This window comes from Sciurus vulgaris (assembly GCF_902686455.1).
Source record: "Sciurus vulgaris genome assembly, chromosome: 8".
Taxonomy (NCBI): Eukaryota; Metazoa; Chordata; class Mammalia; order Rodentia; family Sciuridae; genus Sciurus; species Sciurus vulgaris.
Window position 1 is genome coordinate 12,681,199 of NC_136468.1, and position 144,179 is coordinate 12,825,377.

The window sequence follows — 144,179 nt, forward strand, 5'->3', positions numbered from 1 at the left end:
TATCTGGAAGTTTGGGAAAAGCAGTAGAGGAAGGAGAGAAGAGTGGGAAAAAGGTGGGGCAAGGAAGGAACAGGTAGACAGTATTTTAAATCCGCGCTGGCAGGAAGCGCTGGGGCATGTGGCCCCCAGGAGGGAGCAGTAGCTTGCATCTCTACAGCTCACAATCTGACTTCAAAATGCTTCCCAAGGTGTAAATGGATGGCTTGCCTAAACCTAAAACTGTAACCAGGAAACTTTTGTGGGTTTCCTGAGGACACCAATTAGACATCAAAATCCAACTTTCTCCCCTTGCAACTGGATGATCCTGCTCCAACCCCAGGACCTAGGAACTTGGAAGGGCAGGTTGCCCATTACTCATAGACTAAAGGCTGTGTGGCAATCATGAGGCTAAAACCAAAATTACCTACAGTTTTTTATTACATGTGGTGTCTTTACATGTCATTATAAAGACCATTTTAAGAATTCAAAAATTACAAGTATCTTATGAAAATAGTTCTTTCACAGAGAGAAAGAGAGAGAGAGAGAGATAGAGAGTTAGATATTTTTATTATTTCAGATCTTCTTTTTTTTTTTTTTTTTTTTTTGGTGATGGTGGAGCACCAAAATGGCTATCCATCCCATGCAGGAGACCAGATCTTGGCATGTCATGTCTGTCTGAATGGAGTGGAGCAGTTAGGATAAAATGCAGTGCGTCATGAAGATAATGCAGTGAACAGTCTGTGCACTCCACTTGAGTGCAGAGCCTAAGAGAAATGCAGAGCAAAGAGAGCTCAGTCCTAACAGAGGTAAAGGTTCAGAGAGAAGAACTGCATAAGGGACACCCAGTAGAGTTAAGCAGAAATAACCGGATTTTGGGTCCCCTGTAGGCATGGACTTCTAAAACTGGACTCTAGGTGCACTACAGCTCTTGGAATGAAGGTATTCCTTCCATCTGAGGGGGTAGGCTGTCTTTCTTTCCAAAATCTCACACAGGATGTTGTAGCTAAGAAAAGAGCCTGGGAAGAGATTTTGTTCAGGTGGGTGGCAGAAGTATCCAAGTAAAGCTGGGCTCTGTCTTACTCAAGGCATTTGTTATCGTTTGTCTGAGAACAGGAGACTTGACTTTCAAATTGTGTATAGCAAACTCTTATTTTCCAAATGAAGGATATATGCCTGACCACGTGTTAGCCTGTAGATGAACACTTTGTTGAAGGAAGGCAGGAAGGAGGAAAGAGATGAAATGTTCTCTCGTGCATGGGGTGGGGTGCACTATCATGAGTTTACCTCAAGAAGTGGCTTTCAAGAGTATAGAGGAAGTTAGACCAGTGAAGGGACTGTGATGTTGTGGGTTGTGTCAGAGATAGCAGGAAGGATACTTAGGAGCCTGACATCTTTGAGGCTGCTGGAGGTGGGGAAGCTAACTGGGATTCTGTGAGCGAGGGTCAGAAATGTTACCATGAAGACGGCGTGAGCAACACTGCTTACCAGTTGGAATGCAGATTCTTCCTGCCCAGGAGCTGCCAAGTTGCTTTTCTCTGTGTTTGCTTAATTTATTGCTTGCCTCAGTATCATTTTCCCTGTCTTCCTCTGGAGGCGAGTTCTTTATGTGATGCGATTAGCCTGTGCCCCACAGCTTTGAAGGAGCAGTGTGGTTTTTCAGTTTTGTGATCCTCAGGAGGATTCCTGTTGTTCTCACTTCGTAATTGGCTTTGCACTGCACTGTGGTTTGCAAAGGCATCCAGAATTAAGGTGCCTGGAGTTCGGGTGGGTGTAGTGAACCCTGAACACAAGGAGTCTAGGTATGGAGCTGCTGTTGATCAATGCTTATGGAATTTAAAATTGCTTGAAATGTGTTCTTAACTATTTGTCTTTCTTTTGTGAAAGAAATATGAAAGTCTTTAGGGTAAAAACAGAGTTGCTGGGATCAACCCTAACCAAAAATAAATAAATAAATAAATAAATAAATAAAGCCTGGAGGGAATTAAGGAGTTCTTATGCACCACTGCCTGCTAGTAACTATCACAAGACTGCCGCGACACGACCTTGCCCAGAGGCCGCCACAACCTAGCACCAAAAGTACTTCTACAAGGACATCTGCCCAGACTGTTTGTTCAACCTTGAGCTAACACTACTCTTATTATTAATCACTGTGCCCAAGGATCATTGTTTCAAAATATCTGATGTAACCCTTTTTGTTTTTGTCTTTAAAACTTCCCCTTGTGCCAATCAACTGCTCTGAATCTGCCAGTAGTTTGCTATAACACACATACCCCTGCTGCCAGGCTCTGCCGTTCCCAGTCAGCCTTGTTATTCTTTGGAGAGTTTGATCTGCCTTTTTTAAAATTTAGGTCAACACTTAGTTCTCAACACTCCATTTCTTTGTTTTCTAATCAAGACTGGAACCGATAATGATCAAGAGAATTGCTTTAGGTTTTGACAAATGTAAAAAGGGGGTGTGTGGCAGGAGTGGGCAATCCATAAAGAATGCAACGCCACCTGCTACGTGTGACCAGGTTTAGGCAGATTTTCTTCTAGAGAGTTGGGGAGCTGGTTACAAGAGACACAAAGGAACCCAGTAAGCACATGCCTCTCTTCTCCTTTTCCTCCAGATATCTTGAGAAGAGACAGAGTTTTTATTTCAGCAGAATGGGAATTTGAAGTGGGAACTGAAGAAGACACCAGGCAGAGACAGGACTGCTTCACAAGCCTGGCTCGGAATTCCCTGTATGTCGCACCCTTGGTTCAGCTAAAGGGGTTGCTGTTGATAGAACTGGGAATCAGTGTAGGGCTAGACACACACGCGTGTGTTGCCCACCCTTTGGTTCTAACAGTGATGTAGACTCTTCTGCCCCAATTTCTAGAGCTGAGTCCTTTTTTCCCTCCTTCCAAATCCGCCTCCACTCAAGCTTTCAATCTGTGCTGGGGTTTTGCTTTGAAGGAGCCACTGATTTATTTGCGGCCTCGGGATCAGAGTGCAGATGCAAATGGCAGCTCTCCCTGGTACGTGTTGGAGGCAGTTGGGGCTCTGGTTTGCATTTCCAAGCCTGCAGGTTCTCACGAAACCATATTTCACAGGCTATTTAGTGGGGGTTATTTTTCATCTCAGCTACAAATGCTGGCCTATAGTTGTTCTTAGAACTCAAAGAGCTTTAGTTTGCAAGGCAGGGGATAGACACAGAATCGTTAAATGTTTAGCAAAAATCTGGGTCCAAATAAAAAGGTGACTTTTACCTTCAGTATTTCGTTTTCCTTGCACTATCTTTTCTCCCGTGTTAGCAGCTCTGGCCCTGTGCTTGACTGTGTCAGTGGATGGCAGCTTCCCTCCATAGAAGGAATGCCTTCACTTTGTGGTCAGAGGAGGATGTGCGTGTTCCCAGGGAATCTGCCACCTTTATTTATTTTTATTTTAATTTTTTTTAACCTTTTTGGCAGGCAAGCCAGAGTTGGCACAAGTAGCCCAAACTTTGATTTTAACTTTTCTGTGTTTGTTCTTATGCTTTTATGAAAACAAAAAATTCTCGAGCTAAGTGAAGGACCTGCACGCAGTTGCACAGAATGTATCTGAGGGCTCTCTTATAGATGCTTTTCTTTTAATTTATCTGATCACTTAAAATATTGATGAAAATTTCTCATTTGCAGCTGCAATAAGCTTCCATCCACTTAAACTTTCTGGAACTTTTATATGAAACTGGTTTTTTCTAAAAAGAACAAGTAGTTGGGAGCTGCCACTGTGTAATCGATTTGAAGGTTTGAAAGACTTTCGCAAAGAGTCACATAATAGAATTAGCAGGTTTTTTAATAAGTGAGAAAATGCATCAAATGAAAACAAGCCAGTTACCAATGGAGTTATTACCCCAGCTTCAAAATTTCTTTAGGGAGGTCAGTTTGGGGATTTTTATGACCTCATGTTAAGATTTGTACAACATAAGATTGTCCGTGATGAGGCCTTTTGGCCACCAAAGACAAAGCTTCTGAAACAGACTTAGAGGTGGGAGGGAGGCATGATGTAAAACCAGAGACATCACAGAATTTCTGTCTGCTATACAGCAATGTCATTGATCCCTTAAAACCCCTTCCCCACTGCTGTACACAGAATCACTGATGCGCCCCCATACTGACAACTCTTTTCTAGAGAAATTGAACACATTGCCGAGGAAGAACTAGAGTTTCTAATGCAGATGTTTACACATAGGTTAGATCCTTCCTTGCTAGGACATTTTGGATTTCCAGGCTAGTGTCAGATTTCACACCCACACACCTAGAAGATGAGTCAGCCCATCAAGATGACCCATGTACAGAACAGCTCCCCATCAGCCTTAGCATTCCAGAGAGTGGACCAAGAGGAGCAATACCTGCTTATCCAACATGGCCTTTTGTTTTCCTTTGTGAAGTAGTGATCAAGAATTATCAGAAATGGAACAAAATCAACAACCTGAAAGAATAACTAAGAAAAACACTAAGGATAAGTGACCCCTGAAGAAATAAAGATCAAAGAAGAACCCTTAAAAAATTCAAACTTGTTTGCTTAGGGAAGGCAGAGAAGTTTTTGCATCCATAAAATAATTAAAAATGTACTAAAATAAGCAATTAAGAAGCAAGAAACTTCTGGAAATTAAAAGTCTACTTTATCAACTCAAAAGAGAATCAAAGACCTAAGAATTAGACCGGAAGCTCCGCAAATGCTAGAAGAAAACATAGAGTCAATACTGCAGCATATTGGCACAGACGTGCACTTCCTAAATAAGACCCCTGAAGCTCAAGAAACAAAACCAAGAATCAATAAGTGGGATGCCATCAAATTAAAAGGCTTCTGCACAGCAAAGGAAATAATTAAGTGTAGAGAAAGCCTATAGAATGGGAGAAAATCTTTTGCCAGTTACTCCTCCAACAATGTATTGATACCCAGAGTATATAAAGAACTCCAAAATCTTAACATGAGAAAAGAAAAACAAATAACTTAAATCAATAAATGGGCAAAGAACTAAATGGACATTTTTTTAAAAGAAGAAATACAAATGACCAAAAAATATGAAAAAATGTTCAACATTCTTAGCAATCAGGGAAATGCAAATCAAAACTACATTGAGATTTCATCTGACTCCATTCAGAATGGCAATGATCAAGAACACAAATGATAATAAATGTGGTGAGGATGTGGAGAAAAAGGTACACTTATACCTGGTTGGTGGAACTGCAAATCAGTATGATGACTTTGGAAAGCACTGTGAAGATTTCTCAAAAGACTAGAAATGGAACCACCATATGACCCAACTATCCCACTCCTTGGTATTTACCCTAAAAAACTGAAATCAGCACACTATAGTCATACAGGCACATCAATGTTTATAACAGCACAATTCACAATAGCCAAGTTATGGAACCAACCTAGGTGCCTATTAATGGATGAATGGATAAAGAAAATGTGGTATATATGCACAATGGAGTTCTACTCAGCCATAAAGAAGAAGAAATCATGTCATTTGCTGGTAAATAGATGGGAATGGAGAAAACCATGCCAAGAGAATAAGCCTGTAGAGGGTTGAATATTCTCTCTTATATGTGGAAACTAGAGCAAAATAAAGGAAAAAAGGGAGGGACATCATGAAAATGGAAGGGAGAAGAATGGAGTGGAGGAGGGAACTAAGTAAGGGAGCGGGGAGGGACAGGAAAGGGGAGGAACTTTGGAATGAAGTGGACCAAATTATGCTATGTGCACGTGTGAATGTACCAGGTGAATTCCACCTTCATGTATGGCAAGTACCAATTTATAAAAACTGGGGGCGGGGGAAGGTCAGGGGCATACAGTGGGGACAGAAGAGGGAGAAGGGGAGATGGGGAGGAGGTTTTGGGTACTAAATGGAGCAAATTAAATTCCATGGCATATCTGATTATGTTAAGACGAACCCCCTACTATGCAATGCACTCCTAACAACATAAAAAAGTATGACTTAAAATTACATTCTGTTAATACATGATTACAATAAGATGAATTCAAAGTAATTTCTCATCATTCAGATAAAAAAATCAATGACATAAAAAAGTAAGAGAAATAACTAGGCACAATTGTTTAATCCAGGAAGCAAAACATTTGACTGAAAGGAGTTGTAAGTGGCAAGATTAGAGAAAATGGAAAGGAAGAAATTATTTTTTTCAAGTAGAAAAAAAATCAGTGCTGAGGACAAGCTTGCACTTTGGATCCATGAGCTCTGGGTTAGTCTTATACCATTTTCATCAACTGTGGCATTCATGTCTAGGTGGCTCTCCACCCGTTTTCTCTTTGAAAGGACACTGATTTCGTTTAGCATGGAAGTGTGCGTGACTAAAAATTAGAAATAACTTTCTTTACAGATTTCTTGCAGCACTGTCCACGTGACCTGGTTCTGCCTGGATTGTGGGTGTGATGCCTTCGTGTGCAGAAGCCGTCCTGTGACAGTGACCAAGAGTGCAATGGGAAAAGCTGGGGTGCAGAACAGGAAGCCAGAAGAACCCTGGGTCTAGGTTGAAAATTAGCAAGACATGAGAGCTTTAGGAAATAGTTGATGGATATAAACCAAACATTCAGCGGAGGAATTTCCAGAGCTGACAAATGTGAGTCCTGGTTAGGACCCAATGGTCGATGTTAGGATAAGAGGATGAAGGGCTTTCAGAAAGTGGCTTCTTGGGGGACAAAGATTAATTACATCTAATTGGTAATAGCATAATTTAAAAAGCCGAGTTACTTTGAGGAGTGGACAAGCATACATTTACTTTTTATGAAGCATGTGTCTAAACAAAATAAAGGAAGACAACAGAGCAGAACTGTCACTAAGTCAAACTCAACTCCTCAATGCTACTGAGTAAATACCAGAGTGTAAGAAAATAAAAGTGCACTTGATTTTTTTTAAAAAGTTGAAGAATGCTTTGTGAGTCTTGTTGAGGAAGTCTGATCCTAAGCCAACATGATGAAGATTCTGGCCTACTTTGTCTTCTATTAGGTGCAGGGTCTCTGGTCTAATTCCTAGGTCCTGGATCCATTTTGAGTTGTTTTGTGCAGGGTGAGAGATAGGGGTTTAATTTCATTTTACTGCATATGGATTTTCAGTTTTGCCAGTACCATTTGTTGAACAGACTATCTTTTCTCTATTGTAGAAATCACAGCAAGAATCAATTAATGGAATGGACTCAAACTAAAAAGCTTTTTCTCAGCAAAGGATATAATCAAGAACGTGAAGGGAGAGCCTAGAGAGTGGGAGAAAATCTTTTCCACACACACTTCAGATAGAGCACTCATCTCTAAAATTTATAAAGAACTTACAAAACTCTACACCAAAAATACAAAGAACCCAATCAATAAATGGGCCAAGGAACTGGACAGACACTTCACAGAAGAAGATATACAGGCAATTATTAATAAATATATGAAAAAGTGTTCAACATCTCTAGTAATTAGAGAAATGCAAATTAAAACAACTCTAAGATTTCATCTTACTCCAATTAGAATGGCTATTATCAAGAACACAAACAATAATAGATGTTGGTGAGGATGTGGGGGCACACTTTTACATTGCTGGTGGAGTTGCAAATTGGTGCAGTCACTCTGGAAAGCAGTGTGGAGATTCCTCAGAAAACTTGGAATGGACCCACCTTTTGACCCAGTTATCCCACTCCTCAGTTTATAGCCGAAGGACTTAAAATCATCATACTATAGTAACACAGCCACATCAATGTTTATAGCAGCTCAGTTCACAATAGCTAGATTGTGGAGCCAACCTAGATGCCCTTCAACAGATGAATGGATAAAGAAACTCTGGTATATATACACAATGGAATATTATTCAGCCATAAAGAAGAATAATATTATGGCATTTGCAAATAAATGGATGGAAATGGAGAATATCATGCTCAGTGAAATAAGTCAATCCCAAAAAACCAAGGGCTGAATATTTTCCCTGATAAGTGGAGAATGATATATAATGGGGGTGGGTATAATGGGGGTGGGGGTGTGGGGAGTGAGAGAAGAATGGGGGAACTTTAGATTATGTAGAAGGAAATGAGAGGGAGGGGGTTATGAAAAATGGTCAATGAGACAGACATCATTACCCTATGTACATGTATGATTATACAAATTGTATGAATCTACATCATGTACAATCATAGAAATGAAATGATGTATGCCATTTGTGTACAATGAATCAAAATGCAGTCTGTAAAAAATAAAAGATAAATAAATAAATTTAAAAAACTGTTGAAGAATGGTCGACACACAAAATGATGTACATAATTGTCTTATATATCTTGATGAGTTTGAAAGTAAGCTTAGACCTGTGACATCACCACTGTAAATAATACCATAAACATAACCATTCCCTCTAAAATTTTTTTCTTTCCTTCTTTTTTTTGGGGAATAAGAAAATTTAACATAAGATCTACCCCTTTAACAAATTTTAAACTATACAGTACACTATGCTTTACAGTAAATCTCTAGACTTATTAATCTTGCATAACTGAGACTTTGTGCCTTTTGACCAACACTCCTCTAATATCCTGGTAATGACCAATCTATGCTTCTAAAAGTTTAACTATTTTACGTTCCTGATAAACTTGGAATCATGTTCTATTTGTTTTTCTGTGGCTTATTTTATTTAGCATAGTGCCCTCCAGATTCATCCATGTTGTTACAAATCTCAAGATTTCCTAATTTTATAGGGCTGAATGATAATCCATTGTATGTGTGTGTGTGTGTGTGTGTGTGTGTGTGTGTGTATACCCGTACACATGTCTACCTCATTTTATTTTTCTAAACTTAAAAAATTAAAAACATTCCCCCCAATTTTTTGAGATATGATTGACAAGTAAAATTGCAGATATTTAAACTATGTGATGACTGGATACACATATGCATTGAGAAATGATTACCACCATCAATCCAGGTAACGTCCATCATACAGCTACTGTTGTTGTGTGTGAGTCTGATAACCACAGAATAAAGGATCAGGGGCAACATTTTTTTTTTTTTTAACATAACGTTGTGTTTCATAGACTCTAAATAGTTCAATAAGAAATTGAAGCTTAAAATCAGCATTAAGTTAAAGGTAATGAGAATAAGAGCGAAACACAGCAATGTAACTTGACTTGAGAGCAATGTAAGGACACTGGCGCCCTCTTGTTTTCCATTGGTTCAATGGATCCTGTTTACAGATGGACAAAAAGCATATGCATGTGTGTATGTGTAATATATTTAGAACAAGAGTAATCACCACAAAAATGAAAGTCAGAGACTGATGAAACTGCTCCTTCTGGGGAATATTAAACTCAGTGAGGCAGGAGACTGGTTCTTTTCACAAAACACCTTTTCAGCATTTGACTTTTTTGGGGCCGAAATCCAATATTATTTTGATAGTAATAATAACTAAAAAATAATATTGAACTAGTACTAATTTTACTTCCATAATTCTGAGTGTAGGTTTAAAAATGAGTAATGTTACATTTTTAAGTATTGATAATCTCATTTTAAAAAAAGTCATTCTTGAGAATTTGGTGTTTTTGTTTGTTGTTTGTTTGTTTTTTGTTTTTTGTACCAGGGGTGCTTAACCACTGAGTCACATCCCCAGCCCTTTTAAATGTTTATTTAGAGAGAGGGTGTCACTAAATTGCTCAGGGCCTTATTAAGTTGCTGAGGCTGGCCTTGAACATGCAATCCTTCTGCCTCAGCCTCCTAAGTCACTGGAATTACAGGCACGCACCACTACGCCCCGCAGAATTGAGATTTGATGCTTCTAATAGACAATTTTCCAGCAATCAGTCCTTTTCACAAGAAACTTCTCGACATTACCAGAACAAGTGACCATCAATCATGACATGTGACATCACTCCCCTGATTACCTGTGACAGGGATGGCTGGAAGTAGCTTCATGAGGAATCTGTTTCCCACGCTTTTCTTTTCCTCTGATGACGTTCATGTTCCACTTTGAGCTGCCCCTGGCTATGTCTTGATAGCTGCTGACTTAATGTCTTCAGCCCCTGAGAATGATGAGATATGAGAAGGCATTGGTCAAAAAATGCCTCCCAATTTCCTCAGCCTCTGGTCTATTATTCAAACCCATTTTGTTAAGATACAAGGAAGCGTGCCATCATTTTTGAATGCCAAATGCTTTGTATTTTTTAAATAGCAAAATCCTCAGTGGGGATCAAATGACAAATAGTGATGTTTGTCTAACATTAGCACCTGGAACACTCATGCTTCTTCCTGGAAGACCATGAAACGTCAATGGAGACCTATTCCCTGTTGGTAACTTTTAAGGACAGCACAGAGGAGGAACACTGGTGAACCCAGTTGTCTTTGGCCCAGTGAGGATCCCTCTGGAGGGGTCCATGTTTACAAACTGCCCTGTGGATTGGCCCAGGAAATAGAGGGAGGGCGGTTGCAGGATGGGTTACACTCTGGGTCCCTATCCACTCTAGATCATGAGCCTGATGTCCAGGACCTACTTTCGATAGATCGAAGTCAGGTGCAGCATCTCTTTCCTGGCCTGAGAGTTTCAGGGTTGCTCTTGCTTTCTGCATTTTTGCTTTTATCTCTTCTTAGAAGTGCAGGGACGCTAAAGTTCAGAAAATGAGAATCAAAACTTTTTGATTGTTGCCAGTTTTGTAGAAGAAAAATGATATCTCAGATTAGATTTTTTTTGTTTCCCTTGTGATAAGTCGTGATCATCCTTTACTTTTTTTAAGTGTTGAAACTCAATTGAATAAAATTGGAAATAATTATCCAAATATTATGTAAAAAAGTTTATAGAAACTTTATATTTCATCTGAGCCAAACTTTGTTAAATGACACATACAATTTTTAAAAGTGTTAATAAAAATTGTCCTGGGTTGGAAGATGGTGGGAAAAATCAAAAAAATTATTCTTTAGGTATTTTTGCACTTAAAAGTTACCTTTATTTCATTTCTGTAACTGTCAGTTCATATTCCTTGCTTTAAAATTCAGTAATTGGTTTTATTGATTTGTATGAATTCTTAATATATGAGGAAAATTAGTCTTTATCTGGGATGTGAATGGCAGATACTATCTCTCAGTTTCTTATTTGTTTTTGACTTTGTGTCTATTTTTTTCTTTTGTCATACTTAGAAAGTTCATTTTGAAATCTCCAAGATTTCTTTTAGTACTTCTTTTATTAACCTTATATCTTTGATCCATTTGATATATATCCTGGTATAAGATGTAGGAGATGCAGTCGAATTTATCTTTTCATACTTGGCTATTGGGGTGTTCTAATATAATTTATTGAATAAGACATAATCTCTTACTGATTTTCAGTATTTCTTTTATCATACACAGAATTCTCCTTTGTCCTGTTTTGTTGGCTATTCATGGTCCAGCATCACACTATTTTGTATCTATTAGGTTCAGAATCTATTTGTTATTTGGTTAATTCTCCTCATACATTAATTTTTTATTTTAAAAATCTTTGTGGAGATCTTGTTTTACTTTCACAGATAATGTTTATAATCAGTTTCCAAAATTTGTGGGGCATTTTTGTCAAAATCACACCAAATGTATGTAGATTCATTCACAAAATCCAATATTTATGGACATTGACCCTTTCCACCTAACAACATGGGCGGCCTTTCTGCTGGTTCAAGTCTTCTGTTATGTACCTCATAAATATTTTATTTATTTATTTTTATTTTTTATGTATTATAGTTGTACATAATGGGTTCATTTTGACACATTCATACATGCATATGACATAGTTTTCTCTCAAATTTAATAGAAATAATAGTGTTTCGTCTTTGAAAATGATGCTGTCTATGAAGTTGAGGTAGATAAATTTTATTATGTTAAGAAATCACCCATATATCCTTATTTAAAATTTAAAAAAATAATTAGGAGTGGATGTTGGATTTTATTCTATTTCAGCATTTATGAACATTATTAGGCTTTCTCTTTTGTGTTATTAATACAGTAAATTGTGTTGAAATATTTTTTAATACTAATTCTCTTTACTTTTATGGAATAAACTTATGTTCTGAATCGGTTTGTTAAATTTTATTTAGTAGTTTTGCATAAATATTGGCAATTGAAATTGCTTTCTAGTTTTCAGGGAGATGATTATTGCTGGGTTTTGAAGTTCATATCATATTACTTTCATAAATAAATTTGAAAGTTTTCTTTAACTTTTATTCTCTGTAAATTTGCATAGCTTTGAAATGATCTGTTCTTAAAAGTTGGTAGAATTTCCTTGTGAACACCCAGTCCTGGCAATTTTGGGTGAGTGACTCTTTATTACTTTCCTAGATCAACAATGATGATTATTTGGTCTGGATTTTCTACTTCCCTTAGAGTAAATTTTAGTAAAATACATTTTTTTTCTGGGTGCACCTTCTTAACCAAGGTTTTCAAATTCACGTATAGAGTTGAACGAAATAGTTTCTGCAGAGTACTTTAATTTGTGGTTTCCTTTCTTTATTTCATATTTTGTGTATTTATGCCTTTTGTCTTTCTTTTCTGATTAGGAAGCCTAACAAATACTAATTTCATTTTCCCTTTTCAATGAACCAGTTCTTGGATTCATTTTAGCTTTGCCTTTTTGATCTTTATTAAATCAATGTGTCAGGAAGCTGGTTTTCCTCCTGATTTTCTTATGCTTATTTTGTAATGAGTCTCCTGAATGCTTGCTTAGAGGTTTATATTATTATTATTATTTTTGCGGTGCTGGGGATTGAAGGTTTATATTCTTTTATCATCATTTCTTCTTCAAAACTTACTCCTCCAGCCCCTCCCTGGCTGGGCACCTCTAACACTGCCCTGTGTTTTATGGCCTCCCTGCTAGACTAGAAGATCTTCAATGACTGCGCACACAGCACCTTGAACAGCATCTGCCAAAAGGTTGTTCGAATAGGTGGCATTCAGCCAGTGGTCGCTCAGTTAACAAACGAACAGCCCTGATGACACGCATCACAAGACAGACCTGATGAACTGGATGAGAGACCCTCGGATTCAACAGCAAGATGACTCAGGAATGGCTCCTGGTATTCCAGTTCCATCAACTGCAAGTGTTGTGACACCATTTGATGAGCTGGAAGAAACCGAAAGGAGGAATGAGTTTTGGGAGGAAAAATTAAAAATCCAGTTTTGTGTGTATGAATTTTCAGACACTTTTCACATAGAGATCTCAATGTAATTTTTATATTCTAAAAGACTTTTTACAGGGAAGTGGGGATGGCAATAGGCAAGACAGTAGAATGAATCAGACATAACTTTCCTGTGCTCATATGTGAATACACCACCAGTGAAACTCTGCATCATGTACAGCCACCAGTGGGATCCTGATTACAATAAATTGTACTTCATGTATGTATAACATGTCAAAATACATTCTACTATCATGTATATCTAACAAGAACAAGTAAAAAAACAAAAAAATGATTTCCTAAGTTTGAATTAGTTCTTAGTGCTGACACTAAGGATTGCCAGACACTTGACAAAAGATTCCATAGAGTCCATCTTAAAATAAATGCAACTAAAATACACAAAAAAATGGAACTTGCAGGAGGAAGTATACTGGAAGGAGAAAACTAAAACATCGAGTGGTACTTTTTATATTTTAATGAAATATTGGAAATGCAGGGGAAATTGGTGGTATAGCAAGTTTGCTAATGAGAAGATGAAGGAATGTTCTTCCAATGACTTCTGTTAAAGAATTTAGGAACTTCCATCAGTTGAAGATGAGGCAGGCCGAAAGAAATTGGAGGTTTGAGGACTGAGGGAAAGATGTGAGATGGTCCTTTTAGGCAGTGAATGAGTGATTCTCTAGAGAAATACAGGATGTAAATGCTCACTGATGCTGCTCATGTGGGTGTTTGGTATATATTTGTAGGAAGAGAAGTTTTTCCAGTTATGAAATACTCTCAAGCAACGTTCAGTTGCTTAGAAGAACATGCAAAGTGCTGGTTGGGTTGATCTAGGTGTGAAATCATCCCACATTGTGGGATGGAAGAGGGAGAAGGGCCAGCGAACTATAGTGTGATTCATTTATATAAAAATTATATTGGGAGAAAATTTCAACCATTTTGCAGTAGAAAGAATAGTATAAAGAGTCTATATGTACCTGAAACCTATTGTTTGATAGGATCATCATCATATGACTGATTTAAACCTCCTTTCTTTCCACTACTCTGCCTCTGTTGGACTATTCAAAGAAAATCTCAGACATAGCTCATTTTGTCTGTAAATACTGAAAGTATTTTTTTAAAAGAGGGTGGGCATAATGATTGATGGGTAACCCAAACTGAACATGAAAGAAAATGAAGAGAGGAGGAACGAAGAGCATAGAAGTGCTAATGCAGAATAAGTCTATTATTTTTCCATGACAGTCTTAGAGCAAATCAGGTGGGAAAATAAGAGGTAGTGATGGAAGAAGAATGAGATGCTTCATTTGTGATTTTGGAGGTTTGTAATTTTTATAAAAACCAGCAGTGAGAGATTCAGTTTATGAACTAATGTGAATAATGCCCTTATTCACATCTTTCCTACTTGCCAAGTTCACTTCCTAATTAAAAAAATCAATATAAAATCAATATAAAATTTTATATTAGTACATAAATGCTGTAGATAGTTCAAACAATGTAGAAAGGAATAAAACAAAGTACAAATGTTGTATGTATTCCACACACACATACTTAAGTTCTCTGTTAATAATTTTTGGTAGATTACTTCAGAAATTTTATACATATGTACAAATACACACAAAATATATATTCTGTAAAAACAGAAAGATAATTGGAGTAATAAAGTATCTCCTTGTTTTTTGTACTTAACATATTGGAATCTACTAATCTGTGTACATGCATTTATCACCTTTTCACAATATCAACACACTATTCCATTTAGGATACACAACTCCTCTCATGAATGAACAATGCTACAAGGAAGATCCCCTTGCACATATTTTTGCATACATATACATTTATAAAATTGTAGCTACAGGAAAAAATTTACACAGTACTTTTTAGTTGAAAGGGATTTTAGGCACTGTTAATTTTGATAATGATTTCTGAATTATTTAGTTTATGCGTTTGGAGGATGGAGTCAAAATGCGTTTCCAGCTCTTGTTTAGAAAGTTTCCCAAGGAATCTGAATGTGCTTAAAAGGCATGTGGAAGGGGAAAGAGAGTTTTTAGGAACTCAAAGTTCAGAACCTGCTATCTTGGTGGCTCTATCAACCTTGGCGGCACAACAGAATCACCTATAGAACTTAGAATATTATCTAAGTTCCAACATCAGAAATTTTGACTTAATTGATTACAAGGCCCAAGGCTGGACCTGAGTGTTGGTGTTTTCAAGTCAACCCTAGAGATTCTAATGTGTAGACAGTATCTAAACCCATTGCTTTAGATAGAGTAAGGGGAGGCAGACACAGAGGACTCAGGCAAAGAATATATCATGCATCACTAAGATTGTGCCCACAGCCTGGTGCCTGTAATCCCAGCAGCTTGGAAGGCTGAGGCAGGAGGATGGTGAGTTTTTTAAGCCAGCCTGGGCAAAAGTGAGGTGCTAAGCAACTCAGGGAGACCCTGTCTCTAAATAAAATACATAATAAATCTGGGGATGTGGCTCAGTGGTTGAGCATCCCTGAGTTCAATCCCTGGTACCTCTCAGCCCACAAAAAGATTGTACCCATGAAGCAAAAGAAACCCACATAAGATGAAAGGAGACATATCAAGTTGGAGGGAGAAAGGAGGAGGGAAAGGAGGGAGAGAAAGAGAGAGAGACAGAGAGAGAGAGAGAGGAGTGTGAGGAGAGTGCAGGTCGGGTTGGGTCAAGTCCTGTGTTCTTCTTTAGGTGATGATCTCAGAAGCTCTCTTTGGGGTACAGATGAATTTGAGACCAAAGCTGCTTCCAAGCTCTTCTTAACCCAGGGTTGTCCTGAATCAGTAGAACTGAGTGACCAGCTGGGTAGACAGCCATAACGATTTTGAACAAAATGTTCCAAGGACTACTGGCATCAAAGATGTTGGACAGATAGAGAAATAGGGCAATGGCATTGAAAATGTAGAGAATGAGGAAGTAGCTGGTTGCTTTGATGGCCCCCACGTGGGCCTCCATGCTGGGGTCCCTGGAGCCAGTAGCGTGACTTCTCATGTGCAGGGTGTGTCTCTTGAGAGAGACAATCAGCAGCGTGGCCGTCACGATGAACATGATCAGAGGAATAAGAATCCCCAGGTTAAAGAAAAAAGCCAGGTTGAGCACATTAGTCTCAGTAAAGTGTACCTTCTTTGTGGAGTTGGAGAAGGGGATAGTAATAGAATCGTTGCAATACATAGGGTAGATGTCCTTGCAGAAGAGCACGCTGGAGATGAGGGCGATAAACAATGACAGCCACAGGATCCAGGGCATCCATCCAGAAATTCTCCACTTCAGCTTGAGGAAAAGTGGGTGGGAGAAATTGGCAATCTTCACGAAGTAGAAGAAGCTGAGCCAGGCAGCAAACCAGAGACTGCAATAATTTAAGAACATGAAACTTACTTTGAATGAATCATATAAACATCTTGTTATAAAAAATTGGGGATGTAGAGCTCAAGATCACTTCAAGCATCATGAAGCTTTGGAGAGCTATTCTGGATACACTCAGGAAAAGCAGGATCCTGCCATTTGTGGAAACCACCTTTTTCTGAACCCATGCAGCTGCGTTGATAGCCATGATGAATCCATTTGCAATGATACCGACCATGCATTCAGCACCTATAATGGCAAAAGTTAAGATAAAGGCAAATAGTGACAATTCTTTTTCTGGGGAGTTGCAGGGTTCAGCCATCCCAAGCTGTTGTCCTCTTTGGAGTCTGGAGGAAAAAGTCTCCTAAGCATTTGATGGGCGGATCCTTGATAACTGCCACTATTCATGTCAAAGAAGGAAGCAGTTGATGCATCATTTCCAAATTCACTCCATTTGTTTGTCTTAGAATTCTTAGTTCTAAATAGGCCAATGCAAATAAAGGGAGGATTTGGTTCCTAATCCTCTCCCTAATTTCAGGCATGTTGATATTAGTTTGATTAAGGGGTTCAGGCCCTTGCTTAAGCTGTGCTTTATAAACCTCTGACATGGGAGCGAGAGGCCAGGCTTGGTTATTTGAAAATTGGTCTTCCAAGTCACCATGTAGCTTAGTTTCACTTGTGAGTTTGGAGAACTGATTGAAAATAATACTATAAAGACACATTCGTATTTAAAGCTATTTGTGCTAGGCAATGTCCAAACAATTCATATGTTATTGCACTGAATCCTCACAACAACAACCTTGTAAGGCATGTCCTTTTAATACTGTCATCTTGCAAATGAGGAATCTCAGGAGATAGAGGATGAACTACTTGTCCAAAGCACACAACTAGGGAGTGACAGAACGGGGACCCAAACCCAAATCACATGGCCTCAGAGCTCAGGTTCTTGCCCACTGTGGAAAACCACCTAGACCTGTGTGGATTCCTTTCTGTGTGCAAGGCTGACTCGACTGTGTCATTTTTTCCTGGTAACCTTTTACGATGGCCTTACTCTTAAAGGGGAATAATAAAGCAATAAGACACTAATTTTTAAGAGGTAGGACTTTGTTTGCAGAATTAATTACTCGAGGTAAAACATTTCTTTAATTTCATGTGAGTGATCACACACACACACACACACACACACACACACACTTACCTTTTATTTTAATGAAACATTTGGAAAATAAAAGTTAAAGGAAAATTTCCCAGTTCCTTCACAGGGTAGGCTGACCAACCTTAGGGTAAAACAACACCTTGGCCTTGACCATCATATTTTGGACTCTTAAAGCCAAAAGAGATGAAGAAAGAACCACTTTTTCTTGAGGAAGTTTGTTCTGATTTTAAAATGTAAATACGGGGCATACAATAATAAAATGGACTTCCCAATTCAGAGTGAATTCACTTTTATGACTGCATATCACTGTAAAATAATAATAAAGTAATTCTAATGAATTATAACATTTGGTTTTTCCTTTACTCAAGGTTTCTTTCAAATAAGGCAAAAACTTACAAAGTTGTTTTTCTTTTTTCTGACCTGATCAACTGTATGAGATATGTTACTTTCAATCTTACTATTTCATTTTAAAATCTCTATTTCTGAGCCCTAAACATTCCCCTTGAACACAGAGTAGGGTACAACTATTGCTCTCTGGTTGCTTGTCTCATAGAAGTCCTGGAATCTCTAGGAACTCTGATTTGTCAGGCTTTGTCTCACTTTTGCTGATCCAGGCTTCCAAGGGCATGAGGGGAAATGTCAGGGTCCCTTCAATCTGATGCCTCTCTCCTCTTCCACTTTGCTCACCACTGTATCCTACCCCTGGCTCCTGGTCCAGTGCCCACTACAGATACTTGGTGGGTTAATGGATGATTTGCCAGTGCTACTTAGCTCAGAGACGCCCTCTGTTAGAACAGGCATGGAAAAACAGCACTTCTACCTCCCCCCAACCTTAACCACTCACAGGACCTACACTTAGATCAAGTGTGGGAGCAGGAGCAGCGAGGTGGAGTGAGAGTAAAGGAGAGTTTGTGGAAACCATCTGTAGAAGAAACACTGGTAGGAGACAGGACAGAAGGAGATGCAGAAGCAGAGCTGCCAGACCAGGCAGTGGGCAGGAGCAGGGCCATGATGTTCCCAAAGGCACTTTAGAAGATGCCCTGGTTGTCACAGCTCATGACAAAGTCACTTCCTGCAATGGAAAGAGGATTTTTTTTTCTTTTGGTACGAAGGATTGAAGCCAGGGGTGCGAAACCGCTGAACCATATCCCTAGTCATTTAATTTTTTTTTTTTGTTTTGTTTTTTTTTAAATTTTAGGACAGAGTCTGGCTGCAATTACAGGCACGCACACCAGGCCTGGCTAAGAGGATTGTTATGGGAGTCCCCAGGGCCGTCTGAGGTGCGGGGAAAGCAGTGCTTGAGGTAAGAGATGCTTTTCTTCAAGTAGAACTGGGAACCCATACCTAAAGGGCACGTTCAATTTTCTAAAAACATCCCGGGTGTAGTCACGTGTATTCTAAGCAAGGAAAATGCAGCAAGAAGAGTCTGACCCATTAAGAACATAGGAATGGCTTTTAAAAGTCCAGTATATATGGGTATATTTTTAGTTATTAGTTTGAAATAATTTTTGACACGAGATGCACTGTAAGATAGTGTAGATAATTCCCCTTTCTTTACCCTTTACCCAGCTTCTTCTAATGGTGCAAAGCTGAAAACCTAAATTAGCACTGTTAAAATACTATTAGCTAAACTTTTGGCTTTATTTGGATTTTTCCAGTTTTTCCACTAATATTATTTCTATTCCAAAATCCAATCCAGATTGCCACCTTGCATTTAGTAATTATGTTTGCTTAATGTCCTTCAATCTGTAACAGATTTTTGGTTCTTCCTTTTCCTTTCATGACCTTGACAGTTTTGAAAAGTAGTGGTTCGGTATCTTGTAGAGCGTTCCTGGGTTAACGTTTGTCTTGTTTCTTCATGATTTGACTGGTTTTGGATTTGGGGTAAGAATGACATACGAGATGCTATGCAGGGGCATATCATGTTAGTGTCTTATTGCTGGTGATGTTACCTTGATTACGTAGCTAAATGGGATCTGCCAGGTTTCTCCATCATAATACTATCTTCCTGCCTTCATATATTCTTCAATAGAAGTGTGTCTGTAAGTCTGGCCCTATTCAAGGGGAAATGAATTAAACTTCACTTCCTAGAGAGAGAAATCTGGAAGAATTTGTGTATGTATTTTAAACCACCACAATAAAGCTCTGGAGGAGATAGATACTTTGAAGCTATGCAAATATCTTGTTTTTCCTAAAACTCTACCCACTGATTTGAGTATTCAACAGGATGTTGCCTATAGCGATGATTATACTACTGAAGTGCTCTAATTTTATATTTCCCTCCTTCCTTCTTTCTTCATTAATTATTGGTTTTGTTTTTAAAATTTTTGTTGTGCTCTTGGTTCCTTTCCCATATCCTTGTGTGGTGGTGGGTCCTGTGGGTTTTTTTTCTCGCCCCTTGTGCTTGTTGTGCTTGTTCCTAGGGATCCTGTGAAAATATATTGTAGGTCCATTATAGTTTTGATATGAGAAGTGATTTTTGGTATGACAATATAAACTATTTAAAGTAAAAATTAAAGGACTAATAGCCCACAACTCATCTAGGGCTACCATAATTAGTATTTTTCATTTTAATCTAATTTTACATGGTTTATTTTAAATTGTTTGTAAAAGCAAAGAAAGAAAAAAAAGAAATAAAAATAAATATTTTGCCCCTTTGCTTGTATTTGTAAATGATTCAGATATGTTATTTTTTTAAAAAGTTTTTTGACACTTGCAGTTTTTAAAACCAATTCATCTAAATTCATTTTTCACATAGCAACAGTAGCAACTAGAATAGTGCTTAAACAAAATAGAAATTTAGTCTGTACTATATGGAAAACTAGAAGTTGACAGATATGGCAACCCTGTTTACAAAGTCCTCTGGGTAAAAGTTTCTTCCAGCTCATGACTCCACTACCACTTGATGTGGCTCTCAACCTCATCCAAGATGGCGGCACCTACATCATGGTAGTTGTAAGGAAGATAAGACAAGAAAAGGAAGAGGCAACAGATTTTGATGGACCTAAGTAAGACTCCCCTAAACTAAAAAGTAGCAATGCTTCTTGCAAACCACTGGCTGCCTAGTAACATTGCAATATTTCCTGCAAGGGAGGCTTGGAAATGCAATTTCTGAAGATAATGATGTGTTGTTGAACATTTGATTATGTTGGATGAAGAGGAAAAGATAGATATTAAGGAAAAACTAGTAGGGTCCGCTTGCAATCATAACAGATGTTTGAAAATATGTTAATGAATGCAATTTGTTAATGTTTTATTTAGAGATTTGCATCTATATATCTCAGTGACATTTATTTTTAACTTTTGTTTCTTGTATTGTCATTGTGTAGAACAGGTTATAATTATTTCACAAAGTCAGCTTTCTAAAGTTCATTTTAAGCTAAAAAGTAGCTTTCTTTGTTATGCTAGCCTTCAGTATTGTTCATCATTAAAAAGGATTATCCTTTCCTTTGAAGATTTGATAATCCTCACTTGGATATCATATGTTCCTTTTTTGGGGGGAGGTCTGTAAGAGAAGGGAGATATTTGATTACAAATTCTATTTCTTTCATAGTTATCTAATTAGTTTCTTATTGATGGGGACAAACTTTATTTATATTTTTTTCCAGAAAATATTTTATCCCAAGCAGACTTTCAATTTTCTTTGGCATAAAATTATTCACATGAGTTTGAAATAAATATACACTGTGTCTACAGTTAGTGCCCTTTCCTTGCTAACATTTTTTGTCTTTCTCCATAATTGGCATTTTTCTCATTTTCTAGACTTTTCAACTTCTACCCCAAAGATTCAGTTTCTGAATTTTGTTTATCCTCTCTTATTTCTTGGTTTCTACTGCACTAATTTCTTCATTATTTTTAATATATTTTCCATAGTCTTTTCTTAATTTATTTTGTCATATTTTTAGTTTCTTGAGTTGAACAACTGACGAATAGATTTTTGAATGTTTAACTTTTTAAAAAAGAAATAAATATATTCATTTATTTCTATGTACCATGTCATTGTGCACACTATAAAATTTGATGTGAAGTACTGTCCATTGTCATTTGTTTATAAATACTTTACAACTTCTTTATGTAAAACATGCACATGTTCACACATATTTTTGAGTACCTATTATATGTCTGTCTGATACTCAGGACATAGGAAATGAAACATGTAGATCCTGCCCTCCAAGAAACTCTGGAGATTAATGTTGCTAGATGCTACAGCTGTAAAATGTGTTTCCTCTTGATGGTGTAGGATCTGCTGTATGCTGGGTACCTCTCAGTCTGAGTAATAATTGGGTAGAAGATGCTGGCCTAATAGAGCTAGGATTAGTGTCCATTATAGGTGCCTAAAAGCAGACTCTCTGTTCCGGAACAGCTAATCTCAATTACTGATCTTGTAAACAGATACCTCAGCACAGGAAGGAAACAGACATCTAGGCCACATATTTTTAGTTCATTTCATTGTACTCACAGGTTAAAGCATCATCTGTCTATGAATTTCCTTTAGAAGATAAAAGCAAAAACCGTTTTCATCTTCACCTCTCCAATCTCATTTTCTTTCTCAGTGGAAACTATTTTCAATCCCTTTATCTATTTCATTTGATACTTTTCTCCATGTTTCTAAGTAACATATTTATTCTGCTATCTCTTGATTTTCCTCCCCATTTTTGGGCACTATGTATTGATTTCCAACTATGAAAGGTGAAGATTTAAGTCTATCTTTTTCTCCGTATTCCAGCTTACATACACTCACGCACACATACAATCTATTCACCATTCTCCTCGCCCTTAGTAATGTAATATTGGTAAAAATGGAATTCAGTATTCACATTAATGTGACTCTGAAAATACAGTTATAGTTGAATTTGATATTAGACCCTAAGTTGTGTTACTTAGACCATTTTTATTTTGCTCTTATCTTAATAACAATTTGACCAGGCAAAAGATTCTAGATTGAAAGATCTTTTCTCCTAACACTTTTTTAAAATTTCAATTTCTTTATCTTTGTTTCTGATATTTGTTATTTTTGATTAGAAATACACTGCCATTCTTTTGTAGATTTTATTTAATTTTATTATTATTATTTTTTTAATTTCCTGCAATGTTCCTACCATATTTCTAGTTTGATGTTTATTGTTATCTTTAAATTTTTCTTGCTTGGCATTCAGAAGGGAATATAGATGTAATATTTTATATATTTTTCTTAAAACTGGGAAACTTTCAGCAAATGCATCTTTAAGTATTGTTTCTCAAGTTTTCTCCCATTCTTTCACCTGGAATTTCTATTATACACAATTTCTCTTTGTTTAAAAAAATATTTTTTAGAAGTTGATAGAACCTTTATTTTATTCATTTATTTATGTTGGTACTGAGATTGAACCCAGTGCCTCACACTTGCTGGGCAAGTCCTCCGAGACTAAGCCATGATTTATCTTAATACTTAAATAGTTTCAATGTTTTTTGGTCTCCTTATTCCATACTTCATGTGGGGTAGCCATCTACTTTATCATGCAAATGGATCACTTTCGAGAGTGGGAAAAGGTGCTACAATGATTAAAATTATATGTTATTTGAAATAAAAATTTTTGAACTAAAATTTTTTATTTGTCGGTACACTGATAAAATAGATCTAGTCTAAAAGTGTTTTTACAAAATCCTTCTAAAATCACGTTATTCCTTTCTACAGTGAAACAAAAGGTTCTTTGTACTGATTAACTGAACATTAAAAATAACAGACAATACTTTTTGTTGTATATTGATGTAATGAGCTTTTAGTTATATTTATTTCTAATACTGGGTCACTGATACTTTTCTAAATAATGTATTTAAAAATATATCTTTTGGATCTCTCTTATCTTCATAAAATTACCTGCAGTACTCTTCCAGGTTGTATTTTATATTGAAACTGATGATGACCTCCATTGGACCTGTCTGTCTCTGAGCACTGAGAAAGTAATATTTGTAGGTTGAGATAAATAGTGCACGATAAACAAATTCTGGTACATAGAGGGCATTTTCAATGCTAAACTTTTGCTTTTGTACTGCATTATGTAATTACTCAAGCTTCCATTCAGAAAAAGTTCTTAAAATATTTTGTAAAACAAAAATCAGCAAATAAATTTCTCTGCTCATGATTTTTAAAATACTTGCTGAATTTAAATTCTGAAAAATTCTAGTCCTCAGTTTGCTTTCATTATAATGCAGAATATATTTACCAATTAAAAATAAAAAATAATCTTCTTTCTGGTAGATGGAATACTCTAGCACACTTTTTAAATTTTGGAATTATTCTTTAACACCACTGAGCACCAGTCATTGGTTTAATCTTTCAATTTCTCCTTACTTTTGTAGGGACAATGTTAACATCACCCTCTTGAGTTGTGGGTCAATTGTTACAATTTACTAAAGCTTTAAAAACTGAAACATTTTTTTTGCTTCTTATTACTTTAATCAGATGTTTCCCTCTGATTTTCTACAAAACTAATACAAATTTAGAGGAATTTTTTACCAAATATTCAATGTAATTGTAGGAGTTAAGGCCATTTAAAAAGTATTTTGCAAAGACTCAATCATACCTAAAAATGATTCATAACAGGAAGGGAAACTTATTACCATGCAGAGTATTTTTGGCTTTTAAATATGAGATTCATCATACAAATTTGGTAGTCAGTTGCTCTGCCTACATAAAAAAAATATTTGCAAAGTTTATAATTACAGCTTCTATTTGGTAAAGTATCTCAGATTATTTGAATGCTAATTTGAATTATATTTGTACCACCCAAAATTCCATTTGGTCTTTGGTTTTGCTTTATCAATTTAGTAAAAAACACAATTTTTTTTGGTTACATTGTGCTCCATTGAATTTGCATTCACATTAATAATTGCAACACAAAACCATTTTTTATCTTCAATGTTTACTTTTCTAAATTAGCTTCAATAGCACATACCAGAAATGTCAGCTATTTTAACTTCCACAGAAAGAACTTCTAAAGCCTTACTTTGATTTCATGAGTTGGATGAACACAGTTGAACATTATTTGAATTAACTTGTAATATTTGACTATTATTTGATTCTAATGAAAATGATATAAAACTGAGATTATGTTATTAGGAGTTTTTCCTTCCATTACAGACCCAAAACATCAATAACTTTTAACTCCTTTTTTTTGTATACACACAACACACACACCACACACACACACACACACGAAATTGAAAGTGTAAAACTTGGAATTTTACTTTTTCCTTTTCCATGTCGATTCCTCTTTTTTCCCTGTCTAGTTACTCTGGCCTAGGACTTCCAGTACTATGTTGGTTAGAAGTGGCAAGAGTGTGAGTCTTTGTCTTACTCCTGATCTTAGGGGAAAGTCTTATATATTTTTGTGGTGCATGATGTTGGCTGTGGGCTTGTTCATATATGGCCTTTATCATATTGAGGTACTTCCCCCCATACCTAGTTGTTTGAGACTTTTTATCATAAAGTTGTCAAATTTTTTAAGATATTCTAGGGCTGGGGATAATAGCTCAGTTGGTAGAGTGCTTGCCTTGTAAGCACAAGGCCCTGGGTTCAATCCCCAGCACCGTAAAAAAAAAAAAAAAAAAAAAAAAAATTTGTAGAATATTTTTCTTGCAGCTATTGAAATTCTCATGTGATTCTTGCTTTTCATTCTGTTAACGTGGCGCATCATGTGTATTGATTTGCCTCTTGCACCCTAGTGACGTGTCACATTTGGTCATGATGAATGAGTTTGGATGTGCCGTTGAATTCTGCTTAAAGATTTTGTTGAGATTTTTGCATTGATTTTCACAGGAATATGGGCCTATTGTCTTCTTTCCTTGTAGTAGCCATGTCTGACTTTGATATTAAGATCATTCTGGCCTCATAAGATGTGTTTAGAAATGTCCTTCCTCAGTATTTTAGAAGCGTTTGAGAAGAATTGGTGTTAATTCTTTTTTACCTGTTTGGGAGAACTCACCAGTGAAGCCATCTGGTTCTGGAATTTTCCTTTTGGGAGGCTTTTGATTCCTGATTCAGTCTCCTTATTCACTAGGTCTCTTCAGATTTTCTACTTCTTCATGGCTCAGTCTTGGTAGGTTGTATGCTTCTAGAAGTTTATCCATTCTTTCAGGTTATCCAATTTGTTGATGTTCAAATTGCTCATAGAAGTCTCCTATGATTCTTTGCATTTCTGTAACACCATTGTAATGTCTTCTCTTTCATTTCTGATTTTATTTGTGTCTTCTCTCTTTTTTCTTAGTTTAGATAAAAGTATTTGGTCAAATTAAAGATCACACTCTACTGAGAAATGGGAGTGAAAGTCTGTCTTCTGCAAATGCACATCTGCGTCACGTTTAGGCGTGTCTTCTCAAAGTACCAACTAATTTTTGCAGTAGAAGCTGATGTTCCTGCAGCCGGTGCGAGTCTAGGGCTCTCAGCTGGTTGGTGATGTTATTGAAGCACCGTGATAAATGGCAAATGTCAAACATATTGTGGTAGTTGCTGTAAAGTTCATCATCCACTTCCTTGACATTCAAAAATTCAGTAATTTTTCATTACCATATGCTAGGTTTTCCTGAGCTCATTGTGCCAAGCGTTTTATTGCAAATAAGTCAAATAACAAACTAAACATGCAATCAGATTCACACCGTATGAAAAACAACAAAATACCGTCCCTGGAACATTCTGACCCCTTCCTACTTACTCTACCACAGTTCTGGCTCAGCCTGTTTCCTACATGCTTTCATGTCCTCTGAGGCTCTAATTTCTCATTTTTCCTACTGTTGTCTCCAGCTGGTGGCCTGGAGGCTCCTTAGGGTTCTCAGGTTGCAGCCTGCGCCGTGGCACAGCCGGTGAGCAGAACCGTCGTGGGCAGCAGCTCCTTCGCCTTCCCACGACCACCCAAGCTGGCACGAGTCAGCTGGCTCGAGACTCTCAGGAGTGCACCTTGTTTCTGCAGTAAGTTCCCTGGGCTCTGTCCTTCCAAAAAGAAGCTTTAGTTCAGCTATTTCTGGAAATCGTAGGGAGAAGCCAGCTGGGGGTTTAGTGGGGGTATTTCATATATTTCTGGAAAAAACCTTGGCAGAAATTGGAATACAAAGCAAAAGCACCCAATCCATCCTGGCATATTTTAATTCAACCAACTAAAAATTAAAAATATGAAGACAAATACTAAATCCAGACAGGGTGCTGAAACAAAAGGCATAAACCAATATGTGAACCCTCTTCTTTAGCTCTCGATACATCCTTCAACATTATTTTCTAATTTACAGATGTTTTATTGGGTTCGTCTCAGTTTGTTTCTTTTATTGTCATCTTTAAAAATTTCTGTGAACATTTTTTACTTTGAAAGATTTCGAATTTGATTTTCCTGTTTATTTCTTTTTGCCTAATTTCTGCACCTTTAAAAGCTTTCTTCCTCATAAAAAAAGGAAAAAAAAAAAAAAACAACAGAAAAGAGAAGCACATTAATAACTCTCCCCAAATTTCTTCCCCTTGAAATACTGTTCTGTTGGTTTAATACTAGATTGGCATGAGTTTCTATACGTGTCTTAGAGTTTGGGTCTGGAGTTTTACGTTGAACCAGAGAGTCTCCCTGCGAGTCTCCCTTCCCTGTCTTTTCTTACTGCTTCCTGGTCTTTGGTTTCTTGGTGCAGAACTGGTACTGACATTGGTATTGGTGTTGGTTCTGTGACTTGTGGTCTGTTCAGATATGTACATTTTGGTAACCATTTGACTCCTGATTGTATGTGGTTTTTCTTCAGAATGATGTCTATCTCTTCTTATCCCTTACCATGATTTCAACCCTAAAACAAGACTAAACTTTCAATGAGTTTTATTTTGATTTTCTTTTTAGGGCTTATAAAAGTGTCCAGTTAGCTGAAATGACTACACCAAAGGATACAGATCCAAATGGAGTCATTTTGTCAAGACGTCTGATAAGATGGAATGGTTTTCTTTTCCTTCCTGCAGAAGCTTCTGTTGAGGTCCCACCATATCCTCTAAGTAGCCATCCTTCTCATCATGCAAGACCTTTCTCTCAGTTTCTATTCCCCTAGGGACAGATTTCAGACCAAGATTTAATTTTTTTGTTTGTTTTGCCATTTTTTTGGTACCAGGGATTGAACCCCAGGGGCACTTAATCACTGAGTCACATACTCAGCCCATTTTTGTATTTTATTTAGAGACAGGGTCTCGCTGAGTTGTCTCGGGCCTCACTGAGTTGCTGAGGCTGACTTTGAACTTGTGAGCCTCCTGTCTCAGCCTCCTGAGCCGCTGGGATTACAGGCGTGTGCTACAACACCCAGCAAGACCAAGATTTAAATGGAAACGGTTTTTAGTTTTTTTTTCTTTATAATTTAGAAAACACTAACAAGGAAGTGTAAGTATTGATATATTTAGGGAAATATAATAAACACAGAATAATATTAAACCATGATTATTACCACAGGCAAAACCTGAAGCTTGATCATGAGGAGAATGTCTGGCAAATTCTGTAAAATGGCGTGACTAACAATTTACACCTCAGGCACAAGAGCTTGGGGAATTCATGCCAATTTCCCTAAGTCACAGGTTGAGGGTTGCTCCTCGGGGTTTTTTTTTTTTTTTTTTAATTTATTTATTTATTTATTTATTTTTTATTATTATTATTTTTTTATTGTAAACAAATGGGATACTTGTTGTTTCTTGTACATGGCGTAAAGGCATACCATTTGTGTAATCATAAATTACATAGAGCAATGTTGTTTGATTCGTTCTGTTATTTTTTCCCTTCCCCCCACCCCTCCCACCCCTCTTTACCCTCTATACAGTAGTTCCTTCCTTTTAATTTATTTTTGTTGTAAAAAATGGGATACATCTTGCTTCTGTTTGTACAGGAGTAACAGCATACCATTTGCGTAATCATACATTTACATAGGGTAATGATGTTTGATTCATTCTGTTAATTTTTTCTTCCCCCCAACCCCCCTACCCCTCTTTTCCCTCTATACAGTCCCTCTTCCTCCATTCTTGCCCCCTCCCACCCCCCATTATGTGTCATCATCTGCTATCAGTGAGATCATTCACCTTTTGGATTTTTGAGATTGGCTTATCTCACTTAACATGATCTCTCCAATTTCATCCATTGTCTGCAAATGCCATAATTTTATCATTCTTTATAGCTGAGTAGTATATTCCATGTGTATATATATACCACAGTTTCTTTATCCATTCATCAATTGAAGGACATCTAGGTTGGTTCCACAGTCTGGCTATTGTGAATTGAGCAGCTATGAACATTGATGTGGCTGTATCTCTGTAGTATGCTGATTTTAAGTCCTTTGGGTATAGGCCGAGGAGTGGGATAGCTGGGTCAAATGGTGGGTCCATTCCAAGTTTTCTAAGGAATCTCCACAATGCTTTCCACAGTGGCTGCACTAATTTGTAGCCCCACCAGCAATGTATGAGTGTACCTTTTTCCCCACATCCTCTCCAACACCTGTTGTTGCTTGTATTCTTGATAATCGCCATTCTAATTAGGGGTGAGATGGAATCTTAGTGTAGTTTTGATTTGCATTTCTTATTACTAAAGAGGGGAACATTTTTTCATATGTTTGTTGATTGTTTTTAGATCTTCTGTGAAGCATCTGTTCATATCCTTAGCCCATTGTTGATTGGGTTATCTGTTTCTTCATGTAGAGTTTTTTGAGTTTTTATATATTCTGCAAATTAGTGCTCTATCTGAAGTATGAGTGGCAAAGATATTCTCCCACTCTGTAGGCTCTCTCTTCGCATGCTAATAGTTTCCTTTTGCTGAGAGAAAGCTTTTTAGTTTGAATCTATCCCAGTTATTGATTCTTGCTTTTATTTCTTGTGCTATGGGAGTCTTGTTAAGGAAGTCTGATCCTAAGCCAACAGGTTGAAGGTTTGGACCTACTTTGGCAGTTGGGGCTCTGGTTTGCATTTCCAAGCCTGCAGGTTCTCACGAAACCATATTTCACAGGCTATTTAGTGGGGGTTATTTTTCATCTCAGCTACAAATGCTGGCCTATAGTTGTTCTTAGAACTCAAAGAGCTTTAGTTTGCAAGGCAGGGGATAGACACAGAATCGTTAAATGTTTAGCAAAAATCTGGGTCCAAATAAAAAGGTGACTTTTACCTTCAGTATTTCGTTTTCCTTGCACTATCTTTTCTCCCGTGTTAGCAGCTCTGGCCCTGTGCTTGACTGTGTCAGTGGATGGCAGCTTCCCTCCATAGAAGGAATGCCTTCACTTTGTGGTCAGAGGAGGATGTGCGTGTTCCCAGGGAATCTGCCACCTTTATTTATTTTTATTTTAATTTTTTTTAACCTTTTGGCAGGCAAGCCAGAGTTGGCACAAGTAGCCCAAACTTTGATTTTAACTTTTCTGTGTTTGTTCTTATGCTTTTATGAAAACAAAAATTCTCGAGCTAAGTGAAGGACCTGCACGCAGTTGCACAGAATGTATCTGAGGGCTCTCTTATAGATGCTTTTCTTTTAATTTATCTGATCACTTAAAATATTGATGAAAATTTCTCATTTGCAGCTGCAATAAGCTTCCATCCACTTAAACTTTCTGGAACTTTTATATGAAACTGGTTTTTTCTAAAAAGACAAGTAGTTGGGAGCTGCCACTGTGTAATCGATTTGAAGGTTTGAAAGACTTTCGCAAAGAGTCACATAATAGAATTAGCAGGTTTTTTAATAAGTGAGAAAATGCATCAAATGAAAACAAGCCAGTTACCAATGGAGTTATTACCCCAGCTTCAAAATTTCTTTAGGGAGGTCAGTTTGGGGATTTTTATGACCTCATGTTAAGATTTGTACAACATAAGATTGTCCGTGATGAGGCCTTTTGGCCACCAAAGACAAAGCTTCTGAAACAGACTTAGAGGTGGGAGGGAGGCATGATGTAAAACCAGAGACATCACAGAATTTCTGTCTGCTATACAGCAATGTCATTGATCCCTTAAAACCCCTTCCCCACTGCTGTACACAGAATCACTGATGCGCCCCCATACTGACAACTCTTTTCTAGAGAAATTGAACACATTGCCGAGGAAGAACTAGAGTTTCTAATGCAGATGTTTACACATAGGTTAGATCCTTCCTTGCTAGGACATTTTGGATTTCCAGGCTAGTGTCAGATTTCACACCCACACACCTAGAAGATGAGTCAGCCCATCAAGATGACCCATGTACAGAACAGCTCCCCATCAGCCTTAGCATTCCAGAGAGTGGACCAAGAGGAGCAATACCTGCTTATCCAACATGGCCTTTTGTTTTCCTTTGTGAAGAGTGATCAAGAATTATCAGAAATGGAACAAAATCAACAACCTGAAAGAATAACTAAGAAAAACACTAAGGATAAGTGACCCCTGAAGAAATAAAGATCAAAGAAGAACCCTTAAAAAATTCAAACTTGTTTGCTTAGGGAAGGCAGAGAAGTTTTTGCATCCATAAAATAAGTAAAAATGTACTAAAATAAGCAATTAAGAAGCAAGAAACTTCTGGAAATTAAAAGTCTACTTTATCAACTCAAAAGAGAATCAAAGACCTAAGAATTAGACCGGAAGCTCCGCAAATGCTAGAAGAAAACATAGAGTCAATACTGCAGCATATTGGCACAGACGTGCACTTCCTAAATAAGACCCCTGAAGCTCAAGAAACAAAACCAAGAATCAATAAGTGGGATGCCATCAAATTAAAAGGCTTCTGCACAGCAAAGGAAATAATTAAGTGTAGAGAAAGCCTATAGAATGGGAGAAAATCTTTTGCCAGTTACTCCTCCAACAATGTATTGATACCCAGAGTATATAAAGAACTCCAAAATCTTAACATGAGAAAAGAAAAACAAATAACTAAATCAATAAATGGCAAAGAACTAAATGGACATTTTTTTAAAAGAAGAAATACAAATGACCAAAAAATATGAAAAAATGTTCAACATTCTTAGCAATCAGGGAAATGCAAATCAAAACTACATTGAGATTTCATCTGACTCCATTCAGAATGGCAATGATCAAGAACACAAATGATAATAAATGTGGTGAGGATGTGGAGAAAAAGGTACACTTATACCTGGTTGGTGGAACTGCAAATCAGTATGATGACTTTGGAAAGCACTGTGAAGATTTCTCAAAAGACTAGAAATGGAACCACCATATGACCCAACTACCCACTCCTTGGTATTTACCCTAAAAAACTGAAATCAGCACACTATAGTCATACAGGCACATCAATGTTTATAACAGCACAATTCACAATAGCCAAGTTATGGAACCAACCTAGGTGCCTATTAATGGATGAATGGATAAAGAAAATGTGGTATATATGCACAATGGAGTTCTACTCAGCCATAAAGAAGAAGAAATCATGTCATTTGCTGGTAAATAGATGGGAATGGAGAAAACCATGCCAAGAGAATAAGCCTGTAGAGGGTTGAATATTCTCTCTTATATGTGGAAACTAGAGCAAAATAAAGGAAAAAAGGGAGGGACATCGTGAAAATGGAAGGGAGAAGATGGAGTGGAGGAGGGAACTAAGTAAGGGAGCGGGGAGGGACAGGAAAGGGGAGGAACTTTGGAATGAAGTTGACCAAATTATGCTATGTGCACGTGTGAATGTACCAGGTGAATTCCACCTTCATGTATGGCAAGTACAATTTATAAAAACTGGGGGCGGGGGAAGGTCAGGGGCATACAGTGGGGACAGAAGAGGGAGAAGGGGAGATGGGGAGGAGGTTTTGGGTACTAAATGGAGCAAATTAAATTCCATGGCATATCTGATTATGTTAAGACGAACCCCCTACTATGCAATGCACTCCTAACAACATAAAAAAGTATGACTTAAAATTACATTCTGTTAATACATGATTACAATAAGATGAATTCAAAGTAATTTCTCATCATTCAGATAAAAAAATCAATGACATAAAAAAGTAAGAGAAATAACTAGGCACAATTGTTTAATCCAGGAAGCAAAACATTTGACTGAAAGGAGTTGTAAGTGGCAAGATTAGAGAAAATGGAAAGGAAGAAATTATTTTTTCAAGTAGAAAAAAAATCAGTGCTGAGGACAAGCTTGCGCTTCGGATCCATGAGCTCTGGTTAGTCTTATACCATTTTCATCAACTGTGGCATTCATGTCTAGGTGGCTCTCCACCCGTTTTCTCTTTGAAAGGACACTGATTTCGTTTAGCATGGAAGTGTGCGTGACTAAAATTAGAAATAACTTTCTTTACAATTTCTTGCAGCACTGTCCACGTGACCTGGTTCTGCCTGGATTGTGGGTGTGATGCCTTCGTGTGCAGAAGCCGTCCTGTGACAGTGACCAAGAGTGCAATGGGAAAAGCTGGGGTGCAGAACAGGAAGCCAGAAGAACCCTGGGTCTAGGTTGAAAATTAGCAAGACATGAGAGCTTTAGGAAATAGTTGATGGATATAAACCAAACATTCAGCGGAGGAATTTCCAGAGCTGACAAATGTGAGTCCTGGTTAGGACCCAATGGTCGATGTTAGGATAAGAGGATGAAGGGCTTTCAGAAAGTGGCTTCTTGGGGGACAAAGATTAATTACATCTAATTGGTAATAGCATAATTTAAAAAGCCGAGTTACTTTGAGGAGTGGATACATATACTTTTTATGAAGCATGTGTCTAAACAAAATAAAGGAAGACAACAGAGCAGAACTGTCACTAAGTCAAACTCAACTCCTCAATGCTACTGAGTAAATACCAGAGTGTAAGAAAATAAAAGTGCACTTGATTTTTAAAAAGTTGAAGAATGCTTTGTGAGTCTTGTTGAGGAAGTCTGATCCTAAGCCAACATGATGAAGATTCTGGCCTACTTTGTCTTCTATTAGGTGCAGGGTCTCTGGTCTAATTCCTAGGTCCTGGATCCATTTTGAGTTGTTTTGTGCAGGGTGAGAGATAGGGGTTTAATTTCATTTTACTGCATATGGATTTTCAGTTTTGCCAGTACCATTTGTTGAACAGACTATCTTTTCTCTATTGTAGAAATCACAGCAAGAATCAATTAATGGAATGGACTCAAACTAAAAAGCTTTTTCTCAGCAAAGGATATAATCAAGAACGTGAAGGGAGAGCCTAGAGAGTGGGAGAAAATCTTTTCCACACACACACTTCAGATAGAGCACTCATCTCTAAAATTTATAAAGAACTTACAAAACTCTACACCAAAAATACAAAGAACCCAATCAATAAATGGGCCAAGGAACTGGACAGACACTTCACAGAAGAAGATATACAGGCAATTATTAATAAATATATGAAAAAGTGTTCAACATCTCTAGTAATTAGAGAAATGCAAATTAAAACAACTCTAAGATTTCATCTTACTCCAATTAGAATGGCTATTATCAAGAACACAAACAATAATAGATGTTGGTGAGGATGTGGGGCACACTTTTACATTGCTGGTGGAGTTGCAAATTGGTGCAGTCACTCTGGAAAGCAGTGTGGAGATTCCTCAGAAAACTTGGAATGGACCCACCTTTTGACCCAGTTATCCCACTCCTCAGTTTATAGCCGAAGGACTTAAAATCATCATACTATAGTAACACAGCCACATCAATGTTTATAGCAGCTCAGTTCACAATAGCTAGATTGTGGAGCCAACCTAGATGCCCTTCAACATGAATGGATAAAGAAACTCTGGTATATATACACAATGGAATATTATTCAGCCATAAAGAAGAATAATATTATGGCATTTGCAATAAATGGATGGAAATGGAGAATATCATGCTCAGTGAAATAAGTCAGATCCCAAAAAAACCAAGGGCTGAATATTTTCCCTGATAAGTGGAGAATGACTATATAATGGGGGTGGGTATAATGGGGGTGGGGGTGTGGGGAGTTGAGAGAAGAATGGGGGACACTTTCGATTATGTAGAAGGAAATGAGAGGGAGGGGGTTATGAAAACTGGTCCAAGAGACAGAATCATTACCCTATGTACATGTATGATTATACAAATTGTATGAATCTACATCATGTACAATCATAGAAATGAAATGATGTATGCCATTTGTGTACAATGAATCAAAATGCAGTCTGTAAAAAATAAAATATAAATAATAAATTTAAAAAACTGTTGAAGAATGGTCGACACACAAAATGATGTACATAATTGTCTTATATATCTTGATGAGTTTGAAAGTAAGCTTAGACCTGTGACATCACCACTGTAAATAATACCATAAACATAACCATTCCCTCTAAAATTTTTTTCTTTCCTTTTTTTTGGGGAATAAGAAAATTTAACATAAGATCTACCCCTTTAACAAATTTTAAACTATACAGTACACTATGCTTTACAGTAAATCTCTAGACTTATTAATCTTGCATAACTGAGACTTTGTGCCTTTTGACCAACACTCCTCTAATATCCTGGTAATGACCAATCTATGCTTCTAAAAGTTTAACTATTTTACGTTCCTGATAAACTTGGAATCATGTTCTATTTGTTTTTCTGTGGCTTATTTTATTTAGCATAGTGCCCTCCAGATTCATCCATGTTGTTACAAATCTCAAGATTTCCTAATTTTATAGGGCTGAATGATAATCCATTGTATGTGTGTGTGTGTGTGTGTGTGTGTGTGTGTGTATACCCGTACACATGTCTACCTCATTTTATTTTTCTAAACTTAAAAAATTAAAAACATTCCCCCCAATTTTTTGAGATATGATTGACAAGTAAAATTGCAGATATTTAAACTATGTGATGACTGGATACACATATGCATTGAGAAATGATTACCACCATCAATCCAGGTAACGTCCATCATACAGCTACTGTTGTTGTGTGTGAGTCTGATAACCACAGAATAAAGGATCAGGGGCAACATTTTTTTTTTTTTAACATAACGTTGTGTTTCATAGACTCTAAATAGTTCAATAAGAAATTGAAGCTTAAAATCAGCATTAAGTTAAAGGTAATGAGAATAAGAGCGAAACACAGCAATGTAACTTGACTTGAGAGCAATGTAAGGACACTGGCGCCCTCTTGTTTTCCATTGGTTCAATGGATCCTGTTTACAGATGGACAAAAAGCATATGCATGTGTGTATGTGTAATATATTTAGAACAAGAGTAATCACCACAAAAATGAAAGTCAGAGACTGATGAAACTGCTCCTTCTGGGGAATATTAAACTCAGTGAGGCAGGAGACTGGTTCTTTTCACAAAACACCTTTTCAGCATTTGACTTTTTTGGGGCCGAAATCCAATATTATTTTGATAGTAATAATAACTAAAAAATAATATTGAACTAGTACTAATTTTACTTCCATAATTCTGAGTGTAGGTTTAAAAATGAGTAATGTTACATTTTTAAGTATTGATAATCTCATTTTAAAAAAAGTCATTCTTGAGAATTTGGTGTTTTTGTTTGTTGTTTGTTTGTTTTTGTTTTTTGTACCAGGGGTGCTTAACCACTGAGTCACATCCCCAGCCCTTTTAAATGTTTATTTAGAGAGAGGGTGTCACTAAATTGCTCAGGGCCTTATTAAGTTGCTGAGGCTGGCCCTTGAACATGCAATCCTTCTGCCTCAGCCTCCTAAGTCACTGGAATTACAGGCACGCACCACTACGCCCCGCAGAATTGAGATTTGATGCTTCTAATAGACAATTTTTCCAGCAATCAGTCCTTTTCACAAGAAACTTCTCGACATTACCAGAACAAGTGACCATCAATCATGACATGTGACATCACTCCCCTGATTACCTGTGACAGGGATGGCTGGAAGTAGCTTCATGAGGAATCTGTTTCCCACGCTTTTCTTTCCTCTGATGGACGTTCATGTTCCACTTTGAGCTGCCCCTGGCTATGTCTTGATAGCTGCTGACTTAATGTCTTCAGCCCCTGAGAAATGATGAGATATGAGAAGGCATTGGTCAAAAATGCCTCCCAATTTCCTTCAGCCTCTGGTCTATTATTCAAACCCATTTTGTTAAGATACAAGGAAGCGTGCCATCATTTTTGAATGCCAAATGCTTTGTATTTTTTAAATAGCAAATCCTCAGTGGGGATCAAATGACAAATAGTGATGTTTGTCTAACATTAGCACCTGGAACATCATGCTTCTTCCTGGGAAGACATGAAACGTCAATGGAGACCTATTTCCCTGTTGGTAACTTTTAAGGACAGCACAGAGGAGGAACACTGGTGAACCCAGTTGTCTTTGGCCCAGTGAGGATCCCTCTGGAGGGGGTCCATGTTTACAAACTGCCCTGTGGATTGGCCCAGGAAATAGAGGGAGGGCGGTTTGCAGGAATGGGTTACACTCTGGGTCCCTATCCACTCTAGATCATGAGCCTGATGTCCAGGACCTACTTTCGATAGATCGAAGGTCAGGTGCAGCATCTCTTCCTGGCCTGAGAGTTTCAGGGTTGCTCTTGCTTTCTGCATTTTTGCTTTTATCTCTTCTTAGAAGTGCAGGGACGCTAAAGTTCAGAAAATGAGAATCAAAACTTTTTGATTGTTGCCAGTTTTGGTAGAAGAAAAATGATATCTCAGATTAGATTTTTTTTGTTTCCCTTGTGATAAGTCGTGATCATCCTTTACTTTTTTAAGTGTTGAAACTCAATTGAATAAAATTGGAAATAATTATCCAAATATTATGTAAAAAAGTTTATAGAAACTTTATATTTCATCTGAGCCAAACTTTGTTAAATGACACATACAATTTTTAAAAGTGTTAATAAAAATTGTCCTGGGTTGGAAGATGGTGGGAAAAAATCAAAAAAAATTATTCTTTAGGTATTTTTTGCACTTAAAAGTTACCTTTATTTCATTTCTGTAACTGTCAGTTCATATTCCTTGCTTTAAAATTCAGTAATTGGTTTTATTGATTTGTATGAATTCTAATATATGAGGAAAATTAGTCTTTATCTGGGATGTGAATGGCAGATACTATCTCTCAGTTTCTTATTTGTTTTTGACTTTGTGGTCTATTTTTTTTCTTTTGTCATACTTAGAAAGTTCATTTTGAAATCTCCAAGATTTTCTTTTAGTACTTCTTTTATTAACCTTATATCTTTGATCCATTTGATATCTTCCTGGTATAAGATGTAGGAGATGCAGTCGAATTTATCTTTTCATACTTGGCTATTGGGGTGTTCTAATATAATTTATTGAATAAGAAATAATCTCTTACTGATTTTCAGTATTTCTTTTATCATACACAGAATTCTCCTTTGTCCTGTTTTGTTGGCTATTCATGGTCCAGCATCACACTATTTGTATCTATTAGGTTCAGAATCTATTTGTTATTTGGTTAATTCTCCTCATACATTAATTTTTTATTTTAAAAATCTTTGTGGAGATCTTGTTTTACTTTCACAGCTAATGTTTATAATCAGTTTCCAAAATTTGTGGGGCATTTTTGTCAAAATCACACCAAATGTATGTAGATTCATTCACAAAATCCAATATTTATGGACATTGACCCTTTCCAACCTAACAACATGGGCGGCCTTTCTGCTGGTTCAAGTCTTCTGTTATGTACCTCATAAATATTTTATTTATTTATTTTTATTTTTTATGTATTATAGTTGTACATAATGGGTTCATTTTGACACATTCATACATGCATATGACATAGTTTTCTCTCAAATTTAATAGAAATAATAGTGTTTCGTCTTTGAAAATGATGCTGTCTATGAAGTTGAGGTAGATAAATTTTATTATGTTAAGAAATCACCCATATATCCTTATTTAAAATTTAAAAAAATAATTAGGAGTGGATGTTGGATTTTATTCTATTTCAGCATTTATGAACATTATTAGGCTTTCTCTTTTGTGTTATTAATACAGTAAATTGTGTTGAAATATTTTTTAATACTAATTCTCTTTACTTTTATGGAATAAACTTATGTTCTGAATCGGTTTGTTTAAATTTTATTTAGTAGTTTGCATAAATATTGGCAATTGAAATTGCTTTCTAGTTTTCAGGGAGATGATTATTGCTGGGTTTTGAAGTTCATATCATATTACTTTCATAAATAAATTTGAAAGTTTTCTTTAACTTTTATTCTCTGTAAATTTGCATAGCTTTGAAATGATCTGTTCTTAAAAGTTGGTAGAATTTCCTTGTGAACACCCAGTCCTGGCAATTTTGGGTGAGTGACTCTTTATTACTTTCCTAGATCAACAATGATGATTATTTGGTCTGGATTTTCTACTTCCCCTTAGAGTAAATTTAGTAAAATACATTTTTTTTCTGGGTGCACCTTCTTAACCAAGGTTTTCAAATTCACGTATAGAGTTTGAACGAAATAGTTTCTGCAGAGTACTTTAATTTGTGGTTTCCTTTCTTTATTTCATATTTTGTGTATTTATGCCTTTTGTCTTTCTTTTCTGATTAGGAAGCCTAACAAATACTAATTTCATTTTCCCTTTTCAATGAACCAGTTCTTGGATCATTTTAGCTTTGCCTTTTTGATCTTTATTAAATCAATGTGTCAGGAAGCTGGTTTTCCTCCTGATTTTCTTATGCTTATTTTGTAATGAGTCTCCTGAATGCTTGCTTAGAGGTTTATATTATTATTATTATTTTTGCGGTGCTGGGGGATTGAAGGTTTATATTCTTTTATCATCATTTCTTCTTCAAAACTTACTCCTCCAGCCCCTCCCTGGCTGGGCACCTCTAACACTGCCCGTGTGTTATGGCCTCCCTGCTAGACTAGAAGATCTTCAATGACTGCGCACACAGCACCTTGAACAGCATCTGCCAAAAGGTTGTTCGAATAGGTGGCATTCAGCCAGTGGTCGCTCAGTTAACAAACGAACAGCCCTGATGACACGCATCACAAGACAGACCTGATGAACTGGATGAGAGACCCTCGGATTCAACAGCAAGATGACTCAGGAATGGCTCCTGGTATTCCAGTTCCATCAACTGCAAGTGTTGTGACACCATTTGATGAGCTGGAAGAAACCGAAAGGAGGAATGAGTTTTGGGAGGAAAAATTAAAAATCCAGTTTTGTGTGTATGAATTTTCAGACACTTTTCACATAGAGATCTCAATGTAATTTTTATATTCTAAAAGACTTTTTACAGGGAAGTGGGGATGGCAATAGGCAAGACAGTAGAATGAATCAGACATAACTTTCCTGTGCTCATATGTGAATACACCACCAGTGAAACTCTGCATCATGTACAGCCACCAGTGGGATCCTGATTACAATAAATTGTACTTCATGTATGTATAACATGTCAAATACATTCTACTATCATGTATATCTAACAAGAACAAGTAAAAAAAACAAAAAAATGATTTCCTAAGTTTGAATTAGTTCTTAGTGCTGACACTAAGGATTGCCAGACACTTGACAAAAGATTCCATAGAGTCCATCTTAAAATAAATGCAACTAAAATACACAAAAAATGGAACTTGCAGGAGGAAGTATACTGGAAGGAGAAAACCTAAAACATCGAGTGGTACTTTTTATATTTAATGAAATATTGAAATGCAGGGGAAATTGGTGGTATAGCAAGTTTTGCTAATGAGAAGATGAAGGAATGTTCTTCAATGACTTCTGTTAAAGAATTTAGGAACTTCCATCAGTTGAAGATGAGGCAGGCCGAAAGAAATTGGAGGTTTGAGGACTGAGGGAAAGATGTGAGATGGTCCTTTTAGCAGTGAATGAGTGATTCTCTAGAGAAATACAGGATGTAAATGCTCACTGATGCTGCTCATGTGGGTGTTTGGTATATATTTGTAGGAAGAGAAGTTTTTCCAGTTATGAAATACTCTCAAGCAACGTTCAGTTGCTTAGAAGAACATGGCAAGTGCTGGTTGGGTTGATCTAGGTGTGAAATCATCCCACATTGTGGATGGAAGAGGGAGAAGGGCCAGCGAAACTATAGTGTGATTCATTTATATAAAAATTATATTGGGAGAAAATTTCAACCATTTTGCAGTAGAAAGAATAGTATAAAGAGTCTATATGTACCTGAAACCTATGTTTGATAGGATCATCATCATATGACTGATTTAAACCTCCTTTCTTTCCACTACTCTGCCTCTGTTGGACTATTCAAAGAAAATCTCAGACATAGCTCATTTTGTCTGTAAATACTGAAAGTATTTTTTTTTAAAGAGGGTGGGCATAATGATTGATGGGTAACCCAAACTGAACATGAAAGAAAATGAAGAGAGGAGGAACGAAGAGCATAGAAGTGCTAATGCAGAATAAGTCTATTATTTTTCCATGACAGTCTTAGAGCAAATCAGGTGGGAAAATAAGAGGTAGTGATGGAAGAAGAATGAGATGCTTCATTTGTGATTTTGGAGGTTTGTAATTTTTTATAAAAACCAGCAGTGAGAGATTCAGTTTATGAACTAATGTGAATAATGCCCTTATTCACATCTTTCCTACTTGCCAAGTTCACTTCCTAATTAAAAAAATCAATATAAAATCAATATAAAATTTTATATTAGTACATAATGCTGTAGATAGTTCAAACAATGTAGAAAGGAATAAAACAAAGTACAAATGTTGTATGTATTCCACACACACATACTTAAGTTCTCTGTTAATAATTTTTGGTAGATTACTTCAGAAATTTTATACATATGTACAAATACACACAAAATATATATTCTGTAAAAACAGAAAGATAATTGGAGTAATAAAGTATCTCCTTGTTTTTTTTGTACTTAACATATTGGAATCTACTAATCTGTGTACATGCATTTATCACCTTTTCACAATATCAACACACTATTCCATTTAGGATACACAACTCCTCTCATGAATGAACAATGCTACAAGGAAGATCCCCTTGCACATATTTTTGCATACATATACATTTATAAAATTGTAGCTACAGGAAAAAATTTACACAGTACTTTTTAGTTGAAAGGGATTTTAGGCACTGTTAATTTTGATAATGATTTCTGAATTATTTAGTTTATGCGTTTGGAGGATGGAGTCAAAATGCGTTTCCAGCTCTTGTTTAGAAAGTTTCCCAAGGAATCTGAATGTGCTTAAAAGGCATGTGGAAGGGGAAAGAGAGTTTTTAGGAACTCAAAGTTCAGAACCTGCTATCTTGGTGGCTCTATCAACCTTGGCGGCACAACAGAATCACCTATAGAACTTAGAATATTATCTAAGTTCCAACATCAGAAATTTTGACTTAATTGATTACAAGGCCCAAGGCTGGACCTGAGTGTTGGTGTTTTCAAGTCAACCCTAGAGATTCTAATGTGTAGACAGTATCTAAACCCATTGCTTTAGATAGAGTAAGGGGAGGCAGACACAGAGGACTCAGGCAAAGAATATATCATGCATCACTAAGATTGTGCCCACAGCCTGGTGCCTGTAATCCCAGCAGCTTGGAAGGCTGAGGCAGGAGGATGGTGAGTTTTTTTAAGCCAGCCTGGGCAAAGTGAGGTGCTAAGCAACTCAGGGAGACCCTGTCTCTAAATAAAATACATAATAAATCTGGGGATGTGGCTCAGTGGTTGAGCATCCCTGAGTTCAATCCCTGGTACCTCTCAGCCCACAAAAGATTGTACCCATGAAGCAAAAGAAACCCACATAAGATGAAAGGAGACATATCAAGTTGGAGGGAGAAAGGAGGAGGGAAAGGAGGGAGAGAAAGAGAGAGAGACAGAGAGAGAGAGAGAGGAGTGTGAGGAGAGTGCAGGTCGGGTTGGGTCAAGTCCTGTGTTCTTCTTTAGGTGATGATCTCAGAAGCTTCTCTTTGGGGTACAGATGAATTTGAGACCAAAGCTGCTTCCAAGCTCTTCTTAACCCAGGGTTGTCCTGAATCAGTAGAACTGAGTGACCAGCTGGGTAGACAGCCATAACGATTTTGAACAAAATGTTCCAAGGACTACTGGCATCAAAGATGTTGGACAGATAGAGAAATAGGGCAATGGCATTGAAAATGTAGAGAATGAGGGAAAGTATGGTTGCTTTGATGGCCCCCCACGTGGGCCTCCATGCTGGGGTCCCTGGAGCCAGTTAGCGTGACTTCTCATGTGCAGGGTGTGTCTCTTGAGAGAGACAATCAGCAGCGTGGCCGTCACGATGAACATGATCAGAGGAATAAGAATCCCCAGGTTAAAGAAAAAAGCCAGGTTGAGCACATTAGTCTCAGTAAAGTGTACCTTCTTTGTGGAGTTGGAGAAGGGGATAGTAATAGAATCGTTGCAATACATAGGGTAGATGTCCTTGCAGAAGAGCACGCTGGAGATGAGGGCGATAAACAATGACAGCCACAGGATCCAGGGCATCCATCAGAAATTCTCCACTTCAGCTTGAGGAAAAGTGGGTGGGAGAAATTGGCAATCTTCACGAAGTAGAAGAAGCTGAGCCAGGCAGCAAACCAGAGACTGCAATAATTTAAGAACATGAAACTTACTTTGAATGAATCATATAAACACATCTTTGTTATAAAAAATTGGGGATGTAGAGCTCAAGATCACTTCAAGCATCATGAAGCTTTGGAGAAGCTATTCTGGATACACTCAGGAAAGCAGGATCCTGCCATTTGTGGAAACCACCTTTTTCTGAACCCCTGCAGCTGCGTTTGATAGCCATGATGAATCCCATTTGCAATGATACCGACCATGCATTCAGCACCTATAATGGCAAAAGTTAAGATAAAGGCAAATAGTGACAATTCTTTTTCTGGGGAGTTGCAGGGTTCAGGCCATCCCAAGCTGTTGTCCTCTTTGGAGTCTGGAGGAAAAGTCTCCTAAGCATTTGATGGGCGGGATCCTTGATAACTGCCACTATCATGTCAAAGAAGGAAGCAGTTGATGCATCATTTCCAAATTCACTCCATTTGTTTGTCTTAGAATTCTTAGTTCTAAATAGGCCAATGCAAATAAAGGGAGGATTTGGTTCCTAATCCTCTCCCTAATTTCAGGCATGTTGATATAGTTTGATTAAGGGGTTCAGGCCCTTGCTTAAGCTGTGCTTTATAAACCTCTGACATGGGAGCGAGAGGCCAGGCTGGTTATTTGAAAATTGGTCTTCCAAGTCACCATGTAGCTTAGTTTTCACTTGTGAGTTTGGAGAACTGATTGAAAATAATACTATAAAGACACATTCGTATTTAAAGCTATTTGTGCTAGGCAATGTCCAAACAATTCATATGTTATTGCACTGAATCCTCACAACAACAACCTTGTAAGGCATGTCCTTTTAATACTGTCATCTTGCAAATGAGGAATCTCAGGAGATAGAGGATGAACTACTTGTCCAAAGCACACAACTAGGGAGTGACAGAACGGGGACCCAAACCCAAATCACATGGCCTCAGAGCTCAGGTTCTTGCCCACTGTGGAAAACCACCTAGACCTGTGTGGATTCCTTTCTGTGTGCAAGGCTGACTCGACTGTGTCATTTTTTCCTGGTAACCTTTTACGATGGCCTTACTCTTAAAGGGGAATAATAAAGCAATAAGACACTAATTTTTAAGAGGTAGGACTTTGTTTGCAGAATTAATTACTCGAGGTAAAACATTTCTTTAATTTCATGTGAGTGATCACACACACACACACACACACACACACACACACACTTACCTTTTATTTTAATGAAACATTTGGAAAATAAAAGTTAAAGGAAAATTTTCCCAGTTCCTTCACAGGGTAGGCTGACCAACCTTAGGGTAAAACAACACCTTGGCCTTGACCATCATATTTGGACTCTTAAAGCCAAAGAGATGAAGAAAGAAACCACTTTTTCTTGAGGAAGTTTGTTCTGATTTTAAAATGTAAATACGGGGCATACAATAATAAAATGGACTTCCCAATTCAGAGTGAATTCACTTTTATGACTGCATATCACTGTAAAATAATAATAAAGTAATTCTAATGAATTATAACATTTGGTTTTTCCTTTACTCAAGGTTTCTTTCAAATAAGGCAAAAACTTACAAAGTTGTTTTTCTTTTTTCTGACCTGATCAACTGTATGAGATATGTTACTTTCAATCTTACTATTTCATTTAAAATCTCTATTTCTGAGCCCTAAACATTCCCCTTGAACACAGAGTAGGGTACAACTATTGCTCTCTGGTTGCTTGTCTCATAGAAGTCCTGGAATCTCTAGGAACTCTGATTTGTCAGGCTTTGTCTCACTTTTGCTGATCCAGGCTTCCAAGGGCATGAGGGGAAATGTCAGGGTCCCTTCAATCTGATGCCTCTCTCCTCTTCCACTTTGCTCACCACTGTATCCTACCCCTGGCTCCTGGTCCAGTGCCCACTACAGATACTTGGTGGGTTAATGGATGATTTGCCAGTGCTACTTAGCTCAGAGACGCCCTCTGTTAGAACAGGCATGGAAAAACAGCACTTCTACCTCCCCCCCAACCTTAACCACTCACAGGACCTACACTTAGATCAAGTGTGGGAGCAGGAGCAGCGAGGTGGAGTGAGAGTAAAGGAGAGTTTGTGGAAACCATCTGTAGAAGAAACACTGGTAGGAGACAGGACAGAAGGAGATGCAGAAGCAGAGCTGCCAGACCAGGCAGTGGGCAGGAGCAGGGCCATGATGTTCCCAAAGGCACTTTAGAAGATGCCCTGGTTGTCACAGCTCATGACAAAGTCACTTCCTGCAATGGAAAGAGGATTTTTTTTTCTTTGGTACGAAGGATTGAAGCCAGGGGTGCGAAACCGCTGAACCATATCCCTAGTCATTTAATTTTTTTTTTTTGTTTTTGTTTTTTTTTAAATTTTAGGACAGAGTCTGGCTGCAATTACAGGCACGCACACCAGGCCTGGCTAAGAGGATTGTTATGGGAGTCCCCAGGGCCGTCTGAGGTGCGGGGAAAGCAGTGCTTGAGGTAAAGAGATGCTTTTCTTCAAGTAGAACTGGGAACCCATACCTAAAGGGCACGTTCAATTTTCTAAAAACATCCCGGGTGTAGTCACGTGTATTTCTAAGCAAGGAAAATGCAGCAAGAAGAGTCTGACCCATTAAGAACATAGGAATGGCTTTTAAAAGTCCAGTATATATGGGTATATTTTTAGTTTATTAGTTTGAAATAATTTTTGACACGAGATGCACTGTAAAGATAGTGTAGATAATTCCCCTTTCTTTACCCTTTACCCAGCTTCTTCTAATGGTGCAAAGCTGAAACCTAAATTAGCACTGTTAAAATACTATTAGCTAAACTTTTGGCTTTATTTGGATTTTTCCAGTTTTTCCACTAATATTATTTCTATTCCAAAATCCAATCCAGATTGCCACCTTGCATTTAGTAATTATGTTTGCTTAATGTCCTTCAATCTGTAACAGATTTTTGGTCTTCCTTTTCCTTTCATGACCTTGACAGTTTTGAAAAGTAGTGGTTCGGTATCTTGTAGAGCGTTCCTGGGTTAACGTTTGTCTTGTTTCTTCATGATTTGACTGGTTTTGGATTTGGGGTAAGAATGACATACGAGATGCTATGCAGGGGCATATCATGTTAGTGTCTTATTGCTGGTGATGTTACCTTGATTACGTAGCTAAATGGGATCTGCCAGGTTTCTCCATCATAATACTATCTTCCTGCCTTCATATATTCTTCAATAGAAGTGTGTCTGTAAGTCTGGCCCTATTCAAGGGGAAATGAATTAAACTTCACTTCCTAGAGAGAGAAATCTGGAAGAATTTGTGTATGTATTTTAAACCACCACAATAAAGCTCTGGAGGAGATAGATACTTTGAAGCTATGCAAATATCTTGTTTTTCCTAAAACTCTTACCCACTGATTTGAGTATTCAACAGGATGTTGCCTATAGCGATGATTATACTACTGAAGTGCTCTAATTTTATATTTCCCTCCTTCCTTCTTTCTTCATTAATTATTGGTTTTGTTTTTAAAATTTTTGTTGTGCTCTTGGTTCCTTTCCCATATCCTTGTGTGGTGGTGGGTCCTGTGGGTTTTTTTTTCTCGCCCCTTGTGCTTGTTTGTGCTTGTTCCTAGGGATCCTGTGAAAATATATTGTAGGTCCATTATAGTTTTGATATGAGAAGTGATTTTTGGTATGACAATATAAACTATTTAAAGTAAAAATTAAAGGACTAATAGCCCACAACTCATCTAGGGCTACCATAATTAGTATTTTTCATTTTAATCTAATTTTTACATGGTTTATTTTAAATTGTTTGTAAAAGCAAAGAAAGAAAAAAAAGAAATAAAAATAAATATTTTGCCCCTTTGCTTGTATTTTGTAAATGATTCAGATATGTTATTTTTTTAAAAAGTTTTTTGACACTTGCAGTTTTTAAAACCAATTCATCTAAATTCATTTTTCACATAGCAACAGTAGCAACTAGAAATAGTGCTTAAACAAAATAGAAATTTAGTCTGTACTATATGGAAAACTAGAAGTTGACAGATATGGCAACCCTGTTTTACAAAGTCCTCTGGGTAAAAGTTTCTTCCAGCTCATGACTCCACTACCACTTGATGTGGCTCTCAACCTCATCCAAGATGGCGGCACCTACATCATGGTAGTTGTAAGGAAGATAAGACAAGAAAAGGAAGAGGCAACAGATTTTGATGTGACCTAAGTAAGACTCCCCTAAACTAAAAAGTAGCAATGCTTCTTGCAAACCACTGGCTGCCTAGTAACATTGCAATATTTTCCTGCAAGGGAGGCTTGGAAATGCAATTTCTGAAGATAATGATGTGTTTGGTTGAACATTTGATTATGTTGGATGAAGAGGAAAAGATAGATATTAAGGAAAAACTAGTAGGGTCCGCTGCAATCATAACAGATGTTTTGAAAAATATGTTAATGAATGCAATTTGTTAATGTTTTATTTAGAGATTTGCATCTATATATCTCAGTGACATTTATTTTTAACTTTGTTTTCTTGTATTGTCATTGTGTAGAACAGGTTATAATTATTTCACAAAGTCAGCTTTCTAAAGTTCATTTTAAGCTAAAAAGTAGCTTTCTTTGTTATGCTAGCCTTCAGTATTGTTCATCATTAAAAAAGGATTATCCTTTCCTTTGAAGATTTGATAATCCTCACTTGGATTATCATATGTTCCTTTTTTGGGGGGGAGGTCTGTAAGAGAAGGGAGATATTTGATTACAAATTCTATTTCTTTCATAGTTATCTAATTAGTTTCTTATTGATGGGGACAAACTTTATTTATATTTTTTTTCCAGAAAATATTTTATCCCAAGCAGACTTTCAATTTTCTTTGGCATAAAATTATTCACATGAGTTTGAAATAAATATACACTGTGTCTACAGTTAGTGCCCTTTTCCTTGCTAACATTTTTTGTCTTTCTCCATAATTGGCATTTTTCTCATTTTTCTAGACTTTTCAACTTCTACCCCAAAGATTCAGTTCTGAATTTTGTTTATCCTCTCTTATTTCTTTGGTTTCTACTGCACTAATTTCTTCATTTATTTTTAATATATTTTCCATAGTCTTTTCTTAATTTTATTTTGTCATATTTTTAGTTTCTTGAGTTGAACAACTGACGAATAGATTTTTGATGTTTAACTTTTTAAAAAAGAAATAAATATATTCATTTATTTCTATGTACCATGTCATGTGCACACTATAAAATTTGATGTGAAGTACTTCCATTGTCATTTGTTTATAAATACTTTACAACTTTCTTTATGTAAAACATGCACATGTTCACACATATTTTTGAGTACCTATTATATGTCTGTCTGATACTCAGGACATAGGAATGAAACATGTAGATCCTGCCCTCAAGAAACTCTGGAGATTAATGTTGCTAGATGCTACAGCTGTAAAATGTGTTTCCTCTTGATGGTGTAGGATCTGCTGTATGCTGGGTACCTCTCAGTCTGAGTAATAATTGGGTAGAAGATGCTGGCCTAATAGAGCTAGGATTAGTGTCCATTATAGGTGCCTAAAAGCAGACTCTCTGTTCCGGAACAGCTAATCTCAATTACTGATCTTGTAAACAGATACCTCAGCACAGGAAGGAAACAGACATCTAGGCCACATATTTTTAGTTCATTTCATTGTACTCACAGGTTAAAGCATCATCTGTCTATGAATTTCCTTTAGAAGATAAAAGCAAAAACCGTTTTCATCTTCACCTCTCCAATCTCATTTTCTTTCTCCAGTGGAAACTATTTTCAATCCCTTTATCTATTTCATTTGATACTTTTCTCCATGTTTCTAAGTAACATATTTATTCTGCTATCTCTTGATTTTCCTCCCCATTTTTGGGCACTATGTATTGATTTCCAACTATGAAAGGTGAAGATTTAAGTCTATCTTTTTCTCCGTATTCCAGCTTACATACACTCACGCACACATACAATCTATTCACCATTCTCCTCGCCCATTAGTAATGTAATATTGGTAAAAATGGAATTCAGTATTCACATTAATGTGACTCTGAAAATACAGTTTATAGTTGAATTTGATATTAGACCCTAAGTTGTGTTACTTAGACCATTTTTATTTTGCTCTTATCTTTAATAACAATTTGACCAGGCAAAAGATTCTAGATTGAAAGATCTTTTCTCCTAACACTTTTTTAAAATTTCAATTTCTTTATCTTTTGTTTCTGATATTTGTTATTTTTGATTAGAAATACACTGCCATTCTTTTGTAGATTTTTATTTAATTTTATTATTATTATTTTTTTAATTTCCTGCAATGTTCCTACCATATTTCTAGTTTGATGTTTATTGTTATCTTTAAATTTTTCTTGCTTGGCATTCAGAAGGGAATATAGATGTAATATTTTATATATTTCTTAAAACTGGGAAACTTTCAGCAAATGCATCTTTAAGTATTGTTTCTCAAGTTTTTCTCCCATTCTTTTCACCTGGAATTTCTATTATACACAATTTCTCTTTGTTTAAAAAATATTTTTTAGAAGTTGATAGACCTTTATTTTATTCATTTATTTATGTGTGGTACTGAGATTGAACCCAGTGCCTCACACTTGCTGGGCAAGTCCTCCGAGACTAAGCCATGATTTATCTTAATACTTAAATATTTCAATGTTTTTGTCTCCTTATTCCATACTTCATGTGGGGTAGCCATCTACTTTATCATGCAAATGGATCACTTTCGAGAGTGGGAAAAGGTGCTACAATGATTAAAATTATATGTTATTTGAAATAAAAATTTTTGACTAAAATTTTTTATTTGTCGGTACACTGATAAAATAGATCTAGTCTAAAAGTGTTTTTACAAAATCCTTCTAAAATCACGTTATTCCTTTCTACAGTGAAACAAAAGGTTCTTTGTACTGATTAACTGAACATTAAAAATAACAGACAATACTTTTTGTTGTATATTGATGTAATGAGCTTTTTAGTTATATTTATTTCTAATACTGGGTCACTGATACTTTTCTAAATAATGTATTTAAAAATATATCTTTTGGATCTCTCTTATCTTCATAAAATTACCTGCAGTACTCTTCCAGGTTGTATTTTATATTGAAACTGATGATGACCTCCATTGACCTGTCTGTCTCTGAGCACTGAGAAAGTAATATTTGTAGGTTGAGATAAATAGTGCACGATAAACAAATTCTGGTACATAGAGGGCATTTTCAATGCTAAACTTTTGCTTTTGTACTGCATTATGTAATTACTCAAGCTTCCATTCAGAAAAAGTTCTTAAAATATTTTGTAAAACAAAAATCAGCAAATAAATTTCTCTGCTCATGATTTTTAAAATACTTTGCTGAATTTAAATTCTGAAAAATTCTAGTCCTCAGTTTGCTTCATTATAATGCAGAATATATATTTATCCAATTAAAAATAAAAAATAATCTTCTTTCTGGTAGATGGAATACTCTAGCACACTTTTTAAATTTTGGAATTATGTCTTTAACACCACTGAGCACCAGTCAGTGGTTTAATCTGTTCAATTTCTCCTTTACTTTTGTAGGGACAATGTTAACTCACCCTCTTGAGTTGTGGGTCAATTGTTACAATTTACTAAAAGCTTTAAAAACTGAAACATTTTTTTTGCTTCTTTATTACTTTAATCATATGTTTCCCTCTGATTTTCTACAAAACTAATACAAATTTAGAGGAATTTTTTACCAAAATATTCAATGTAATTGTAGGAGTTAAGGCCATTTAAAAAGTATTTTTGCAAAGACTCAATCATACCTAAAAAATGATTCATAAACAGGAAGGGAAACTTATTACCATGCAGAGTATTTTTGCTTTTAAATATGAGATTCATCATACAAATTTGGTAGGTCAGTTGCTCTGCCTACATAAAAAAAATATTTGCAAAGTTTATAAATTACAGCTTCTATTTGGTAAAGTATCTCAGATTATTTGAATGCTAATTTGAATTATATTTGTACCACCCAAAATTCCATTTGTCTTTGTGTTTTGCTTTATCAATTTAGTAAAAACACAATTTTTTTTGGTTACATTGTGCTCCATTGAATTTGCATTCACATTATTAATTGCAACACAAACCATTTTTATCTTCAATGTTTACTTTTCTAAATTAGCTTCAATAGCACATACCAGAATGTCAGCTATTTTAACTTCCACAGAAAGAACTTCTAAAGCCTTACTTTGATTTCATGAGTTGGATGAACACAGTTGAACATTATTTGAATTAACTTTGTAATATTTGACTATTATTTGATTCTAATGAAAATGATATAAAACTGAGATTATGTTATTAGGAGTTTTTTCCTTCCATTAACAGACCCAAAACATCAATAACTTTTAACTCCTTTTTTTTTGTATACACACACACACACACACACACACACACACACACACGAAATTGAAAGTGTAAAACTTGGAATTTTACTTTTTCCTTTTCCATGTCGATTCCTCTTTTTTCCCTGTCTAGTTACTCTGGCTAGGACTTCCAGTACTATGTTGGTTAGAAGTGGCAAGAGTGTGAGTCTTTGTCTTACTCCTGATCTTAGGGGAAAGTCTTATATATTTTTGTGGTGCATGATGTTGGCTGTGGGCTTGTCATATATGGCCTTTATCATATTGAGGTACTTCCCCCCATACCTAGTTGTTTGAGACTTTTTATCATAAAGTTGTCAAATTTTTTAAGATATTCTAGGGCTGGGGATATAGCTCAGTTGGTAGAGTGCTTGCCTTGTAAGCACAAGGCCCTGGGTTCAATCCCCAGCACCGTAAAAAAAAAAAAAAAAAAAAAAAATTTGTAGAATATTTTTCTGCAGCTATTGAAATGCTCATGTGATTCTTGCTTTTCATTCTGTTAACGTGGCGCATCATGTGTATTGATTTGCCTCCTTGCACCCTAGTGAGGTGTCACATTTGGTCATGATGAATGAGTTTGGATGTGCCGTTGAATTCTGCTTAAAGATTTTGTTGAGATTTTTGCATTGATTTTCACAGGAATATGGGCCTATTGTCTTCTTTCCTTGTAGTAGCCATGTCTGACTTTGATATTAAGATCATTCTGGCCTCATAAGATGTGTTTAGAAATGTCCTTCCTCAGTATTTTAGAAGCGTTTGAGAAGAATTGGTGTTAATTCTTTTTTACCTGTTTGGGAGAACTCACCAGTGAAGCCATCTGGTTCTGGAATTTTCCTTTTGGGAGGCTTTTGATTCCTGATTCAGTCTCCTTATTCACTACTGGTCTCTTCAGATTTTCTACTTCTTCATGGCTCAGTCTTGGTAGGTTGTATGCTTCTAGAAGTTTATCCATTCTTTCAGGTTATCCAATTTGTTGATGTTCAAATTGCTCATAGAAGTCTCCTATGATTCTTTGCATTTCTGTAACACCATTGTAATGTCTTCTCTTTCATTTCTGATTTTATTTGTGTCTTCTCTCTTTTTTCTTAGTTTAGATAAAAGTATTTGGTCAAATTAAAGATCACACTCTACTGAGAAATGGGAGTGAAAGTCTGTCTTCTGCAAATGCACATCTGCGTCACGTTTAGGCGTGTCTTCTCAAAGTACCAACTAATTTTTGCAGTAGAAGCTGATGTTCCTGCAGCCGGTGCGAGTCTAGGGCTCTCAGCTGGTTGGTGATGTTATTGAAGCACCGTGATAAATGGCAAATGTCAACAAACATATTGTGGTAGTTGCTGTAAAGTTCATCATCCACTTCCTTGACATTCAAAAATTCAGTAATTTTTCATTACCATATGCTAGGTTTTCCTGAGCTCATTGTGCCAAGCGTTTTATTGCAAATAAGTCAAATAACAAACTAAACATGCAATCAGATTCACACCGTATGAAAAACAACAAAATACCGTCCCTGGAACATTCTGACCCCTTCCTACTTACTCTACCACAGTTCTGGCTCAGCCTGTTTCCTACATGCTTTTCATGTCCTCTGAGGCTCTAATTTCTCATTTTTCCTACTGTTGTCTCCAGCTGGTGGCCTGGAGGCTCCTTAGGGTTCTCAGGTTGCAGCCTGCGCCGTGGCACAGCCGGTGAGCAGAACCGTCGTGGGCAGCAGCTCCTTCGCCTTCCCACGACCACCCAAGCTGGCACGAGTCAGCTGGCTCGAGACTCTCAGGAGTGCACCTTGTTTCTGCAGTAAGTTCCCTGGGCTCTGTCCTTCCAAAAAGAAGCTTTAGTTCAGCTATTTCTGGAAATCGTAGGGAGAAGCCAGCTGGGGGTTTAGTGGGGGTATTTCATATATTTCTGGAAAAAACCTTGGCAGAAATTGGAATACAAAGCAAAAGCACCCAATCCATCCTGGCATATTTTAATTCAACCAACTAAAAATTAAAAATATGAAGACAAATACTAAATCCAGACAGGGTGCTGAAACAAAAGGCATAAACCAATATGTGAACCCTCTTCTTTAGCTCTCGATACATCCTTCAACATTATTTTCTAATTTACAGATGTTTTATTGGGTTCGTCTCAGTTTGTTTCTTTTATTGTCATCTTTAAAAATTTCTGTGAACATTTTTTACTTTGAAAGATTTCGAATTTGATACTTTTCCTGTTTATTTCTTTTTGCCTAATTTCTGCACCTTTAAAAGCTTTCTTCCTCATAAAAAAAAGGAAAAAAAAAAAAAAAACAACAGAAAAGAGAAGCACATTAATAACTCTCCCCAAATTTCTTCCCCTTGAAATACTGTTCTGTTGGTTTAATACTAGATTGGCATGAGGTTTCTATACGTGTCTTAGAGTTTGGGTCTGGAGTTTTACGTTGAACCAGAGAGTCTCCCTGCGAGTCTCCCTTCCCTGTCTTTTCTTACTGCTTCCTGGTCTTTGGTTTCTTGGTGCAGAACTGGTACTGACATTGGTATTGGTGTTGGTTCTGTGACTTGTGGTCTGTTCAGATATGTACATTTTGGTAACCATTTGACTCCTGATTGTATGTGGTTTTTCTTCAGAATGATGTCTATCTCTTCTTATCCCTTACCATGATTTCAACCCTAAAACAAGACTAAACTTTCAATGAGTTTTATTTGATTTTCTTTTTAGGGCTTATAAAAGTGTCCAGTTAGCTGAAATGACTACACCAAAGGATACAGATCCAAATGGAGTCATTTTGTCAAGACGTCTGATAAGATGGAATGGTTTTCTTTTCCTTCCTGCAGAAGCTTCTGTTGAGGTCCCACCATATCCTCTAAGTAGCCATCCTTCTCATCATGCAAGACCTTTCTCTCAGTTTCTATTCCCCTAGGGACAGATTTCAGACCAAGATTTAATTTTTTTGTTTGTTTTGCCATTTTTTTTGGTACCAGGGATTGAACCCCAGGGGCACTTAATCACTGAGTCACATACTCAGCCCATTTTTGTATTTTATTTAGAGACAGGGTCTCGCTGAGTTGTCTCGGGCCTCACTGAGTTGCTGAGGCTGACTTTGAACTTGTGAGCCTCCTGTCTCAGCCTCCTGAGCCGCTGGGATTACAGGCGTGTGCTACAACACCCAGCAAGACCAAGATTTAAATGGAAACGGTTTTTAGTTTTTTTTTTCTTTATAATTTAGAAAACACTAACAAGGAAGTGTAAGTATTGATATATTTAGGGAAATATAATAAACACAGAATAATATTAAACCATGATTATTACCACAGGCAAAACCTGAAGCTTGATCATGAGGAGAATGTCTGGCAAATTCTGTAAAATGCGTGACTAACAATTCTACACCTCAGAGGCACAAGAGCTTGGGGACATTCATGCCAATTTCCCTAAGTCACAGGTTGAGGGTTGCTCCTCGGGGTTTTTTTTTTTTTTTTTTTTAATTTATTTATTTATTTATTTATTTTTTATTATTATTATTATTTTTTTATTGTAAACAAATGGGATACTTGTTGTTTCTCTGTACATGGCGTAAAGGCATACCATTTGTGTAATCATAAATTTACATAGAGCAATGTTGTTTGATTCGTTCTGTTATTTTTTCCCTTCCCCCCACCCCTCCCACCCCTCTTTACCCTCTATACAGTAGTTCCTTCCTTTTAATTTATTTTTGTTGTAAACAAATGGGATACATCTTGCTTCTGTTTGTACATGGAGTAACAGCATACCATTTGCGTAATCATACATTTACATAGGGTAATGATGTTTGATTCATTCTGTTAATTTTTTCTTCCCCCCAACCCCTCCTACCCCTCTTTTCCCTCTATACAGTCCCTCCTTCCTCCATTCTTGCCCCCTCCCACCCCCCATTATGTGTCATCATCTGCTTATCAGTGAGATCATTCACCTTTTGGATTTTTGAGATTGGCTTATCTCACTTAACATGATATTCTCCAATTTCATCCATTTGTCTGCAAATGCCATAATTTTATCATTCTTTATAGCTGAGTAATATTCCATTGTATATATATACCACAGTTTCTTTATCCATTCATCAATTGAAGGACATCTAGGTTGGTTCCACAGTCTGGCTATTGTGAATTGAGCAGCTATGAACATTGATGTGGCTGTATCTCTGTAGTATGCTGATTTTAAGTCCTTTGGGTATAGGCCGAGGAGTGGGATAGCTGGGTCAAATGGTGGGTCCATTCCAAGTTTTCTAAGGAATCTCCACAATGCTTTCCACAGTGGCTGCACTAATTTGTAGCCCCACCAGCAATGTATGAGTGTACCTTTTTCCCCACATCCTCTCCAACACCTGTTGTTGCTTGTATTCTTGATAATCGCCATTCTAATTAGGGGTGAGATGGAATCTTAGTGTAGTTTTGATTTGCATTTCTCTTATTACTAAAGATGGGGAACATTTTTTCATATGTTTGTTGATTGTTTTTAGATCTTCTGTGAAGCATCTGTTCATATCCTTAGCCCATTTGTTGATTGGGTTATCTGTATTCTTCATGTAGAGTTTTTTGAGTTTTTTATATATTCTGCAAATTAGTGCTCTATCTGAAGTATGAGTGGCAAAGATATTCTCCCACTCTGTAGGCTCTCTCTTCGCATTGCTAATAGTTTCCTTTGCTGAGAGAAAGCTTTTTAGTTTGAATCTATCCCAGTTATTGATTCTTGCTTTTATTTCTTGTGCTATGGGAGTCTTGTTAAGGAAGTCTGATCCTAAGCCAACAGGTTGAAGGTTTGGACCTACTTTTTCTTCTATAAGCTGCAGGGTCTCTGGTCTGATTTCAAGGTCCTTGATCCATTGTGAATTTATTTTTGTGCAGGGTGAGAGATAGGGGTTTAGTTTCATTCTGTTGCATATGGATTTCCAGTTTTCCCAGCACCATTTGTTGAAGAGGCTATCTTTTCTCCATTGCATATTTTTGGCACCTTTGTCTAGTATTATTTGGGTTTGTGTGTGTGTCCTCTATTCTGTACCATTGATCTACCTGTCTATTTTGGTGCCAATACCTTGCTGTTTTTGTTACTATTGCTTTGTAGTATAGTTGAAGTTCTGGTATTGCGATACCCCCACTCCTCAGGGTTTTTAATGTTGCTCTGTCCACTCAGCCCTTCCAACCTCCTGTGCGTGTGAAAAATGATCTTTCATTTTTCTAGAAAAGTCCACTAGTTCAGGAATTCAGGTCAAGGCAGGAGGAAATTGTTCAGAGCTCATGGAAACGGAACATTGGAGGGACAGGCACAAGGCACTGATGGTAATTTGAGGCTTCATGTTGCAGCAGACTCTTGCCACTCCAACCTTGGATCGTCTCTTGGACTGCAAGACCGCCTTTCCCCGTTTTGTCTCCATGAGCCTACCTATTTGACTACCTCGTGGGACTGGAACCATGCAGGGTTTATTCTACGATTGGTTTATTTCCCGTAGCATAATGATCCCTGGGTTTATCCATGTTGTTGGAAGTACAGAATTTCTTTCTTTTTAAAAATTGAATAATATTCCATTATGATTTTAAGACCCCCAACTGTAGCACCTCATCATCCTGTCATTCCAAAGAACAGAGCATCAGTTCTATATGGACAATCCTGTATTAATCAGATGTACGGAACAGAAAGTAGCAAGCATGCTAGATATCCTTGGGAGATACAGGCCCAGTGCAGATATGTAAGGGCCTACCAAATAGGAGGTTTTTAGGGGTTCAGTGGTCTGGGGCATTGCACCTTGACCATCTATCACTGAAAAAGAGACACAGTGCTTGGGAGACCTTGAATTTTGGAGGCAGTATTTACTGGACTCCGTGACTAAAAGGAGTGTCAGTTTTGAGTGCTCTGCAGCTGGTATGAATCTTGACGTTAGCAGTCCTTTGTTTTGGCAATATAACCTGGAAGATCCTATGAAGCTACAGAGACACATGGTAGATTAATGATACTGGCCATAGTCTCTGATAAAACCAGGAAAAGATTTGCATAGTAGACCGACAGGATTCGGGAACAAGACCATAGCATCTGCACCAGAGGACTATTTTTCAGAAAAGGAACACATGGTATGCTCATGCGGTTTATAAAGAGGGAAACCAAATCCACGAAACAGCAAGAGGCTATGGGGCCAAAATTACCCATCATGGACAGCTGAGACTGGTCCAGAGGACTTAAATTACAGAAGCGGTTCACATCCCGTGCAAACTATGTCTGCTGCACTAATGAACACCCCTCCTTTAGATTCTAGCTGCAGCTTCATGGCAGTGAAGATGGTTCTGTGACCAGGTTTTGAAGGAAAAAGTCCAGATATGGTTCCCAGTAACCTCAATTTGTTGTTTTGAGCCAAAGGTGGACTGTGTCACATTAAAGCTTCTCTCTGGAATGCCCTAGAAGAGCCCCCTGTGGGGAAAATATTCTCAGCTGGCATAGCAGCACGTAGTACACCTGGACATGGACAGAAGTACCTTGACCCTTGAGCAGTGGAACATCTCTTGGCTGGCTGGTCAGGAATCTGGTAGGATTAAAAATGGAATATTCAATATAAGGAGGTCTGGAGAAGACCATCTGGATAAAGCTCTGGATGTGAAAGCAAAGAATGTGGATCTTTGTGTCCCAGGTTAGTGCTCATGAGGCAGATCTGGCACAGAGGAGATGGCAAACGTGAGGAAGATAGGAAGTCTGCTTTAGTGGATGTCAGCCAGTCTCTGTCCTCAGTTTGGTACTCGTGTAATGGCTAATGAGGCCATGATTGATAGTATGCATAGGCTGGGTGGTAAGGAGTCCCCTTCACTAGAAATGATGTAGGTATTGCTTCCCAACCTTCAACAGCAGAGACTAATATTGAGATCTCAATAGAGCACCATCTCTGAAGGAGATGAACCAACCATTTTGTAGAATAATAACTTTGCTGGATCCCTTTGACTCTAAAAGGGGCAGTCGTTTGTGTTTGCTGGGAATGATAGATTCTTGCTATGGAAGTGCCATTCCTGTCTGTAGTATTTTTGGTCAGTGTCATTATCTTAGGGCTCATAGAAATGTCTGGTTTGAGGCACAGGTTTCCATCTACATCTCCTTAGGCCAAGAGACTCCTTCATTATTATTATAAAGTTGCAACAATGGGCACATGATCAAGGGATCCGCTGGTCTTTCCATTAACTATACCATTTGGGAACTGCTGCCCATGCAGTATAATAAAAATCCAATAGCTAAGTAGAGACGGAGACTACTTGGGGCATAGGATGACAGTGACATCCTTTGAGTTGTGGCATGTGTTTTAGAAGAATGGCTATTAAATAGTGCTGTGTCTTTGATAGCCAGAACATGTGAGCCTAGGAACTCAGGGACAGAAATGACTTCTCTTACCATCACTTCCAGGTGTGCAGATACAAAGTCATAGAGCATGTGCATAATTAACTGGACTAAGTAACGCCAGATCGTTTGCCAAAGTCTGTACCTATGTACACCCTCCTACCATCAGTGCTGAATGGTTCCTGTATACCCTTTTACCCCACTAATGTTTGGCATTTTCTAACTTTCTAAGTTGGCCATACTGTGAGGAAACACATGGGTGTGTATGAAGAGCTTAACACTCATGAGATTCTGGGCATCTTCTTCTGGCCCAGTTGAAAAGGACCGAGGTATAATCATTTTAGGACCTCAGATGTGTTCACCTTGCAGTTACCTGGGAGGGGCTTCAGGGTGAAGTTGACCTGAAATGGTGGGGAGACTTGTAATCTTCCCTCAGTTCTGCCTTTGGTCCTCTGTGTTGCCCTGGGGGCAATTGCTTATCCTCTCTCTGAACATCTTCTCTTCTATGTCAAATGGTGAGACTGATTCCTGTCTTCTTTCCTCACCCGTAGAGAGCCTGTGCTCATTATATCCAGTCTGAATGTTTCTGGGGGGCCCAGTACTATCAGAACCCTCAGGATATCTGGACAGATGCAGTAGGAAGTTGTCAGAAAAGGACACAGGACATTTCAAAGCTGAAGGAAGTTTATTTTACCACCCATGGAGATTCCCCAAAGTCAAGGAGTTTCCCCAAGAGGGAGACTGCAGGAAGGAGGAGTCAGGCAGGTCTCATTCAGGGTGTTACGGTGACAGCAGTACTATCAGACACACGGTGACCAACTGCAGGATACAACTCCTCATCAGGAGGGCATATGTCCTTCTCTGAGACAACTTCAGCATCCCCTACTATGGTGGTATTTTCTAGAGAGAAGGAGCAGGACTTCGTTAGGCCTCTGGACTCCACATGGCTTCACCTCTGCTCTTCCCTTGAGGTTGTGCCCACAACCCGTCTTCCTCTCCTTCTACTGTGCCTGTGCTCAACTGCACTTCCTGGTTTTATACACAAGTCACAGCCAGGACCAGCCAACCTCCCTTTTCTCACATTGCGCCCCTGTCCAGGCTTCCTATCTGTGTCTCATTCTTACTCCAGGCTTTTCCCCCTTTGCATTCTGCCACATCTGGTTTCTTATTTTCACCGAGACCTCTCCTCCTATCTGACATCCACACTTACCCGAGGCTGCAGCATACCAGTAGTAGTTCTGTGGACGACACACACAGGCCGTGTAAACCAAGTGGCCCTGGGTGTAGTTAATGCTTGGGTTGTTCTCCGTACTGATTTTAACCTGAGGAGAATAAGGTAGGGAGGGCTGGCTAAGCCAGTCCAGGATGAACCACTACACAAAATAAGCAGTCCTTAGGACACTGTAGGAAGGGGTCACCAGGAATGTCCCCTGGTTATGCTACATTTGACTTTAGTCACCTTTTTTCTGTGATTCTCATTATGTGCCTCATTTAACTTTAATTTGCACTGTTAAAAATGAACAAAAATCAAAGTTTTCTTGGGCATAGCAAGGGACTGAAATTTAACAGTTAGGTCTGAAGAAGTTTTCAGATATCACATTTGCTTCCTTCTCATGGAGTGGACATAAACAAAGCTGCCTGGGTCTGGATGACCCTGAACTCATCCCTTCTTTATTCAGGCAATGAAAGACCCAAACAGGCACCATTGCTGGGATGTGTTCAGGGCCTCAGTTGGTCTTTACCTAGTCCAGGGCTGAGGATGGTCTTCCCCCAGCCCAGGAAATGACAATTTCTCTGGGAACCCAGAAGGATATGGAGTTGGGAGACACCAGTTGGTCTACTCTGGTGTGGCGAAATGCCAACACTAGCCCACCAAACAAACAAAATCAGCTTCTCATGCCAATTGTCTGCTTTCCAGCTTTGTGACAGGTACTTGCTCTGCCTGCGCTTCTCTGGCTGCCTCTGGAGAAGTGTTGATCCCTCTCTTCCTTGTCAGAGTTTATGAGTTTTTGTGCTTTGTGAGTGATTGAGCTTTAGGAATGTAAAGTACCAGGTTTATTGTGCCAACAAGCACACTTGGAGTCTGAAAGCACTTGGCTGACTAGTACTTAGCACCTGTTTTCCCTCGGTCAATAAAATAATAAAATCCATAATTTATAGTTAAATTCAATTTAATTAAAGAGACGAGATAAGGAGCGACTGAATTTCTCCAAAATGGTGAAGAATCTTCTGGGGCCAGACTTTAGAAAGTATCAGGATGTGTTCCTGGCACGGCATCAAAGAAAACCTCTGCTTCTCAAGAGCATTTCTAGCATTATTTACATTTAAATAAATATCAGGTATGATTTGTATTTCTCTTAGGGTTTTTGGTACCTCTGAAATTTCGCCTTGTGTTCGTGCCTGTTTTCTGGAAAGCCTAAGGAAATCTTGAAGGAATTGGGCATTGGTATAAAAAGTGGTGAAGCAGGAGGGCGCAGGGATTTGGAAGGCTCACGAAAGAGAGCAGGGGCGGAAATGGAAATGGTGACTGGCAAGGCCAGTGCTGCCTGATGGAAGTCTCCTAGGGCTCCCCGCCACTGTCCCCTGCAGCTCTTCTTCCATCTGCCACCACCTGTTGAGTGTCTCTCCCCTCCTCCAAATCATTGTTGCATGGGTTGGTGGCAGGAGTTAGGGGTAGGTGGGAGCATAATTCATTGCCACCCAGTCTTATTTACCTTTGTTTTTACCTCCATTTGTATTGATTTTCCCTCTTTCCTTTCTTTTTCTTTCTTCCGAATCTCCCCTTTCCTGGTGAATCAGAGTCCTGACTCCATGATTAAAAGTTACCACTCATTCATCTTTTGCCCAACAACGTTTCTTCAGTTTTACGATGGAATCAATACACATGCCCCTCTATCAGGGAGGCCAATACACACAAAAGCATTTGTAGGTGAAGCATTTGGCAAGATGTTAAATCATTTCACCTAAAATCGGTGGTGAATATCGACATTCTTGCTGTTATCTTCCAACCCTAACTCCCAATTTATCACTCACCTCCATGCATTTTTCCACATTATTTGTGACTGTGAGTGTTATCAAAAATTCTTCATTTGGCTTTACCAGTTGAGGAACTGCTACGCTCAGTGAAAGTATGTTCTCTCTGGATAAGACAATAGAGCAGAAGCTCAAAGTCAGATCAGAGTCGAGGACTGAGGCATCCTGATAGGGAGGGGCAGAGGGAGCAGAGGGATGTTACACAGAAGGGCCAAAACTTTCTCCTCTAAGAACCTCCACATGTGTCTATTCAGGACATTCTTATTGATAAGAAGAGAAAAATGTAGGCCTGAATGAAAGATCCACTAAAGAAGGTAGGAGACTGAAACGGGAGAACTGCTTTCCCACCATCTTATGTTCCCAGTGGAATCTCCACAGTGTTGTTCAGGGCCAGAAGTGATTTTGTTGCACAAGAATGTGCTTCGGCAAAGAGCGTTCACCCTTTTCCATTTTTCTTGTGGAATCATCTCAAAAATCCATAAAAGTGTCTTACATTAGTAGAACTAGAAGAAGAATATGATATCCTCGGAGTCTGAGAAATTTATCACAATGGTGAACTAAGGTTCATTATCTCATTGTTCATAAGGCTTAACTATAGGGGAACCTAAAGGTTCTACTGAGTCAATCGAAAAGGGTTGACTCCCAACTGCGTGCAGTTTGTATCGTCCCATACATCCCCTGTCCTATCTGCTTCTCTTTGAGAAATGCCCAGGTTTAGTGGGTATCACTTCTTCACCAAAATCTCCATGGCTCCATTTCCATTCAGATACTTCTTTCTCTACATTCTGTCTGCGGCATGTCTAAGTCTCTTAGGGAACGCCGTATGTCTTTCTCAACCTCATTGCTTCCTTCTTGTCAAAAGACAGTCCCCTTCCAATGACTTTTTCTCCAGAAAGAGTTGGAATCTCACATTTCCTTTCCCCACTTTTGGCAGACAATTATAGACCTGGAGACTAGTTTCATCACAGGGATCTTGCATAAGGGAACGGTTCCTGGAAAAGATGGGGTTTGGGCTCATGTTTCTACATTCCTTTGTGTTAGAGAAACCTGCTGAGGTTGTAGAGACTCTGACTCCAGTATATAAGACAGATCTTAATGAGGTGGGGAGTACTTTTTCCAGTGAAGTGGTAAGAACTGTGTGAGTTGATGGTCAGCACAGCCCTGTGTACTGGTAATGACCGTGCCTGGCCCCTTTTGTATTATTGAAAGACCTCATCCCAAGCTTATCTCACAGGCATTGGCCAAGCCCACATCTCTGCCCACGCTATCCACTTAGGAGAAAAAGATTAGAATGATAAATTTGGGGCAGAAAAATAAATTGAAACACAAAGTAATAGCTGGACATGGGTTTGATAACTTCCACAACAGGTTCTGAATGGATAAAGAGTGAGACTATGAGACATAAAGTGTGAATATGCCCAGGAAGTGTCCTCTGCAAGCACGAAAATAATCTTAAGGAGCAGGATGTGGATTTCTGGGTTGGGAGAATGGTCTTCCCCGGGAGATTTTCTGTATCAAGGAGAAAAGAGTGACTTACGAATCGTCCTCAGGTATGCTGGTACCAAGCCTCAGGAAGAGAACCAGGAGTAGAGTGGCAGGGCTGGGCTTGAATACAAGCTGAAGAGCATGCATGCTGGAGGATGTGATGTCTAGGACCTCTGTGCACCCAGAGACCAAGATCACTCCTTTTAACTGTAGCAAGAAGACACTGGAGCCATCGGACAGGTCCATTCAGCCAAAACCATCATACTTTGGGATCACTCCCGTTGCCACCTTGTTTGTTTTTCTGCAAGGAAGGTCAACAGTCAACTAGAATTTAAAGTCAGAGTGTGGTGAAGAAGGAATGTATTAATCCTTGTTTGTCAATATCTGGTTAGAATATCCCCAGATCATGTTTCAACTTTTGTAAACTGGTTCTTTTCTTCTTAAAGTCCTACTTCCCAACATGCTCTGGGTCTGCTGGATCCATGAAGTATATTCTTGTCTTTTTATCCTCTGGATAACTTCCTATTGACACCAGTAGCCCCAACTTTGTAAGTTTCTATAGTTTCCACTCATTTTCCCAATTTGCATCTTTTGACACAATAGGTCTTCTATAGGAAGTGGTGCCTTCGATTGTATAGAGTATGTTTAAAAAATCTCAAGGCACAAAAATAGAAAGAAGTCATATGAGAATGGGGCAGACCAGATATCTTTGATAGGTTTTCTTATGAACCTGATAGTAAGCAAGAAGCTGAGCACACTTTCTTTCCATAGATTGGCCCACTAGAAGACTTGGATTTATGTTGTATGTGTCAGAAATGAAACTTTCCAGGGAAAATCCTATAATCCCAGTCCTTTGTTTCTCTCCCTTTAATCACTGTTTAGCCTGCTTCTTCCACTTTTGGGGAATTCAGATGTGGAGACGGATGTTAGACCCCCTCTTTGAAGGACCATGAAATCATCTCCAGTCATCTGCAAGAGAAGACATGGGCTGAAGGAGAATGACGGTGAACAGGGAATTCACGGAATTGCCAACCTAACATCCAGGTGGGAGAACTGTGGAACAGCTGAGGGTCCTGCGTTGGAGGGAAGGTGAACTCTGAGCATGGATGGGTTGGGATAGCTAAAACTGCTGCACTCCTGCCCCTGTAGAGTCCCCCTGGAGAAAGGGAATGCTGAAGCAAAACAGGGCCTTGAGATGCCTCAAGGTGGGAGCAAGACTGAGGGGGCACTGCCGTCAAACAATAGGTGCTCAGCAGAAAGTCTTCTTAGTTTCTCTGCCATTTTTCTAATCTCATAAATTTATCTTCCTTTTTTCTTTTCTCCCGTCTTTCTTCCCTTTCTTCCATTCATGTATTTCTTATTCAAAATGTTATTTTGAAAATAAGTAGCACTTTAATCACTCACAAATCAAAATTAGGTGGCCCCAGCCAGGCCCCCAGCCCGGGTCCCAGCCCAGCCCACAGTCTCCAGTGAGGCCCCGGGGTGGGGCGCCCTTTCCTGAGCCGTCTCGCGCCTGGATTGACCATCTATCAACGTGGGGCTGCCTCTGCCCGCGAGCCTGGATTATTCCCCACCTGGAGGCCACCATCCCTAGTGGGCAGTTCCCTTCTCAGGACAATGCATTATCAAGTACCTCTCAGGCATCAGGCTACTGAGGACTAGGAGGTGTGAACAGTATAGAATTTTTTTTATTAGTAGTATTATTACCATTATTCCTATTATACCTACTATTATTCCTTCTTTTCTTTTCTTTTCTTTTCTTTTCTTTTCTTTCTTTTTCAGTGCTGGGGTTGGAACCCAGGGTCTTATGCTTGCAAGGCAAGCTCTCTACAACTGAGCTATATTCCCAGCCCCTTTTCTTTTCTTTTATTAATATTTTTCTTACTCTATTTTCCTCTTATCTATCTGTTTCCTTGGAGACTCTTTCTCCTTTTTCTCATGCTCACAACCACTTTCTTTTAATTCTGCTTTCACTATTACTACAACTTAGCACCTCTATAGACTCACTTCTTATCTCATTAATATGATATCCTACACCCCTCCCCATCCTCTTTGTCGACCTTTAGAAATTGTGGTCCTTATTGCAAGCCTATTATTTATGCTGTAGATAATAATTGAACTCATCAACTCTGTTTATTAAGATAATATGGTTAATAAATTAACAGGGACTATTTGGGTTAAGGCTGCATATTGTTTGTATTGTGTGCTGCTAATATTGATCTCCCACTTTAAGGTGAGGTATTGGAAACCTGCAGGGACTTTTTAAGTCTCTAGGGGGAAACTGCAATACCTCAGATTCACACTGGTAGAGGGGAGGATACACAAACAACATGAGAAAACAAGGGAAGAAAGTGTCCCAAACAAACCTAGATATCAATAAAATCCAATGACAGCATGGCAGGAGAAATGTCAGAAAGGGAGTTCAGAATGTACATAATTAAAATGATCTGAGAAGCAAACGATGAGATAAGAGAGCAAATGCAGGCAATGAATGATTGCACAGATAAAGAGTTAAAAAAGCAAGTGCAGGAAGCAAAAGATCATTTCAATAAAGAGATAGAGGTTCTGAAAAACAAACACCTCTTTCAATAAAAAGATAAGAGATTCTGAAAAAAATCCCCAAAATTAAAAACCAAATTAAAAACTCAACACAAAGCATAACCAACACATTAGATCACTTGGAAGACAGAACCTCAGGCATTGAAGAGAAAATATTTAATCTTGAAAACAAAGTTGACCAGATAGAGAAGATGGTAAGAAATCATGAACAGAAACTCCAAGAATTATGAGATATCATGAAAAGACCAAATTTAAGAATTATTGGGATTGAGGAAGGCACAGAGATACAAACCAAAGGAATGAACAATCTATTCAATAAAATCACATCAGAAAATTTCCCAAATCTGAAGAATATAATAGAAGGTAAAATGCAGGAGGGTTTCAGGACACCAAATGTACAAAATTACAACAGATCCACACTAAGGCACATTATAATGAAAATACCTAACATTCAAAATAAAGATAAAATTTTAAGGTTGTGAGAGAAAAGCATCAGATTACTTATAGGGGGAAACCAATATGGATAGCAGCAGATTTTTCAGCCCAGACCCTAAAAGCAAGAAGGGCCTGGGACAACATATTTCAAGTTCTGAAAGAAAATGGATGCCAACCAAGAATCTTATACCCAGAAAAACTTACCTCCATATTTGATGACAAAATAAAATCCTTCCATGATAAACAAAAGTTAAAAGAATTTACAAATAGAAATCCTGCACTATAGAACATTCTCAGCAAAATATTCCATGAGGAAGAAATGAGAAACAAAAATATAAGTTAGCAAAGGGAAGAACTACCCTAAAGGAATTGCCAATTAAAGGAGAAACAAAGTCAAATTAAAAACCAAAAATAAGCCAAAATGGCTGGAAATATAAGTCATATCTCAATAATAACCCTGAATGCTAAAAGCCTAAACTCATCAATCAAGAAACATAAACTGGCATATTGAATTAAAAAGAAAGACCCAACAATATGCTGCCTTCAAGAGACTTTATCTCATAGAAAAAGAAATCCAAAGACTAAAGGTGAAAGAATGGGAAAAAAACATACCACACAAATGGATTCCATAAAAAAGAGGGGTTTTCATCCTCAAATCAGGAAAAGTGAACTTCAAGTCAAAGTTAGTCACAAGGGATAAAGGACATTTCATACTGCTTAAGCAACCATAACTCAACAAGACATGACAATCATAAATATTTATGCCCCAAACAATGGCACATCCATGTACATCAAACAAATTCTTCTCAATTCCAGGAACCAAATAGACCACAACACAATAATACTAGGTTACTTTAACACACCTCTCTCACCATTGGACAGATCTTCCAAACAAAAATTAAACAAGAAAACTATAGAACTTGATAACACAATCAATAATTTAGACAGCATACATGTGTAGAATATTCCATCCATCAATGAGTAAATACACCTTCTTCTCAGTAGCACATGGATCCTTCTGTAAAATAGATCATATGTTATGCCACAAAGCTACTCTTAGCAAATACAAAAAAAAAAAAAAAAAAGAGATACTACCTTGTATTCTATCAGTGTAGAATGAAATTAGAAATCAATGATAAAATAAAAAACAGAAACTACTCCAACACCTGGAGACTAAATAATGCACTATCGAATGATGCATGGATAACAGAAGACATCAGTAAGGAGATAAAAAATTCTTAGAGGTAAATGAGAACAACAATCAACATATCAAAATATTTGGGATGCTATGAAAGCAGTACTAAGAGGAAAATTCATTACATGGAGCACATTCAATAAAAGAAGACAAAGTCAACAAATAAACAATCTAACAGTACAGCTCAAAGCCCTAGTAAAAGGAGAACAGATCAACACGAAAAGTAGTAGAAGACAGGAAACAATTAAAATCAGAGCTCAAATCAATTAAATTGAAACAAAAGAAACAATTCAAAAAATTTACAAAACAAAAAGTTGGTTCTTTGAAAAAAATAAACAAAATTGATAAACCTTTAGCCACACTAACAAAGAGGAGAGAGAAAACTCAAATTATTAAAATTCATGGTGAAAAAGGAAATATTACAATAGACACCATTGAAATATATAATATAAGTAGAAGGTACTTTGAAAATCTATACTCCAACAAAATAGAAAGCCTTGAAGACATCAACAGGTTTCTAGAGACATATGTTCCACCCAAACTGAATCTGGAGGACATAAACAATTTAAACAGATCAATCTCAAGCAATGAAATAGAAGAAGCCATCAAAAGTCTGCCAACCTTCGGCCTTTGGTTTTTTGGGCTTGGCTGATTTCACTTAATATGATATTCTCCAATTCCATCCATTTATTTGTAAATGCCGTAATATTATTCTTCTTTATGGCTAAATAGTATTCCATTGTGTATATATACCAGAGTTTCTTTATCCATTCATCTGTTGAAGTACATCTAGGTTGGCTCCACAATCTAGCCATCGTGAACTGAGCTGTTATAAACATTGATATGGCTGTGTTACTGTAGTTTGCTGATTTGAGGTCCTTCGGCTATAAACCTAGGAGTGGGATAACTGGGTCAAAAGGTGGGTCCATTCCAAGTTTTCTGAGGAATCTCCATACTGCTTTCCAGAGTGGCTGTACCAATTTGCAACTCCACCAGCAATGTAAAAGTGTGCCTTTTTCCCCACATCCATGCCAACATCTATTATTGTTTGTGTTCTTGATAATAGCCATTGGAGTAAGCTAATTGGAGTAAGATGAAATCTTAGAGTTGTTTTAATTTGCATTTCTCTAATTACTAGAGATGTTGAACACTTTTTCACATATTTATTAATTGCCTGTATATCTTCTTCTGTGAAGTGTCTATCCAGTTCCTTGCCCCATTTATTGATTGGGTTTTTGTATTTTTGGTATAAAGTTTTTGTAAGTTCTTTATAAATTTTGGAGATAAGTGATCTATCTGAAGTGTGTGTGGAAAAGATTTTCTCCCACTCTGTAGGCTCTCTCTTCACATTCTTGATTGTATCCTTCGCCGAGAAAAAGCTTTATAGTTTGAGTCCATCCCATTTATTGATTCTTGCTTTGATTTCTTTTGCTTTGGGAGTCTTATTGAGGAAGTCTGATCCTAAGCCAACATGATGAAGATTTGGACCTACTTTGTCCAGGGTCTCTGGTCTAATTCCTACATCTTTGATCCACTTTGAGTTGAGTTTTGTGCAGGGTGAGAGGTAGAGGTTTAATTTCATTTTACTGCATATGGATTTCCAGTTTTGCCAGCACCATTTGTTGAACAGGCTATCTTTTCTCCATTGTATGTTTTTGGCTCCTTTGTCTAGTATGAGGTGACTGTATTTATGTGGGTTTGTCTCTGTGTCTTCTATTCTGTACCATTGGTCTGCCTGTCTATTTTTGGTGCCAATACCATGCTGTTTTTGTTACTATTGCTCTGTAGTATAGTTTAAGGTCTGGTATTGGGATACCTCCTGCCTCACTTTTCCTGCTTAGGATTGTTTTGGCTATTCACAGTCTCTTATTCTTCCAGATGAAGTTCATGATTGCTTTCTCTATTTCTATGAGGAATGTCATTGGGAATTTAATTGGAATCTGTATAGTGCCTTTGGTAGAATGACCATTTTGACAATGTTAATTCTGCCTATCCAAGAACATGATAAGTGGAGGATGATATATATTGGGGGTGGGGGTGGGGAATGAGAGAATAATGGGGGAACTTTAGAAAATGTAGAAGAAAATGAGAGGGAGGGGGGTATGAAAAATGGCGGAATGAGACAGACATCATTGCCCTGTGTACATGTATGATCACACGAATGGTATGAATCTGCCTTGTGTACAACCATAGAAACAAAATTATGTACCCCATTTGTGTACAATGAATCAAAATGCAGTCTGTAAAAATAAAAATCAATAAAATTTTAAAAAAGCAAAAAAAAAAAAAAAAATGTCTGCCAACCAAGAAAAGCCTAGGATCGGGTGGATTCTCAGCTGAGTTCTACAAGACCTTTAAAGAAGAGCTCATTGCAATACTCCTCAAAGTATTTCATGAAATAGAAGAGGAGGGAACCCTCCCAAACTCATTCTGTGAAGCCAATATCACCCTGATACCTAAACCAGACAGAGACACATCGAGGAAAGAAAATTTCAGACCAATATCCTTAATGAATATCGATGCAAAAATTCTCAACAAAATTTTAGCAAATCACATACAAAAACATATTAAAAAGATAGTGCACCATGATCAAGTGGGTTTCATCCCAGGGATGCAAGGTTGGTTCAACATCCAGAAATCAATAAACGTAATTCACCACATCAGCAGACTTAAAGTTAAGAATCATATGATTATTTCAATAGATGCAGAAAAAGCATTTGATAAAATACAGCATCCTTCATGCTCAAAACACTAGAAAAAATGGGGATAGTAGGAACATATCTCAACATTGTAAAGGCTATCTATGCTAAGCCCATGGCCAACATCACTCTAAATGGAGGAAAACTGAAAGCATTTCCTCTAAAAACTGGAACAAGGCAGGGATGCCCTCTTTTACCACTTCTATTCAACATTGTTCTTGAAATTCCATCCAGACCAATTAGACAGACCAAATAAATTAAGGGAATACAAACAGGAAAAGAAGAACTCAAACTATCACTATTTGCCAATGATATGATTCTATTTTAGAGGATCCAAAGAACTTCACCAGAAAACTTCTAGAACTCATAAATGAGTTCAGTAAAGTAGCAGGATATAAAATCAACACTCATAAATCTAATGCATTTTTATTCATAAGTGATGAATACTTTGAAAGAGAAATTAAGAACACTACACTATTCACAATAGCCTCAATAAAATAAAATAAAATACTTGGGAATCATTCTAACAAAAGAGGTGGAAGACCTCTATAGTGAGAACTACAGAACACTAAAGAAAGAAACTAAAGAAAACCTTAGAGGATGGAAAGATCTCCCATGTTCTTGGATAGGCAGAATTAAATTTGTCAAAATGACCATACTACCAAAAGCACTATACAAATTCAATGCAATTCCAATTAAAATTCCAATGACATACCTCATCAAAATAGAGAAATCAATCATGAAATTCATTTGGAAAAATAAGAGACCCAGAATAGCCAAAGCAATCCTTAGCAGGAAGAGTGAAACAGGAGGTATCACAATACCAGAACTTAAACTGTACCACAGAACAATAGTAACAAAAACAGTATGGTATTGACATCAAAATAGGTAGACCAATGGTACAGAATAGAGGACACAGAGACAAATCCACGTTAGTACAGTTATCTCATACTAGACAAAGGTGCTGAAAACACTCAATGGAGAAAAGATAGCCTCTTCAACAAATGGTGCTGGGAAAACTGGAAATCCACATGCAGCAAAAGGAAACTAAACCCCTATTTCTCACCCTCATGAAACTCAACTCAAAATGGTTTAAGAACTTAGGAATCAGACCAGAGACCCTGCACCTAATAGAAGAAAAAGTAGGTCCAAATCTTCATCATGTCAACTTTGGATCAGTCTTCCTTAACATGACTACCAAAGCACAAGAAATAAAATCAGGAATCAATAAATGGGATAGATTTAAACTAAAAAGTTTTTTCTCAGCAAAAAAAAAAAAACAATCAACAGTGTGAAGAGAGAGCCTACAGAGTGGGAGAAAATTCTTTGCCACAAGCACTTCAAATAGAGCACTCTGTCCAGAATCTATAAAAAATTCAAAAAACTTTACACCAAGAATACAAATAACCCAATCAACAAATGGGCTAAGGATATGAACAGACACTTCACAGAAGATCGGCAAATAATCAACAGATACATGAAAAAATGTTCAACCCCTCAAATAATAAGAGAAATGCACATCAAAACTACCCTAAGATTTCATCTCACCCCAATTAGAATGTCTATTATTAAGAATACAAGCAACAATAGACATTGGCGAGGATGTGGGGAAAAAGGTACACTCTCATACATTGCTGGTGGGGTTGCAAATTAGTGCAGTCACTCTGGAAAGCAGTGTGGAGATTCCTCAAAAACCTTGGAACAGAACCACCATTTGACCCAGCTATCCCACTCCTTGGCCTATACCCAAAGGACTTAAAATCAGCACACTACAGAGATGCAGCCACATCAATGTTTACAGAAGCTCAATTCACAATAGCTAGATTGTGGAACCAACCTAGATTTAATAGATGAATGGATAAAGAAACTGTGGTATATACACAATGGATTCATATTCATTCATAAAGAAGAATAAAATTATGGCATCTGCAGGAAAAAGAATGGAGTTGTAGAATATCATGCTGAGTGAGATAAGCCAGTCACCAAAACCAAAGGTCGAATGATTTCTTTGATAAGTGGATGATGATACATAGTGGTGGTGGGGAGGCAAGAATGGAGGAAGGATGGATTGTATAGAGGAAAATGATCAGCTGGGAGGGGGTGGGGAAGGAAAGGTAATTGAATGAGACAAACATCACTATCCTATGTACATATATGATTACACAAATGCTGTGACTCTAATTTGTGTACAACCAGAGAAACAAAAGTTGTACCCCCTATGTGTATAATGAATCAGAATTTTAAAAAAATCAAAACTATACAAAAGTAGAGTTTATAACTTAAAATTTCATCCCTGTCCCAGTTCATCTGCTCCCCTCCTTATGCATCTACTTTTGTTAGATCCTTGTGTTTCTTTAGGCCAGTGCAAGATTATAAAATAAAATTATTATGCTCCTAATTTTCCATCCAAAATTTACCATACAATGTTCTATGTTTCATTAGTTTCATTTAACACTATGATCTGGATAATTTTCAATAATATGAACATATATATACATACAACTTTTAAAATTAAAAGTGTCTTCAGTTTTTTGAAAACCGTATATTTATTTAGTTGTGATATGAACCATAATTTAAGGCTTTTAAAAATTGGTAGTCACTGTAATTCTTTCCAAAATGTTACTATTGCAAATATGCTATAATGAAAAACCCTTTTTATGAATTATTTTACATGTTTGCAGATTTATTTGCAAGGGTAAATTCCCAGAAGTGTAATTGCTGGATCAAAGAGAAATACATTTGTAAATTTGATGGGTTTTGCCAAATGGATTCCCATAATGTCACAATATTTTTGCACATCAATGAAAAATGTTTGAGAAAGTCTATTTCTCACAGTTTCACCAACAGAGAGTTTTCAGTCTCTAGGCATTTTGTCAGCAAGGTGAAAAATATTCCAATGTACTTTGAATTTTCATTGTTCTTATGAAAGCAAAGTCAAGTATCTTCTCCAAAGCATAGGTGATTCTTTTTCCTTCAGCTACACAGACTTTGGGCTGTGCCCTCCCAAGTTGGTTTTGCAACTTGGTCCAAGGACAGAAATATAAGAATCAAAGCAATATTTCTATTTTCTTTAAAAAGTCCTTAGAATTATGAAAATAATAAATTTTATTGCTTCAATCATTTTTTGTCCATTATATATCTTGAGAATATCTGTAGGAGTTTGAGAGTTGTAAGTACTTGTAAGTCTGTTTTTAATTAAATAGTACAAAGAATGAAAAAAGTGAAAACTGAAAACCAATGAGTTCAAATATTGTTCCTGTTGAAGAAAATAATTTTTTTATTAATCTTGTTTACACTTTCATTAGTCATTTACTTATTTAATATTCATTGTTACATCCTATTTTTATCCATTGAATGAATGGGAAGTAAGAGTTTCTCTCTCCTAGTAAAAGTCATGGTTCAGTTTTTGTTTTCTTTTTTCTGTATTCTGACATTGGCCTTTCCTTATCCCAAACCCCTCAGTCAACTTCTTTCCAGGCCTCCCCATGTCCAAATGATATTTCATGCTGTTGCTAACAAATATAAACACGTTTAATCATAGGAATGCCTCCTCAAAAACTTAAAATTTCTTATAGATTTTCCTATCATATTCTTTCAAGAGAGTCCCCTGAAGTGGAAAGCGCCTGGCTGAGCGTACAGGAAGCAGATGATAGGATCATCTGTAACGAGCTGTCATTAGCTCTGTGGCAAGACACTCCTCTTTGCAAAATTCAACCTTTTACTCATTTCTAAATCTTAATTAATTCATTGTTATCTATTTCTAAGTCTTAATTCATTCATATAATTAAGCACAACTTTCACTGGGTAATTATGATGTTTCAGGAACATTTTAAGGCCTTTGTTTTTATTCTAAAAGAATGAAAACCTATTGACCAGGTAACAAAGCCTGGGAAAGTAAATTACATGTTGAACAACTGGGAGAAAATTCAATATACTATCTTGATTTCGTTTTTAGTAAACAGACACAATTTCTCAATGGGGACGAGGAGAAGTCAAAATGTCAGAGCTGCTGAGGTTGGTTATGTGCCAGGAACTGCGGGAGGTGAAGCAAGCTATGCCAAGCAGCTTGGGCCCAGCTAAGACAGTTTGCTGTACCACAAAAGCTCACTCTGTGGAAAAGTCATAGTTGTGTCATTGTAGTTATCTAAAATAAAGACAAAGTTTCTGATAATGTAAGCAAAAACATAGTTACCTGTATAACAGTGAAGGTCAACAGCAAAGCAAGGTTGGATAATGGGCTAGTCAGCTTTTCATTACTGTAATCAAAATACTAGACAAGAACAACTTAGAGGAGGAAGGATTTACTTTGGGTCATGGTTTCAGAGGTCTCAGTCCATGGTTGGTCAACTGCATTGAAGAAACATCATGGCAGAAGAAGCCGAGGAAAGCTGCTCAGCTCATAGAAGCCAGGAAGCAGGGAGAGGTGGGAACCAGGGACAAGACATAGGCCTAGCCAGGATCCTGTGGCCTGCTTCCCTCAGCCATACTCCATCTGCCTCCAGTAACCACCCAGAAATCCATTCAAATTAATAATCCATTAAACGAATTAATCCACTGATGAAGCTAGAGCCCTCATAATCCAGTATTTTCACCTTTGAACATTGCCGCATTGCCTGACACAAGAGCTTTTGGGAGGGCTTTCCAGATTGTGACCATATCAAGTAGTTCATGCAGACATACTGATAATTGGGACTGGGGAGATAGCTCAGTTGGTAAAGTGCTTGCCTTACAAGCACAGGGCCCTGGGTTCAATCCCCAGTACTGCTAAAAAAAAAAAAAAAACAACAAACAAAATACTGATAATCTTATCACAAATGAAGAAATAATTGCTTCAGCAGTTATTTTCTCTGCACAATAACAGAAGTTAGAGTAATAAATGGTATAGGAAAATGTTTGGAACAGATCATATGATCTGACTTTCTTCTTATTAGTGTGGTACTCTCTGCTATTGCTTTGTGATGAACAGAGTAATGGTCCTTTGGGATGTCCATGTCCCAATCATGAATCTGTTGTTTTACAAGGAAAAAGGGACTTTTCAGATGTGATTAAGGTTATGAAACTTTAGGTGGGGAATCTAATCACACAATTATTAAGCATAGAAACTTTACTTAGAGTGAGTGGGGAGGCAGGAGAGAGATAGAGATGATACTGTGAGAAAGACAATGCTCTGATTCAGGTTCTTTTTACATTTATGGTGTGTTCTTGTTCTGAAATACAGAGATGGCTGTATGACAGGAGATTGTGGATTTTTCCAAAAATCTGAATGAAGATGAACTCAGAACCTCTAGAATGGAATGCAGCCCTCTGTCCACTGAGACCATGTTAGGCTTCTGATACACATAACAACAGTAAGAATACATTTGTGTTGTTTCAAACCACTATATTTTGAGAATTTGTTATGGCTACAATAAAAAACAAAGACATCACCTAAAACTAGCAATTTCTTGACAAACTCAAGTTTCTCAGTAAGCATATCAATATGGGCTTGAAAAATGTATCTAGTGACAGATAACATTGACCCAAAGATATATCACCTTTCAGAACACTGCCTAACCATTCCTTCATTAATGTATTGACCTGTTTGTTCATTCAGAATGATACTCTTTAAAAATCAGATATAATCAAGACAATGGAGCGGCTCTAGGCAGCCATGCCCGAGCCCTCCACATCTTAGAAAAGAAGAAGTAAAAGAAAAGCTGACCAGAGGTGGGTGCTGAGACTGGGAATAGAGGGTACACATTGAGTGAAAGGATCAATGCCTCAACACCTGAATATTCACCCAACCCAGGTCTCTTAAGAGAGAATCTCACTAAGTAGTCCCTTGCATACAAGTAGAAGGGATAATCATCCCAACAGATGGGCAAACATACAAGCAGCAGGAAAAATCAAGGAAACAAACCACCCCAAACAGTCCACAATGCTTCAACAACTGATTCCATTGACATCACAGTGCAGGAAATGTCAGAGAAAGAATTTAGAAAGTTGATAGTTAAAATGTTTAATGGTTTAAAAGGAGATGTAAGGAATGAATTTAGAAAATACTGGAAGTGAAAGATCATTTCAATGAAGAGAGATTCTGAAAAAGAACCAAATGGAAATCCTGAAAATGAATGACTTAATAAATCAAAATTAAAAATTCAATGAAAAGCATCACCAATAGATTAAACCACTTTGAAAACAGATTCTCAGGCCTTGAAGACAAAGTATAGAATATTGAAAATAAAATCAACAGTAAAGAAAAGATGTTAAAAGACATGATCAGAATATTCAAGAAATTTGGGATAACATAAAGAGACCAAATGTAAGAATCATTGGCATAGATGAAGACCCTGAAATAGAAAGTAAAGGACTGTGCAATCTTTTCAATGAAATATTAGAAAAATTTCCAAATCTTGGGAATGAGGTAGAAGTCAAATACAAGATGCATATAGAAACCCAAATAGGCAAGATCAAAAACATTCTCTTTAATACACATTCCAATTAAAATGCCTAATATACAGAATAAGGATAAAAATTTAAAAGTAGTAAGACAAAAATGGCAGAGGTAAGCCCTTTCAGATTTCAACTGATTTCTGAACCCAGACCCTTAAAACCAGGAAGGCTTGGGATAATGTATACCAATCCCTGAAGGAAAACAGGTACCAACCATGTTACTATATCTAGCAAAACTATCCTTCAGAAATAAAGATGAAATAAAAATCTTTTGGTCTAATTCCTAGGTCTTTGATTTACTTAGTTGAGTTTTGTACAGGGTATTAAATTTCATACAATAAATAGGGGTTAAATTTCAAACAATGACGTTTTATTCAGCCATTAAAATGAAAGAAAATATATTAATTTCTGGAAAATGGATGGAACTGGAGAACAACATGCTAAATGAAATAAGCCAGACTCAGGAAGTCAAGGGTCACCTGTTTTCTCTTATATGTGGAAATTAGAGGAAAATAAGGGGAAAAAAAGTGAGTGGGGGTAATCCCATGAAAAGAGAAGAGAGATCAGTGGAGTAGAGAAAGGGTTAGAGAGGGAGGAAGGAGGGACTAGATAAAGGAGGAACTGTGAAATAAAATTGACTGAACTATCCTATGTATGTATAGGAATATATCACAGTTAATTTCACCTTTATGCATATCTATGAAGCACCAATTAAAAAATTATAAATAAATCGAAGGAAGACCCCCCCCTCCACCATAGAGGAAAGGAAACAGGGGAAAGGAGAAGGGAAGGGAAAAGAGAAGTACTGAGGACTGAATTTGAGCATATTTCATGCTTGTGTGATTATGTAAAAATGAACTCCAATACTAGTTCTAACTGTAAGATACTTTTAATAAAATCAGATATGACCTAGAAATAATGCAGAGTTGACTAAACCATGTGTCTTTGCTTAATAGCATGCATTCTTTAGCCATATTTAGGCTCCTGAGTATAGAATTAATTAGTCCAATTAATTAATGATATATAATAATCACTGCTTTCAGAATGAGCAACAAGACTAGATAAATGTCTCCAGCTTCAAGATAATATATACTTAAAGAAAAACTAAATCAACAGAGTCAGAAATTTGTTATTACTTTCACAGATGATTAAAGAAAATTATATTAACATGTAGGATTGGTTGAAGGGGTCAATTATCAAATTATTTAAAAATAACTGTTATTATGAATTCACCTTCCTTCTCTAAGAATGAAGAGGCTCAGAATAATGCAATTGTTGGAAAACATAGGAATGGATCAGTATTCTTTTCCAATACCTCCACAGTATTATAATTAATTTTGGTCAGGTTATAGCCTAATATCTTATGTATGTAGATTTTGTGATCTTCTCAGAAAATGATAGCACACATACATTATATATTACATATACATAATATATACTATAAATACCTACATTTATATATAAGATATATATGTATATATTACATATTATATATATAAATATAATATGTGTGTGTGTGTGTGTGTGTGTGTGTGTGAGCGCGTGTGTGCGTATATATACACACACACACACTTTCTCACCTGGATCATGGTTTGGCATATATTTGATATTCAAAGACTATTTGCTGAATAGAATGTTGGCTTAAGAACAGGTGAATTTGTGTTTTCCAGGTCAAAGAGGAAAAACTCTGACATTGACCCAGATACCTGAAGAATGAATCTCCTCTGACTCTTCCTAAGGGAAGCTCTGTTTAGCCTTGTCTGAACCTCTACATTCCTGGAGAACCTCAGTGGATGATCCCTACAGCCTTTCTCTTTGAGCTGCTCAGGTTTTAGGCTGCTGACAACCTCTCTGTTTTTCTGAAGACCAACCACCAGGGTCTTACTCTCTACATCACCCAACAGACTTTTGCCTGCTCAACCTAATGGTCCTTAGGGAGAGGGGTGTTCAAGGGGTGTTCAACTCAATTAAAAAAATTTTATTAAGTACCAAGACAATGAGTGTTCTAGAAGCTGTAGCAGATACAAATGCAGCAGGTACAGTTTTCACAGTTCACAAAACTCCAAATTTCTTTTAAAATAACTCGATTTGTTTACTGGCTCCAAACCCTCATCCTACTTAATACTACTTTAATAGATATCAAAGGAAGCCAACTCCTAATACATTCAGTCCAACATAAGAAATTTTCAGTTCTTTAGGTTTAGTATTCTGTTCCTTCAGAGTGCCCTGCATCTTTTCTCTATTTTAAAGAAGGGCAGGAATGGTGTTCAGCCTGTGATAATGCTCTGCTGGTATCTGCAGCCAGCATAATTAGCTCGTTTCTTCTTTGTTGGCAAATGTCAGTTACCTGAAAAGTAATGCTTATAGTAGAATATTATGAGGACACCAGGCCTTATGGGACTGGCCTTGCACAGAAAAATAAAATGGAGGAAAGATTGGGTTGGGGGAGAATAACAGAGTGAACTAAGTTTTCTGTATGCCCAATTGATCAACAAATATAAGAAAAAATGTTCAACATCTCTTGCAAGTAAAGAAATGCAAATGAAAAGTTCACTGAGATTCCATCCCACTCCAGTCAGAATGGCAATCGACAAGAACACAAGCAACAATAAATGTTGACAAGGATGTGCGGAAAAGGTACACTCATACATTGCTGGTGGGACTGCAGAATGGTGCAACCACTATGGAAAGCAATATGGAGATTCCTCAGAAACCTTGGAATGGAAACATTATTTGACCCAGCTATCCCACTCCTAGGTTTATACCCAAAGGACTTAAAATCAGCATACCACAGTGACACAGCCACATCAATGTTCATAACTGCTCAATTCACAATAGCTAAACTATGGAACCAAACTAGATGCCTTCAACAGATGAATGGATAAGGACGTTGTGGTATATATACACAATGGAATATTACTCAACCTTAAAGAAGAATGAAATTATGGCATTTGCTGGTAAATGAATGGAACTGGAGAATATCATGCTAAGCAAAATAAGCCAATCCCAAAAAGCCAAAGGTCGGATGTTTTCTTTGATATGTGGATGCTAATTCACAATAAGGTGGGGGGAGAATAGAGGTATTTTGGACTAAACAGTGGGGTGTGAGTGGAGGGGAGGGGGAATAGGTGTAGGAATGATAATAGACATTATTACCCTAATTGCATATATAATTATATGACCTGTGTAATTCTACATCATATACAACCAGACAAATGAGAAGTTCACGTATGATGTGTCAAAATGCATTCTACTGTCATGTATAACTAATTAGAAAAAAAAGTTTTCTGTATCTCAGTTTTGTGCTGTTTCTTGAACTTTGACCAAAATCCAGCCTACAAGTAAAGGGTCATGTCTGTCAGAGGAAGAGGTATAGGAATTAGGAACTGTGGCTAGTCCCATACTTTTTTTTTTGGATTTGTTTTATTTGTTTGCTTTTGCTTTACTCCCTGGTTTATGATCCAGTTATTCCATTTGAAGAGGAAGAAACGTATGGTTCCTGGTCTAACTCATTGTGAGTGAGCCCCTCAAGGGTGACTTGCACTGGGTACAGAGTCATCAACTGTTGCTTCCCCACATTTGTGCAGGAAGGGGAAAATGGACTTGTGTTTGTCAGGTTTTGAATGACCTCCTCCCTGTTCACACCATGACCATGTATAAAATACCCAGACATGCCTAACTGATTTTACAGAAGCTCCCAGATTTATATTTGTGTCTGCTGGCCACTGACCACCACCCAAGCCACTCTACTAATTGGTGTCTCCACCTGCCCAGTTCTGGTCATTTCCTCAGACAGACTTCCACCAGTACTAAGCAGGTTGTAAGTGACCCAATGTAATTTACATTGTTCTGTCAATTACAATGCTTCTGCTCAGTATTAAGTAATGTCAAGCCACAAAGAGGGCTAATATAACAACAGTTTGCTTAAGGAAGGAGGGAAGTCAGAAAATGCCAGCAGAGAAATTGTTTTGAGAGAAGGAGAGAGAGAGAGAGAGAGAGAGAGAGAGAGAGAGAGAGAGAGAGGTGCTACATTTTTCCAGTGGCCTGGGGATAGACAGTAGTGGTAATGGTGGAGGTGATCGTGGAGTCTGAGTGCTTCTGTATGAGGAAGATGGTGGCCAATAGCACTTCCCAAGACAGTTGAAATGTTTACCAAGTGCACTGTCTGAGCTGCAGGGCCAGCCACAGGTGGTCATTGAGTCCTGAGAGTGAACTAGTCCTTGGATGGTGTAAGTGTAAACCACCCAATTTCAAAGATTTACTATGAATCAAAGAATCTAAAATATCTCATCAACGGTTTCTTAATATTACTTACATCCTGAAATAATATTTAGACTATGTTGGGTTAAACAAAATACATTATTGACTTAATTTCACCTATTTCTTTTTGCTTTTTGAAAAAATATGGCTCTCTGGAAATTTCAAAATTGCATATGTAACAAATATAATAATATGTAATAATATGTATTATGTATTAATGTAATGTGATATGTATTGATAATATGTAATACTAACATGTAATAATATGTAATTTAAATTTCATATATATTTCTATTGGACAGTCCTACTCTAGACAGTCCAAAATTCTGGGTGAAGCAGAGGGTGAAAGAACTGCCAGAGGTACATTTGTGCACAGATTGTGAGCAGGGGCTGAAATTTGCAGTTTGAGATGCTACCTATACAGGTCCTCACAGGGCCCAAGTGAGGCTGACTGCAAGTGTGGTCCTGTGCCAGCTGCCTGCAGAGTTCAAATCCTGGCTTTGCTGCTTGCTGGCTGTGTGCAAATCACTCAGCTCCTCTCATCTGAGTTTTCCCATATATGAAGGTAAAAATAATATTTCCTTGTCTATTTTCTGTTTTCTAGGCAGAATGTAAGTTTCATAGGATTGGGATGAAAAATTCCCTGTTCACTTCTATAACACCAAGTACCTATAGAAGGTGATGGCATATGTAGATAACTGATAAATATTTACTCAGTGACTAAATACTTATGACGTGTTGGTTTTAGCAGGGCATATGATAAAGAACATAGGTAATAATATTTGGCATATTTTTAATACATGTTTAGCATATAATCAATTTCATTGTTCTAATTAATATATGAAATGGTATTTTCCAGCCATTGTATTTTCATATCCTGGATTCTGATACCTGTTTGGGAGCACTGGTCTGGAGGACGAAGTCCTATGTTCTTGCCCAGACACACTCAGTCTCTCCTGATTCTTCTGCTGTCCCTCAGCACAATCCACTCTAGCCCTCTTGCTTCCACTCAATCCTTCCTGATATCAAAGTGCTCCCTGCCCAGAACATGTCACCATTTCATATTTTGGGGTCTTGGCACCTTGCTGTTCCATCTGTTAGAGTGCCCTCTGTCCACTTTGTGCCCCAGAACTTGCTCATATTCCGCATCTTTCTATCAGGAAGCACTCGCTGGCCCTCTTTGATGAAGCCTCTTGGGTCTTCCTTCATTGTGTTCCAGCCTCCTGTGTTATGTCTAAGCTCCTCAGGCAGGCTGCACAGGAACCCAGTGTCCCTGAGTGTCATAGTCCTTTGTCACTGCTTGAAAAGCAGCCTGGCTTCACTGCATGCAGAATAACTCCCCTCTCCTGGGATCTGAAGGCAGACCTAGAGGGCGACGGGATGAGGAAGAGCAAGAAACAGGGAGACCTGGCTGCCCATCCTGACTCTGAGTTTTGGGGCGAGTGCCTTTCCCCTCTGGGAGTACGGCTTTTTTCTTCCCTACTTCTTTTGCCTTCTTTATACCAAAGCGTATGGGGTAGTGAGAACCTATAAATTTCCTAAATAAAGTTTCTTTGAAAAAGTAATGTTCTAGAAATTTAGGGTATTGTGGGGATTTTCAGTATAGACTTTGGAGGAAAGACAAAACAAAATATGGAGAAACTCTTGAGTAGTTTATTTTACAGAACAAAACAGATACCCCAGCCAGGCTTACTTGGAGAAAACCACATGGATTCTGGTGGACACAGAATGTGTTTCCATTATTCTATGACCAGGGTACGCAAAGCATAATATCGATTTGCTTCGTTGGGAACCACTGAAATATCTTGAACACAGATATTTTCCTCTTTAATTATGTCAACCACTACTGCAATTTTTGCAGTCTCTGGAAAAGATGAGGACAAAGATCATTTCTTGAACATTCTAGGGTCCTCTCTCTTCTGCTGAGATTGGGCGCCTGCCCACTAGGGTTCATATTCCCTAAATCATTTACAAATTGATTTCCTTTCTTATCTTTTCTCATGCAGTACCTCCCTTTTACAGCTTGGGCTTTGTCCCCATGGACTCCGCCTGAGGTCCTCCTCCCTAGCTGCCCCTCCATTCTTTCCCCAAAGCTTGTGCTGAGCATTTGTTTCTGGTCTTCCTCACTGGGCAGGGGGCGAATAACTCCTTCCTTGGACATCACTTGTACTTACTGTTGCTCTGAAAGTCCCAGAAGAAGGTTAATGGATTATCTTCACAGAGACAGCGGGTGTATTTGTAGTTGAAGGCACCCTCAATTGGGGGCTTGCTTTGGAGGTGAGCTTTAACCTGGTGGGGAGAGAGTACTCAGTGTTAGTCTGGAGAACAGGAAGTGGAGGGAAAGAAAGAACAAGGAGGCAGAGGTGGGCCAGAGGCATGGAGGAGCCCACTTCTAGGGTGTCCTTTCATGGGTCAGTCAGCATCAGGTTCTCAAACTCCTGCCTGAGAAGTGTGGGCATGAGACTCAGGAGGGGCTAGGAAGATGCTAGTGACTCCAAGGGCAAGGAGAGCTCTTCCCCGGGCAGCCATTCTTCAGGGAGCAACTTGCTTTAATTAACAGTTGGAGCTTTGGGGCATTGACCTGCATGAGGTTTCTTTGGTCTGTGACCCAGTGAGACACCGTTCTGGCTGCTCAGGTGAACACGTCAAAGTCAGACCTTGTTGTCAGTCCGTGAAGGGGCCCTCCTGATGCTGCAACCTGGGGTGACAAAAGTTAGGGCTTTCCCTCCAACGCCCTCCACGGTGAGATGGAAACAGCCACGGAACCCGAGGCCTGGCTCTTAGGTAAGCAAACAGAACCATGATGGTTGTTCTTTTTCCCTCTTTTAGCTTGAGAATGCTTTAAGATCTCTAATTATTGCTTATGTCAATTTCAGTTGTCTTGTTAGCATTTTTATCCTGAGATCCATCCACCCAGTGGATGGAATCTGTGGATGGAATACACTAAGTCTGTGAACTCAGATGGAAAAAAAAAATTGTATCTTTACTTTACCCAGCTTTACCTGAAATTTAGCATCCCTTCAGTTATGAAAATCATCAATGCTACGCGATTGCCTCAGCAGCATATGCAACTTTTCCATCAGGAGAAACAAAATACACTTCACCGGTTCACATACCTTGTCCGTGGCCGGCACTCATCACCATCCTGAGCCAAAGGTGGTAACTAAAGAGGCTGCACCACATGGCAGAAGCACCCACAGCCTGCCCATCCCTGAAGTTTGCTCAGGTACCTGGCAACTCTGCCCTGACTAACCCTCCACCTTATCCCCCTTGAAATGCAGCTCAGAATACCTGGGGAGGGGGGTGGGTCCTTGTGTTTAGAGAAGCCTACTTTGCCTTGTTTACTTTTTAAAAATCACATTTACAATAAATAAAATATCATCATGAATGGGAATTTCAACAGTTGCTACAAAAATATCAGAATCCAGTGGAACTCCAGCATGGCATGAAAAAATGACGTGTTGTCAAAGGCCAGCACAATTTAGTTGATTTCTTTATTCAAGCTGAGCAACAACAACCATCCCAGACAATGTCTTCATGAAATGAAATGTAACTTGTTTATATTCTAAGTTTTTTTTCCAGCTAACCTATTAGTAAACGCATATATCCCAACTACTATTTTTACTCAATATGGTAGCTATTCTGTGTAATCCAATGCATTTTATACATTTAAAGCAGTTTTCTGATAACTATTTCATACATTTTATGAGACCAGTAAAATTGTCCATAATACAAAAATGCTTAAGTACTGTGTTTAACCCCAAGTGTTCTTTAGACTTAAAGTTTTATAGGATATTTATGTTCAAATATATAATTATAGGAACAATCTATTCTTCGATTCTAAAATAAACAAATGGGAGCCTAAGACCTCAGTTTATCAAAAATTGAGTTGTAGAAGTATTATAATTGATAGAAAATTAGGTGGTATAAACTTCAAATTTATATAAACAAATTATATTTTCCTAAAGGTATTAAAAATAGGGATGTTTTTGAACTTATACATCCTTTTTTGATTGAAAGCTGCAAACAAAATTGGTTGACTAAAACCAATACCATTTCCTTTTACATGAGAGATTTCCTGTTTGCACAATCACTCAGTCTAAGAAGTTCCTTATTCTTTTTATTTGCACTTGGGTGGGTTTTTAAAGGTCACTCTATTTTATTGTACTAACAAGTTGCTTAAAAGCGTAATTTTATTGATCATAAAATTACATGTCATTTTATTTATTTAAACACACTTTATTATGCCTATCACTTCTTTAGGGGCGGAAACAGACTTTCATTATCTATCACCATGAGAAACTACCATTATTACAAAAATTTTATGCTATGTTATGTACACATTTTCCCCATTCTCATCTTTAGTTTTGATTAAACAAATCACAAAATTGGAAACTATGACTCAGCCTCCCTCCTACCCAATGTAGCATACATGGCTCAGATTCTTGGACTTCAAACAGAAAAATTTGACAAAGCAACTGGAATATTCTATGCTCTATGATCAGGAGTCTTCTACCAGAATAGAGATATTTCCAGAATATATTTAAAAGAATAGCTATCTTCTCGTTTCCAATTTTGTGTCTTATTTAATCATGGTCCTTAAATCTCACTCGAATCAGGAAACTCATGTTGTAGGGAAATACAGAGTGATGTAATGCTCTAACCTCAAGCTGCTCCAAGTACTGTCCTTGGAATACGGCTTCTGCATGCTCTGGAGTTGGTTAGAAATTTACAAGCTCTAGTTTCTCTCTAGACCTTGGAATCAGAATCCGCCCTTTGGCAAGATGACCAGGTGAGTTTTGGGCTCATCATGATTTGAGAACTTTGGTTCTACTGCAGTCTAATCTATAAATTAGACTTCTCTCCAAGAACTACTGAACTGGGAAAAGAAGACTCTCTCTGTGGGATGGAGGGTGGCCAGAACAAGAGCCAAATTTTGGTGACTTGAAGCAGAAGGAGAGAGGAAGTGGGAGAGAAAGGCAGACCTGGCTCAGGGCTCCCTGGAGAGGAGGCACCAGGCCCTACACATGCTCCTCTTCCATACCTCAACCTACCACATGGGGTTGCAGCCAGTCCTACCAAGCTCCTCCTGTCCAGGTCTCCTTCCCAGACCAATAATGCTCAGAGCCTTAGAGGAACTCTGACTGGTTCAGTGCTTAGGCTTTTCTTTTTTTTTTTTTAATTTTATTTTCCCTCTTTCTCACTTCTGTTTTCTTTTTCTGTCTCATTTCTTATCCTTCTTTCTCATTTTTCCTAAACCTCTCTGGATCGGAGTTTCTTCATCTATAAAATGAGAATGGTCATCTGCCCCACGCTCCCACAATTGTTCTGAGACTCAAATAGCAAAACGAATGAGGAGGTTAAGTGTGTTGTGCAACACAAAAGCGAGAGAGCAATTCAATCGTATTCCTAATTAAGGAGTCAGATTTGTCTGGAGGTCACGCCTCAGGCCTCTACTTACCACCATGCATTCTCTCAATTCTGTTTGAAGTCTAAGTTGCACAGTGACTTCTTCATTTGCTTTTGCTGTCTGTGGCATATTCAAATCAAAATCTATCACCTTCCGTTTGGTACTGGGAGGAGAAAAACAGGGCACAGAGATCAGAAACTAGTTCATGGGATTGGCAGGGGGACTGGGGACGGACACCACAAGGCAGGGAGATGGTGGAATTAGATGAACTACTTAGCATTAGAACCCCAGGAAGAATGGAGGAACTTTAGATTATGTAGAAGGAAATGGGGGGGGGGTATGAAAAATGGTGGACTGAGACAGACGCCATTACCCTGATGGTGTCCTACGAATGGTATGAATCTACATCATGTACAACCATAGAAACGAAATGGTGTACCCCATTTGTGTACAATGAATCAAAATGCAGTCTGTAAAAATAAAAAAAAATAAATGAAAGAACCCCAGTAATTTTTGCCTGTGGGTTGGTCTGGATGTCGTGTATGGATTTAGTTTCATTTCAAAAAAAGCAACTGGGATTCTACTTAAAATGGAGGATCTTCCCTTTTATTTTTTCCATTGACAATATAGAACAAATTTAAAAACAGAAAATAAGAAAATTCAAGTACAACAGCACATGTCATTAACTAAAAATACCCTGTAGGTTCTGTGGCTTTATCTGCTGTGGGATGTGGGAGCGGAGTCACCCTTAGGAGAAGACTGCATAGCTACAGAGTCACATCAGGCCAGCAAACACCTCCATGCACTGACTTTTTAGGACTGTCCTTGAAGATCCTCCTTCTTTGGTTCTGGATAACGTCCAGGAATTAGCATTTACTTAGTTCTTTGGAACGCTAGTTCAAGGAAGTTATACAAATCTATAGGAAGGCATGTACAGATTTCCTGATAGGAGAGGAGCCCTCCCTAAGGTTTCCCCGTGGAAGGAAGGACTTGGCTCACGTGTTTTCCTGAGCTCTGCTGAGGCTCAGCTGCAGGCATAGGACCAGGAGCAGGGCGGCAGGGCCAACCCTGAGTGGCAACTGGAGAGAGCGCATGCTGGAGGAGGCAGAAGGTGACTTCCCGGAGCAGTGGTATTCCTGGTGTCCAGCACACTTCTTAAATATAAATCAAGGAAGAGGAGGAGCTGCCAGGTAGGTCCATGGAGTGAATCACCCAATCCCACTTCCTGCTCGTGATCTTTCCTTGTTGAGCTCAACTTTGTTTTTCTTCCTTATTTTCTCAGCATCGGAGCCTCTCAGAATGGCCCTTGCTTGGCTTACAGACATGGTTCTCCTCCTTTACTGTCTGCAGGGAGGTGTGGCCAAACCTCCCCCCCTGCTCCCTGGCGCTCTGCAGGCAGTGATCCGACTGTGCTGGTGGAGTCCAGGCCGCGGCTCTAGAGCACATCAGCTTGGTCCTCTGCTACTGAGTTCCAGACAGATGCCATTCAAACATTGTCTTGGAGTGATGGGGTGATCAGAAGTTCCCTAGGGACCCCCCAGCAATCACAAACTAGGGAAGAAGCAGGCTGCTCTGGGTAATAGAAAAGTGCCATCAGAGTAGGGGCAGGGAGGGGCAGGAGGGGGGGCAATATGAAGATGTTTGTGATTGTTAAGTCCTTCTAGACTTCAGGTGTAGGGGTAAATCCTACAGATGACCAAGAGCCAAGATTTCCAATGTCCTCAGTGCAGGAGACTAAAGAATCTTGTAATTCTAGACAGTTCCTGTGCATTTGGGAGTTTGCATTCCCAAATCAGACTTTTTGGCATCAGGGAATCTGTTCGTTTCCAGTCTCACACTTGTCTTGTGGCATAAAGCACATAGGGAGAGACAATGGAAGGGACTCCCTCCGCTGGAACAGCTCCAGCCATGTCCAGGGGAAGCCCTGGCCCCAGGGTTCCTCCCTATGCAATGATGGGGAGACTCTCTTGCTGAGAGTGGCATTTTACTATTTCTCTTTAATGAATTAGGTCAGTACTTTAGTCCATGATTTGTGCTATTTGCTCCTATCCTCCCCCCAACAGGAGCCCAGGAATACCCTTTGTGAACGCGAGGAAAACTCACCTACGCGTGTCGCTATAGCTAGCATTCCGAAATGAAGTCTGAATTCAGTTTCTGGATGTCTTTTTGAAATTCCTCTGCCCTGCTTGTTGTGCTCCTGTGCTCCCTCCAGATTCTTGAGTTGGGCATGATTGATGTCATTCTTCACTCAGAACTTCAGCTCCTGTTGAGATCACATGCTTTCTTCTGTCCCTGTTCCCTGAACTCAAGAACAATGCCTTCTTTCCACCTTGCCCTGGTCACAGTGACCTTCCTCATGCACATTCTTTGTCTTCATTTTCTTTACACTGTACCTTCTCTTACTTATCTGAACAATTCCTGCCAGAATGACCTAGGTTGGCCAATAGTCTCGCTGCATCAAGCCGTGAAACACTGCAGCCTGGTTCCTCCAACTGCCACCTCACTGCCTGGTCTGGGTGGAGACAGCCCCATCCTGCACACCCTGCAGCAGGGTGCTCCCTTATGCTTTTTACTGGGTTTAGCTTACAACCAGAGAGTAGGCAAATCCACCATGCCAAAATCCATGTATCCTCAGTCTCTTGCACAGTGGACAACAGAGGTATCGACATTCATGGGCTTGAGTGCCTTTGGAAAAGATGGTGTTTCAGAAACCAGATAGAATCTAAATAGCTTTTCAGCTATTTAGATGTGTAGATGATACACAGCAGTGTTTTAATGAGTTCTCTGGCAAAAGTTTGATGATAATGACAGATTCTTACCCATGCAATGCTTAGGGAATCTAATCTAGCAGAGGACTCTTAGGGGAAAGTGTAAACTACAGCGGGTGTGCCATGAACAATGGACCAGTCGATTAAGTTTAGAAGACCAAATACAGGTTGAAAAAAATCAGATTGTAAACAAGTCAGGAGGCTTGTAGAATAGATGCACATGGGTACAAAGGGAAGGGGTTAAGGATTAAGGATTAAGAAGACGCTTGATACAAAAAGACGACTGGAGACCTGACAGGGCTCATGGAAGAGCCAGGTAAGGAATGGCCAAAAAGATGGAGTTATGGAAGCCGACACACCTGGAGGACACAGCCCATACCTCACACTATTCTGATATTCAGATGCACTAGCTCACTGATCCTCATAGCAATGCCGTTTGGCATCCCATGTTACAAATGGGAAACTGAGAGACAGAGAGATAAGTATCTAGCCTACGGCATCGAGCCAGTAACCTGGGGAGCCAACTTTGGAACCGGGTTCTGTGGTATCTGAGTATTTTTATTTGCATTCTTGGGGAACCCTTTCATAAATAGAATACAAACTTGCAAATGTGAAAAAGATTGAGGACCCTGAAGAGGCTCCTGAAATTAAGAAGCCCTGCTGTTTCGCTTTTTTAACGTAACGGTGAACACACTGGTGGAGGGAGCCAGTTTCAACAGGCAGTCTGGCTCTAGAACCTGAGCTTTGAACCACAGCACTGCCTACAGGTGAGAACCATTTGCAAAATCAGTAACCAGCAAAATTGAGGTTCAAAATCAAGTGGTCTGATACCAGAGTTTATGTCCTGAGAATATTTGTCTGTCCTGTTTCTTGGTGTAAGGACGTGTTCAAGTTGCGGAAGGGAAACATCACTGAGGTTTTCATAATGTGTTTAAATTGCAGCCAACAAATAACAAAGGTGTCATTGAAATCAGATAGAAGGGATATGGAGTTGGCTCTTAGAAAGCTGACTCTTCATTTCCTCTTAAGGAGTAGACATGTGAGTGCTGTAGGATTTATACAGGGGCGTTGAACTTGTACTGGAGGTGCAATGACTGAGGATACGACAAGCTGCTCGCCAGAGGTTACTTTCGAGCTCAGTTAGGTGTGTGTGTGTAACAGTAATGCATCTTGCCTTAACGGATTAGTACTAAAATCTTAGTGACTTAATACAACAGAAGTTTGTTTTCACTCACATAAAATCTGTCAGAGAGAGAGAGGGATAGGAGTGAACCTCTGCTTAGAAACTGTCATCCTTAGTCTCATTTCTAAGGTCACTTTAGGCATTAGTATCCAGATGTCAAAACGTGACAGAGAGAATGGAGAATCATGGAGGGCGTTTTTATGGGCAAAACTTGGAAGTGGCTCATGCCATCTGTCCTGCATAAACACAGCCACGGTCAGTCCTGTGGCCGCACCAAACTGAGACTGGGAACTGGAGAATCCCGTGGCCCAGAAAGGAAGGAAAACTGGTTTAGTGAAGTTGCCCATCACCACCTGCGCTCAGTATGTGTATTATCATTTCAGGAGAGAGTAAAAAAGTGCTGTCACCAATGCGTGACACTGTCCATCCTTTTATTCTTGGCTTTTCTATTGGCTCTCTCATGGAATTTATTATGATTTTACTTTTAGTTTTTATGGTCATTGAAGGCATCACCCTTTCTGAGTTCAGGCCATACAGTCCCTTTGGTGAAGTGCCTGTTTGGGGCTCTTGTTTATTTTTCTGTTGGCTGCTTGTCTTGTTGAGAGTGGGGCTTCTCTCTGTGTTCTGGGGTGCAGTTGTTTGCATATTACTCCTTATACTCTGTATTACTTCTCATTCTTTTAATGATGTCCCTTGATGAACAGAAGTCCTGAATATCAGTCTTTTCCTTTATCTTTAATGTTTTCCATTCCAAATTCATGAAAATACTCACTTTTATTGTCTTTGAGAGGACCTTTGTTTTGTTGTTTTTTAAAAAAATCTAGATCTGCCATTCACCTGTGGATTACTTTTGCATTTGATATGGGCTAGGGTTGAGATTAATTTTCCCATAGTCAATTATCTCTCTGCCATTATTGAAAAAGCTTATTTTCTCACAACTTCGCAAAAAGTTATGAATCATGTGTTCATATTTTTAATTGGTCTATTAGCTTAATTATGTCAATTCTGCACTTTTTTAATGACCATAATTTTATGATAAAAATTACTTATGGGACCAGAGATGTAAATCAGTGGCAGAACATTTGCCTGACATTGTAAGTCCCTGGTTTCAATTTCCAACATTGCAAAAAAAAATTTACTTATGATATCTGGTGAAGTAATTTTTTAATATTGATTCTTCTTTAAGATGCTCTTATCTTACCCCTATCCTTGACTCTGTGATCTCATGTGTATTTAAAATCAGCTTATAAAATTCTGCAAAGAAATTTTTAATTTTGTTTGAAATTACCTTGATTCTATATTAGTGTGGAAAAACTTAACACAGCCTTCAGTTTACAAGCTAGAAGATACCATAGTCTTCACTTTAGTCTTCATTAATTTTGTCCAATAACATTTTCTGTGAAAAATATTTTATTAGATTTATTCTTAGGTAATTGACATTTCATGTCATTATGAATTTTATGAGTTAATTTCATATTCTAATAGTTTGTTATTTATATATAAAAATATAATTGATTTTATAAGTTGACCACATGTTCATATATCTTGCAAATACTTAGTGTTCTTCATAATTTCTTATTGATTCTTTTGAATCTTCTATACACAAATATATCACTTATAACAAAATTCATGTTACCTTTCTGCACATTAAGTAATCTTTGTCTGAAATGATTGGAACTAGAAATGTCTCCAATTTTGGACTTTTTTGTATTTTGAAATATTTGAGATATATATATATATATCATATATTTGTATATATACATTATATGTATAAGGAGGGAAGGAGGGGGAGGGAGGGAGGGAGGGAGGGAGAGAGAGAGAGAGAGAGAGAGAGAGAGAGAGAGAGAGAGAGAGAGAGAGAGAGAGAGAGAGAGAGAGAGAGAGAGAGAGAGGAAACAAGATATCTTGGGAATGGGACCCAAATTTAGACATGAAATTCTTTTATTTTTCATGTACACCTTATACACATGGCCTGAAAGTAATTGCATATGATATTTTTAATGCACCCACATCTGACTGTGACCAGTTTCATGAGGTCAGGTGTGGAATTTCTGCTTGTGGTATTTAAGTCAACACTCAAATAGGTTTGGGTTCTGAAGTTCTGGAATTTTTTAAATTTCAGATTTGGCATGTGCAATTCATACTTTATATTTTTTCTTGACTTGATGAACCACTTAAAACCTCTAGTACAATGTTGAATAGAAGCAACTATAATGAAAATCCTGTGACTCTCCTGGTTGTGAAGGCAAAACGGTAAATAGTTCAATATTAACTTTAATAGTTGGTGTGAAATTTGTAAAAATTCTTTCATAAGAGTAAAGAAGTCTCCTTTTTTAATACTAGTTGTGACAGGTAGGGTAATAACTCAAGTCTAAATCCTCACCCCAAGAAATGAGGGTAGGTTCCAGCTGGGTAGGACAGGAAGTGGATTCTCCCTGAGCCTCCAGGAAGGAAGTGTGTTCTGCAGATATTCACCTTTAACTCACTGACACCTGCACGTAACTCTACGGTACCCGTGGAACTCTAAGATATTAAATTTGTGCTGTATAACTTTGAAGTTTGCGACAATTTCTTATAACAGTTATAAAATCGAATTCACTAGTTTGATGAGAGTTTTAAAAACACATAATGAATTTTAGTTAAAAAAAACCTTTTTTCTTCAGTTGAGATGATTGCGCAATCCTCTCCTCAATTTTGTTATCATGGAAAATGACGTTGCTTTAAAGTACCCTTTCTTAGCAGGCATAAACTCAACTGATCCTAACATATTATATGTATAAACACAAAAAATATACATGTGTATATATGCATCATGTGTATACATATAAATGTATACATAGATGCATGGAGGTGAATATAGATTACCGAGATAGATGACAACTCATCATAGTCTTTTTGGTCTCATAGAACTTTCTTATATGTTTGTTACTCTGTCCATGAATTATGTTGACTTGTAATATTTTTTCACAAATGTGTGTGTCAGAATCTGTTTTTGGGGTTAGAATGTCCTAATAAATTGAAAGGGTTCTTCTTTCATTCTCTGGCATAATTACATCTAATTGCTATTTCTCCTTGAAATAGTTGGTAGAATTATTGCATTAACGGATGAAGTGAAGGGGTCTTTGTGTTCTCTTTGTGGGAGGGTTTTTAACTATTGATTCAATGTATTTGATAAGTACTAGATTATCCAGACTTTATTTCTTCTTCACTTTTTAAAAACTTTTAAAATTAGAACACTATAATTATACATAGTATTTGGGTTCCTTTTGGCAAGATTAGACATTCAAGGAATTTAATTCTCCCTCCTTTTTCCTTCCCTCCTCCTTCCCCTTTTCTCCCTCCTTATAATATTCTTCCTTTCACTCCTTTATTGATTTATTTTTTATTGGGACTTCCTACGCTTCCATAAAGGAGACATTTCCTTTTTTACGTTTATATATGTAGATAACGTGATTCTATTGGACTCATTTCAAATTTCTTTTCCTTCCTTCCTTTCTCCTCCACTGATCTTCCCTATGTCTTTATGAAATCTGACCCCCCCTTCCCTTATTTTGCTTTAGCCTTCACATATGAGAAAAAACATTTGACCCTTGTTTTTCTAAGTCTGGCTTATTTAAGTTGGTGTGATTTTCTCCATGCCCATCCATTTACCATAAAATGCCATAATTTCATTCTTATTCGTGGATGAGTAAAATTTCTCTGTGCGTATATATGATATTTTCTTGATCCATTCATCTGCTAATGGGAACCTGGGTTGATTCCATAATTTGGCTATTGTGAATTATGCTAATATAAATATTGCAGTGGTTATATTACTATAGTATGCTGATTTTTAGTTCTTTTGGATAAATACTGAGGGCTGGGGTAACTATCATATGGAAGTTCCATTCGTAGGTTTTCTATATGTTAAATTTTGAGACAGGGTCTTGCTAAGTTGCTCAGGGCCTCACTAAGTTGCTGAGGCTGGCCTTGAACTTCTAATCCTCCTGCCTCAGCCTCCTGAGTCACTGGTATTATGGGTGTGTGACATGGCATCCAGTCACTCATTCCTCATTTTTTGAGGAATCGCCACACTGCTTTCCAAAGCAGTGATACTAATTTGCAGTCCCACCAACAATGAGTATACCTTTTCCTTCCATCGTTACCAGCATTTATTATTATTCATATCAAAAATTGCCTTTCTCACTGATATGAGATGAAATCTCATTGTAATTTTGATTTACATTTCCCCTATTGCTAGAGATATTGAACTTTTTAAATAAACTTACTGGTCTTTTGTATTTCTCCTTTTGAGAAATTTCTGTTTGGTTCTTTTGCTCACTTATTGATTGGATTATTTATTTATTTATTTATTTTTGCATTGAGTTTTTTGAGTTCTTTATATATTCTGGATATTAATCTCCTGCCAGAGGAGTAGCTGGCAAAGATTTTTTTTTTTTTTGCCATTTCATATGGTCTCTCTTTACTCTTTTCATCATTTCCTTTGCTGTGCAGAAGTGTTTTAGTTTGATGGCATCTTGTGTATTGATTCTTAGTTTTATTTCTTGAGCTTTAGGGCTTTTGTGAGGAAGTTGGTGCTTGCACCCATATTATGGAATGTTTACCCTAAGTTTTTTTCTAGCAGTTGCAAGGTTTCTGATTTAATTCCTAAGTCTTTGATCCATCTTCATTTGATATTTTTGCACGATGAAAGATACTGATCTCATTGCATTCTTTTCTACATACGGATTTCCACTCTCCCCTGCACCTTTGTTAGAAAGGCTGTCTTTTCTCCAATGTATATTTTTGGCACCTCTGTCAAGGGTCACATCGTTGTAAGTACATGCATTTGTTTCTGTGTCTTCTAGTCCATTGGTTTTCATGTCCACTTTGATGCCAGTATCATGCAGTTTTTTAAAAAAATCAGTTTGTTTTTATTTGTTCCTAAGAATTTCTTGATTCCTTCTCTCATTTCTTCTATGATCCATTTCATTTAAAAGAATATTATTTAATATCCATGCATCTATGTGGTTTCTGTTATCCTTGCTATTTGATTTTCTAGTTTCATTTCAATATGATTGAATAGGACGTATGGAATTATATTGATTTTTGGGGGATTTTCTAAGACTTATTTGTGACCTAGAATATGTTCTATTTTGAAAAGGTTCCATGGGCTGCTGACAAGAAAGTAAATTCAGCTGTTTTGGGGTGAAATGTTCTGTAGATACCTATTAGATTAATTTAATTCATAGAATCATTGAGTTGTATATATCTTTATTGATTTTATGCTTTGATGACCTGTTTATTTGTGATAGCAATGTGTTGAAGTCACCCAGTATTATTGTATTAGGGTCTATCTGGGATTTAATGTCAAGGAGTATCTTTTTAATGTATTTGGATGCACTGAAATTTGTGCATATATATTTACTGTTGTTACATCTTCTTGTTAGATTGCTCCTGTTACTAGGATATAATGGTCTTCTTTGTCTCTTGATTAATTTTTGCTTGAAATCAACTTTGTAAAATATGAGATTAGCTAATCCAGCTTTTTACAGACTCCATTTGTGTGAAATAGTTTTTCCATTCTTTTTCCTTTAGCCTGTGAGTGTCTTTGCCTATGAGATGAGTCTCTTGCAGTCAGCCAAGATTTGTTTTGATTTGTTTTTTGATTTATTCTGCTAATCTATGTCTTTTACTTGGGGAATTGAGACTATTTAAATTCAATGTTATTATAGGCATTATGTGGTTTCCTGCCATTTTGATTTTTTGTTATGTTTAATTTTGTCTTCATTTTGATTTAGATGATTGATCTTCATTTATTTGGGAGTTTTGGTATTTGTTTTTGGATTTCTCTGTGTACAGTTTATATTTGAGTATTCTTTATATTGCTGGCTTGGTTGTCATGAATTCTTTTAGTTTATCCTTGTCATCAAAAGTTTTTATTTTCAAATTGAATATGAAAGAGAGCTTTACTGGATATGGCAATATTGGTTGGCAATTGTTTTATTTTAAAGAATTAAATATCTCATTCCAGGTCCTCCTTGCTTTTAGTGTCTGAATTGAGAAGTTAGAAGTTAGCCTTATTGATTTCCCCCAAATTTGACCTAATATTTCTTTCTTGTAGCTTTACATATTCTTTCCTTATTTTCTGGGTCAGGCATTTTGATGATATGTCTTGAAGAATTTTTCTTCTAATCAGTCTATTTGGGGTCATGTATGTCTCCTGCATGTGGATGTCTGTCTTCTTTCCGATATGGGGAAAGTTTCCTGTGATTATCTCACTAAAAATGTTTTTAATGTCTTTAACTCATATCTCTAAGTTCTCTTCTATTCCAATTATTCTTAGGTTTGGTCTCTTGAGGTTGTCCCAGAATTTCTGTACATGTTGATCATATTCTATTATTATTTTTTTGAATTCATTGTACACAAATGGAGCACAACTTTTCATTTCTCTGGTTGTACACGATGTAGAGTCACACCATTTGTGCTATCATACAAGTACATAGGGTAATGATGTTTGTCTCATTCCACTATCTTCCCTTCCCCTCATTTCCCTCTATACAATCCAACGTTCCTCTATTCTTCCCTTCCCTATTCCCCCTCCCCATTATGTATCAGCATCCACTTATCAGAGAAAACATTTGGACTTTGGTTTTTTGGGATTGGCTTATTTTGGTTAGCATGATATTCTCCAGTTCCATTCATTTACCAGCAAATGTCATAATTTCATTCTTCTTTAAGACTGAGTAATATTCCATTGTGTATACATACCACAGTTTCTTTATCCATTCATCTGTTGAAGGGTACCTAGGCTGGTTCCATAGTTTAGCTATTGTGAATTGAACAACTATGAACGTTGATGTGGCTGTGTCACTGTAGTATGCTGATTTTAAGTCCTTTGGGTATAGATCAAAGAGTGGGGTAGCTGGGTCAAATGGTCATTCCATTCCAAGTTTTCTGAGGAATCTCTATACTGCTTTCCATAATGGCTGCAACAATTTGTAGTTCCATCAGCAATGTATGAGTTGTACCTTTTTCCCCACATCCTCACCAACACCCGTTGTTGTTTGTATTCTCGATAATAGTCATTCTAATTAGAGTGAGATGAAATCTTAGGGTAGTTTTGATTTGCATTTCTCTAATTGTTAGAGATGTTGAATTTCTTTCATTTATTTGTTGATCGATTGTATATCTTCTTCTGTGAAGTATCTGTTCAGTTCATTAGCCCATTTATTGATTGAGTTATTTGAGATCTTTATAAATTCTGGAGATTAGTACTGTATCTGAAGTGCTTGTGGTAAAGATGTTCTCCTATTCTGTAGGCTCTCTCTTCACATTATTGATTGTTTCCTTTACTGAGAAAAAGCTTTTTAGTTTTAATCCATCCCATTTATTGAGTCTTGCTTTGATTTCTTGAGCTATGGGGTCTTGTTAAGGAAGTCTGGTCCTAAGCCGACATGATGAAGATTTCCCCCTTCTATTTGATGCAGTGTCTCTGGTCTCATTCCTAGGTCCTTGATCCATGTTGAGTTTTGTGCAGGGTGAGAGATAGGGGTTAATTTCATTTTGCTGCATGTGGATTTCCAGTTTTCTCAGCACCATTTGTTGAAGAGGCTATCTTTTCTCCATTGTATGTTTTCGGTTCCTTTGTCAAGTATGAGGTGGCTGTATTTATGTGGGGTTGTCTCTGTGTCCTCTATTCTGTAAAATTGGTCTACTTGTCTATTTTGATGTCAATACCATGCTGTTTTTGTTACTATTGCTCTGTAGTGTAGTTCAATGTCTGGTATTGTGATACCTCCTGCTTCACTCTTCCTACTAAGGATTACTTTGGCTATTCTGGGTTATTTTTGTTTTGTATTCAAATTCATGTTTTCTGTCTTCAAGTACTGAGGTTCTGTCTTCAAGAGTTGAAATTCTGTTTTCTACGCAGTTTAATCTGTTGATGATGCTTTTGAGTGAATTTTTAATTTGATTTATTATGTCTTTTATTTCCAGGAGTTGTGGTTGGTTTCTTTTCAATATTTCTATTTGTGTGTTGAAATGATCTTTCATCTCCTGTATTTGCTCTCTTAATACTTTCCTCAGATATTCTTTTAGTTTATTGATCATTTCGATAATCATCTTTTAATAATCTTTCTCTGAAATGTTATCCTCTTCCATATCTGTGGAATCTTTTGGGAGGATTTTGAATAAGGGGGGGTTTGCTCATTTTCAGAGGTTCTGGAATTGCACATAAATTGAGATGGATTCCCCTTCCTCTTTTATATGTGTGTTCTTATGTGTGTAAGACTTTTTCATTCTAGGATTTCTCTTTATTTTTGATGTATGAATAGATGTCAAGGGATGGGACCTGAAGTGTCCCTCTGGTTGTTTCTTCTTGGGACCTGGTTTTTGGATTGGGATTTTGGTCTCCCCAATTCTATGAATTGAAGTATTATTTAGGCTCAGGTGGGGTTCGATCATGTGTGGGGCAAGATTCACTATTGCTTGACAGAGTTGTGTTTCTCAGCAGCACAATCTCTCTTGAAGAGTCCCAATCTCTTTCCAGCCCCTCTTAGAGGGATGGGGAGATAGGAGTGGCTTTAATGTCAGTCTCATAGGTATAATTCTGAGATAAATGTCCAGTATCTACTTTGACTTCAGTAACACTAATTGCCACCTATAAGAAATGTTGAGGTCTGCATTTAACATCAGTACCAGTAATACAAAGCAGTGGGATTTGGGAATTTTTCTGGCATTCAACATCAGGTGTCTAGTATGTCATCCACTGTATTAGTAACCACAACATGAATGGGATATGAATTACATAAACCGTATAATTCTATTATTTAGTGGGATCTCAATTTCTTAAGCAAAGAGAAAACAGGGTGAGAGGGTGACAGAAAGTTTGAAATATTTAGAATAGTGATCAAAGGAAAGGCAGATGGTAGGTAGCAGATGTCAACTGTAAAGAAGAATAAAACATTTACACAAAGTAATAAAATGAAGAATGAGAAGGTGTGGGAACAGGAAAAGTTGTCTGTTAGTAAGGGAGAGGAGCTATGAAGGGGAGATAAGAGGGACGAGAACCAAAGTATTGACAAACCAGCAACTGTAGAATCAAAACAGCTTGAACACACAAATAACTGAGCCCCACCTAAGACAAATCAAGGCTAAATAACAAACAGGTGCATAAGGAAGCAATTAATGTGAAAGTAAAATTATATGAGTATGCATATATTTTCTCAAACCTATCTGTGTAATGAGTACCTACACACCCACGTACACACACCTACCCCCCCCCACATAAATCATACATGCAAAGTATGAAAAACAAAAAAGTAATACATTATGGTGAAATGATGTTTGAAAAAATTTAAGAAATAGTTAAAATAAAAAAATAATAAAAAGAATAGATTAAGATGAGCGTATGAACAAAATAAAAAATAAAAGAGGAAAGAAAAAAACTGAAGTAAAACATCTTGCTGAGAAATAAGAGACTTCTTTGGGCTGTGGTGGTCAAAACTGTTGGCAGGGATGGGCGTTTATTCTTGGTATTTGTCTTTGGCTTTGTGACCCTTGGGTCAGGGATTGGGGATTGTGACCTTTGTGCTTCTCTTTCAGCTGCTGGCCTTGGAGGCTAGGAGGCAAAGCTGCTTAGAGTAGGTGGTAGCGCTCAGTCTCTCAGTATACAGTGGAGTAGCGCAGTTTGGGTGCAGACAAATTGTGTGTTTCTAAGACAGGGGTGTTGCAGAGTTCTAAAGTGGAGAGTCCAGTCCTCGGGGCTTAGTCCAGGTTGAACTTTGGAGCACTAAGGGCGGGTGTTTGAGAATTGCTCCACACTCCCTACTGAAGGGCGGTTGCCAGTCTCTGCAGGATGTCTGCATCTCTAGGGTCTCTGGTAAAAGCCACTCTTAGGGTGTAGGGACAAAACCTCTTAGGGTTCACCTTCACCACTATGAATATGAAATACCTGGTATGCGTCCTAGAGTCCAGATGCTGCTGTGCAGCTGCCCAAGCACCAGCCACAGTGGGAGATTTCTCCCTTGGGACGCAGAGCTTGAACGGCCCAGGCACACTTTTCTTGGTGCCTATTTCAGTCTCTCAGGTTCAGATGCCTTCAGGAATTTCTTTGGTCAGCTGAAGGTTCCCAGTCTCCTGGCAGGGGCTGCACAAGCGTGTGCTTTCTTTGTCACAGGGATGCAGGGAGGGGCTGCTTTCTTTGGTAGCACGAGTGTAAAGGGCTGCCGCCTTCTCTGGAAGGGAGAGAGCATGCTTTCCCCAGGGGTGTGTGCATCCCGGGCAGCTTTCCCTGGGAGCCCAGCAGCCATTTTCATGCCCCAGAAGGCCTCCCCTCCTGTGGGAGTTAATTTTGGATTTGCTTATATCGATTCGCTTCCCCTACTGACTCCGTGTCTACCCAAGTCAGCCGCCTTCTCTAATTCATAGGTTACCTCAGGTCGATCCTTCTTATTTTAAAAATATCTGTAGCTACTGGCCAAGTCATCTTTTTTCTTTGTCTGTGCTGCCCCTCCCTCACTGGCCCCCAAGCTGGCATTTCTCTGATGTATTTTTCTTCTGTTCGTATTTCTGACGTCTGTGATTTCCTTTCATACAGTTCAGTGTTAGGTGTCAGTGAGCTCCCCCACTTACCACCTTGCTGGAAGCCATCTTCCCGCTTCGTGGGTCTGGTGTTAAGAAACCCCTGGGCTGGCACTTTCCTCTAGTCCACATTTCCCCTCCTCCCTCTTCCTGGATTTTTATGGGTGTGTTTTGTGGACACCGAGTAATTTGTCTACATTGCATCATTTTCAAATTTACTGGCCTATAGCTACACAGGACATCCTGATTATATCACTAACATCAGTAGGATCTGTAATTGTGTCCCTGCATTTATTTGTACCTTTCGTCCATTTTATTAGTCTCTTAAAAAAACTTGGGATTTTATAGTTTTTTTCTTTAATTTATGATTTTCTTTTTCATTGCTTTCTTGCTATTTTGTTTATGTTTTTTGCTACTGTTTTTCTAATTTCTTGGGTTTGGATGCTTCATGGATTTTTATGTTCTTTTGTAACAAGTATTCTTAAAGCTAGAAATTGTTTCAAAACAGCTTTGGCTGTATTCTAAAAATAATGTTGAATTTTCATCATCCCCTAATTTAAGTTAGTTATAATTTTCCATTGTGATTTCTTTTTGTTTTATTTGCTTTAAAAATTTTAAATTGGTTTTATTGCATTTATTTAAGATTTAAAATGCATTTCCACATATAAAGTGAAATAATTATAACAAACTATTTTGATGGGCTGACAGATCTGGCTCCATGAGAATGTTATAGGCCAGACTCTAAGGGAAATGACTAAACAGACTCCATTTTCCTCTGAGACTCCCTGTTATGTAGGAAGTAAGTTTCTCCCATGGGAGCACCCCACCTCTGTACCCCTCATCAGTTACTTAGTGTGACATGTTTAACGATACAGAATGATAATTTCTATGTAAAGAAAAATTGCTCTTTTGATTCCTATTGCTCCTAAACAATGTACCATGTGAACAGTGATTGTGTGGATGTTAGTAACCAGCCTTTAGTTTGTACCTAGGTTAGGGTCATTCTGACCCACTTCTCCCTCTGTTGATGATCTCATGATGTTAGTTTGTAATTTCGAATCATAGCAACAGACACTTATGACTGATGTGATTTTTGATATAAGAACCCCCACAACCCTGTAGTCGGGTCTTTTCTCCCAGTTGCCATTTTTGGGGGCATTGTGTGAGACAGTCAGCGGCTGGCTTAATAAAGACTCTCAAATTTGGACTTCTCATTGGTGATCGGTCTGTCCTCAAGTTGCGCCCCATAACACTATGTGTCTATCAGCTTTCATAATTACCTCATTTTGTGTGTGTGCTGCAAATTTGTATCCTTTAACAACTTTCCCCCATTTCCTCCTCCCCACCCCCAGTAACCACTTTTCTACTGTTTCAATTTATTTGACTCTTTTAGATTCTACATTTGCAATAGTACAACATTTTCCCACCTTATTTCATTTAGCATAGTATCCTCGATTTCCATCCTCATTATTGAAAACGGCAAGATTTTCTTTTTTTAAGAATAATATTTTTTTGTATGAATATGACACAATTTTCTCTTCATTCGCCTGTTGGTGGACAGTTAGGTAGTTTTCATTCTGTGGCTAATAGTGAATAAAGCTGCAGTGACCACAGTAGAGCGTGTAATCTCTCTACTAGCTGCTAATTTTATTTCCTTGGTCATATACCCAATAGAGGGATTGCTGGGTCATATGGAAGTTCTATTTTTTTAAAATTTATTTTTATTGTAAACAAATGGGATACATCATGTTTCTCTGTTTGTACATGGAGTAACAGCATGCCATTTCCATAATCATACATTTACATAGGGTAATGATGTTCAATTCATTCTATTATTTTTTCCTCCCCCCCACCCCTCCCACCCCTCTTATCCTTCTATACAGTCCCTCCTTCCTCCATTCTTGCCCCTTCCCACCCCCCATTATGTGTCATCATCCGCTTATCAGCGAGATCATTCGTCCTTTCCTTTTTTGAGAGTGGCTTATCTCACTTAGCATGATATTCTCCAATTTCATCCATTTGCCATAATTTTATTATTCTTTATATTTTATTATTCTTTATGGCAAATGCCATAATTTTATTATTCTTTATAGTTGAGTAATATTCCATTGTGTGTGTGTGTGTGTGTATGTGTATATATATATATATATATATATATATATATATATATATCACAGTTTCTTTATCCATTCATCAATTGAAGGACATTTAGGTTAGTTCCACAATCTGGCTATTGTGAATTGAGCAGCTATGAACACTGATGTGGCTGTATCTCTGTAGTATGCTGATTTTAAGTCCTTTGGGTATAGGCCAAGGAGTGGGATAGCTGGGTCAAATGGTGGTTCCATTCCAAGCTTTCTGAGGAATCTCCATACTGCTTTCCAGAGTGGTGCACTAATTTGCAACCCCACCAGCAATGTATGAGTGTACCTTTTTCCCCACATCCTCGCCAACACCTATTGTTGCTTGTGTTCTTGATAATCGCCATTCTAATTAGGATGAGATGAAATCTTAGGGTAGTTTTGATTTGCATTTCTCTTATTACTAGAGATGTTGAACATTTTTTCATATATCTGTTGATTGCTTGTAGATCTTCTGTGAAGTGTCTGTTCATTTCCTTAGCCCATTTGTTGATTGGATTATTTGTATTCTTGGTGTAGAGTTTTTTGAGTTCTTTATAGATTCTGGAAATTAGTGCTCTATCTGAAGTATGAGTGGCAAAGATATTCTCCCACTCTGTAGGCTTTTTCTTCGCATTGCTGACAGTTTCCTTTGCTGAGAGAAAGCTTTTTAGTTTGAATCTATCCCAGTTATTGATTCTTGCTTTTATTTCTTGTGCTATGGGAGTCCTGTTAAGGAAGTCTGATCCTAAGCCAACAAGTTGAAGGTTTGGACCTACTTTTTCTTCTATAAGCTGCAGGGTCTCTGGTCTGATTCCGAGGCCCTTGATCCATTTTGAGTTGAGCTTTGTGCAGGGTGAGAGATAGGGGTTTAATTTCATTCTGTTGCATATGGTTTTCCAGTTTTCCCTGCACCATTTATTGAAGAGGTTATCTTCTCTCCATTGCATATTTTTGGCACCTTTGTCTAGTATGAGAAAATTGTATTTTTTTGGGTTTGTGTCCATGTCCTCTCTTCTGTTCCATTGATCTACCTGTCTATTGTGGTGCCAATACCATGCCATTTTTGTTACTATTGCTTTGTAGTATAGGTGAAGTTCTGGTATTGCGATACCCCCTGCTTCACTCTTCCTGCTAAGGATTGCTTTAGCTATTCTGGGTTTTTTATTCTTCCAGATGAATTTCATAATTGCTTGCTCTATTTCTATGAGGTACATCATTGGGATTTTAATTGGAGTTGCATTGAATCTGTATAGCACTTTTGGTAGTATGGCCATTTTGACAATATTAATTCTGCCTATCCAAGAACATGGGAGATCTTTCCATCTTCTAAGGTCTTCCTCAATTTCCTTCTTCAGTGTTTTGTAGTTTTCATTGTAGAGATCTTTTACCTCTTTGATTAGATTGATTCCCAAGTATTTTATTTTATTTTATTTTATTTGAGGCTATTGCAAATGGAGTTGTTTTCCTCATTTCCCTTTCAGCTGTTTCGTCGCTTGCATATAAAAATGCTTTAGATTTATGCATGTTGATTTTATAGCCTGCTATTTTGCTGAATTCATTGATGAGGTCTAGAATTTTTCTGCAGGAGTTTTTTGGATCCTCTAAATAGAGAATCATGTCATCAGCAAATAGTGACAGCTTAAGTTCCTCTTTTCCTATTCGTATCCCTTTAATTTCTTTAGTCTGCCTAATTGCTCTGGCTAGAGTTTCGAGGACAATGTTGAATAGAAGTGGTGAAAGAGGACATCCCTGTCTTGTTCCTGTTTTTAAAGGGAATGGTTTCAGTTTTTCTCCATTAAGAATGATGTTGGCCATGGGCTTAGCATAAATAGCCTTTACAATGTTCAGGTATGTTCCTACTATCCCTATTTTTTCTAGTGTTTTGAGCATGAAGGGGTGTTGTATTTTGTCGAACACTTTTTCTACATCAATTGATATGACCATATGATTCTTATCCTTAAGTCTATTGACATGATGGATTACATTTATTGATTTACGGATGTCAAACCATCCTTGCATTGCAGGGATGAACCCCCCTTAATTGTGGTGCATGATTTTCTTAATATGTTTTTAGGTACGGTTTGCCAATATTTTGTTAAGGATCTTTGCATATATATTCATCAAGGATATTGGTCTAAAATTTTCTTTCCTTGATGTGTCTTTTCCTGGTTTGGGTATGAGGGTGATATTAGCCTCATAGAATGAGTTTGGTAGGGTACCCTGTTTTTCTACTTCCTGGAATACTTTGAGAAGTATTGGAATGAGTTTGTCTTTGAAGGTCTTGTAGAACTCGGCTGAGAATCCGTCTGGTCCTGGGCTTTTCTTGGATGGTAGGTTTTTAATGGCTTCTTCTATTTCATTGCTTGATATTGATCTGTTTAAATTGTGTATGTCCTCCTGCTTCAGTTTGGGAGGAGCATATGTCTCTAGAAATTTGTCAATGCCTTTGGTAGTTTCTATTTCGTGAAAGTTCTATTTTTAATTTTATGAGAAACTCCACACTTTTTAATAATGGCTGTACCAGTTGACATTTCTATCAGCAGCAAAGGGTCCCCTTTTCCCCAACACCTCAACAACATGTTTTATCTCTTTAGCTATTCTAACAGATATGAGGTGAGATATCTTTGGACTTTGATTTACATTTAGTGATGTTGAGCACCTTTTCATGTCCTTGTTGGCTATTGTATGTTTTCTGGGGAAAATGTCTATTCAGATCTTTGCCTATTTTTTAATTAGGTTACTTATTTAGTTTTGTATTTTGGGTACTAACCCCTGTAAGGTATATGGTTTACAAATTATTTTAATAGCCCATTGACTGCCCTTTCATTTTGCCATTCAGAAATTCTCCAGAATCAAAGGGTACAAAAAAAAAAATACATGATTCAGTTGCATTTTTATACCAATAATGATCTATCTGAAATGCAAGTTTTAAAAATACCATTTATGATAGTGCCAAAAATAATAAAATACTTATAAAAAATTTAACCAAGGAAGCAAAAGATCTATACACTGAAAACTATAAAATACTGATAAAAAAATTGTAAATTGGAATGTTAACCTGTTCATACTACCCAAAGTAATATATAGATTCAATATAATCTCTTTCAAAAGTCTAATGGTGTTTTTCAACAGAAATAGCAATTTTAAAATTTTTATAGGGCAAAGACCCTAAATAGTTAAAATAATCCTAAGAGAGAAAAACAAAGTTGAAGGCACTTATATTACAAAGAATGGTAACCTAAGCAATATGGTATCAGCATAAACATAGACACACAGCAATGGAAGAGAAGAACAAGCACAGAAACAAAGCAAATATGATCAATCAATTTTCAGCAAGTCCACCAAGAAGACACAATGGAGAAAGAAGAATCTTTTCAATAGACCATGTTTGGAAAATTAAATATTCATGGGGGAGAGGAGTGTGGGGTGGGACTGGACACTTATCCTATACCAAACTCAAAAAAAAAAAAATGAACTCAAAAAGAGCTAATTGCAAGCTCTGAAATGATCAAACTCTTAGAAGGAAAAAATTGAGGAAAATTTTCTTAATATTTGCCTTGGCAATGATGTTTTTGGATATCACAACCAAAATCTCAGGGAACAAAAGCAAACACGAAAAATGGGACTACCATGATCCATAATTTATTTAGAAGTTTTATATTTCCCAAACATGAATTTTTTATTATTGGTTTTATTGAATTTGAATTGAGTTTTGAGGACATTTTCTGTGTGGTAGACTATTACCTTATGCACCTATATGATTACATGACGGTGTAATTCTACATCATGTGCAACCAGAAGAATGAGAAGTTATACTCCATTTATGTATGATGTGTCAAAATGCATTCTGCAGTCATGTATAACTAATTTGAACAAATAAAAAATTCTTAAAAAAAACTCCATAAGATTGGTACCAAAATGGACAGGTAGATCAGTGGTACAGAATAGAGGACATGGACACAAACCCAAATAAATACAACTTTCTAATACTAGACAAAGGTGCCAAAAATATGCAATGAAGAAAAGATAGCCTCTTCAACAAATGGTGCTGGAAGAATTGGAAATCCATATGCAACAGAATGAAACTAAACCCGTATCTCTCACCCTGCACAAAACTCAACTCAAAATGGATTAAGGACCTTGGAATCAGACCAGAGACTCTGCAGATTATAGAAGAAAAAGTAGGTACAGATCTTCAACATGTCGGCCTAGGACCAGACTTCCTCAACAGGACTCCCATAGCACAAGAAATAAAAGCAAGAATCAATAACTGGGATAGATTCAAACTAAAAAGCTTTCTCTCAGCAAAGGAAACTATCAGCAATGTGAAGAAAGAACCCACAGAGTGAGAGAATATCTTTGCCACTCATACTTCAGATAGAGCACTAATCTCCAGAATCTATAAAGAACTCAAAAAACTCTACACCAAGAATACAAATAATCCAATCAACAAATGGGCTAAGGAAATGAACAGACACTTCACAGAAGAAGATGTACAAGCAATCAACAGATATATGAAAAAATGTTCAACATCTCTAGTAATAAGAGAAATGCAAATCAAAACTACCCTAAGATTCCATCTCACCCCAATTAGAATGGCGATTATCAAAAATACAAGAAACAGGTGTTGGCGAGGATATGGGAAGAAAGGTACACTCATACATTGCTGGTAGGGCTGCAAATTAGTGCCGCCACTCTGGAAAGCAGTGTGGAGATTCCTTAGAAAACTTGGAATGGAACCACCATTTGACCCAGCTATCCCACTCCTTGGCCTATACCCAAAGGACTTAAAATCAGCATACTACAGAGATACAGCCACATCAATGTTCATAGCTGCTCAATTCACAATAGCCAGATTGTGGAACCAACCTAGATGTCCTTCAATTGATGAGTGGATAAAGAAACTGTGATATATATATATATATATATATATATATATATATATTATATATATATAATATATATATATACAGTGGAATATTACTGTGCCATAAAGAACGATAAAATTATGGCATTTGCAGGCAAATGGATGAAATTGGAGACCATCATGCTAAGTGAGATAAGCCAATCTCAAAAAACTAAAGGACGAATGATCTCGCTGATAAGTGGATGATGACACATAAGGGGGAGGGTGGAGGAGTTAGTGTTAGTGTTAGGGTTAGGGTTAGGGTTAGGGTTAGGGTTAGGGAGGGGGGCAAGAATGGAGGAAGAAAGGACTGTTTAGAGGGAAAAGAAGGGTGGGAGGGGTGGGGGGGAAGGGAAAAAATAATAGAATGAATCAAACAACATTGCCATTTGTAAATTTATGATTATACAAATGGTATGCCTTTAACCCATGTACAAACAGACAAACAACATGTATCCCGTTTGTTTACAATAAAAAAAAAATAAATCCAATTGATGGCTGGCTGCCATAACACAGAAAAAAAAAAAAAGATTCTATCTCACTCCAATCAGAATGGCAATCATCAAGAATACAAGTAACAAATGTTGGTGAGGATGTGGGGAAAAAGGTACAACTCATACAATGCTGGTGGGACTGCAAACTGGTGCAACCACTTTGGAAAGCAGTATGGAGATTCCTCAAAAAACTTGGACTGGAACCACTATTTGACCCATTCATCCCATTCCTCTGTTTATACTCAAGGGACTTAAAATCAGCATACTACATGACACATCAATGTTTATAGCAGCTCAATTCACAATAGGTAAGTTATGGAACCAACCTAGATGCCCTTCAACAGATGAATGGATAAAGAAACTGTGGTATATATACACAATGGAATATTACTCAGCCATAAAGAAAAATTTAATTATGACATTTGCCAGTAAATGGATGGAACTGGAGACTATCATGCTAAGTGAAATAAGCCAATCCCCAAGAAACAACAGCCAAATGTTCTCTCTCATATGCAAATGCTACCACACAATTAATGGGGGTAAGGGGGGAGAAGAGAAGCTCATTGAATTAGGCAAAGGGGAATGAGGGAAGGGAGGAGAGATGGGAACAGGAAAGAATGCATGACCAGTGTAACTCCAGATTATGTACAATCCCAAGAATGGGAAGTTATACTTCATGTTTGTATAATATGCCAAAACACACTCTACAGTCATGTATATCCAAAAAGAATAAATATTAAAAAAAAGAATCATGAATCATGGCACTCCAAATTATCCATGCCCAATCCATGGACTCTGTATGTTTCTTTATATTGTATAAAAGACTCTCCAGATGTCATTAAATTAAGGCTCTAGAGATGGAGAGATTATCCAGGTTTATATAATGGACCCACAGTACCCACAAAGGTTCCTATAAGAGAAAAAAGAGAAGGCAGGGGTGTCCGAGTGAGAGGAGAAAACAGAAGCAGAGATCACAGTGTGTTCAAAAGGAAGGACCCACAATTCAGAGACATTCTAATTGGAAAAGAAGGAGTGAAATTGTTTTTGTTTCTTAGTAACATGATCTTATACAGAGAAAACCTGTAAGGCTCCCCCACACCCATACACACACAACCTGTCAGAACCAATGACCCAGCAATACCAGTACTGGCTATATATTCAAAAAATGTAAAATCAACATGTCAAAGCGTCAGCTGCACTCTTGGGTACACTGCAGTGTTACAGATGCTCCTTGACTTAACAATGGGCTATGTTCTAATAAATCCATTGTAAATTGAAAACATCATTCAGTTACTATGCATCTAATATGCCTAACCTAGCAGCTTATCCTAGCCTACCTTAACTGCCTTTCTCTACATTCAGCTACAGTTAAGGAAAATCATTTAACACAGAGCTTAATAAACTGTTGAATATATCATGTAATTTGTTCACTACCTGTATCCAAAAAATATTTGCAACCCTGTGCATGGTAGAGTGCCAATTGTTTACCCTCATGGTCACCGCCCAGCATCAAGAGAGAGTATATCTTACTGCTAGTCTGGGAAAAGATCAAAATTCAAAATTTGAAGTATGGCTTCTTCTGAATGCCTATGGTTTCCACACCATCATAAAACCATTAAGTTGATCTGTCATCCGCAGGAGGTATTCTGTGTTCAAAATAATAATCGTGGAATCAGCCTAAGTTGTCTATCCCAGATGAATGGATAAAGAAACTGTGGTATATAAAGTCCAAACACAATTTAGCCTTCAAAAAAGAAAGAAACCTTGTTGCTTGAGAAAAAGTGGCTGAACCTGGAGGACCTTATGTTAAATGAATTGAGAGGCATATAAAGACAAATGCCACATGATCTCACAGGTGGAATGAAAAACCAAAACTTACAGAAGTAGAGATAGAGCATCTCACCAGAGACTGGAAGTGGAAACAGGGAGAGAATGTGGAGCTGTTAGTCAAAGGGTACAAAGGTTCAGGCAGATGAAATAAGCCTTGAGTTCTACTGCATGGCAAGGTGACCATAGTTAACGATAATATACTGTATATTGTAAAATAACTAAGAGAGTAATTCCAGATGTCTCACCACACACACACACACACACAGATAAATAAATGAGGTGGTGCTGATGTTAGTTAGCGTGATTTGATCATTCCACATTGCTGACATTTTTCAGAACATCATAATGTACCTCATAAATATATAGAATTAGGATCTTGCCAATTAAAATGCTACTTTAAAAAAGAGCATATCTTGAAATAGGTTCACTGGAGTTTAAAGTTTGCCTGTGCTTCTGATAGTTTGATTTTGTGCTCACTTTATTTTTCTTAATAAGTGCTCAAAACTGTACTAAATACTATTTAAAAATTTTGAAAATTTTATTCATTCTAATTAGTTGTACATGACAGTAGAATACATTTATACATTTTGATGGATCATACATAAATGGAGTGTGATCTCTCATTTCTCTGATTGTACCTATTGCAGGATCACAGGGGTCATGCAGTCATACATGTCCATGAGGTAATAATGTCTGTTTCACTCCACTATCATCCCTACCCCACACCCCTTCCCCTCCCTTCACTTCCCTCTACCTAGTGTAAAGTAACCCCCGCTGCTTTTAATGGAAGCATGAATGGATCCTCAAAGGCACATACTCTAATTTTCATGAAAGATGCATTATCTTTAACTGGGGCCAGAATAGTTATTATGACAAAATATCTGTTGGAGCCTTTCTTGGATTGGGTGTTTGTTCAAATATTTAATAGTGGCTGGTATTACAGGATCCTAAATGAGGAGGGTTTTGTAAGCTTGAACCACACCGAGATACCACTGGGTTATGAAAGTGGGAGTGCTTGCCTGTGTGTCAGTAGATCTGTGCCTCTGGGGACACTTTAGTAGAAGTTACACAATTTCTCTGTGTGGATTTCCTGGAGGGAAGAGACCATCATTCATGGTGCAGCTTGATCCATGCAGATTGATACGTTCCCACAGCTATTGACCAAGTCCAGGCCCTGCTGCTTCAAGGATTTGCATTTTCTTGAGTATGACATTGGCATTCAGGACACTCCAGATCTGGAGCTGTGTGAGAACAGGGTACTGTTCTATGCCATGGATAAATTTGCCACGTGTCCCTCTCCAAATATTAGTGAGCAATTTAAACTGTCAAATGTTGCTCTTCAATCCGGATGATTTTAAGTCTTCTTGACCTGTCCTTGGGCTAATTATCTTTCCATTCAGATGATATTCCTGTTGGATTAGTGAAGTAAGAGTTGGCAGGAGTTGACATAAGCCTTAATGTGGCTTCTCGCCAGGCCTATGGCTGTGTCCTCTCATGAGCTGATATCTTCCTTCCTTTGCTCCATTAGGCTTTCATACATCAATACACAATCTTCAAAGTACTCTCAAATTATTATTGTTTTCATTGTCTCCAAGAGATGTGGTTCTAAAACTCGAGGTCACTATAGATGTTCTTACATAACCACATTCTAAATCAACTACTCAGCAGAAAATGTGATGTTTCAGGATGCTTGAGAAAACTTGATTTCTCTATTTGTGTTATGCAAAGGACCTTGTTCACAGAAGTTAAGGAAAAGGGGTTGAGGAGGAGGAGGTCTGTCCTAGAAATACTGGATCAAACTCTCTGGGTATGTAATTTAGCACTTTAAAATTTGGAAGCCTTTCCATTTTAAATTAACATAAGTAACACATGGGAAAGTAAAATATTTTCTTAAGGAAATAAAGAATGATTAATGTTGTGATTATGATTATCCTGGAGGAAAATTTATGGAAACTAGACCCTGGGCAATGGAGGGGGACAGCAAGTGAAGCACTCTATGTGCCTGCCTCCCCCATACTATTTGTAGACCCTGTTTGGACAACCCCTCTGCTGTTAGAGACAGGCTAAGCCTGTGCCATATGCGTCTTCTGTTTCCAACAAGACAGCTTTCCAACCGTCCCGAACATGGGTATCTACTCCTGGGTTGTCCACCCTTCCTCATCTCTTCCTGCAGGACCCAATGCTCAAATCCATCTTCTCTAAAGAGACTTGCTTGATTATCTCAGCCAGGGCGATCCTCTTCTCAAGTCCCGGAGTACTTAAAACTGTTGCCAAGTTGTAAATACTGTAACAAAAATGTAACCAAACAAGAAAAAACAGTCATCATTTCACCATGGAACTTAACCCTTGCTAACATTCTACTATGGAAACTTTCAATCACTTTGTTTCCTCTCTCATTCTTTGTTGATCAAACTATAATGCTGTTTATAAGTTATATATGTCTATATCTGCATATGTACATACATGCCTGCGTTTAGACATTCATCCATACATACAAACACATATATGCACATAGAGCAAGGATGAGCAACTGAGAATAACTCTTCCTTCAAAAAAAATATTTTAGTACTCTAGATCAGATAAGTTTGGAATACTGAACCTACTAATGCTTGGGAAACCTTCATTTCAGTCATGAACATAGAGATTGCTAGTTATCTTTATTGGTCTCCATCAGTTCTGCAGTGATCCTTGTTCATGGCGGGCCTGGAGCTCCATCCTAATATTTGCTCCAAAACAAAGAATTCACTGGCCATCCTTCTGGTTGGAAGTTCCCAAGGCTTAGGGGCAGGGTGTTGTGTGCACTGAGAACAGGTTCCTACAGGTTCATACGTGGAAATTACCCCAAGGATTTCTCCAGTGTTCTGAAAGCCCTCTCTCCCAGGGCAGATCAGCTCTGTGTCTAGCACCCTTCTCCCCAGTCCTATACCAGCCTCTTCTTTGAGTCTATAGACCTATGCTTATGCTGTGAACTGCCAGATATCTGGAACATAAGTTATGGAACTGATTCTGAACACAAAGGTGAATTAGGAGGGGAAAAGCATATTTTTTGTTTATTCCTAAAGCAGTAATAGTAACAAAACAAAAAAACCCACTAACTCAATAAGTTATCCTGATATTCTCTCTCTCTCTCTCTCTCTCTCTCTCTCTCTATGTGTTTTAAAAATAGAAATTAGATCAATTTTTTGAATATTTCACAGGTATAATTTTGGAAGGGCTATTTGACAAATTTCAGCATTTACTGCCAACTCTGTAGACATGTTTAACAAAAAAAGACATTTACTCTTGGTCCTTTCAACATAGGCAAAGCATCCTATTGTATAACAAATGCCAGAGATTCAGTAGCAGATTTGAGGGTGTAACATTAAAGGAATAAGATTTTTTTCAATTGCCTTTTAATTGATAAATAACATAACATGAACATAATGTCATGACCACCAGTGATTTGTAGAATAAAACCTACAGGCCTACCTATCTAGAATGCTCAAGCTAGTAAAACAGTATCCAAATGTGTGTTTTTATCCTCAGATGAACAATCACAGAGACTCCTTTGATCCCAGTTCTACAAGGTGTGGTGGGGAACTGAGAAGAGTCTGTTTGAAGACTGGCAGTGCATGCTGAGCAGGAGTCGGGACAGGGGCTCATGTTAGTCAGATTAGAATGATGCTTTAGAAAGTTTGAAATGTCCTGAATTGAGGCCTACTGGGAAGGACAGTAAGGATGAATAATTCCTCAACCCTCGACAAAAATGGACAAGTGGATGATGACGCACAACCAGGGGCAGGGAGGCAAGAATGGAGGAAGGATGGCTTGCATAGAGGAAGATAAGGGGTGGGACGGGGGAGGGGGAAGGAAAGATAATAGAATGAGACAAACATCATTACCCTATGAACACGCAGGATTGCGCAAGCGGTGTGACTCTAGTTCCTGTACAACCAGAGAAACGAAAGTTGTACCCACTTTGTATACAATGAATCTAAATTTAAAAAAAAAAAAAAAGGATTTCAGGAAGGAAAATGAAAAGTGGGAGAAATACGCTTGAATGCTGGGGAATGTGAAAAGACCACCAGAGAAACCGCTTAGGTGACCACCCAGAAGTGCTCTTCCCAGGGCTGCCTGCTCCTGATCACTGCAGGCTGAGTCCAGAGAGCAATTTGAGTCGATAGTGCATTTCAGCTTTGATAAAAGTGCACTGTGTTTGTACTGAGTAAGAATACAGACCTGATGAACTTTTGTTACATCGAGTAAAAAAGCAACTCATTCTGACTGTTGAGGTAATAATAAGCAGAGGGTTTGCAGTCAACCCTGACAGATAGTTCAGACATAGTTTTAGGTCAGCAGCACAAGATTATTGGATGATTTTGTAGACTACAAACATGCTTCTTCCAATTCATCAGAACAATCCTATTTCCATTTACCAAGAACTGTTAACTGTTTTAGTTAGGCATACAAGTACTGTTTTTTAATTTGTTCTTTTTAGTCATACATGACAGTAGAGGCTATTTTGACATGTTTATACAAACATGGAGTAGAAGATTTCTAAATAAATCCATAATGTAATCTTGTTTTGAATATAGTTATTTACAATACTTATAAATATTTGTCCCTGTACTTAAACTTCTACATATTTTAAAGGTTCTATGGCATTCCACTGTATGAACACATAAATGATTTCTTTAATTCTTTATTTAAATGGTTAGTTGTTTTTAATTTTAGCTCTTTTAAAGAATACTGTAATAAGGTCCACACTGGAACTGGGTTTAGTGATACACACCGATAATCCCAGTGATGTGACTGAGGGCAAGGAGGGTTATAAGTTCAAGGATAACCTGGGTGACTTAGTGAGACCCTATCCCAAAATTTAAAAATTACAAGGGTTGAGAGGGGGTAGCTCAGTGGTCAAGTGCCCCTGGATTAAATCTCTAGTAAAACACACACACACACACACACACACACACGATCTAACCTTGAATATAAGCACCATGAGGATGGATTTTTTTTTCTCCTATAGTCTCAGTGTCTGGAAAAGTGCTTAGGATGTAGAAGTCTCAATAAGTACAGAATGAATGGAAGATATAAATCATTCCTGGAAGTGGAAAAACTGGGTCGAAAGTTTCATTTCTAAAGTGCTTATTCCCAAATTACATGTCCTCTATCAGAGTGTGATATTGTTATTTCCCCCATGTGCTTTCCAAACTGCATCATTATTAAAAACAGAGAAAGCAAACATCTCTTTGGTCATCATACCATATTGTGGGTTTCTTATGCAAGGAATTGTATTGAGTTTTATTGTTGCATGATTGTAATAGATATGTCTCTTGTTGGAGCCACATATTCTCAACTTCTTTTTATTTTTTAATTTTGAAAGGCAGAGTGTAGGTTCATTAAAAGCAAAAGTGAAAATAAAGCCCTGAAAGCAAAGCAGAGTAAGCCCCCTGAGAGAGAGGCTCAAGGCCCGAGGCTGAACAAGTCTCACCTCGGTCCTCTCCCAGCAGACCTGATTGAAGACCTGGCCCCATTTGTTCCCGTTGGTCAACTTATTTTCATCTAATTAGAATACAGTTCCCATTGGTTACTTGATTTTTCCTTGATTAGAATACAGAACCTGTGGTGAGAGTTGTCACAGTGATGAGACCTTCAGTGGCAGGAGTTGTCATGGTGATAAGCGCTCAGCAGCGAGTTGTAATGGGAGTGGGACTTACTGTAATCGGGGACCTGGTGGTGCTTCTCCTTGACTTGTACTCCAGTGAGCATTTTTCACGTTTCCTGCCTCTGCCATCTTGATATTCCTAACTTCTATGTCTTTTCCCCGGAGAGAAGCGATCCCTAAATTCTTTTTATGTGACTGAGGGGCTGAAGGTCTCATTCATCTTCTGTAACTGTTTCAGGCTGACTGGGGGGTCATCCCTGCCAAATTAGGGCTAACAAAACACTGGCCTTATCTGGTCAAGACAAGACACTGGAATGCTTCTGGTGCCTGAGATGTAGTAGGAGTCAGGTGCTTAATAAGAGATTGATACTGATCCTGTAGGATCTTCTAGGTGTGTATGGACTGTTTTCTGGAAAAAACAAACTTAGTAGGTTTAACAGTAAAGAACTGAAGGAGAGGACCAGGACGATGACCTTAAGAGTGCCACAGAAGAGAACAGCAGGGAAAGAAGCAGCCAAGAAGGGCTACCACGGGTCCCTGGGGATTGGCCTGTATATCAGTGGCTCTTTCTCATATTTGATGCTTTGTTCCACTTGGCTACATTTATTACTCTAAAAGCAGTACTCTTCTTTTAGGTATATGCAAGTCCCACTTTCTGCAGACGTCAGTGGGTCTAGGGCCCTCTCGTTTTGAAGTGCTGTGCTGGAAGTGAGTCAAGCTGCTCCCTTAGGCAGGAGCTGCTCCAGCATCCTGAGGGAGCTGTGTCTGCAGACTGCTCCTTTCCTCAACCCTGGAGAGGCTGGATAAGGCTCATGCCCTGGGTGCTCAGCACAATGACTTCCGCAGGCTAATGACTTCCAAATTTTAATTACAGTCCTAACTTTTTCCCTGAATTCCAGACTTGTTCCTTTTATAAAACAGCTTCACAGGGAGTCACAAGGCATCACATATGATTTAATCCATCTGGGTCAGATCTCTTGATTCTCCACACCCCACTACTGTTCCTTCCATAGCATTCCACATATTTTAATAAAAGGCTTCTCCAATAATCAAACTGCCAATATCAAAAGTCCTCTCACAATTCACCTCCAACCCAGCAGCAAATTACATGGTCTCATCTCCTCTCTCCTGTGGCACCACTTTGACGAAGCCCCAGACATGTCTCTCCTGGACTATGGTGACACCTGACACACTTCTGCTCTCATGTGTTCATTCTACATTATGGGGACAGGGGGCAAACTTTAAGGAATAAAAGACAAGATCTTTTATTTGCTTGTTTGGGGAGGATTCTTTTTAAAAAATTTACAATTGAGACTAATATTTGTCCATCTTTATGGGGTACAGTATGGTAATTCAACACATGCCACAATGTCTTGATAAAATCAGGGTAATAGGCATTTCCATATCTACAAACATTAATCATTTCTATATATTGGGAACTTTTGTCCTCTTCTTTTTTTAGTTATTTTGAAATACACCACAGATTACTAAAAACAATAGTTACCCTTCTGTGCTATAGCTGCAATTTCCTATAGGAAACCAGAACTAAATCTATCTTTCTTTCTTTCTTTCTTTCTTTCTTTCTTTCTTTCTTTCTTTCTTTCTTTCTTTCTTTCTTTCTTTCTTTCTTTCTTTCTCTCTCTCTCTCTCTTTCTTTCTTTCTTTCTTTTTCTTTGTTTCCTTCCTTCCTTTCTTCCTTCTTTCCTTCCTTCCTTCGTTCGTTCCTCTCTCTCTCTCTCCCTCTCTCTCTCTCTCTCTCTCTCTCTCTTTGTTTTTTTTTTTTTTTTTTTTTTTTTTTTGTATTGGGGATTGAACTTAGGGGCACTCAACCACTGAGCCACATACCTAGCCATATTTTATATTTTATTTAGAGACAGTGTGTCACTGAGTTGCTTAGTGCCTTGCTTTTGCTGAGGCTGGCTTTGAACTTGCAGTCCTCCTGCCTCAGCCTTCCGAGTGGCTGGAATTCCAGGTGTGCACCACTGCGTCCAGCAGAACTAGTTCTTTCAATTAATTGTATCTAACTTCCACCCTTTCTAGTCCCTGGTGGCCCCTATTCTACTCAATTCTATGAGCCTGACATTTTAGTTTCCACAAATGAGTGAGAACACATGTCAGTATTATTTCACTTACCATAATGACCTTTAGTTCCATTGATGTTGCTGCAAATAACAGAATTTCATTCTTTTCTGTGGCTGAATAATATCTCACTGTGCTTATATACTACAGTTTCCTGATTCACCTTTGAGTTCCTTGATGGACACTTGGTTGATTCCATATCTACAAGGGAGTGCAGGTGTTTCTTTGATATAATGATTTCACTTCCTTTGGATCTATAGCCATCAGTGGGTTTGCTGGATCTTGAGTTGGTTCTATTCTTAGTGTTTTAAGGAGTGAGTCTCTATACTATTTTCCATCATGGAAAACAGTATATACTATACTAATTCATATTCCCAACAGTGTATAAGAGTTTCCCTTTCTTCACATCTTTGCCAGCATTTGTTATTATTATTATTCTTTGATGATAGTCATTCTAACAGGGTGAGATGATCTCATTTGGTTTTGATTTGTATTTTCCTGATGATCAGCCAATTGAGCATTTTTTCATAGAACTGTTGGTCATTTGTGTGTCTTCTTTTGAGAATGTCTACTCAGATCACTGGCTCACACTTTAATTGTTTGTGTTTTTGGTGTTTTTTTAGTTCCTTACATATTCTTAATATTAATTCCTTTGTTAGATGAATACTGAAAATATATTCTCCCCTTCTAGGTTGTCTCTAAGTCTGTTGATTGTTTCTTTGCTATGTAAAACTTCTGAGTTTGGTAAATCCCACTTGGCTATTTTTACTTTTGTTGCCCACGCTTCAGGATCCTATTTAAAAATCTTTACCTACTGTTATGTTTGGATGTGAGGTGTCCCCCAGAAGCTTATGTGTGAAACAATGCAAGAAGGTTTAGAGGAGAAATTATTAGGTTATGAAAGCTTTATTCCAATCAGTGAATTAATCCCCTGATGGGGTGAACTGAGTGGTAACTGAAGGTATGGTGTGACTGGAGGAGGTGGGGCACTGGGGGTATGCTTTTGGGGTATAGATTTTGTATCTGGTGAGTGGGGTCTCTCTGCTTCCTAATCATCACATGAGCTGCTTCTGTCCACCGTACTCTTCCGCCATGATGTTCTGCCTCAACTGGAGCCCTTGGGAATGGAGATGTCTGTGGACTGAGATCTCTACAATTGTTCTGGTCAGGTCTTCTGGTCACAGCAGCAAAAAAGCTGATAAAACACCTACACCACTATCTTTAAGTGTTTCTCTATACTAATTTCATAGTTTCTGGTTTTGCATTAAGTCTTTGGTCCATTTTGAGTTGATTTAGTGTATGGTGAGAGGCAGGAACCAAGTTTCATTCTCCTACATATGTATATTCAGTTTTATCAGCACTGTTTATGAAGAGACTACTCTTTGTGCAATGTATGTTCTTGGTGCCTTTATCAAAAATCAGCAACTGCAAGAATGTGGATTAATTTCTCTTTTTTCCATTATGCCCTACTGGTGTGTTTGACGGTGTCATGCTGTTTTGTTACTATAACTTCTTTGTATGTTTTGAGGCCAACTGTTGTGATGCCTCCCATTTTTTTTTTAACCTCCCAGGCTGGACTGCGTTGACTATTGTGGGTCTTTTGGGTTCCATATGATCTGTAGGATTGTTTTTCTATTTCTGTGAAGGACACCATCAGTCCATCAGTATTTTGATCAGGATTACATGGAATCTATATCACTTGGGAACTGTGAGCATTTGAACAGTATTAATTCTTCTAGTCTATGAACACAGGATATATTTCAATTTTATATGTTCTTTACAATTTTTTATCAATGCTTTATAACTTTCATTGTGGGATATGTTTTACTTCCATGGTTAAATTATTTCCTAAATATTTTATTTGTTTTTGTAGCCACTGTGAATGGGATTGCTTCCTTGATTTTTTTCCAGAAAGTTCATTATTGGTGTATAAAAATGCTGTTTGTTCTGTATTGATTTTATATCTTGCAACATTGTTGTCAGCTATAAAAATGTTTTGATGGAGTATTTAGGTTTTATATGTATAAAATCATGTCATCTCCAAATATTTTTTTTAAATAAATCAGATTTTAAACTCTTCTTCCAAAAAGCAAAACCCTTCCATGTGACTTATCACTACACATACAGTAAAATTGAATGCTCCTACCCTACCATGGCCTAGGAAATGCTGTAAGATCTGGCCACTACACATGCTTCTAATTTTAACTCCTATTGTTGTTGTTCTAACTCTGCTTCCTTCACCTTGACCTTCTTGCTCTTCTCCACACACACTAATGCAAACTCCTGCCTCAGGATCTCTGTTCTTGCTGTTCCTTCTGCTTGTTAACCTCTGTCACAGATGTGGGAAGTTCTGGCTCACTCAGCCCCAATACGTCCTTTCTAGCAAGCTCATCCATGACCACCTTGTTTAAATCATCACTTCTAGACTCTCTTCATCCTTTTTCCCTGGTTTATTGTTCTCCATAGGGCTTATAATTACCCAGCATTTTACTGTGTATTTGTTTATACTTTGTTTATCCCTCAATAGGATGTAAGCCTTATAGGCAGTTAATTGGCTCAATCTCACTTCTTGCTTTATCCAGAAGGCATAGAACATTAACTTTCAAACAGTAGACAGTCCATAGGTATTTTTCAAAAGAATAAATGAGTGAGTAAACTTCTTTCAGAATTAAAAATACCTTAAAAATTGGAAGTAATTTTGTTATGGAGAAAAGTATAGATAAATCTTTGAACTTCAATGTAACATGGCGGTTTTTGGCATCTCCTGGTATCATTTGTTCAGTACATACTATAGCTAAGATCTCTTTGGGACATTATTTCTTCAGATCCAATCTTGTGGGCAAAAACCTCCCCAGCTGCAGTCTAGGACAACAGCGACGCAGCGATTGGGTGAGGGGTGTCTGGGCCCTGCAGATGTCTTAACTGGATCTTGCATGAAATGTAAACTGAAGGACCCTTAAAGGAGAGAGAGAGAGAGAGTGAGAGAGTGAGAACTAGAGAGAGAGAGAGAGAGAGAGAGAGAGAGAGAGAGAGAGAGAGAGAGAGAGAGAGAGAACAAATGCATGAGAATGTAGAAGGACAGAGCATTTCAGATAACGGACTGCAGTATCACAGCTTGACATTTGGGGACCTGACACTTTTAAGAAAGTTACAAACTCCCAATGAGCAAGTCTCCAGAATTTATTTCTAACAAAAGAAGAGATCACAAGAAGACACCGAGGCCTAAAAGAGATTGTCAAGTGTGGCACAGAAGAACCAGGAGAACATTACATTTCTGACCTTCTCAGCCAGCTGAGCTGGGAAAATGGAAACTTCCATTAACCTCATTCAGATTACAGGTCTCCACCAGTGCTTTATTGACTTCCTGCCCACCTTTCTACCCAAGAAGTCCCCTCTAGCATCTGCTTCTTTCTAGGTATCTTGAACCAGCAACCTTGGAACAAAGTCTTGAAAACAGTGGAACACATTGCACTGAGTCTTGTCTCATTCATTTTCCTCTTGTCCCAAAACAAAAAGGCCAGAAAACCAGATGGAAAAATAAGGTTCTTTGGTTTTAGGTTCTCTTCTGGGGTGGGGAGAAGCCAGAGATTTCCTTTCCTTTAATAGATTTATGCCTTAAGTTTCCATTTCCAAAGATTTCTTGGATGTATCAGTTCCAGAAATGTGTTGGCCCTCTCTGGTGGAGGTCTTTTCTAGAGCCTTTGTTCCTAATGAATTAATTATGTATGGAACAAAAGAGGAGGGAGGGAGGGAGCTGGGAGGGTTGTAAGAAGAAGAAACTTTGACTCATTTTCCTCAAGAGATCTGAGTACCTGGGACTGTAGGAGGAGGTCATTTTCTGACTCAATTATCCAAACCTCTCAGAGAAAGGTCTTTGGAGAAAGATATCTCAGAGGTAAAGCTGGCTCCACGTTCCCTGGAATGGAAAGAAATGTCCTCTGGCCTCCTCTTTAGAGCAGGATGGAAGCCACAAATATTATTTTGAGCATGGGGAAGTCTATATGGGAGATGAAGAAATGGGTCCTGATAGACTTCAGACTCAGAGTTATAATAATACCCAGTTCACAAGATAGCTCTTGAGGAATGATGAGAAAAAAGAGAGGGTTTCTGTTCTTAGGTAAGACTATACAGGCCAGAGGGTCATATGAAGACAACACACACACACACACACACACACCCCACATTGCATGAACACAGTCACACAGATGGAGAGTTGGGGCACATTGTGGGGATAGGAAGAGTTACCTTCCTTGTGTACAGTGCTTGTCTCATAAAATCCCTATGAAATGTGATTATTAAGCCAATGATATTTATTTTTTATATTTTTTATTTGTTCTAATTAGTTATACATGACAGTAGAATACATTTTGACACTTCATATGTAAGTAGAGTATAACTTCTCATTCTTCTGGTTGTATATGATGTAAAGTTAGGAAACTCATGTAATCATACATGCCCATGTAGTAATAATGTCCAATTCATTCTACTATCATTCCTACCCCCATGCTCCCTCCCCTCCCCTCACTCCCCTCTGTCTAGTCCAAACTATCTTTATTCCCCCCCCCTTATCTGCATATGAGAGAAAACATTCAGCCTTTGGTTCTTTGGAACTGGTTTCTTTAACTTAGCATCATATTCTCCAGTTTCATCTATTTACCTGCAAATGCCTTAATTTCATTCTTTTATAAGACTGAGTAATACTCTATTGTGTATATATACCACAGTTCTTTATCCATTCATCTGTTGAAGGGCACCTAGGTTGGTTCCATTGTTTAGCTATTGTGAATTGAGCTGCTGTAAACATTGATGTGGCTGTGTCACTGTAGTAGGCTGATTTTAAGTCCTTTGGGTATAAACCAGAGTGAGAAGACTGGGTTAAATGGTCATTCCCTTCCAAGTTTTCTGAGGAATATCCATACTGCTTTCCATAGTGGTTGTACCAATTTGCAGTTCCACCAGTAATGTATGAGACTATCTTTCTCCCCACATCCTCACCAGTATTTATTGTTACTTGTATTCTTGATAATTGCCATTCTGACTGGAGTGAGATGGAAGCTCAGTGTAATTTTGATTTGCATTTCTCTAATTGCTAGAGATATTGAACATTTTTTCATATATTTGTTGATTGTATTTCTTCTGTGAAGTGTCTGTTCAGTTCCTTGGCCCATTTATTGATTGTGTTATTTGTTTCTTTGGTGTTAAGCTTTTTGAATTCTTTATATATTCTGGAGATTAAGTTCTTTATATGTCCTGGAGATTAATGCTATCTGAGGTGCATGTGGTAAAGATTTTCTTCCATTCTGTAGACTCTCTCTTCACGTTCTTGATTCACGTTTCCTTTGCTGGGAAGCTTTTTAGTTTGAATCCATCCCATTTATTGATTCTTGATTTCACTTCTTGTGCTTTAGGAGTCTTGTTAAGGAAGTCAGTTCCTAAGCCCACATGGTTAAGATTTGGGCCTACTTTTTCTTCTATTAGGGTGCAAGGTCTCTTTTCTAGTGCATAAGTCTTTGATTCACTTCGAGTTGATTTTTTGTGCAGGGTGAGAGATAGGGATTTAATTTCATTTTGCTACACATGGATTTCCAGTTCTCCCAGCACCATTTGTTAAAAAAGCTATCTTTTCTCCAATGTATGTTTTTGGCACCCTGATCTAGTATGAGATAACAGTATTTATGTGGGTTTGTCTCTGTGTCCTCCAGTGATACTTATAAGAGAACCAAGTATCATAGAAATTAATTATTTACTCAAGATGATACAGGTAGTAAGGCGGCCAGATAAAATTAATGTCTTGATGTCTCTAATTGCAAAAGCCCTTCTCTTCTCATTATAGCATGCTGCCTAACAGTTAGGACTTAAAATCCCAGCTTAATCCTTGAGAACTTCTGCACACAGAGGTCAAGACTAATGCCTCTAAGTTGGCAGCTAGAGAAGAGCAGAAGGATGAACGAGTCTGCACAGCCCAGCAGGATTTCTGGAAGGATCAGGAGTCACAGAAAGAGCAAGAGTCCCTTCAGGCCAATTGGCAGGGGTTCCCAACGTGCCCTCTTCTTCTTTGAAGATGTGCTTTGAAGCAGATTCTGCTTCTATAGGAAAAGTCAACAGTAGTTGCACAATGGCACATGTCATGACTGTGCCTCCAGGATAGGAGACAGGCTGTTCTTCCTGGGTTTATAGATGAAATAATGTCCTTGTGTCAGAGGTCAATTTAATCCACCTGTCTCCACCTGCTTTCCATTTCAACTTCATCATGTGAAACAATTGTTGCTAAATTTCCATTTGCCGGCCTGGTACTGGCTGCCCTAATCCCGGTCTCCTGCCCTCACTCCAAGCCTGTCTTCCTTATTGAGTGCACCCCAGGTACTTTCCCTGATGAAGATTCCAGGGCTCTGGTTCTATGAGTAAGTGGTTGTTGATGGAAACCTCCACATACACCAGGAACTTCATCTGTCTGTGTTGTATGCACAAGGAGCTCGCCCATGCTTATAAATCTCTGTTTCCCAGGCCTGGGCACATTTTGAGAAAACTTGAAGAAATAATCAACCAGAGCTCTGGTGTTCATGCCCACTTTCACCATTGTACCCTTTTTTGGTGATCATCTCACATTGATTTTCATAAGACTTTTTCAGGTTAGCACTGAAAGTCTTAGTCCTGGGAAATCCCCAGCTCTGGACAAATCATGGTGGCTGATCACTCTAATTCCCCTTTGTCTCAGCTTCTAGCTCACACAGTCCTTCTGCACTCAGGTTAATTTCCAGGAGCTTGTACTGGGCTGGGATGGGACAGTCCTAGGGAAGTGATAAAACAACCCATGTTAGAATCCCCTTTTCGTATGGGTATGGTTCTTTCAACCTCCATTGGAATTTGTTGTTATGGGATTTGAGCTCGAGATGGCAAAATCAGCCCACTTGTTTACTTTTTTCCCCTCTGGAAATAAATAAGTAGGACAAAAAAACTAAATAAAAATAATAGCAACAACAACAACAGAAAAAAATGCACACAGCGAAAGCAAGGATCTGAGGGACCTCTTTAGTATAAGATCCCTTTCTTCTTCTCTCAACCCAATAAAAAGAGTTTTTAAAAATAGCTATTGAAGGGCTGGGGAGAGCTTCAGCTGGTAGAGTGCTTGCCTTGCAAGCACAAGGCCCTGAGTTCGATCCCCAGTACCGCAAAAAAAATTAAAAAAAAATAAAAATAAAAAGTTATTTGTGGGCACTCTAGTTATGCTCTTCCCAGCTGAAAATTCACCTTGAGACTGAAATAACAGTGTCCAGCCTTGACTTCCTTCCTGATCTCCTGACCCTCATTCCAATGGCCTGGTACCCACTTCCTTGGACATCCCATTAAACTTTAATTGAGTGTATTCAAAATCTATTTTACTCAAATAATCTCTTTCTCTTGTTGCTTCCACCATTTCTTCAGTCTACCAGGTATGGAAACCAGTGTCTTTTTCTTAGTATAGGGCAAAATGGAGAGAAGGATCAATCGACCACCAAGTCATTTGAAGTCTTCCTCTACTCCATCCCCACCCTTATATTGTTTTTGAATTTGGTCACATTATTTCAGCCTCTAAAGTTCACTCTGATATAATAATTTCCTCTCTGTTGTCTCTGTCTTCTCTTTTCTTCAATTCAAATATTCAAAAAATAACATAAATTAGCCTTTTGAAGGCAAGGCTTCAATTGGACCACTTTTCACTCAAAATTCTTTAGCTGTTTTTCTTTTATGGAGGTGAGTAGAAATTCCTCGATCTGGTATTCAGGACTTCTCCTGTGCCACCACCTGGCCTGGACAGGTTATTTCCTACTGCTTTCCTGTATGTACCATGCACCTCCACACAGCAGGCTTTTCCTTGGTCCTTAAGGAAGCCCTCCTGCAGAGCTTGGCTCTCCTCCCAGCTCTCCACAGTGCCTCCTTACAGTTTTTGCTTCCAGCTGTCACAGTTGAAAGTATTTCCGAAGGAGTGCTTCATAAATTCCTTTTATATGCAGTATTTTCTAATCCTTTTCAACTAATGTCATAATGCTTATCTTGTACATCTTTTCATTACTTTCAGTGGTGGTGGTGATGATTGAACCCAGGGGCACTTTACCACTGAGTTACATCCCCAGCCCTTTCAATTTATTTTTTGAGACAGGGTCTAAGTTGCTGAAGCTGCCTTGAATGTGTTATGTCCCTGTTGATCAGCTGGGATTATGGAGTGTACCACTGCATCTAGTATAATGTACATTTTGAACCTTCAATATTTTGAGTGTACCTTTCCTTATAAACTATTTCAAATTTATTTTTGACATTATAGTTATCTGACTACTCATGTTTGACTCTAATAAAACAAAAAGTTTTTACCGGACTAACTTCTTTAGTAGCTAAAAGTTTCTTGCATATGTGATTATGCAATGAGAAGCTGATCTGTCAAGTGTCAGAAGATGAATTAACATTCAGAAAGGTGGAAAGAACAAAAAGGCTCTGGGTGAGGAGATGGTTAAGGATGTGACCAAGGGTAGTAGGGACAGAGAAAAGGTGTGGGAGGATCTGTGTGGCTAGAACAAAGGTGGGAAAAGAGGAGGAATGGATATTTAGGTGCTCATCATAGAAGTAAAGACAGAGTGGGCAGTGGGAATTTATCTCCCCTCTGGCATGAATATGGGTAAGTATTGACAGGCAGCAATCAGGGGATGATGTGTGGGTGCACATGTGTGACAGCTCTCATGAGAACCAGGTGCTGATGTCCTCAGTCTGATATGCCTGCACACATGTCTGTACCGGTGTTCGTGCTGTGAGTCAGTATCTTTCTGTACGTGGGTCTAAGATGAGTTCCAATATCTAGGTGCTGAATAAGAGCCTCTTCAGAGATGACTGCTCTTTGCCTCATATCCACATAGTGTTCCTGGAAGTCTTAGCCCAGGGTAAATATCTGACTGCAGGCCTATGATGACAAACCTTCTAAGTCACTTAGGACATTGGGCTAATCCCATAGTGTTGTTTTTGGATGATTCAGGAGAACTGAATCTTAGGAATAGAAAATAATCTATGACTCCTTGTCCTAGAATAGCCTGGGAAGGAAGGATCATCTGAGTCTATAGAAGAAAGAGCTGTTTCTCTCAACTTCTGAGGAGGCACCCAAGAAACATAATTGTTCTCTAGTAATTTTTCAAACAGGCAGATGATCCAAATGAAAAGTGACTACCTGTCCCTGTAATCTTCTGATCACACTAGGGCCCGGGACAGAGTGAGGTAAAAACATGTCTCTCACTGAGCATTGGAGGATCTGGCTTCAAACCACAGAGGGAACTATCCAAGTGGGAGTGAGCGGGGAGAAGGGTGCAGACAGTGGAGTCAAGTGCCTCAGCATCACTCACAAGTCATATAGCTAGTGACACTATTGGTTAATAGAATCCAGGAGTTCTAGTGAGAATATTGTTTTCGGCAACATGTGCTTCAGGTATGGGAACATCAGCTGAGTGTCAGAGACACATGACCTCTGTTAATGCCCAAAGCTAGAAGAACTTCATTAATTACTGGGACCAGGGAAGCCGATCATCGCTTCCCTGACGATGCACCAAGAGATGGTTCTTGATGTGTCTGCACATAATAATTGCCTGGAGAGCCTCACCTGAGACCAATTAATTATATCAGAATTTCTGGGCATCCTGCCCAAGTGTTTAGAAACATTGTAGAAGTAATTATAATATGTAGCCAGAGTTGCAAAACACTGAAATTGTGGAATCCCTCAGCCTGGAAACATCATGTCAAATCTTAAACTAGGCACCAGAAATTAAGATAAACAACCACTTTTTCACGTGAAACTTTTATGATGTTTGGTGGACATGTCTAAAAACTACAAGCTGGACCAACTAAGATTTTCTCTCTTAGGAATTTGAAAGAAAACCTAATGACAATGGTGGATGTTTGAACTAAAAGTTCAGATAGATTGATGGCCATGCACATTTATCAGGTAATAGGGACCCAGAGGAAGTTGGTCCAGAGAGGGAAGAGGAAAGAATATCAAAATAAGCAACAGAATGATGGGGAAAGGTGTGTGTATGGGGGCCACCAACAGGGAAGGACATCTGTCCCCAGAGACGCCTTGCTGAGGTCCTTCCCAGACCACTCTGCAACCAGAAGAACCCTAACCAGAACTTGAACTTAGGACACTAAGCAAGGAGGCCAAAGCTTCCTGAAGATGCAGTTTGTCTCATAGCTTTAAGCCTGACATATACCTATCTCCCTGTCTTGAATGTGCCTCATTCTCCTCTTTGTCACTCAAATACCTATTTTTTTTTTTTTAAAGAAGATGGACAAAAGAATGCTATCTGAGCTTAGGAGATTGGAGTCAAAGAAGACCCAGGTGCAAGTAGAAGAGTGAATGTCCCAGGGTTATGGAGGTGAAAGAAAAGGTCAGAGGGTGAGCTGAAGATTCTCCCATAGCTCCTCTGTGGAGCAAGAACACAGGTTGGTCAGATCATTCTTGATTTCAGTTCCCACATGAGAGAGGTAGATGTTTTAGGAGGGTCAGAAAACAACAAACTCTTGGGAGAATATCTTTGCCACTCATACTTCAGATAGAGCGCTAATTTCCAGAATCTATAAAGAACTCAAAAAACTCTACACCAAGAATACAAATAATCCAATCAACAAATGGGCTAAGGAAATGAACAGACACTTCACAGAAGAAGATCTACAAGCAATCAACAGATATATGAAAAAATGTTCAACAGCTATAGTAATAAGAGAAATGCAAATCAAAACTACCCTAAGATTTCATCTCACCCCAATTAGAATGGTGATTATCAAGAACACAAGCAACAATAGGTGTTGGAGAGGATGTGGGGAAAAAGGTACACTCATACATTGCTGGTGGGGTTGCAAATTAGTGCAACCACTCTGGAAAGCAGTATGGAGATTCCTCAGAAAGCTTGGAATGGAACCACCATTTGACCCAGCTATCCCACTCCTTGGCCTATACCCAAAGGACTTAAAATCAGCATACTACAAAGATACAGCTACATCAATGTTCATAGCTGCTCAATTCACAATAGCCAGATTGTGGAACCAACCTAGATGCCCTTCAGTTGATGAATGGATAAAGAAACTGGTATATATATATACAATGGAATATTACTCTACCACGAAGAATGATAAAATTATGGCATTTGCAGGCAAATGGATGAAATTGGAGGATATCATGCTAAGTGAGATAAGCCAATCTCAAAAAACCAAAGGACGAATGATTTTGCTGAGAAGCGGATAAGGACATATAATGGGGGGTAGGAGGGGTTAGCGTTAGGTTAGGGTTAGGTTTAGGGTTAGGAATAAGGAGGGTGGTAAGAATGGAGGAAGGAAGGACTGTATAGAGGGAAAAGGGGGGGGGGGGGGGGGGGGTGGAAAGGGAAAAATAACAGAATGAATCAAACAATATTGCCCTATGTGAATTTATGATTTTTAATAATAAAAAAAGGACTGCTAAAAAAAAGAAAAAAGAAAACAACAAACTCTATGTTTGTGAGACATTTGTAAATTTGGTACACGATCTCAGTTTTCTTGTTCTCTAATTTATACTTTTAGTGTCTGAAACTACATTTCCTGAGCATTGCCTTAAATTCTTGAATTTTTGATTCATTTCCAAGTGTATTTCCTAAATAATGTTCAATTATTTGTTAGGATGCTATCATCAGACAGACATAATTTTGCTGTAATGTGTTTAGCACTCTTTGGGGGAAAGCTTGGCTTCTCTGTGGCAATTTTGCTGTCAGAATGTGTAATACATGGAGATAATGATGCTCCCCTCCTTTAGAAAGAGTACCGTGGACTGATAACTAAAAGCTGCAGAGGGACCTGCAAACTCTGCCTCTGCAGGAGACGCTGGGACTTGTTTGGATGAGGAAATCCTTAATGAGTACTTTATTCTCATTATGGGCAAATTACTTTTCTGGATATCTAAGAACGACAGTATGCTAGCTCTTTTATTAATTCTCATTAATTTATAATTTCCTGCTAATTGTATTTTCTCTTGCTCTCAGGCTCCATCAGATGTTAAAGTGGGTTCAATTTTTGTGTAATCTAAGTCCCTAAGTGCTAAATAGAAGACGGAAGTGAAATGACATCAGCAGTTAGGATTTTTATGAGAAAGGAAAGGGACTAGAACACTTTTTAAAATACGCGTGGTAGAATGTGGGATCCAGGAGGTTATGATGCAGCATTTGTAGGAGGCAGCAGGGACTGAGCCCCAGCACCAAGTGAGAGAGCCAGTCGTGACAAAGAGGGTGAGCTGGTTTGTTTGACAGGGACAGAGATTCTACTGAGGCATGGTATTGGGTGGTAAGGAGGCTGCTGGAACAGAGCTCTGCCAGAGTGAAGTTTGTGAATTTAGAGTTAATAAAGAACCTAAATCCATTTTGAGCTGCAGATGATGCTGTAATTTTGAGATTACTTAGAGGACTGTGGAAAGATGCTTGATGTCTCAGTTTTGGGGCCAAGCCAACCATTGTGGGTAAAAGATCCATGCCCCTAAGGGTAAGATGCAATCACGTGAGTGGGTGTGCATGTGTGTGCATATGTGTGTGCACCATGCAGAGGTGGGGAGTCACGGTCGTTGGGAGGGGTTATTATTTCATAAGGAAGGAATGTGTAAAGGGTATTGCATCTCTGAGATCATTGCTTTCCACTTGTTTTTTAGGTTCTAAGTCCACAAGGAGGTAAAATAATTAGCCTCATGAGATCCAGAGCGTGGAAGCAGTACCCACTTGTGGGTCCATCCCCACAGTCCCCAAACTTCCCCAAATTCCTTTTTCATGATACTCACGTACTCACCAATTATTACCCTCCAAGCAGACCAGAGATTGACCGATCATCCTCAAGCAGCCCCAAATCAAAGATTCTCTTCTAGATAGATTTTCACCCCAGTGGCCTTGGGACATTTCCTAATGCCTATAATGTAAGAAAGGGTGATTTTCTTTTCCTATAACAGTATCCTCCTCACTTCCTATAACTTCATCCTCCTCACTTTTTGTCTACAGTTGATCCTGCCATCCACCAATCCCCAGGAATTAAAATGAACTCAGAATCTGCTCAAGGGCACAGCAGCCTAAGGAATGAAGGCAGCATTTAGAGACAGTGGAGATAACTGCAGAGTGCCTCATCTTTATTACATGTGAGCTGATGTGACAGTCACTGGCTGACTCCATTCTGCCTTCAGCATGGTTTGGGGTCATTATTTTTCCTAGTCAGAATGTCTTGTAGCCTCAGACCTGGGAAGAGCTCATTTACTTGCTCATATTATTGCTCTACGACTGGCACTCTTTTTTCCAGCTTTCTTGTGCCCCAGACTTATGAGAAAATATGCTTTCCTTGCCAGAAGTGCAAAGCCACCATGAGCTCTGCCTTGGACTGCTGAGCAGCCTCCTTCGGATCCTAGGCTCTCAGAGCAGTTCAATTTGCTGAGCGTTTTTCCTTAGGCAGCCCACAGCAGAGTCCCTCAGGCAGTCTTCTCCGTGTATTTCCTGTGCTGTCTCTGGTGTTTTTCTCTCAAGTCGAGCATCACAGCACCGCGAATTCATCCATCTCAACTCGTGTCCTTTTCGATTGTTCTCTTCACCCAGCTTCTTAATCCCCCACCCTCCATCTCTCCACTTCATCTCGCTCTCTCTCTACCACCACTTTTAGTGTGATGTGGGCCTCCCACAGCTGCTCCACATAGTGGTGCTTAAAATGATGTGGAGGCTACAAACGCCCCTCAAGATTGTCATCATTGAACATGAAAAGGCTGGTGGCTGTTCACATCACCAGATTCAACATGGACCCAGTCGGAGATTCCAAACTCCAGCAGGACAAACATACATTTCCCCAGATGTGCAAGGAAAGGATGATAAGTCTAGGAAACACAGCGACAGGTATCTCAAAGAAGCACAACTGTCTCAGACTCTTTTTCCTGGGGCTTAGACACAGAGGAGTTCACAGGACCCTGACCTGCGTTAATCTTAGAGACAGATGTACTGCAATTGCTGTTGTTCGTTATTGTTTTACACAATTCTCATGCAAATACATTAGGCAAATAGAAGTTCACCAGGTCCAGTTACCATTTTCACAGTCCAGTACTTTCAATAAAAATACTTCAATAATTGAATAGGCAAAGCTGACTTATTGCACGCTCCTGGGTGTGATACTTGAAATGTTCACTGGCCAACAAATATGTGAAAATCTGAGTTTGGTAAAGGTGAATGAGCTATGTCAATATAGAACACATGCAGGGTCACAGGAGTCTCAGTGTGCAAGTTAAAGTTCCCCTGTACTCTGCTCTGTGGGGTTAAACCCAGACAACACTAACTTCTTGTGTGCCCCAGGGTTAGGGCTTCCTCTTTACCATCAATCATGAAATTAAGACACAAAGAGCAGCTGCTTCTAGGTTATTGAGAGACGCAAATGGACAGTGTCTGTAGGAAGCACACGCCAAATAGTGTACCGTGGGGTACAGCAAGGGACAAGGAGAAGGATGATGTAATTTCTTGAATCTTTGGGCACGGGAGGTGGTGCCCATCCTTGGCTTGGTGGAGAAGTCGGGGAAGCTCATCTTTCTGGAAGAGATACCAATCCTTCTGACTTCTGCAGTCACGGTAATGGGATTCTGCTTCTGTTACATGATGATGTGAGATGCAAAGCCCTGCACGGTGAGATGAAGTGAGATGAGTGACAGGCACTGATGTGACCTTACGCTAGACGTAAGGGTCGCTTGAGCACAAGGCTACAATACAGGGACAGTATATCCGAAAACTGAGAGGGCTACTGAGTGACCAAAGGCGGGCTGTGTATACAGTGTGGAAACACAGGATTCAGGGACGATCTACATATCTGGTGGGATGAAGCTGGGCCGTGCAAGGTTTCACCCGTGTACTCAGAATGGTGTGCGATTTAAAATTTGTAAATTATTTATTTTTCTAAATTTCCACTCCAACTTTGGTTGACCACAAATGAGTGAAACCATGGGAGTAAACCAGCAGGCAAAAGGTGACTCCGTGTAAACGCACACTCACGAGCACGCGGAGCACTACCACTCCATAATGGTTAACAGGTCCTCCACTTCTGATTTGGGTAGACCCAACACCTTGAAGCTCAGGCCCTGGCCATTTGTCTATTTCTAAGAGACTTTTCTCCTACTTCAGCACTCCTTCTATTTTCAGTTTATAAGAAAACCATAAGAGAGTGGACCTGGTTTTTCCCTCTGGGTGACCGGAGCTAAGGCAAATTCTTGACTTGCTGCCTCTGCTCCTGAGTGGCCTGTGTCTAAAGCAACTGTGCCCAACTCCCTGACCCCCCTCTTCTCTCAGCCAGCATCCAGATCCCAAGGCTTTCGGGGCCGCACTGAACTCTGTGCCCACAGAGATAGGAGAGGGAGAGAGAGAGGGAGAGAGAGACAGAGAGAGAGCGAGCACAGTACTCCAGGAGGCTCCTGTGGTCTCAGTTGCTGCCTGCTCCCAGGAGCTCAGAGTTGAGGACCATGTTGCGTTGTCAGCATCCCCAAGCATGCGGCCACTCTCTGGGCCCCACCATCCTGCTCCTGTTCCAGACCCTGCTGAGGCACACCGTAGGTACACTGTCAGTGATTGGAGGAAGGCTGTCGTCTTTCTGAGTGCTTTTCAGTTTCAGCTCTTCCACCGGGAGTGTCTAGCTAGTGGGAGGGAGAGAAAGTAGGCAGAGAGATCAGGGCCCAGGGCGGGTGGAGTGGCTCCCCGTGGTGGTGTGCTGTCCTCATATACTGTGGATGGCCTCAGATGTCCCAGGGTAGGGAATGTGCTGGCAGGGAGCTGAGGGGGACCTCTGTGCCCCCTTTATCCCACTGCATTTGCTCTGTTGTCCATCAGGTCAAAGCTTTGGTCCCACATCTGGACCTGGGCAGCAGGATGTGAGCTGGCCCTGGAGAGTCCCCGACCTTGCCCTCTGTCTTTGCCACGCCACTTTCAGTGTCATCAAAGATTCTCATTTTTAACCTTGTTTTGTCTGTTCCTCCAAAGTGGCTGTGAGGCCTAGGTCCGTTTTGCTCACACAGTATTCCTAGAGCACCCGTGGATCTGGCATGCCCAGCATGTCTTCTGAGAGGGTAGGTGAACAAGTGACTTGAGTTGCTCATGTCCTCGCAGTCACTTGGGTTGCTGCTGATTTGGGGGCAGCAATGGGTCTCACCATAACAGGATGAGACTCCACTCTCTGCACTGATCTCATCTTTCCCTCCCCTGGGGAAAGCTCAGGGTTTTCTGTCCACTCCTCTTCTGCCCCTTCCTGAGACTGGGTTGTGGAAGCCCAGCCTGATGTATCTCTTTCTTCTCTGTGAACCTTCCTGGGCTTTAAACCATGCAGCCCAAGGTCCTCTCAATCGGTTTTGCCTCTAATTCTTGTTGCTATCTGGTCTACTTGCCCAGTGTCCTGCCCCTATGACCTGCCTCTTCCAAAGACCTGGCAACAGTAAGGGGGTACTCAGGCACTTTCCCTGCCCACCCTTTACCCTGTTCCTCAGCCCTGCTCCTTCAGTCCCTGGAGAAGCCCACCTGTCCCCTAGACACAACCGAGACCGAATTAACTGCTACAAAGAATCAAGAGAACAGTGTAGCTATCTCATTTGCATTTCCAGGGTATATTTTAAAAAAAGGGTCATTCTCTGGGGTAGGAGATTTGTTTCAGGAGTCAAAAGACACAGGGATAATTTACAGAGGAGAATCGAAAGGGTTGACGTGAGAAGATGAGGAACAAGGAAGGGACTTTCAAATCGCTTCCAAGCCTCTGTGGCATTACTACATGGGGATGAGAAGCTATTTGCTACTGGAAAATTTAAAATAGATCTGAACAGCAAAGCCTGCAGTATGAGGGATTTGGCGCGAGATGAGTGGGTTCCCTTATTGGTTTCAATTACGTAGCATGATAAATTCTAGAGATTTGATATGCTGCATGGGAACTATGGCTAATGATGCTGTTTGTGTATTTGAGATTGGTTAAAAAAGTAGATCTGAGGTTTCCTCACCACACACACAAAATGGTAGGTATAAGAAATCAGGGATATAATAATCAGCTTGATTGTAGCTATCACTTTACTATGTATATGTATATCAAAACAACATGCCATACACCTGAAATATAAACAATTTCAACTAAAAATGCCTATAATCCACATTCAGAGATGGCTATAGTTAATATTTTAAAAACAACCTGCTAGTCTTTTCCTCTATGAAGGTAGATGGTTAGTTTGATGAATTGATTTTATAATTTTTAAAGAGGTAAATGAATTCACATTGCTTCAGATTATTAAAAGCAGTCAATGGACAGAGTCATTTAAGCCAGTAAGTATAACAGCTGTTTATGGATAGGGCAGGGATAAGGGAATCTATAAATAAGAATGCTGAAATTAAGAGGAAAAGAATCCTTGAACCAGGTAGGGTGATAGCTACGGAAAAGGAAAGGGAGACTGGATGAAAAAAAAAAATTTTCCAACAACAGCAATTCAAGTGGTCGTGAAGAGAGCAGGAAAAGTCAGAGGTACTTTCCATTTTCAAGCCTAAAATGGCTGAGAAATTGGTGTGCCATGAACATGATACTGGTTTTGAAGGGTTACTTCCATGTTTCAAAAGTGTTGAGTGTGTGGTGGTGGTTTAGAGATGTGAGCTGGGACTCAGAGACAGACAAAAATACAGATTTAAGATTCACTTACATTTTCAAGATTGCTTTGGTTAAAGAAGAAAAGGATGAGAAGAGAAACGTGGAAGCATCTATTTTAGACAATGGCGGAAAGACAGCTAAAGTGGTCAGACAAGTCAGAAGTGGAGGGACACTTACAGAGGACAGGATCCTCGCAGTCAAGGGTGAACACAGCTTAAAAAATGGGTTATTTGTAGCCTGAGATGTCACAGAGAAGAAAAATAGGATGAGGATTGAGCACAAAAAATGAGAAGCAGCAGCACAGTTTCTAGCACAAGAAAAGAAGTTGATAGTTAGCAGCTATAATTGGGTCAAAGCACCTAAATTTGAAAGTTAGGAAATGTCTACTGCTTTACCTCCAGACCCATCCAAATATCTTGCAGAGTTGGAGCTTAATAAATGTGTAGAATGAAGCAGTGAATCAGTCGAAAACAGAAGAGGCAGGTGGCTGACTTCTAAAGGTGGTTCATTCCTTGCCCTGGGGAAAATTCTGCCCTTGGGAATGCTCCTTTTGGACACTTAGATTACCATGCCATAGGCTGGTCTGCTTGGAGAACCAGACCAACCATCAAGGGACTCGTCTGAGGAGGAAGTTGATGGTGATTTTCCACTAAGACTTCCTGATCTCCCAGGTATCACAGAGAAGTGCCATGAGTAACTGCAGTGTTTCGGAGAATTTGTGCTCCTGGGATATCTCATCTCCGTGAGTTCCAGATCCTCCTGTTTGCTTTTATCTTGTTGATACATGTGCTGACAGTTCTGGGGAACCTGGCCATTATGCCCTCACTTCCCTGGACTCCTGCCTCCACTTACCCATGTGTTTCTTCCTCGGCAACTTCTCCCTCACCGAGATTCTGATCACTTCCACGGTGTTTCTAGGATGCTGGCAGACCTACTATCAACTCACAAGACCATGTCTCTGACTGTCTTATCCAGTCTTTCTCTTGTTTCTCTTTGGGCGGCATTGACTTCCTGATCCCCACAGTCATGGCCTTTGATTGCTATGTGGCCATTTGCTGCCCTCTGCACTATGCAACTATCATGAATGGTCCAGTTTGTGTGAAGCTGGTCACGGCCTGCTGGGTGGCTGGATTCTTCTCCATCATCTCCCCCACCCTGCAGAAAACACAGCTCTGGTTCTGTAGCCCTAAGGTCATTGACCACCACTTCTGTGACACTGCTCCAATCCTCCAGCTTTCCTGCTCCAACACCCGCCACCTTGAGTGCAGGGACTTCTTCCTGTTCTTGCTCTTTGTGCTGACCACCATGGTGCTTTTTGTGGTCTCCTACGTCTTCATAGTGGCTGCCTATCCCTTCCTTTTCCATAGCGCTGCACATCCCCTCCTCCTCTGGGCACAGGAAGGCCTTCTCTCCCTGCACGTGGTTTTGGGCTACGGCAGCAACATCTTTGTCTATGTGAGGCCCAGCAAGGGCCACTCCACACACCTCAGAAAGGTGGCAGACCTGTTCGTTGTGGTGGTAAGGCCTTTCCGTAATTCCTCTATCTTCACCTTCCAGAATGAAAAGCTCAAGGAGGTCACTGAGGATGCAACAAAAAGGATCGTCCGCAGAGACCCAGTTGTCCACTGATGAAGAGGCTGGTGACTACCTGTATGGTCAAGAGAACTAAGGACTCAGGTACCCTTCAGGGTGACCACTAGGTACCCAGCTGCGGCTGCTCCATCTTCTCCTTCTTAGTCCCTCTCACTCCCGAATCTGCACATATGTCTCTGCTTTTGCACTACAAAGATCTGTTGAACACACACCATGGAGTAAGAGTGATGGAATAATACCAGTTGAGTGAGATACTGAACTTCAAATAAAACCCTTCGAACAGGATCTCATACATTGTAAGAACTCAGTGGATGTAGCTAGTGTTATTAAAATGTACTATTAACATCTCCCCATGGGCTTGGTTGTAGCTCAGTGGTAGAGCACTTGCCTAGCACCTGTGGGACACTGGGTGCACCACTTGAAAATAAATAAATAAAATAAAGGTATTGTGTCCATCTATAATTATGAAAGTTATTTTTAAAAATTAAAAAAAAATCTCCTCAGCTCAGTTTTGTCTTTATGGTTTTGTTTATATCCCCTTATGTTTCTTTGTGTGCAACTTTTACTTTTGGTATGTTCCTTCTTAGTAACTGGATTTGGGGTTTAGGGTGGGTTTCTGAAAGGGGAGGCTTTCTGAGAAGAACAGAGAGGCCTGGAACCCCACGCAGCAGGTATTGCTCCCACCCAGGCTGCCCTCCCCTTCCTCCCTCTGGTCCCAATGCCTCTTGCCTCTTGGTGGAAATAGCGCTCCAGAAGCCAGTCTCACAGAAGATCATGAGGGCTGTGTCCTTTCCATTCACTCAAGAGGGAAAGGAAAGCGATGCCACCATTCCCAGAGTCACCACCTTCTTTTTCATGTGGGGTTGTGCTATTCAGCTTGATATTATGACCAAAATGCCTCACAAGAACAATTTAGAAGAGGAAAAGTTTATTTGAGCTCACAGTTTCAGAGGCTCAGTCCATGGTCAGCCAACTCCATTGCTCTGGGCTTGAGGTGAGGCAGAACATCATGGTGGAAGGTCATGGCAGAGGGAAGCTACTCAGTTCATGGTGGCCAGGAAGTAGGGAGAGAGAAGGAAAGAGGAACCAGGGGACAAGATATAATACCCAAGGATAGGCCCCTAGAGACCTGCTTCCTCCAGTCACAACCTAGTTACTACCCAGTACAGCAGTCCTTTCAAATCATTAATCCATCAGATGGACTAATCCAAGGATTAGATTACAGCTCTCATAATCTAATCAGAAACTTTTTGGGGATATCTCATATCTAAACTATGAAAGGGGTGCTATTTATTTCCTCCCACAGAACCTTAGACCCATTGCCCACGGGGAGGAACAGATGCCTAAGCCCTCTGAGTTTGGGTTTCTTGGAATCAGCCTATTCAGATTTCCAGGGCCTCTGGTTGGTAAAGCAGAGATGGTAGAAGCCAGATGAGAAGGAGGCAATGGGGTGGGCTGGTACTGTGGGAGAACAGATGAAAGAAGGCATTCCTTGAAAATGTAGGGGTGGCTGAAGAAGTCATGAGACAATGGGGGCAGGAGCAGCTCTGGTGTCTGGTTTCTTACCCTAGATTGAGCCTGAAATGGGCTGGGATTAGCAGAGCATGGCAAAGAGTAGGAGCAAACTTCCTCTTACTTCTGAAACTAGCTCTGTCCACAGGATATCTTGAGGTGCAGTAATATGCAGTGCAGACAGTGATGGTGTGGAGGGCACCCCATGGAGTCAACCCAAAGAAGAAGGTCATGGCTGTAGGGGAAGCATTCCAGGGCATATAGCCTAGAGGCACTAGTCTCTTACTATTACCATTTTAGTTTGATCTCCACGTAAGCTGCCTTTCTTTTCTTTCTTTCTTTCTTTCTTTCTTTCTTTCTTTCTTTCTTTCTTTCTTTCTTTCTTTCTTTCTTTCTTTCTTTTTCTTTCTTTTTTCTTTCCCTCCCTCCCTCCCTTCCTTCCTTCCTTCCTTCTTCTCTTTCATTCTTTCTTCCTTCCTTTCTCTTTCTTTCATTCATTCTTCCTTTCTCCCTCCCCTCCCCTCCCTCCCTCCCTCCCTCTCCTCTCTCTCTCTCTCTCTCTCTCTCTCTCTTTCTCTCTCTTTCTTTCTTTCTTTTTTTCTTTCTTTCTTTTTTTTTTTCTCCTCTTCCTCTTTCCCTCTCTCCCTTCCCTCTCTCCTTTCTTCTTTCTTTCTTTTCTACCACAAGAAATGTTTGTGTTTGGGGGCCTCACCAACAATAGGTAGATCCATTTTCTTCTGCTGAAAACAGCAGGGAAAACAGTTTTTCAGCCTGAGAACTTTTACCTCTCAAGAGACTAATTATTTGCCCTCCTTGCAAACTTTGTGAAAAACTAAAGAACTAAGTGGGAAGCAATTATCTCCTGATATACATATACTCTCCTTCAGCTTGTCCTTCTAAAATAATCACCCAACAAATCCACTTGGAGATTCCCCCTGAGGAATTCCTACCTGTTACTCTCAACTCTGCATATTCCTCTCTTTAAAAATTAAAAATAATCAACATCTATGACAGTCTATAGCCATTTGTCATCATGTTCCCTAGATGCAAGGTCCCTGACTGGCCAGTTTGGAGGAAGGTGAGATTTACCCTGGGCCTCCATAGTGATCACCCATCAAATCTAACAATATACCATGTAATTCTCAACAAAACTACATGTGCTCCTTTGCAGCTCCCTGTGTGATGTTTGGAATAGCATCGGCATCTCCTGGGAGCTTGTTAGAAATGCAGAATCTCAGTCCCCACACTCAAGAAGAACTGAATTGGAACCTGTTTTTACAGGACCCCTGGAATGATACCTATGTACATCAGTATTTTGAGCAGCACCCACCTAAACGTTCCACTGGTGGAATTTTCAGCGAGGAAATTGTGCATGAAGGCCCTTGTCCCAACCTCAAAGTGAAGGGCATTGGAAGAGGGAACTTGAGGTCGCATCTGTTGTTAGTTGAGCCATCCTTCCTTAGTGACATTTGTCCCTAGTCCTATTCTGGAGACAGTAACCAGGATAAAGGCCCCAATTGTTCCATCTTGCTTTGACATTATACTTCTTGAGTGACTTAAGCTATGTGGCCCAGTCTTTTAGTTGCTTTTAGAATCCTGTGTAGGTATAACCTAGAGAAGTTTTGGTTCCACATATTTGTCTTGATGGAACAGGAATCCTAGTGTGTACAAAATCAAATGAGGCATGCTCTAGAAAACAATTTTATCAGAATTTTCTAACTTGCTGCAAGGAATCTTGGGATTCCACTTCTAAGTCAACGTAGTTGTTTTGAACTAAACTATAGCCAAATGGAATTGCTTGACCTTGGGACCTTGTAGATCACCTGTCTCCTTCCATTTGAGTACAAGTGTTCCCACTGCAACACACTTACCAGCCTGGCTTAGAGACTCTGCTCAAACCAAGCCAAGGGATGCAGCACTCAAAGATGGTGAAGCAGCCCCCACTTTTGTGACATAGTTTTAAATTTTGTACTGAAACTCTTGTGTCAGGTGTGACTCCCATTGACATTTACTGCTGTTCAATATGTCCCTCTGTGAGTTACGTAGGCTACAAGCATATGAGTGAAGATTGCATTGCAAAATATTCAGGTTGATAAATAAGATGTTGCCATTGAACAATTTCTAGGCCTCTTGCCATCCACATTGCTTCTTCCAGTCCCTGTTACTAGGTGGGGCTGGAACTGGTTGTGGTGTGAGCTTAGGCCGCTGCGACAGGGTACAGAGGGACAACCCCTTTCTTTGCTTTGTTTACTACTATTCTGTTATCATCAACTAAGATTGTCTTCCAGGTCTTAGGATACAGTGCTAACTTGGGTTCCAAATTCATCTAAAAACCTCATTTTCTTTTTTGCTTTTTACAAACAAAATTTTTTGTAAAGCAAAATTTATACAAAATGGCACGCTGATGACAATGACATTCTTTTAAGTTTTTTACTCTGTGACATTTTAGATAAAATTTCTTTCCTATTTTCCATACCGACTTTCTTGGTTCAGACGCTTCATCATATGCATCTGCACTTTTAACTTCTCAGCTTATGTTTGACAAGCAGCATAGCACAGTTAAAAACCTCATTTTTAAGGACAGCTGAAATTTACTGAATACCCACTACATTCTAGGTTCAGGAGATACAAAGACAGCAAGCAGTATTAGGAGTTGAGACTTTAGCGTGGGAAGACAAAACTGGATTATGGAAACCCTCTGGGAGTGAGGGGAGGGAGAAGCTCATTCTCTCTGGTTTAAGCTGAACGTTAAGTTGAGGCAACTTTTTGTTATTTGAGTTGAACTCTGAGGTATGGAAAGCAATTTCACAGGCTAAGAAGAGGAAATGTGAACTTCCGAGAGGCAACTGAATATATAAACTAACAGACATAAACCAGTGTGCTGTGTAGACAACCAAGGCTCTAGCAGATGGATTTAATAAATGGGCTTTCTGGAGAGTGGCCATGTGTGTCTTCACTAATCTGATCTAAGTTCCTCAGGGGACTCATGAGTATTCCCTGAAAGAAGTTCCACTCACTGAAGCAACAGGCCACATCCAATTGTGACAAGCTTCACAGTGCATACAGCAGGCACTGGCGTAGAGAATGTTGTGTGCCAGGGCAATCATGTTGGAGTCATAGAAATGCCTTTAGTGACACTGAATCCATAGTTGCCTCTTGCCAATAACTGATTCCTTCCAGTGGTGGCACTAACCACACAGTGACTGTTACTAAGGGCTACCAGAATCATCGTCATCACAAGACGAGGAACTAGACAGGAACCTGATGCATACCACTAAATGAAGCCTTAGCTGAGGCAAACAGAGCAGCTGCAGGGCCTGAGATCCCAACTTTCCGTTATTTCCACTTCTGATAGAGATGAAAGAAGAGATTTCAAGGACAGAGAGATGGAAAAGAAGTCAAAGAATCAGATTCCACTAGCGGTTCTGCCATCTTTTCGAATGGCTTATTTCTCTCTCAGCCATGGCTCCCTTATTTATTAAAGAACAGCAGGAACACTGCTTGGTCGCAGCCCCAGAGTCAGTACCTCTCCTGTGCTGTCACCAAAGTGTATTGAAATTAATTGTACTTTCCCTGCTTTCAGTACGTGGGGAAGCCCTTGAAGTTAGAATCCACATTTCTTTCCTCTTCAGTGGCCAGTGCTAGGCAGTGTTTTGCTTATGAGGGGTGATCAGAGAATCTTTTCTAATGGAATGACTTTGAGGATAGAACCCAATGGAAAATATGTGGAAAAGTGGCGTGGAAAGTGTGAAGAGATATGATGAGCAGAGAAATTCTTAACTCATTCATCATCCTTTCATTTATCCTAGAGATACTTCCAAAGTGGTGAGCAGAGATAAATCTGATAAAAAAATCAATTAATTCAACAGCAATAGCAAGCACCAGGGTCATCGCTCTACGTGATAAAAGGAGAAGCAGTAGTTTGGAGCAGAAACCAAAACTAGGGACCTAAGGAATTCCTCTGACTGGAGGAAAGCCACCTCAGCAAGAGAGAAGCACACTTTCAGAAAGCCAGAGGAAGGGGTGCCTCGTTTAGGCAGGAGCCGTGCTGGGTGGCACAGGGAGCCCCCTGAGGATTGCCAGGGCTCCTTGAGCCTCCTCTCCGAAGCTGTGCTCCAAATCTACCAAACGACCCCACAAAGAAACACCTTGTTTTCTTCCACATAGTAAATTTTTGTAAAGCTTGACATTTACAACAAATTAGTAATTCTTGTTGTTTTCAAGTAAGTGGGACTACAAACACACTCTTGCTTGTAGTTTACAGACCAAAAATAAAGAAATGGAGTCCGGTAGATTAAAGTGTGTTTACTGAAACAATGAGGCAGAATGACTTAAATAAATTAAAACCAGAAGAACCTCTTTATTCTGAGGCCATATAACTGAAATATTTTTACCACTTTAGACTCTATATGGAGGAGGGAAGGGCAGTAGAGCTCATTTCATTCCAAAGGGAATATGGAGCATAACATGTCCTCAGGGATTTTATACTTACATGTACATGTGTGCATGTGCATATGTGTGTACATAAATATTCATACACATATGTTACACACATGTGTGCATATGCACACATGCATATTCATATGCATATGTAGCAATTGGACAAAGGAATGTACTAGATTTATTACATTCCCTGCCTTTAGGCACAAGAATGTTTCTAATATACAGGAGAACAATTTATTTTATCTTTCTAAAACTCTGCATATTTTTTCTCTGGACACCACATAATTCCTGAAAGCTTTGTTCTCCTGCCAATGGAGGTTTATCTTGTTTTCTTGTTTTCACTTATGTGCACTTTTCTGGTTTTTTTTTTTTTCCACGTACAGGGGGACCTGATGCTTTGCGTCCTTACAATGTCCACCTTGTATTCAGTGTGTCCCTGGGTTGTCGTTCATCTGGAAGCTGTCCCTAAGCCCCAGCCTGGGCTTGGTATTCCTCTCACATCACGTGCTCTGAAAACCTCCAAAAAGCCATCTTGCATTTCCTCTGATGAGGCTGCTATAGGCCACCATGGAAAGGCTCCTCATTCCCCCTGAAAACGGCTCTTATTTTTTCACTAGGCTGAGTTTGGTAGGAATGAGGATTATATGCACCTTCTTTAACTTCTTATCTTGTATCTACTATGTGTCTGAAGGTGGAGTGAATCTGGTGAAATAAATGATGTCAGTGAAATAAATGAATAAATAGGTAAATGACTATATAAAGAACTGTACACACACACACACAACGATTTATTTTAGTCAGTTTTGCATTCATGACGTATATGCTCATCAATGGGGCACACACAGGGGTAGATAAGCCACACACAGGGATAGATAAGCCCACCCTAAAAACACACCTACATGACTGCATGACTGATGTGATCCTACAATATGTATAATCATAAAAATGAGAGGTTACACTCCATTTATGTGTGATCTATCAAAATGTATAAGTGCATTCTACTGTCATGTACAACAAATTAGGACAAATAAATTAAAAAAGAACAAAACACACACGCATGCCCAAGCACACACACACATACGTACACACACACATACGTACACACACGCTGAGCCTGGGTGATAGCTCTCTTGATCAGAGAGCACTTGAAGCTGCTCTTCCTGGAAAGCACCGCCCATGTGCTTTCCCTGCACCGACTCCCAGGTTCTGGGTTACCTGCAGAGTTCTTATAGCTTACAGTGGGTATGGGACGTACTTCCATGGTGAGTCGTGACAG

The 144,179-nt window shown here is 38.6% G+C and overlaps 3 protein-coding genes and 1 pseudogene across 4 annotated transcripts; 1 reads left to right on the forward strand and 3 right to left on the reverse strand.

The window, feature by feature from the left end:
• Positions 1 to 15,810: 15,810 nt before the first annotated feature.
• Positions 15,811 to 59,908, reverse strand: LOC306668839 (taste receptor type 2 member 39-like; the record flags this gene model as incomplete). The annotated part of the gene is given in 3 exon segments (XM_079152623.1): positions 15,811 to 16,503; positions 16,505 to 16,701; positions 59,828 to 59,908. Coding segments are annotated over 2 exon segments (879 nt in total). The 5' UTR covers positions 16,691 to 16,701; positions 59,828 to 59,908.
• LOC306668840 (taste receptor type 2 member 39-like) lies at positions 42,281 to 44,745 on the reverse strand (annotated as a pseudogene). Its single transcript has 2 exons — positions 44,718 to 44,745; positions 42,281 to 43,210 (listed from the first exon to the last, which is right to left on the reverse strand). The product of its transcript is annotated as a taste receptor type 2 member 39-like (transcript).
• Positions 59,909 to 82,454: 22,546 nt separating the features above from the next.
• On the reverse strand, positions 82,455 to 89,643 carry PIP (prolactin induced protein; the record flags this gene model as incomplete). Its single annotated transcript, XM_079152624.1, has 5 exons — positions 89,572 to 89,643; positions 87,125 to 87,308; positions 86,177 to 86,288; positions 82,890 to 83,004; positions 82,455 to 82,579 (listed from the first exon to the last, which is right to left on the reverse strand). Exons 2-5 carry the CDS (start codon positions 87,217 to 87,219, stop codon positions 82,455 to 82,457), a joined length of 447 nt encoding a protein of 148 aa, XP_079008750.1. The 5' UTR covers positions 87,220 to 87,308; positions 89,572 to 89,643.
• A 46,738-nt stretch (positions 89,644 to 136,381) lies between these two features.
• On the forward strand, positions 136,382 to 136,984 carry LOC306668939 (olfactory receptor 6V1-like; the record flags this gene model as incomplete). The annotated part of the gene is made up of 1 exon (XM_079152656.1): positions 136,382 to 136,984. One exon carries the CDS (start codon positions 136,382 to 136,384, stop codon positions 136,982 to 136,984), a length of 603 nt encoding a protein of 200 aa, XP_079008782.1.
• Between the last annotated feature and the right edge of the window lie 7,195 nt (positions 136,985 to 144,179).